A 115000-nucleotide genomic window follows, 5' to 3' on the forward strand; every position below is an offset into this window, starting at 1 on the left:
CCTTTGCTTGCTTTGCTATTCTTACTATACTTCAAGGTTGTAGGCACAAGAGGCATTTCCATCAGTCCTCCTGTTCCTAATCGCCTCTCTGTAGTTACCAACCCCCACGTTCACGAAGATTGCAAGTCAATCGCGTACCACCTGTTACGGCTTTGCCTTGCGGTAGAGTTAACAGACAGGGGCTCTGGGGGCAATAGTCTGTGATCTGAAAGGCTGTTGGAGCAGTCTGGAGGGTTGCAGATTTTGCTTACTGTATGACATCATCTTCAAGATCATCGAGCCTTATCTCCAGGTTTGTCTACAGTTAGGAGGAGAAATAAATCTAACAAAGTCACCAGTTAGTGACCTGTAGGGAGAAACTGGTCCTTCGTCCTACCTTGGTTTAGACCACTGAAACTTAACCACTATGATGAGTTCAACAAACAGCACCCGGGTTAAAGCCCCGGATTTACATTCGCACCGACTAACTCAAGGCCTGGATCACCATCCAGTGCATGATGCACCACCCCTAAAGCCAATCGGAAAGAGTGATGGTCCTCCTACAGCAGGGCGAACACCACTCCGAAACCCAATTAGACGGATGCTGCTAATAACCCTGATGATAGAAGGGCACTTTTACATGCCAAGAAAAAGATTGGTATCGGGACATGGAATGTCAGGACCCTTCACCAGCCTGGCAACTTAGAATTACTTATTCACCAATTGGAGAACTACAAGTGGGAGATAATGGGTATATCAGAAACCCATTGGATAGAATCAGGAGATTTCACACAAGATGGTTACCAAATATTGAGCGCCGGTAGTGGATCTACTCACAGAGCAGGGGTTGCCTTAATTCTCAACAAGAATGCCCAGAGATCACTCCTCGGCTACAATCCTATTTCAGAAAGGCTAATTACAGCAAGACTTCGCACTCAAATAGGAACAGCTACCATTATGCAGGTGTATGCTCCTACAACGTCATACCCAGACGAAGATATTGAAGACTTTTATGACCAACTGCAATTGGAAATAAATAAAACACCTTCCCAAGACATCCTTATCATCATGGGTGATTTCAACGCGAAAGTTGGTATCGACTGGGAACCATGGAATGGCGTTATTGGGAAGTTTGGTATTGGAGAAGCAAACGACAGAGGTGAAAAGCTGCTCAGCTTTTGTTCATCGAATAGCCTGTGTATCACAAACACTCTTCAAAGAATCCAAACCAAGTCGCCAGTGGACCTGGGAATCCCCAGATGGTTCCACAAGGAACAAGATCGATTTTATCCTAATACGACAAAAATGGAAAACGAGCGTGACTTCCTCGCGCAGCTTTCCCAGCGCAGACATCGGATCTGACCACCAACTTGTTTTAGCCAACATTAAACTGAAACTTAGATCCAGAGGGAAACAAAGCAAGATCAAGAAATTTGATGTAAGCAAACGGTACCTACAGCAGACTTACAGTGACTACCAAGTAACAATTGGTGGAAAATTTAACCCACTAATTGAACTACCCGACACAGACATAGAGACGGAAGAGCTATGGCAGAATATTAAGTCAGGCTTTAATGAAACAGCTGACAAGGTCCTAGGAGCAAAGAAACCGCAGAGACAAAAACCTTGGTTAACTGCCGAAGTTCTTAAGCTGACGGAAGAAAGAAGTAAGGTGAAGCAGGAAAGACTCAAAGACAACTCAAAAAAGCCAAGGTACAACGTTCTCAACAGAGAAATAAAACGGAAGTGTAAAGAGTGCAAAGAAGTATGGCTTCAAAATCTGTGCAAAGATGTGGAGCATGCAAATGATGCAAAGAAAACCAAAGAGGTTTACACTACCATCAAGACCATCATTGGATCAAAATCTACTCGTATGAGAGGTGTAAAGGACAAAGGTGGCGAGGTGCTCACCGATGACAAGAAAATAAAGGACAGATGGAAAGAAAACTATGAAGAGCTATATAATCAACCCATCCCATCCGATACAAGTATCTTACAGTCTCTACCAAGTACTTCAACAGAAGACATAGAGCCCCACATTCTCAAATCTGAAGTGGAACTGGCCATCAAACGCCTCAAGGGAAATAAAGCAGCAGGAGAAGATGGTATATCAGCGGAAGAAATCAAGGCAGCAGGAGAAGCTGGATGTAATGCTCTTCTAAAACTCTGTAACAAGATATGGGAGTCTGAAGTAATTCCTGAGGACTGGGGAAGGCAATCATTGTCCCCATATTTAAGAAAAAGGATAAAATGGGCTGTGGAAATTACAGAGGTATCAGCCTCCTGAGCTTGGCAGGGAAAGTATTTTGCTCGATCATCCAATCTAGAATCCAGAAGAAAACTGAAGAGATCCTCTCAGAATCTCAAGCAGGATTTAGAGCAGGCAGGAGTACAGTAGACCAATTGTTTTCGCTACGACAACTGGCTGAAAAATGCACGGAGATAGGGAAACCACTATACTGTTGCTACATCGACTATCAAAAAGCTTTTGATACTGTTTGGCAAGAAGGTCTTTGGAAGGCTATGGACCACCTAGGCTACTCTAGAAAAATGGTTAGACTTCTCCAAGCCTTATATAACACCTCTAAAAGTGCAGTAAGAGTGAATGAAGAGCTGACAAACTGGTTCACCACTCAAACAGGAGTCAGACAGGGATGCATTCTCTCCCCCAGCTGTTTAACATCTTGCTGGAACTGGTCCTACGCCTAGCTATTGAAGATGTCGGCATTGGAATTACAATTCAAGGACAGCTCATCAACAACCTGAGATTTGCCGATGATATTGTTTTACTGGCCGACTCTGAAATTAACCTCCAAACTCTAGTCGACAAAGTACACAATGAAAGCATGAGGTTTGGTCTGACCATAAACATCGCTAAAACCGAAGTCCAGGTGATTGGTAGAGAAACAGCAAAAGCCACCATATCCATTGGAAATTCCACCCTTGAGCAGGTGGAATCATTCATCTATCTAGGTGGAGTGATCACTGAAAAGGCAAGCAGCGAGAAGGACATCAAAAGGAGAATTGGCTTGGCCATGGGCATCATGCAAAAACTCAACCCCATCTGGAAATCCAAAGAAATATCCACCATAACAAAATTGGAATTGTACAAAGTACTGGTGCTTTCTATAGCAACCTATGCCTCTGAAGCCTGGACAATCAAAAAACGTGATGAGCAGCGACTTCTGGTATTTGAAATGGCTTGTCTCAGAAAAATCCTGGGTGTTACTAGAAGGACAGGATTAGGAACACCTCAATCAGAGACACCCTTGATTACCAGTGCACTGTAATGAACAAGATCCGTGCAAAACAGCTGTCCTACTATGGCCATGTGAAAAGAATGCCTCCATCCAGATATCCAAAAATCATATTAGAAGGACGAATCCCAGGAAACGACCTAAAGGAAGACCCCAATGCGCTGGATGGACAACATCAAAGCAAACTGCAGTGCAGTGGGAATCCAATCCGTAGTAGAAGCCGGTCGGATGGCAAACAACAGAGCTGAGTGGCGAAGCATAGTGGCTAGGCAGCTATCTCCAGGACCTACCTGTGTCATGGGAGGAAAGCTTTAAGTGAAGTAAGTGAAAGTGATCATCTTTTCCCTTTTTCAGCCTTGTTGATCATCTTTTCCCTTTTTCAGCCTTGTTAATCATCTTTTCCCTTTTTCAGCCTTGTTGATCATATTTTCCCTTTTTCATCCTTGTTGATCATCTTTTCCCTTTTTCAGCCTTGTTGATCATCTTTTCTCTTTTCAGCTTTGTTGATCATCTTTTCCCTTTTTCAGCCTTGTTGATCATCTTTTCTCTTTTAAGATAAGATTGCACAACCTTGTTTCGTTACCTACGTAGGCCTATTAATGCATCAAAATAGGTCAAGGTCAGAAGGACTCAATGGCAGGCCTGCTTGACCTTTTGTCAAATTCGGTGTATTTATATATTTTTGACTCTACGAAAAACGAACAGTTCATCCTAGATAGGTCAAACTATACAGTTTCTAAATACATTGGTGTTTATTTTTTGGTGTGTTTCTCCTTAGTGTGTACTTTTTTGTTTGCATTTCGATATTGTATGAATAGCATACCGTAAAGGTTCGCCAAAAGGTGCGGCACTTGGCTCCTTTGCCTTGGGCGCCTAGAATAAAAATCGGCATTAGGCCGAATGCAGAGCTATAAAGAATGTTAAAATGAAGAAGTTGACCAAAATTTAAAACGACACTTACATAGCAGAGATTATTGGGAACATGAAGGAAAGAAAATAATAAACAAAACAATAAAGCAAAACAAAAAGAAAACAAAAACAAAAGAAAACAAAAAAACAAAACAATGACTTTTTTGTCTCATATAAACCCGGCATTATTGCTATCTTCGGTCAACAAGGCTGAAAAAGAGAAAAGATGATCAACAAGGTTGAAAAAGAGAAAAGATGATCAACAAGGCTGAAAAAGAGAAAAGATGATCAACAAAGCTGAAAAAGAGAAAAGATGATCAACAAAGCTGAAAAAGAGAAAAGATGATCAACAAGGTTGAAAAAGAGAAAAGATGATCAACAAAGCTGAAAAAGAGAAAAGATGATCAACAAAGCTGAAAAAGAAAAAGATGATCAACAAGGCTGAAAAAGAGAAAAGATGACCAACAAAGCTGAAAAAGAGAAAAGATGATCAACAAGGCTGAAAAAGAGAAAAGATGATCAACAAGGCTGAAAAAGGGAAAAGATGATCAACAAGGCTGAAAAAGAGAAAAGATGATCAACAAGGCTGAAAAAGGGAAAAGATGATCAACAAAGCTGAAAAAGGGAAAAGATGATCAACAAGGCTGAAAAAAGAGAAAAGATGATCAACAAAGCTGAAAAAGGGAAAAGATGATCAACAAGGCTGAAAAAGGGAAAAGATGATCAACAAAGCTGAAAAAGGGAAAAGATGATCAACAACGCTGAAAAAGAGAAAAGATGATCAACAAAGCTGAAAAAGGGAAAAGATGATCAACAAGGCTGAAAAAGGGAAAAGATGATCAACAAAGCTGAAAAAGGGAAAAGATGATCAACAAGGCTGAAAAAGGGAAAAGATGATCAACAAGGCAAAGAGGAAAGATGATCAACAAGGCTGAAAAAAAGAGAAAAGATGATCAACAAGGCTGAAAAAGGGAAAAGATGATCAACACGGCTGAACAAGAGAAAAGATGATCAACAAGGCTGATAAAGGGAAAAGATGATCAACAAGGCTGAAAAAGAGAAAAGATGATCAACAAGGCTGAAAAAGAAAAAGATGATCAACAAGGCTGAAAAAGGGAAAAGATGATCAACAAGGCTGAAAAAGGGAAAAGATGATCAACAAGGCTGAAAAAGGGAAAAGATGATCAACAAAGCTGAAAAAGGGAAAAGATAATCAACAAGGCTGAAAAAGAGAAAAGATGATCAACAAGGCTGAAAAGAAAAGATGATCAACAAAGCTGAAAAAGGAAAAGATGATCAACAAGGCTGAAAAAGGGAAAAGATGATCAACAAGGCTGAAAAAGAGAAAAGATGATCAACAAGACTGAAAAAGAGAAAAGATGATCAACAAGGCTGAAAAAGAGAAAAGATGATCAACAAAGCTGAAAAAGGGAAAAGATGATCAACAAGGCTGAAAAAGGAAAAGATGATCAACAAAGCTGAAAAAGGGAAAAGATGATCAACAAGGCTGAAAAAGGGAAAAGATGATCAACAAGGCTGAAAAAGGGAAAAGATGATCAACAAGGCTGAAAAAGAGAAAAGATGATCAACAAAGCAGAAAAAGGGAAAAGATGATCAACAAGGCTGAAAAAGAGAAAAGATGATCAACAAGGCTGAAAAAGGGAAAAGATGATCAACAAGGCTGAAAAAGAGAAAAGATGATCAACAAAGCTGAAAAAGGGAAAAGATGATCAACAAGGCTGAAATAGGGAAAAGATGATCAACAAGGCTGAAAAAGGGAAAAGATGATCAACAAGGCTGAAAAAGAGAAAAGATGATCAACAAAGCTGAAAAAGGGAAAAGATGATCAACAAGGCTGAAAAATAGAAAAGATGATCAACAAGGCTGAAAAAGAGAAAAGATGATCAACAAGGCTGATAAAGGGAAAAGATGATCAACAAGGCTGAACAAGAGAAAAGATGATCAACAAGGCTGATAAAGGGAAAAGATGATCAACAAGGCTGAACAAGAGAAAAGATGATCAACAAGGTTGAAATGGAGAAAAGATGATCAACAAAGCTGAAAAAGACAAAAGATGATCAACAAGGCTGAAAAAGAGAAAAGATGATCAACAAAGCTGAAAAAGGGAAAAGATGATCAACAAGGCTGAAAAAGAGAAAAGATGATCAACAAGGCTGAAAAAGAGAAAAGATGATCAACAAGGCTGATAAAGGGAAAAGATGATCAACACGGCTGAACAAGAGAAAAGATGATCAACAAGGCTGATAAAGGGAAAAGATGATCAACAAGGCTGAACAAGAGAAAAGATGATCAACAAGGTTGAAATGGAGAAAAGATGATCAACAAGGCTGAAAAAGTCAAAAGATGATCAACAAGGCTGAAAAAGGAAAAAGATGATCAACAAGGCTAAAAAGAGAAAAGATGATCAACAAAGCTGAAAAAAGAGAAAAGATGATCAACAAGGCTGAAAAAAGACAAAAGATGATCAACAAGGCTGAAAAAGGGAAAAGATGATCAACAAGGCTGAAAAAGAGAAAAGATGATCAACAAAGCAGAAAAAGGGAAAAGATGATCAACAAGGCTGAAAAAGGCAGAAAAAGGGAAAAGATGATCAACAAGGCTGAAAAAGAGAAAAGATGATCAACAAAGCTGAAAAAGGGAAAAGATGATCAACAAGGCTGAAAAAGGGAAAAGATGATCAACAAAGCTGAAAAAGGGAAAAGATGATCAACAAGGCTGAAATAGGGAAAAGATGATCAACAAGGCTGAAAAAGGGAAAAGATGATCAACAAGGCTGAAAAAGAGAAAAGATGATCAACAAAGCTGAAAAGGGGAAAAGATGATCAACAAGGCTAAAAAAGAGAAAAGATGATCAACAAGGCTGAAAAAGGGAAAAGATGATCAACAAGACTGAAAAAGAGAAAAGATGATCAACAAGGCTGAACAAGAGAAAAGATGATCACCAAGGCTGAAAAAGAGAAAAGATGATCAACAAGGCTGAAAAAGGGAAAAGATGATCAACAAGGCTGAAAAAGAGAAAAGATGATCAACAAAGCTGAAAAAGGGAAAAGATGATCAACAAGGCTGAAATAGGGAAAAGATGATCAACAAGGCTGAAAAAGGGAAAAGATGATCAACAAGGCTGAAAAAGAGAAAAGATGATCAACAAAGCTGAAAAAGGGAAAAGATGATCAACAAGGCTGAAAAATAGAAAAGATGATCAACAAGGCTGAAAAAGAGAAAAGATGATCAACAAGGCTGATAAAGGGAAAAGATGATCAACAAGGCTGAACAAGAGAAAAGATGATCAACAAGGCTGATAAAAGGGAAAAGATGATCAACAAGGCTGAACAAGAGAAAAGATGATCAAGAAGGTTGAAATGGAGAAAAGATGATCAACAAAGCTGAAAAAGACAAAAGATGATCAACAAGGCTGAAAAAGAGAAAAGATGATCAACAAAGCTGAAAAAGGAAAAGATGATCAACAAGGCTGAAAAAGAGAAAAGATGATCAACAAGGCTGAAAAAGAGAAAAGATGATCAACAAGGCTGATAAAGGAAAAGATGATCAACACGGCTGAAAAAGAGAAAAGATGATCAACAAGGCTGATAAAGGAAAAGATGATCAACAAGGCTGAACAAGAGAAAAGATGATCAACAAGGTTGAAATGGAGAAAAGATGATCAACAAGGCTGAAAAAGTCAAAAGATGATCAACAAGGCTGAAAAAGGGAAAAGATGATCAACAAGGCTAAAAAAGAGAAAAGATGATCAACAAAGCTGAAAAAGAGAAAAGATGATCAACAAGGCTGAAAAAGACAAAAGATGATCAACAAGGCTGAAAAAGGGAAAAGATGATCAACAAGGCTGAAAAAGAGAAAAGATGATCAACAAAGCAGAAAAAAAGGGAAAAGATGATCAACAAGGCTGAAAAAGAGAAAAGATGATCAACAAGGCTGAAAAAGGGAAAAGATGATCAACAAGGCTGAAAAAGAGAAAAGATGATCAACAAAGCTGAAAAAGGGAAAAGATGATCAACAAGGCTGAAATAGGGAAAAGATGATCAACAAGGCTGAAAAAGGGAAAAGATGATCAACAAAGCTGAAAAAGGGAAAAGATGATCAACAAGGCTGAAATAGGGAAAAGATGATCAACAAGGCTGAAAAAGGGAAAAGATGATCAACAAGGCTGAAAAAAAAGGAAAAGATGATCAACAAGGCTGAAAAAGAGAAAAGATGATCAACAAAGCTGAAAAGGGAAAAGATGATCAACAAGGCTAAAAAAGAGAAAAGATGATCAACAAGGCTGAAAAAGGGAAAAGATGATCAACAAGACTGAAAAAGAGAAAAGATGATCAACAAGGCTGAACAAGAGAAAAGATGATCACCAAGGCTGAAAAAGAGAAAAGATGATCAACAAGGCTGAAAAAGGGAAAAGATGATCAACAAAGCTGAAAAAGGGAAAAGATGATCAACAAAGCTGAATAAGGGAAAAGATGATCAACAAGGCTGAAAAAGGGAAAAGATGATCAACAAAGCTGAAAAAGGGAAAAGATGATCAACAAGGCTAAAAAAGAGAAAAGATGATCAACAAGGCTGAAAAAGAGAAAAGATGATCAACAAGGCTGAAAAAGGGAAAAGATGATCAACAAGGCTGAAAAAGAGAAAAGATGATCAACAAAGGTAAAAAACGGAAAAGATGATCAACAAAGCTGAAAAAGGGAAAAGATGATCAACAAGGCTGAAAAAGAGAAAAGATGATCAACAAGGCTGAAAAAGGGAAAAGATGATCAACAAAGCTGAAAAAGGAAAAGATGATCAACAAGGCTGAAAAAGAGAAAAGATGATCAACAAAGCTGAAAAAGGGAAAAGATGATCAACAAGGCTGAAAAAGGGAAAAGATGATTAACAAGGCTGAAAAAGAGAAAAGATGATCAACAAAGCTGAAAAAGAGAAAAGATGATCAACAAAGCTGAAAAAGGGAAAAGATGATCAACAAGGCTGAAAAAGAGAAAAGATGATCAACAAAGATGAAAAAGAGAAAAGATGATCAACAAAGCTGAAAAAGGAAAAAGATGATCAAAAAGGTAGAAAAGAGAAAAGATGATCAACAAGGCTGAAAAAGAGAAAAGATGATCAACAAGGCTGAAAAAGGAAAAGATGATCAACAAGGCTGAAAAAAGAGAAAAGATGATCAACAAAGCTGAAAAAGGGAAAAGATGATCAACAAGGCTGAAAAAAGGGAAAAGATGATCAACAAGGCTGAAAAGAGAAAAGATGATCAACAAAGCTGAAAAAGGGAAAAGATGATCAACAAGGCTGAAAAAGGGAAAAGATGATCAACAAAGCTGAAAAAGGGAAAAGATGATCAACAAGGCTGAAAAAGGGAAAAGATGATCAACAAGGCTGAAAAGGTGAAAAACAAGGCAGAAAAAGAGAAAAGATGATCAACAAAGCTGAAAAAGGAAAAGATGATCAACAAGGCTGAAAAGAGAAAAGATGATCAACAAAGCTGAAAAAGGAAAAGATGATCAACAAGGCTGAAAAAGAGAAAAGATGATCAACAAGGCTGAAAAAGAGAAAAGATGATCAACAAGGCTGAAAAAGGGAAACGATGATCAACAAGGCTGAAAAAGAGAAAAGATGATCAACAAAGGTAAAAAACGGAAAAGATGATCAACAAAGCTGAAAAAGGGAAAAGATGATCAACAAGGCTGAAAAAGAGAAAAGATGATCAACAAAGGTAAAAAACGGAAAAGATGATCAACAAAGCTGAAAAAGGGAAAAGATGATCAACAAGGCTGAAAAAGAGAAAAGATGATCAACAAAGCTGAAAAAGGGAAAAGATGATCAACAAGGCTGAAAAAGAGAAAAGATGATCAACAAAGCTGAAAAAGGAAAAAGATGATCAACAAGGCTGAAAAAGGGAAAAGATGATCAACAAGGCTGAAAAAGGGAAAAGATGATCAACAAAGCTGAAAAAGGGAAAAGATGATCAACAAGGCTGAAAAAGAGAAAAGATGATCAACAAAGCTGAAAAAGAGAAAAGATGATCAACAAAGCTGAAAAAGAGAAAAGATGATCAACAAAGCTGAAAAAGGGAAAATATGATCAACAAGGCTGAAAAAGAGAAAAGATGATCAACAAGGCTGAAAAAGAGAAAAGATGATCAACAAAGCTGAAAAAGGGAAAAGATGATCAACAAGGCTGAAAAAGAGAAAAGATGATCAACAAAGCTGAAAAAGAGAAAAGATGATCAACAAAGCTGAAAAAGGGAAAAGATGATCAACAAGGCTGAAAAAGAGAAAAGATGATCAACAAGGCTGAAAAAGGGAAAAGATGATCAACAAAGCTGAAAAAGGAAAAGATGATCAACAAGGCTGAAAAAGGAAAAGATGATCAACAAGGCTGAAAAAGAGAAAAGATGATCAACAAGGCTGAAAAAGAGAAAAGATGATCAACAAGGCTGAAAAAGGGAAAAGATGATCAACAAAGCTGAAAAAGGGAAAAGATGATCAACAAGGCTGAAAAAGGGAAAAGATGATCAACAAGGCTGAAAAAGGGAAAAGATGATCAACAAGGCTGAAAAAGGGAAAAGATGATCAACAAGGCTGAAAAAGAGAAAAGATGATCAACAAAGCAGAAAAAGGAAAAGATGATCAACAAGGCTGAAAAAGAGAAAAGATGATCAACAAGGCTGAAAAAGAGAAAAGATGATCAACAAAGCTGAAAAGGGAAAAGATGATCAACAAGGCTGAAATAGGGAAAAGATGATCAACAAGGCTGAAAAAGGGAAAAAAGATGATCAACAAGGCTGAAAAAGAGAAAAGATGATCAACAAAGCTGAAAAAGGGAAAAGATGATCAACAAGGCTGAAAAAGAGAAAAGATGATCAACAAGGCTGAAAAAGAGAAAAGATGATCAACAAGGCTGATAAAGGGAAAAGATGATCAACACGGCAGAACAAGAGAAAAGATGATCAACAAGGCTGATAAAGGGAAAAGATGATCAACAAGGCTGAACAAGAGAAAAGATGATCAACAAGGTTGAAATGGAGAAAAGATGATCAACAAGGCTGAAAAAGACAAAAGATGATCAACAAGGCTGAAAAAGAGAAAAGATGATCAACAAAGCTGAAAAAGAGAAAAGATGATCAACAAGGCTGAAAAAGAGAAAAGATGATCAACAAGGCTGAAAAAGAGAAAAGATGATCAACAAGGCTGATAAAGGGAAAAGATGATCAACACGGCTGAACAAGAGAAAAGATGATCAACAAGGCTGATAAAAGAGAAAAGATGATCAACAAGGCTGAAAAAGGGAAAAGATGATCAACAAGGTTGAAAAAGAGAAAAGATGATCAACAAGGCTGAAAAAGTCAAAAGATGATCAACAAGGCTGAAAAAGGAAAAGATGATCAACAAAGCTGAAAAAGGGAAAAGATGATCAACAAGGCTGAAAAAGAGAAAAGATGATCAACAAAGCTGAAAAAGAGAAAAGATGATCAACAAAGCTGAAAAAGACAAAAGATGATCAACAAGGCTGAAAAAGAGAAAAGATGATCAACAAGGCTGAAAAAGAGAAAAGATGATCAACAAAGCTGAAAAAGAGAAAAGATGATCAACAAGGCTGAAAAAGGGAAAAGATGATCAACAAGGCTGAAAAGTAGAAAAGATTATCAACAAGGCTAAAAAACGGAAAAGATGATCAACAAAGGTCAAAGCTGAAAAAGAGAAAAGATGATCAACAAGGCTGAAAACGGGAAAAGATGATCAACAAAGCTGAAAAAGAGAAAAGATGATCAACAAGGCTGAAAAAGAGAAAAGATGATCAACAAGGCTGAAAAAGGGAAAAGATTATCAACAAGGCTGAAAAAGGGAAAAGATGATCAACAAGGCTGAAAAAGGGAAAAGATGATCAACAAAGCTGAAAAAGAGAAAAGATGATCAACAAAGCTGAAAAAGAGAAAAGATAAAAAACAAGGCAGAAAAACGAAAAAAGATGATCAACAAAGCTGAAAAAGAGAAAAGATGATCAACAAAGCTGAAAAAGAGAAAAGATGATCAACAAGGCTGAAAAAGAGAAAAGATGATCAACAAAGCTGAAAAAGGGAAAAGATGATCAACAAGGCTGAAAAAGAGAAAAGATGATCAACAAGGCTGAAAAGTAGAAAAGATGATCAACAAGGCTGAAAAAGAGAAAAGATGATCACCAAGGCTGAAAAAGGGAAAAGATGATCAACAAAGCTGAAAAAGGGAAAGATGATCAACAAGGCTGAAAAAGGGAAAAGATGATCAACAAAGCTGAAAAAGGGAAAAGATGATCAACAAGGCTGAAAAAGAGAAAAGATGATCAACAAAGCTGAAAAAGGGAAAAGATGATCAACAAGGCTGAAAAAGAAAAAGATGATCAACAAGGCTGAAAAAGGGAAAAGATGATCAACAAGGCTGAAAAAGAGAAAAGATGATCAACAAAGCTGAAAAAGGGAAAAGATGATCAACAAGGCTGAAAAGGAAAAGATGATCAACAAGGCTGAAAAAGGGAAAAGATGATCAACAAGGCTGAAAAAGGAAAAGATGATCAACAAAGCTGAAAAAGGGAAAAGATGATCAACAAGGCTGAAAAAGAGAAAAGATGATCAACAAAAAAGCTGAAAAAGGCTGAAAAGATGATCAACAAGGCTGAAAAAGGGAAACAGATGATCAACAAGGCTGAAAAAGGGAAAAGATGATCAACAAAGCTGAAAAAGAGAAAAGATGATCAACAAGGCTGAAATAGAGAAAAGATGATCAACAAGGCTGAAAAAGACAAAAGATGATCAACAAGGCTGAAAAAGGGAAAAGATGATCAACAAAGCTGAAAAAGGAAAAGATGATCAACAAGGCTGAAAAAGAGAAAAGATGATCAACAAGGCTGAAAAAGAGAAAAGATGATCAAAAGGCTGATAAAGGGAAAAGATGATCAACACGGCTGAACAAGAGAAAAGATGATCAACAAGGCTGATAAAGGAAAAGATGATCAACAAGGCTGAACAAGAGAAAAGATGATCAACAAGGTTGAAATGGAGAAAAGATGATCAACAAGGCTGAAAAAGAGAAAAGATGATCAACAAGGCTGAAAAAGAGAAAAGATGATCAACAAAGCTGAAAAAGGGAAAAGATGATCAACAAGGCTGAAAAAGAGAAAAGATGATCAACAAGGCTGAAAAAGAGAAAAGATGATCAACAAGGCTGATAAAGGAAAAGATGATCAACACGGCTGAACAAGAGAAAAGATGATCAACAAGGCTGATAAAGGAAAAGATGATCAACAAGGCTGAAAAGAGAAAAGAAGAACAACAAAAAGAAAAGATGAAAAAAGCTGAAAAAGAAAAAGATGATCAACAAGGCTGAAAAAGGAAAAGATGATCAACAAAGCTGAAAAAGGGAAAGATGATCAACAAGGCTGAAAAAAGAGAAAAGATGATCAACAAAGCTGAAAAAGAGAAAAGATGATCAACAAAGCTGAAAAAGACAAAAAGATGATCAACAAGGCTGAAAAAGAGAAAAGATGATCAACAAGGCTGAAAAAGAGAAAAGATGATAAAAAAGGAAAAAAAAGGGAAAAGATGATCAACAAGGCTGAAAAAAGAGGAAAACAAGGCTGAAATAGAGAAAAGATGATCAACAAAGCTGAAAAAGGGAAAAGATGATCAACAAAGCTGAAAAAGAGAAAAGATGATCAACAAAGCTGAAATAGAGAAAAGATGATCAACAAGGTTGAAAAAGAGAAAAGATGATCAACAAGGCAACAAAGCTGAAAAAGGGAAAAGATGATCAACAAGGCTAAAAAACGGAAAAGATGATCAACAAAGGTCAAAGCTGAAAAAGAGAAAAGATGATCAACAAGGCTGAAAACGGGAAAAGATGATCAACAAAGCTGAAAAAGAGAAAAGATGATCACCAAGGCTGAAAAAGAGAAAAGATGATCAACAAGGCTGAAAAAGAGAAAAGATGATCAACAAAGCTGAAAAAAGGAAAAGATGATCAACAAGGCTGAAAAAGGGAAAAGATGATCAACAAGGCTGAAAAAGAGAAAAGATGATCAACAAGGCTGAAAAAGAGAAAAGATGATCAACAAAGCTGAAAAAAGAGAAAAGATGATCAACAAGGCTGAAAAAGGGAAAAGATGATCAACAAAGCTGAAAAAGAGAAAAGATGATCACCAAGGCTGAAAAAGAGAAAAGATGATCAACAAGGCTGAAAAAGGGAAAAGATTATCAACAAGGCTGAAAAAGGGAAAAGATGATCAACAAGGCTGAAAAAGGGAAAAGATGATCAACAAAGCTGAAAAAGAGAAAAGATGATCAACAAAGCTGAAAAAGAGAAAAGATGATCAACAAGGCTGAAAAAGGGAAAAGATGATCAACAAAGCTGAAAAAGAGAAAAGATGATCAACAAGGCTGAAAAAGACAAAAGATGATCAACAAGGTTGAAAAAGGGAAAAGATGATCAACAAAGCTGAAAAAGAGAAAAGATGATCAACAAGGCTGAAAAAGGGAAAAGATGATCAACAAAGCTGAAAAAGAGAAAAGATGATCAACAAAGCTGAAAAAGAGAAAAGATGATCAACAAGGCTGAAAAAGGGAAAAGATGATCAACAAGGCTGAAAAAGAAAAGATGATCAACAAGGCTGAAAAAGAGAAAAGATGATCAACAAGGCTGAAAAAGGGAAAAGATGATCAACAAAGCTGAAAAAGGGAAAAGATGATCAACAAGGCTGAAAAAGAGAAAAGATGATCAACAAAGCTGAAAAAGAGAAAAGATGATCAACAAAGCTGAAAAAGAGAAAAGATGATCAACAAGGCTGAAAAAGGGAAAAGATGATCAACAAAGCTGAAAAAGAGAAAAGATGATCAACAAGGCTGAAAAAGACAAAAGATGATCAACAAGGCTGAAAAAGAGAAAAGATGATCAACAAAGCTGAAATAGAGAAAAGATGATCAACAAGGTTGAAAAAGAGAAAAGATGATCAACAAGGCTGAAATAGAGAAAAGATGATCAACAAGGTTGAAAAAGAGAAAATATGATCAACAAGGCTGAAAAGTAGAAAAGATTATCAACAAGGCTAAAAAACGGAAAAGATGATCAACAAAGGTCAAAGCTGAAAAAGAGAAAAGATGATCAACAAGGCTGCAAACGGGAAAAGATGATCAACAAAGCTGAAAAAGAGAAAAGATGATCACCAAGGCTGAAAAAGAGAAAAGATGATCAACAAGGCTGAAAAAGGGAAAAGATTATCAACAAGGCTGAAAAAGGGAAAAGATGATCAACAAGGCTGAAAAAGGGAAAAGATGATCAACAAAGCTGAAAAAGAGAAAAGATGATCAACAAGGCTGAAAAAGAAAAAGAAAACAAGATGATCAACAAAACTGAAAAAGAGAAAAGATGATCAACAAAGCTGAAAAAGAGAAAAGATGATCAACAAGGCTGAAAAAGAGAAAAGATGATCAACAAAGCTGAAAAAGGGAAAAGATGATCAACAAGGTTGAAAAAGAGAAAAGATGATCAACAATTCTGAAAAGTAGAAAAGATTATCAACAAGGCTAAAAAACGGAAAAGATGATCAACAAAGGTCAAATCTGAAAAAGAGAAAAGATGATCAACAAAGCTGAAAAAGAGAAAAGATGATCACCAAGGCTGAAAAGAGAAAAGATGATCAACAAGGCTGAAAAAGGGAAAAGATTATCAACAAGGCTGAAAAAGGGAAAAGATGATCAACAAGGCTGAAAAAGGAAAAGATGATCAACAAAGCTGAAAAAGAGAAAAGATGATCAACAAAGCTGAAAAAGAGAAAAGATGATCAACAAGGCTGAAAAAGAGAAAAGATGATCAACAAAGCTGAAAAAGAGAAAAGATGATCAACAAGGCTGAAAAAAGAAAAGATGATCAACAAGGCTGAAAAAGGGAAAAGATGATCAACAAGGCTGAAAAAGAGAAAAGATGATCAACAAGGCTGAACAAGAGAAAAGATGATCAACAAAGCTGAAAAAGGGAAAAGATGATCAACAAGGCTGAAAAAGAGAAAAGATGATCAACAAAGCTGAAAAGGGAAAAGATGATCAACAAGGCTGAAATAGGGAAAAATGTCAACAAGGCTGAAAAAGGGAAAAGATGATCAACAAGGCTGAAAAAGAGAAAAGATGATCAACAAAGCTGAAAAAGGAAAAGATGATCAACAAGGCTGAAAAAGAGAAAAGATGATCAACAAAGCTGAAAAAGGGAAAAGATGATCAACAAGGCTGAAAAAGAGAAAAGATGATCAACAAGGCTGAAAAAGAGAAAAGATGATCAACAAGGCTGAAAAAGAGAAAAGATGATCAACAAAGCTGAAAAAGGGAAAAGATGATCAACAAGGCTGAAAAAAGGGAAAAGATGATCAACAAAGCTGAAAAAGGGAAAAGATGATCAACAAGGCTGAAAAAGGGAAAAGATGATCAACAAGGCTGAAAAAGGGAAAAGATGATCAACAAGGCAGAAAAAGATGATCAACAAAGCAGAAAAAGGAAAAAGATGATCAACAAGGCTGAAAAAGAGAAAAGATGAAAAAGAGAAAAGATGATCAACAAGGCTGAAAAAGGGAAAAGATGATCAACAAAGCTGAAAAAGGGAAAAGATGATCAACAAGGCTGAAATAGGAAAAGATGATCAACAAGGCTGAAAAAGGGAAAAGATGATCAACAAGGCTGAAAAAGAGAAAAGATGATCAACAAAGCTGAAAAAGGGAAAAGATGATCAACAAGGCTGAAAAAGAGAAAAGATGATCAACAAGGCTGAAAAAGAGAAAAGATGATCAAAAAGGCTGATAAAGGGAAAAGATGATCAACACGGCTGAACAAGAGAAAAGATGATCAACAAGGCTGATAAAGGGAAAAGATGATCAACAAGGCTGAACAAGAGAAAAGATGATCAACAAGGTTGAAATGGAGAAAAGATGATCAACAAGGCTGAAAAAGACAAAAGATGATCAACAAGGCTGAAAAAGAGAAAAGATGATCAACAAAGCTGAAAAAGGGAAAAGATGATCAACAAGGCTGAAAAAGAGAAAAGATGATCAACAAGGCTGAAAAAGAGAAAAGATGATCAACAAGGCTGATAAAGGAAAAGATGATCAACACGGCTGAACAAGAGAAAAGATGATCAACAAGGCTGAAAAAGAGAAAAGATGATCAACAAGGCTGAACAAGAGAAAAGATGATCAACAAGGTTGAAATGGAGAAAAGATGATCAACAAGGCTGAAAAAGTCAAAAGATGATCAACAAGGCTGAAAAAGGGAAAAGATGATCAACAAAGCTGAAAAAGGGAAAAGATGATTAACAAGGCTGAAAAAGAGAAAAGATGATCAACAAAGCTGAAAAAGAGAAAAGATGATCAACAAAGCTGAAAAAGACAAAAGATGATCAACAAGGCTGAAAAAGAGAAAAGATGATCAACAAGGCTGAAAAAGAGAAAAGATGATCAGCAAAGCTGAAAAAGGGAAAAGATGATCAACAAGGCTGAAAAAGAGAAAAGATGATCAAAAAGGCTGAAAAAGAGAAAAGATGATCAACAAAGCTGAAAAAGGGAAAAGATGATCAACAAAGCTGAAAAAGAGAAAAGATGATCAACAAGGTTGAAAAAGAGAAAAGATGATCAACAAGGCTGAAAAGTAGAAAAGATTATCAACAAGGCTAAAAAACGGAAAAGATGATCAACAAAGGTCAAAGCTGAAAAAGAGAAAAGATGATCAACAAGGCTGAAAACGGGAAAAGATGATCAACAAAGCTGAAAAAGAGAAAAGATGATCAACAAGGCTGAAAAAGAGAAAAGATGATCAACAAGGCTGAAAAAGAGAAAAGATGATCAACAAAGCTGAAAAGGGAAAAGGTGATCAACAAGGCTGAAAAAGGGAAAAGATGATCAACAAGGCTGAAAAAGAGAAAAGATGATCAACAAAGCTGAAAAAGAGAAAAGATGATCAACAAGGCTGAAAACGGGAAAAGATGATCAACAAAGCTGAAAAAGAGAAAAGATGATCACCAAGGCTGAAAAAGAGAAAAGATGATCAACAAGGCTGAAAAAGGGAAAAGATTATCAACAAGGCTGAAAAAGGGAAAACATGATGATCAACAAAGCTGAAAAAGAGAAAAGATGATCAACAAAGCTGAAAAAGAGAAAAGATGATCAACAAGGCTGAAAAAGAGAAAAGATGATCAACAAAGCTGAAAAAGAGAAAAGATGATCAACAAGGCTGAAAAAGACAAAAGATGATCAACAAGGCTGAAAAAGGGAAAAGATGATCAACAAAGCTGAAAAAGAGAAAAGATGATCAACAAGGCTGAAAAAGGGAAAAGATGATCAACAAAGCTGAAAAAAGAGAAAAGATGATCAACAAAGCTGAAAAAGAGAAAAGATGATCAACAAGGCTGAAAAGGGAAAAGATGATCAACAAGGCTGAAAAAGAGAAAAGATGATCAACAAAGCTGAACAAGAGAAAAGATGATCAACAAGGCTGAAAAAGGGAAAAGATGATCAACAAAGCTGAAAAAGGGAAAAGATGATCAACAAGGCTGAAAAAGGGAAAAGATGATCAACAAAGCTGAAAAAGAGAAAAGATGATCAACAAAGCTGAAAAAGAGAAAAGATGATCAACAAAGCTGAAAAAGAGAAAAGATGATCAACAAGGCTGAAAAAAGGAAAAGATGATCAACAAAGCTGAAAAAGAGAAAAGATGATCAACAAGGCTGAAAAAGACAAAAGATGATCAACAAGGCTGAAAAAGAGAAAAGATGATCAACAAAGCTGAAATAGAGAAAAGATGATCAACAAGGTTGAAAAAGAGAAAAGATGATCAACAAGGCTGAAAAGTAGAAAAGATTATCAACAAGGCTAAAAAACGGAAAAGATGATCAACAAAGGTCAAAGCTGAAAAAGAGAAGAGATGATCAACAAGGCTGAAAACGGGAAAAGATGATCAACAAAGCTGAAAAAAGAGAGAAAAGATGATCACCAAGGCTGAAAAAGAAAAAGATGATCAACAAGGCTGAAAAAGGGAAAAGATTATCAACAAGGCTGAAAAAGGAAAAGATGATCAACAAGGCTGAAAAAGGGAAAAGATGATCAACAAAGCTGAAAAAGAGAAAAGATGATCAACAAAGCTGAAAAAGAGAAAAGATGATCAACAAGGCTGAAAAAGGGAAAAGATGATCAACAAAGCTGAAAAAGAGAAAAGATGATCAACAAAGCTGAAAAAGAGAAAAGATGATCAACAAGGCTGAAAAAGAGAAAAGATGATCAACAAAGCTGAAAAAGGGAAAAGATGATCAACAAGGTTGAAAAAGAGAAAAGATGATCAACAAGGCTGAAAAGTAGAAAAGATTATCAACAAGGCTAAAAAACGGAAAAGATGATCAACAAAGGTCAAATCTGAAAAAGAGAAAAGATGATCAACAAGACTGAAAACGGGAAAAGATGATCAACAAAGCTGAAAAAGAGAAAAGATGATCACTAAGGCTGAAAAAGAGAAAAGATGATCAACAAGGCTGAAAAAGGGAAAAGATTATCAACAAGGCTGAAAAAGGGAAAAGATGATCAACAAGGCTGAAAAAGGAAAAGATGATCAACAAAGCTGAAAAGAGAAAAGATGATCAACAAAGCTGAAAAAGAGAAAAGATGATCAACAAGGCTGAAAAAGGGAAAAGATGATCAACAAGGCTGAAAAAGAGAAAAGATGATCAACAAGGCTGAACAAGAGAAAAGATGATCAACAAAGCTGAAAAAGGGAAAAGATGATCAACAAGGCTGAAAAAGAGAAAAGATGATCAACAAAGCTGAAAAAGGGAAAAGATGATCAACAAGGCTGAAATAGGGAAAAAATGTCAACAAGGCTGAAAAAGGGAAAAGATGATCAACAAGGCTGAAAAAGAGAAAAGATGATCAACAAAGCTGAAAAAGGGAAAAGATGATCAACAAGGCTGAAAAAGAGAAAAGATGATCAACAAAGCTGAAAAAGGGAAAAGATGATCAACAAGGCTGAACAAGAGAAAAGATGATCACCAAGGCTGAAAAAGAGAAAAGATGATCAACAAGGCTGAAAAAGGGAAAAGATTATCAACAAGGCTGAAAAAGGGAAAAGATGATCAACAAGGCTGAAAAAGGGAAAAGATGATCAACAAAGCTGAAAAAGAGAAAAGATGATCAACAAAGCTGAAAAAGAGAAAAGATGATCAACAAGGCTGAAAAAGAGAAAAGATGATCAACAAAGCTGAAAAAGAGAAAAGATGATCAACAAAGCTGAAAAAGAGAAAGGATGATCAACAAGGCTGAAAAAGGGAAAAGATGATCAACAAGGCTGAAAAAGAGAAAAGATGATCAACAAAGCTGAACAAGAGAAAAGATGATCAACAAGGCTGAAAAAGGGAAAAGATGATCAACAAAGCTGAAAAAGGGAAAAGATGATCAACAAAGCTGAAAAAGAGAAAAGATGATCAACAAAGCTGAAAAAGAGAAAAGAAAAGAAAAAGAGAAAAGAAAAAAGAGAAAAGATGATCAACAAGGCTGAACAAGAGAAAAGATGATCAACAAGGCTGGAAAAGAGAAAAGATGATCAACAAAGCTGAAAAAGGGAAAAGATGATCAACAAGGTTGAAAAAGAGAAAAGATGATCAACAAGGCTGAAAAGTAGAAAAGATTATCAACAAGGCTAAAAAACGGAAAAGATGATCAACAAAGGTCAAATCTGAAAAAAGAGAAACAAGGCTGAAAACGGGAAAAGATGATCAACAAAGCTGAAAAAGAGAAAAGATGATCACCAAGGCTGAAAAAGAGAAAAGATGATCAACAAGGCTGAAAAAGGGAAAAGATTATCAACAAGGCTGAAAAAGGGAAAAGATGATCAAGAAGGCTGAAAAAGGGAAAAGATGATCAACAAAGCTGAAAAGAGAAAAGATGATCAACAAAGCTGAAAAAGAGAAAAGATGATCAACAAGGCTGAAAAAGGGAAAAGATGATCAACAAAGCTGAAAAAGAGAAAAGATGATCAACAAAGCTGAAAAAGAGAAAAGATGATCAACAAGGCTGAAAAAGGGAAAAGATGATCAACAAAGCTGAAAAAGAGAAAAGATGATCAACAAAGCTGAAAAAGGGAAAAGATGATCAACAAGGCTGAAAAAGAGAAAAGATGATCAACAAAGCTGAAAAAGGAAAAGATGATCTGAAAAAGGGAAAAGATGATCAACAAGGCTGAAAAAGAGAAAAGATGATCAACAAAGCTGAAAAAGGGAAAAGATGATCAACAAGGCTGAAAAAGAGAAAAGATGATCAACAAAGCTGAAAAAGGGAAAAGATGATCAACAAGGCTGAAAAAGAGAAAAGATGATCAACAAAGCTGAAAAAGGGAAAAGATGATCAACAAGGCTGAAAAAGGAAAAGATTATCAACAAGGCTGAAAAAGGGAAAAGATGATCAACAAGGCTGAAAAAGGGAAAAGATGACCAACAAGGCTGAAAAAGAGAAAAGATGATCACCAAGGCTGAAAAAGAGAAAAGATGATCAACAAAGCTGAAAAAGAGAAAAGATGATCAACAAGGCTTAAAAAAGGGAAAAGATGATCAACAAGGCTGAAAAAGAGAAAAGATGATCAACAAAGCTGAAAAAGAGAAAAGATGATCAACAAAGCTGAAAAAGAGAAAAGATGATCAACAAAGCTGAAAAAGAGAAAAGATGATCAACAAGGCTGAAAAAAGAGAAAAGATGATCAACAAGGCTGAAAAAGAGAAAAGATGATCAACAAAGCTGAAAAAGAGAAAAGATGATCAACAAAGCTGAAAAAGGGAAAAGATGATTAACAAGGTTGAAAAAGAGAAAAGATGATCAACAAGGCTGAAAAAGGGAAAAGATGATCAACAAAGCTGAAAAAGAAAAAGATGATCAACAAGGCTGAAAAAGAGAAAAGATGATCAACAAGGCTGAAAAAGAGAAAAGATGATCAACAAAGCTGAAAAAGAGAAAAGATGATCAACAAAGCTGAAAAAGAGAAAAGATGATCAACAAGGTTGAAAAAGGGAAAAGATGATCAACAAGGCTGAAAAAGGATAAAGATGATCAACAAGGCTGAAAAAGGGAAAAGATGATCAACAAAGCTGAAAAAGAGAAAAGATGATCAACAAGGCTGAAAAAGGAAAAGATGATCAACAAGGCTGAAAAAGGGAAAAAGATGATCAACAAGGCTGAAAAAGGGAAAAGATGATCAACAAGGCTGAAAAAGAGAAAAGATGATCAACAAGGCTGAAAAAGGGAAAGATGATTAACAAGGCTGAAAAAGAGAAAAGATGATCAACAAGGCTGAAAAAGAGAAAAGATGATCAACAAAGCTGAAAAAGGGAAAAGATGATCAACAAGGCTGAAAAAGGGAAAAGATGATTAACAAGGCTGAAAAAGGGAAAAGATGATCAACAAGACTGAAAAAGGGAAAATGATCAACAAGGCTGAAAAAGAGAAAAGATCAACAAGGCTGAAAAAAGGGAAAATATGATCAACAAGGCTGAAAAAGGGAAAAGATGATTAACAAGGCTGAAAAAGGGAAAAGATGATCAACAAGACTGAAAAAGGGAAAATGATCAACAAGGCTGAAAAAGAGAAAAGATGATCAACAAGGCTGAAAAAGAGAAAAGATGATCAACAAGGCTGAAAAAGGGAAAAGATGATCAACAAGGTTGAAAAAGAGAAAAGATGATCAACTAGGCGCGCGCAAAATTAATGCTGTTTTACCGGCCCCGGGATTTTACGCACTGAATCCTCCCATTTTGCCTTCTGAATCATCATCATCTAGAACGTGTGTTAGGCAATGTTATTTTGGAACATTATTATTTTGAATGTTTTTGCTTTCCTTGCTATCTTCTGTAGATAGCATTTAGGGCCTTGATTCATACCTCTAATTTTTTTTCTTTATGTTTAATGATTTTATAATGATATGACTCTCTACCGAAGATAGCAATCATGCCGGGTTTATATGAGACAAAAAAGTCATTGTTTTGTTTTTTTGTTTTGTTTTGTTTTTTTTTGCTTTATTGTTTTGTTTATTATTTTCTTTTCTTCATGTTCCCAATAATCTCTGCTATGTAAGTGTCGTTTTAAATTTTGGTCAACTTCTTCATTTTAACATTTCTTTATAGCTTTGCATTCGGCCTAATGCCGATTTTTATTCTAGGCGCGCGCAAAATTAATGCTGTTTTAACGGTCCGGGATTTTACGCACTGAATCCTCCAATTTTGCCTTCTGAATCATCATCATCTAGAACGTGTGTTAGGCAATGTTATTTTGGAACATTATTATTTTGAATGTTTTTTGCTTTCCTTGCTATCTTCTGTAGATAGCATTTAGGGCCTTGATTCATACCTCTAATTTTTTTCTTTATGTTTAATGATTTTTTAATGATATGACTCTCTACCGAAGATAGCAATCATGCTGGGTTTATATGAGAGAAAAAAGTCATTGTTTTGTTTTTTCGGTTTGTTTTGTTTTTGTTTTGTTTTTGTTTTGCTTTATTGTTTTGTTTATTATTTTCTTTCCTTCATGTTCCCAATGTAAGTGTCGTTTTAAATTTTGGTCAACTTCTTCCATTTTAACATTTCTTTATAGCTTTGCATTCGGCCTAATGCCGATTTTTATTCTAGGCGCGCGCAAAATTAATGCTGTTTTACCGGCCCCGGGATTTTACGCACTGAATCCGACCATTTTGCCTTCTGAATCATCATCATCTAGAACGTGTGTTAGGCAATGTTATTTTGGAACATTATTATTTTGAATGTTTTTTGCTTTCTTTGCTCTCTTCTGTAGATAGCATTTAGGGCCTTGATTCATACCTCTAATTTTTTTCTTTATGTTTAATGATTTTTTTAATGATATGACTCTCTACCGAAGATAGCAATCATGCCGGTTTATATGAGACAAAAAAGTCATTGTTTTGTTTTTTTGTTTTGTTTTGTTTTTGTTTTCTTTTTGTTTTGCTTTATTGTTTTGTTTATTAATTTCTTTCCTTCATGTTCCCAATAATCTCTGCTATGTAAGTGTCGTTTTAAATTTTGGTCAACTTCTTCATTTTAACATTTCTTTATAGCTTTGCATTCGGCCTAATGCCGATTTTTATTCTAGGCGCGCGCAAAATTAATGCTGTTTTAACGGTCCGGGATTTTACGCACTGAATCCTCCCATTTTGCCTTCTGAATCATCATCATCTAGAACGTGTGTTAGGCAATGTTATTTTGGAACATTATTATTTTGAATGTTTTTTGCTTTCCTTGCTATCTTCTGTAGATAGCATTTAGGGCCTTGATTCATACCTCTAATTGTTTTCTTTATGTTTAATGATTTTTTTAATGATATGACTCTCTACCGAAGATAGCAATCATGCTGGGTTTATATGAGAGAAAAAAGTCATTGTTTTGTTTTTTCGGTTTGTTTTGTTTTTGTTTTGTTTTTGTTTTGCTTTATTGTTTTGTTTATTATTTTCTTTCCTTCATGTTCCCAATGTAAGTGTCGTTTTAAATTTTGGTCAACTTCTTCCATTTTAACATTTCTTTATAGCTTTGCATTCGGCCTAATGCCGATTTTTATTCTAGGCGCGCGCAAAATTAATGCTGTTTTACCGGCCCCGGGATTTTACGCACTGAATCCGACCATTTTGCCTTCTGAATCATCATCATCTAGAACGTGTGTTAGGCAATGTTATTTTGGAACATTATTATTTTGAATGTTTTTGCCTTTGCTCTCTTCTGTAGATAGCATTTAGGGCCTTGATTCATACCTCTAATTTTTTTCTTTATGTTTAATGATTTTTTTAATGATATGACTCTCTACCGAAGATAGCAATCATGCCGGGTTTATATGAGACAAAAAAGTCATTGTTTTGTTTTTTGTTTTGTTTTGTTTTTGTTTTCTTTTTGTTTTGCTTTATTGTTTTGTTTATTAATTTCTTTCCTTCATGTTCCCAATAATCTCTGCTATGTAAGTGTCGTTTTAAATTTTGGTCAACTTCTTCATTTTAACATTTCTTTATAGCTTTGCATTCGGCCTAATGCCGATTTTTATTCTAGGCGCGCGCAAAATTAATGCTGTTTTACCGGCCCCGGGATTTTACGCACTGAATCCTCCCATTTTGCCTTCTGAATCATCATCATCTAGAACGTGTGTTAGACAATGTTATTTTGGAACATTATTATTTTGAATGTTTTTTGCTTTCCTTGCTATCTTCTGTAGATAGCATTTAGGGCCTTGATTCATACCTCTAATTTTTTTCTTTATGTTTAATGATTTTTTTAATGATATGACTCTCTACCGAAGATAGCAATCATACCGGGTTTATATGAGACAAAAAAGTCATTGTTTTGTTTTTTTTTTTTTTTTTGTTTTTGTTTTGTTTTTGTTTTGCTTTATTGTTTTGTTTATTATTTTCTTTCCTTCATGTTCCCAATAATCTCTGCTATGTAAGTGTCGTTTTAAATTTTGGTCAACTTCTTCATTTTAACATTTCTTTATAGCTTTGCATTCGGCCTAATGCCGATTTTTATTCTATGCGCGCGCAAAATTAATGCTGTTTTACCGGCCCCGGGATTTTACGCACTGAATCCTCCCATTTTGTCTTCTGAATCATCATCATCTAGAACGTGTGTAAGGCAATGTTATTTTGGAACATTATTATTTTGAATGTTTTTTGCTTTCCTTGCTATCTTCTGTAGATAGCATTTAGGGCCTTGATTCATACCTCTAATTTTTTTCTTTATGTTTAATGATTTTTTTAATGATATGACTCTCTACCGAAGATAGCAATCATGCCGGGTTTATATGAGACAAAAAAGTAATTGTTTTGTTTTTTTGTTTTGTTTTGTTTTTCTTTTCTTTTTGTTTTGCTTTATTGTTTTGTTTATTATTTTCTTTCCTTCATGTTCCCAATAATCTCTGCTATGTAAGTGTCGTTTTAAATTTTGGTAAACTTCTTCATTTTAACATTTCTTTATAGCTTTGCATTCGGCCTAATGCCGATTTTTATTCTAGGCGCCCAAGGCAAAGGAGCCAAGTGCCGCACCTTTAGGCGAACCTTTACGGTATGCTATTCAAACAATATCGAAATGCAAACAAAAAAGTACACACTAAGGAGAAACACACCAAAAAATAAACACCAATGTATTTAGAAACTGTATAGTTTGACCTATCTAGGATGAACTGTTCGTTTTTCGTAGAGTCAAAAATATATAAATACACCGAATTTGACAAAAGGTCAAGCAGGCCTGCCATTGAGTCCTTCTGACCTTGACCTATTTTGATGCATTAATAGGCCTATGTAGGTAACAAAACAAGGTTGTGCAATCTTATCTTTATACGAATTCTTATAACAAAACAAATATTTTGACACCTCTTTTGTCAAAATCGGAGCACTTTGATGTTTTTGACCAAAAATGTCATATTTGCCATATTCTGTAATAACTCAAGAAAGGTACATCGTAGATTTTATTTATTTATTTTTTTTATTTTACAAATTTGGCTAAAATACATCAAAAAGCAAAGTAAAATTACGCAATACATACAAAAGGAAACAAAAGTAAAATAAACACCTCAAAAGAAATAAGTCCCCCTCTGAACATGTCGTCATAACATCGTAAGGTTTCGTTTTGTACCAACAAAACTAACTTTGAAATAATTATATGACTGTTTACTAAGTGCTGTGTGAAAATGAGAGATTTCCATGACTTCAGGGCTGAATGAGCCTAAATTGAAGACAAAAAGTGCCCTTTCCAAAAGTCACAAAGTAGTATCCTTCCTGAGTAAGTCGTACTTAATTGGTCAGTTTTACCTCCGAGTAATGAAAAACTCTAACATGATCATGATTGGTCAATTTGGCTCCACGGAGCAAAAAGTCAGCTACGCGTAGCAGCTCCACGTTGTGGCGGTTGCGGCCTACCATATCAGTATCCCATATGATATTTCTATTGCAACACTAACTGGAAATTAAATACACTAATTAGTGAGGACCGGTATTTTGCTGTGGATATGTTTAACTGCAATTTGTGGGTAAAAAATTTGAAATCCTGGGTAAAAATTGTGATCATATTCAACTCTTTGAGAAAATAATAATATAAAGGAATTCATGTAAAATCCAGCTGCAATACAATGTACATTATTGACACACTATCACTCTCTTTATCTACGGCAATAATAGAATATCGATTTCAATCGAATTGAATACGTTGCTCAGTTTTGAGTTTGTAGTTGACTACTAAGCGACCTAAGCGATCGATTGCTAGCCAATCAGATAGAATTCCTTTTATTGCGTTCGGTGAAATACCACTCGCCCGCCGCTCACCAACGGAGTATTAAATTTATATTTATCGTATAGGACGTCGACACTGTGCCACGTTTGCAGGTCAGACTGTGTAGGCCTATAACATCACGTGATTTAACAAGTTATGCCAATGAACTTACGATTACTATTCTATTCGAGCTTATTCGCTCCCCGGGATTCGCTCATGCAGAAAACTATAAAGAGTCTAGCGAAATATCAGTTTGCTCACAAACATACATGCTACACGAATAGAGATGGCAAAGGTAATACTAGTTCTCGCGCTATTGATTGTTGCTGTGGCATCATTTGCGCACTGCGCAAACTTAGATCATGCTGCGCCTCTGCAAGATACTAGTAACCAAAACGGCAGAGTCAGGCAACGTCGACATCCTCATCCCCATCATGGGATCAAGGGTAGGGCCCTTATGGTACCACAACATGGCATTATGGGACCACATGACATCAATGAATAGGTAAGAAATCTAAAAGCTATATGTGATGCGATCATAGGTATTTGAGGAAAAGCAAAATCAGTCGGAACTCGGAAATATTAAATTTTGATTTTCTTATATGTATATGATAGTATACAAATATTGACTGCTATGAGGGGCATGGTTAAAATTATAGGCCCGCGGTGATCTCAGATATGCCCCGAGCGTAGTCATGGTTTTGAGATCACCTCGGGCCTATAATTTTAACCATACCCGAATAAAAAGCAGTCAATATTTGTTTTATATACCAAATCTTAAGATTTTGTGAATGACCCAGCGTTTTCATTTTATTATTACAAAATTAATCGTCGTTTATCACGAGTCCTAAGAGTCGTACCAGTTCAATTCATCAAAATTAATTTGTATTAAATGAAAAACAAACAGACAAGTAAAGTCATATGTCTTTCTATGACTGTACTCCTACCAAAATCTGATTTTCAATACACTTATAGAAACGAGTTGATATGTATATCTTTGAAAATCGCCGAATGTTAACCACAGTCACCATGGCACGGTAGGCATCTTTAGCATTCATAGTGCCTTGGTGGCAGTGGTTCGAACCCTGGTGAAAATTTTAGTATTTTTTATTCTTTTTACTAATGCGCTGTGCCGTTTTTCAACCCTGAATGAAATTGATGGGCTTTCTAAGTGCCACTAATCACTTCTTAAGATGTCAAGATTATTAATATTGACATGGTGACATACAGTAGTTATTATCTTGTCACTCGGGTGTCAATGTTTTGGATTTCCAGTGGTTCTGCGACGGTAAAACACCAAATGTTTTTGCATGTAACAAAATAATTTGTTACCTGAATTCTATTTCATGTTAGATAAAAATGTTCTGCAGAAAATTAAACGAGCTGGGGATAGGGCCTATAGCGGTCATTATTTGAATGTCTCTGCAATCTATTTGAAGCTTATTGACAAAGTTAATAACATGTCAATTCCTGGATGAACAGAAGTTATAAACAATGGAGGCTGTGGATCACGAAATGCCCTTTTAAAGTTTTATGATTTATGTTGTAGGCTTCATATCTTTTTGGGTTTTTTTTTTCATGTTGGGCACACAACGATGCATCAATTGCTGCATGGTATATGACAGAATATACATGTAAATAGATGTAAATGAAAACAACCAAAAAAAAACACCCACAAAAACAACAACAACAATAGCACACGTATTACATGGTACTTCTGGTATCACTATAATTCCACGAGCAAATAGGATTTGTGGTTAAAATAGGCATATAGAAGCAAGCAAACCATGAATTTATTTCCTTCATACACATTCCGCATATTTTTCTAGAATTCGCAATTATATTGAGGCATAAATTTGGCAATGTATCACACGATATCTATTCAACATACCCGGTCAACGTGATCAACTAAATGGTTGGTCTATACGTCAACATAATTGTCTACCGAATGCATGCATGACGAGCTTAAACTTGGCGCATTGTTCAATCTTTTATTGAAAATATAAAAATAAATTCTGTATTTAATTTGACCTTTTCCTTCAGACATTACGACGCTATTAACATAGAAATTTGCAAAGATATAATTATTATTATACTTCATATTAACAATGAACCTGACATTTTGCAGTAATTATTTACATTTATTACCCGTGATTCTTAGGTTTAAAGTACCGGTACTTAGATGTCATCTGATAATAATTTTTAAAAAATCTGCAAGCCTTCATATTTATTTTTTTTGCTATTTATAGAATCGCTTTCATCTTTTTATTCATTTTTACTCAAATACAGTGATGTTTGTTCCAAAAATGCAAACAAGTTTGTACATATCCACTCGTCTGTACATATCCACTGAATATTAAGCATAAACCTGAACGAGCCCCCCTCTACCCTTCTTTTGGTTCTTTGGAAAAGGCAGACTGTCTGTCTGAAAGGGCCCCCAGCTAGGCTACTTCAAATTTCATTTAAGAATTGTTTTCAGCCGCTGTTTCGAGTGCATCTTTCGTCTCATATAACACGGCGACATCATTATTTTAAGTAAAACAGCGAGGCGAAGCCTAAATGTAAAGTCGGGCCCATGGACAAGGAGCAGTGTGAGTCCCTTTTAACATCTCGTTTATTGGCCCTATCCCTTACCCACTTCATTTGCGCTTTTGCTTGGGACCCCTGAACCCGGGGGCCCTGGACGTCGTCCACCCTCTCCATCCCCGCTTGCTACGCCCCTGATCATACGGTACTGGAAAGGTTCAAACTGTATAGCGTGCCAATGTTCTCAATTGTGGTTTTAGAATTGCCAATTTACTTAGATATTTCACAATTTTAATACAATTTTGATCAATTTAAAATTACGAAACTTTTCTTCTACTTGTCTAAAATTCACACTGACTATAAAAGGACACTTTGTCCCACCACAATGCCGGCTTAATCCCACCATGGGACCTTAGTCAGTGTGGGGAACAATGGCAAGTTCATTTTCCCATGGTCCCATTCTCCATTTTGAACAATCAACAGCAGCATTACTTCTTGTGAAAAAAAAACATCTAAAAGCCTTTAATTTAATTAACTGTGGATGCTTATTATTCCGTTATATTTCCAAAAAATAACCACGAAATGTTTCTTCAAATATTTTTGTTTTTGCAGATGTGAGAGCGACCAAGACAGAGGAACTGCAGTAAACTTGTGCATAATAATAAACGGGATCTTCAATCATCAACATTTGTCGAGTATAGCTACGCTTGCATGCATTAACTTTCGCGATAGAATTGCTTGTCATGTATTATAAGCTATTATGGTGTAACAGCATATTGCCGAATAGAATCAAACTATAAACCGTTCACCGCTAAAAAAAAGCCGTAACGTCGCCTTCTATTGACAGAATAAGACACGGATATTCAACTGGATGTTGTCCAGAATAACTTTAACACGATATGAACAAAAAAAGTACATCCTAAAGCTGAATTTAAACTCGATCGTTTTTGCAGATAAGCGATTCTCAGTTTCAGGCATGTTCTGTGTTTACGTCCGTTTTCATAACGTCGAGACGATTGGTCGCTTTTCAAAAGCGGACTTGATCATCCCCGGATTCATCGCAATCGTACGGCGATCGAGTATAAATTCAGCTTAGGCCAAAAAAAAAAAAAAAAAAAAGGTTCGTCTCAAAGCTGACGCGCGCGTTTGTAAAATCCCACGATTTGACAAAAAACAAATGCAGAAATTTTTTTTATTTCAATAAAAAATTTTTTATAGTTTTTTCCAGAAAAAATCGGCAAAAATCAGACTTTTTTTCTCAAAATACCCGTACTGACGCGAGTATAGTCCCACCCTTTTTTTTGGGTGAAAAATTACCAAAAATTACCATAACAGTGAATTCACGTCAAGGTCTCCAATATTCGGCACCGACCTTCCCAAAAAGCTTAAAAAAGTAGTCTCACTTGAGTTGTAAAAAACTTCTATTTTCTCCTATTTTTGGGTGGAATTTTAGCCTTACCTTCACTAAATAGAATTTTGGGAATATTGTTGATACAAAAGTCCATTTCTCTGAAAGAAATGACATGCAAACTATTTTATTTTTAATTCATTTTACGCCTACTTGTCTGAATCTCGCCAGCCAGGCCATGTGTTATTTATGTAGGCGGCCATCTTGGATTTGTCCACGGTCGTAAAGTTTATTTTTTACTGAATTGGACTTTATTTTCTCACATCATAATCCTTCAAAAATTCCAAAATAAAATGTTTTCATGCATTCATGATTTATGTAGAGCATTTTTAATATTTAGGGTTGATTTTTACAACAAGTATGAGACAGAAAGTAAATAAAATTAGTGAAAGTGGTTGTTTACACGGTGCATAGGAAATAATGACAACTCAATTAATTTTCCATTTTTCAAGCGAGAGTATTATGAAAGCTTGATGTTTTGTTGAATTTATAACATCTTTAAGATAATATGTGAACTATATTGACGATGTTTCAAGGTAAATAAATAATCTAGCAATGAAAATTAAGCTCCGTAGTCACAAAAATAATTTTGAGGTGATTTTGCAAATGAAGTTGCATGATTTGGGTTGCCAAATTCGGAACCAGGTGCACAAAGTCGGGAATAAAAAAAAAAAATCGCATTTCGCATTTGTTTTAAATTTCTCGTCAGCTTTGAGACGAACCTTTTTTTTTTGGCCTTACTACATGTGATCAATTAGGTGAATCATTGCACATCAACTAATGCATGAATGGGTTTGAGTTACTAGTGATGCCGAAGTTGGGTCGGTTGAAAAGACATTATGATGTTCCTGAGTAAATTCGTTCATTGGATATTCTGCAAAGCTGGCTTAATGAATCTCCAAAACCTATAGAGGGCGAGATGGCCGAGTGGTTAAGGCGTTGCGCTGCCGGCCGGGAGTTACGATCGACGAGGGTTCGAGCCTTGGGCTTGCCTTAGGTGAAAATTCTCTTCCCTCCCAAAAAGTTCCTATATGGTCAGGAATCCTTCAATTCAGTTCAGAAATTTAATCTCAGAATTTAATTGAAGAATTTCTTCTCGCCCCATACACTGCTTATCACGTGCAGATATAGGTAGTGTATGTGCTTCGTCCGTGGTTCGGAAGTCACGTAAAGCCGTTGGTCCCGTGTACAGGAGGGCTCTCGATCATCCCTGTGCACGTAAAAGTGTCAGAGCTATTCGGAAAGAGTAGGGGATCACCCCCGGTTCTGGTATCTGTACCCCCTTCCCCTAGGTTCCAGGGCAGTAGTAGTTGCAGTAGTAGTTGTCTGTACAGTGATAGTAATAGATTTGTTGTGTTTGTGAAATGGTGATATAGATTATACATGTAAAAATCGAAAATTCGGAAAATTACACTGCCGTTGCAGTGATGCGTGAATTGTCGAAATACACTGCCGTTGCAGTGGTGCGCCTGAAAAATAGGCGGGATTTCCTTGAATTATTTTATTATTTTATTATAGTTACGGTTCTCATTTAATACTAACAAACATAATCCGTTCATATCTGGAAATGTTCCTAACACCCTTAAACCATAGACCGTCTATGCTTAAACAGTGATCACTGTTCGGACCAACCTGGATCACATCTCAAAGATTACAGGCATGTGATTAAAGTCATCGTAGGCCTATACACATGCGTATACTGCACGTGACGGTTCCATTGTACCACGAGTACGGAAACCGCTCTTTTGAAATAAAAGTGAAGCGATCCCCGCTGATCTCTTATTCCTGGTTCTATACTTGACTTGTCGGCAGCCTTCGACACCGTTGACGATATTTAGTGGTCTTCATGCTTAAGGGTAGAGACAATAGAAATTTTTACCAAAGGATCATATTCTTGTTTATACCATGATATTGTTGTATCTCAATACTATCACAACTTCAGCTGTGTAACTTACCTAAAAAGTGGTTCTTTTAATTAAAAATGCAATAAATAAAATCACTCTGCGCTTTTAGTACTGACCAGACTATAGTAATATTTTTAAATCACTCTGCGCTTTTAGTACTGATCAGACTATTTTTATTCGATAGAAAACGCTTTATAATATTATGCAATACTAGCAGCTATTAATCATGCTTCAGTGGGCAAGTACCTCTCAATTTAAATGGTACTGAAATTTGTCTTGTCCGGGGGGAGCTCAGTGGCGTTATTTTCTAGGATCTATATGATGAAGGTGACTGATGCGTAGTAGGCCTATATGTAGGGCTGTAAAAACCTGTTCAGTGATTTCATCCGGAGAATGTAGAAATCCATGAATCAGCAAAATTTAGATTTTAGCACCTTGCCCAGCACCTTTGTTAGTTTCGATGTGCAAACATTAGGCCCTTCAAAATTGATTTTGAGTTTACTGTTTCCCTCCCGCATCCAAAATTGAGAAATTCAAAATATTTAATTATTTTCTTTTTATTTGACATTTTCTCTGTTAAATGACATTTTAATAACATTTATTTGCTAGTTTCTTTAAACTTTGATCATCCTAACTATACATTATCATCAATGCATAATATCAACCATAATTGCAAAATAGTTAAATCCGCAGTGCCAAAATGTGCTGTTCATATTGGGCTGTAACCACTCATTTCAAAATAAAGAAAATAATAAGTAATTAATAATTAATAATTGAAAGTTACCTCGTGCCTTTTTGAAAATCTTGAACAGTAAACTAAGATTTTAATTTGAAGGACCTTAAGCCCTGTATTAAAGATAAAATAAGTTATTTTTTACATGAATCTGTAATTTCTCTATTTAGTAGAGAAATTAGCTACATGCATTTGAACGGGGCGGGGCTTCAACTGTATCAATACGGTACTGCTGCTTTTCATCGGTTCTCGCCAAAACGTTTTAAAATATCTAATGACAATTTTAATGATTTATCCTTCACTTTTAGGTATTTTATATATACAATTTAAATCTGTTTTACCATTTTATACTTTCGCTGGGATCACTGAATAACCCTTAAATTAAGACCCCCCCTTTCGCTATCACCCAGAACACATGGTTTGTCATCCACCACCCTCCCCCTCCCACACACACACTTTTTTCCCATTGGATTTATCGTCATCCTGATTCAGACGCTTTTATTGTTTCATTTACAACCTTTATTATATTTATCCCTGATGATGTTGCCGAATAGTCTTTTGAAATTAGTAGGCCTCATTAGTAGATCTCATATAATTGAAGTGCTCCCCCCGAATAGCAAGATATGGCATGCTTATGCTTAGTTTTGACATGTAAGAATACAAAATGATTTCCTGAGTTCTTAATGGGGAGTTCATTGCAAAGTGAAAGCAGAGTGAGGTGTGTGGATGTGAGGGGCATGCGTTGTGTTTATGGCCCGGGGTTTATGGGGCGGGGTGGGTTAGGCAATTAACAGCTGCCTGGTATCATTCAACATTTCTGATACTGTTACGGCTTGAAATTTGAAGGCAACGGGACTTAAGATTCTCTCAGGAACAACTTTTACCACCTGATGAACAATCTCAAATGCTTTACTTTGCACCAACATGACAGTATAGATTAGGCCCATGAAAGTCAATTCATGGGCCTTTTATCGTCCCTTTTTTCCCGGTTGGTGAGGTGACTTTTTCATTTTTCACTATTTCATCAGATTTCATTATTGACCTAAAATGCGTGTTGATTTAAAGCCAAACTCATACATGTGATTTATAAACATGTTTTTATATGGGTAAGGACTAGGAAAGTTAGAAAAGAGCCTGGTTTTGTTTCCAAGTTATGAATATATGTTTAAAAAAAAAAAATATATGTTTCCAATATTATTGCTAAAATTTTTGAAAACACTGATACTTTGGAAATAATGAATTATTTTGGCATTTTTGAAAATTTGACGCTCCAAAAAGTTACGCGGGCGGGGAACGATAAACTCGGTATCGACTTTCACGCGCCTTATAGGAAATATATTCCATAAGTTAATGGTTTTATAGTTTATTATTTCGGTTTACCAAAAGTGAAGAAATTATATCAGTAATAACTGTAAAAATGGTTTATGTCCATTTGAAGCCAAAATAATGGGATGAATTAAAAAATAAAACCCACTGTATACTATATCTTGGAGCTGTGCATAGTGATAAACTAAACCAACAAACATATATAGAACTCACGATAATAAACTCTCTTTATTTCCCATTCATTTATCTAATGTAAATAACAAAGAGACGCTTATTATACGCCAGACTGAGCACAGCTGTTGTACAATTGATCAAAATCCAAAAACTTCTGAACACTTTACAGTAGGATCAAGGACGTTGGTTCGAATCAATTGTTTAAAATCAATCAATAATAGAAAGAATCTGAATACGCTTGTTACGGCATTCTGTCAAAATCGGAAAGGACAACCTAACCTATGACACGTTTTAACTAGATGTTAAAGTATGGCTGGTGGAGTTACCCAATTTTGCAATTTTTTCGCCATTTTACAAAATACAAATATGCTCATAAGTTTGCCAATAGCAAAGATCGATGATCTGGAATAAGTCATAGTCGAACCGGAATATATTTGCCAACTATGTTCTACGTTTGAGGTAAGTTCATAATGTTCTTCATAGCAAGAACAGAAAAAGCACTGGCAAAAATGCAACTTTTTACTAAAACGCCATATTCCGCGATAGTCCATATTTACCGGACTTTGGCGAACACTTTTGGTTCTCGTTAAAATTCTACCGACAGCACAGTCGATCTAATGTTATCTGCGGTTAAAGGACAGTTTAGAGAACTCTTTTTGCTGGTTGTTTGGTTAAAAAAAACCATAATTTTTAAAATATCGGGATTCAAGCAGGCGACCCGCATGGTGTGCAAAAGACGTTGCAAATTGTCAATGAAAGAGCTTATAAATTAAAATCACGGACATTAAGCTCCACAATAGGCATCTACATTCCAAGCGAAAACGCTTTTCAGAAATATACCCGTCTTTTTTCAGCAATCGCTGAAACCTAAATATGCAATTCTAGGCGATTTGTAAAAAATAGCGTCAGCATATTTTACTATGAATTTGGGACACCGAAACAAATGCTTGCATTGGTGCCAGACCTATTATAATGATACGATAATTAGGCCCCCAATAATGGCTTTCATTTTAACCGTTATTTATTAAACTGAGATTTTTACTTTTTGAGAAATTAATGAATTTATCGAAAAACTTTTCGGAGAACGCTACTTTAATGTTCCCATGCCTTAAATACCAGTTTGGCATGAACGAGTCTTATTATATCACGGTTTAATTTACTTTGACAAAAATACTGTGAGAGTATTAAGAATGCCATGTCTGATGAACACACTCCCACCATTCCATGCCACATGGTTCAATCATTGGCCCGCAAGGTTTTTTTAATGTACATTTGTCCATTTTTTTTTTTGTATGTGTTTCATGTTTTGTGTGCCTTGGTCTCGGAGTGCATTTTGTCAAGGGCCGTGTTTTTTTGTAAAGCACTCGTAATGCTCATAAATAATAACAGTAAATAATAAAAAGTAATAAATGCAGTAAAATCAACATTTGGAAAGTGATATATTTCAAATTTAAAAATAATGATGTTCGGCGAGTCTGAGAAATATTTAGGCCCATAGACGTGATTGATTGGCATAACGGGCCCACAATCCCGAGTCGATAGGTTGGTCTTGCCTAATGGCGCCATGGGCTTCCTTGACACAACTGGAATTAAGGCACAAACTATAAAAGTGCCCTTCTTTAAAAAACAAATTCCACCAGCAAATTAGGGTACGTACCCTTAATTCTTGTTGGGATTTTCAGAGGAGGAACTTAATTTCTATTTGTAAATTACCCAAGGCGAAGGAGCCAAGTGCCGCACCTTTAGGCGAACCTTTACGGTATGCTTTTCAAACAATATCGAAATGCAAACAAAAGAAGTACACACTAAGGAGAAGCACACCTCCCTGTTCTATACGGGCGGACGGACAGTGCCAAAACACCACACCAATGTATTCAGAAAGTGTATAGATTGACCTATCTAGGATGTACTGTTCTTAGGTTATTTCCATAAAATCGAAGGTCACTTTTTTGACTCTATGAGGGTCAAAAATATAAAAGTGCTCCAAATTTGACAAAGAGGTGTCAAAATGTTCGTTGTCGAATAACAATTCAAATAAAGCTAGGATTGCACAATCTAGGATGTTTCATTACGGTACCGGCACCTAAGTAACACATCAAAATAGGTCAAGTAGGCCTAGGCCCTACCATTCATACATACTGACCTTGACCTATTTTGATGCATTACGTAGGTAACGAAACATCCTAGATTATGCAATGCAATCTTTATTTGAATTCTTATAACAAAACAAACGTTTTGACGCCTCTTGTCAAAATCGGAGCACTTTGATGTTTTGACCAACAATGTGATATTTACCTTTCTGTAATAACTCAAGAAAGGTACATCGTAGATAGGTCAAACTATACATTTTCTGAATCCTCATGACTTGAGTATGAGTAGAGGAATACATTGTTATAGTTTCACACGATTTGAGCAAGTTTGAATTTTTACTCTACAAAGTTCGATGACGTTTTCCCGCCAAAACCTACCCCGGTTCAATTGATATGCATATATTAATTGTGGTCTATGAAGTCAACTAGGCCTACCTATGGTAGCAGTGCAGTTTTGACCTCCCAATTGGTAGCTCCCAACCCATCGGGTTTACATATTGACCTCCAATAACCTTTGACCTCCGTATTCGACCTTTGGTTGTTCATATGAGACCGAAACTTGAACCACAAATATCACATAGGCCCCTACATATACATATGAGCCACATCGCCACCCCCATACATACGGAAAAGTGATTAGGGGCCTACATAGTCTCCTGCCACACTACAAAATCATTTTTAAAATGTTGTCAAAATGTTATTTTAAAATGTGTGTTGGCAAAAATACTCAGTGCATGGGTCTAATCCTACAGTTGTTCTGATCACGGCCGGATTTGCCTTTTGGGGGGCCCTGGGCCAGGCCAAAATCTGGAGGCCCCAAACGCACCGTGAGGAAGGCATGTGCCAGTTTTTAGATCGTATTAGGATATTTGCGCGCGATCCGCGAAGCGTGCGAAAAAATTCAATTTTAGGTTATTTTGGCCCAACTTGAAGCTGTATATAGGCCATTTCGCGCGCGAATCGCGCAAAATTTTGCAATTTGTGTACCCTATTTTGACCCAAAACATGGTGTTTTTTGGCTAAAATGGAAGATGCACACTGCACCGGGCAATTTTGGGGGCCCCCAAAATCTGGGGGCCCTGGGCCCGGGCCCATCTGGCCCTATGGTAAATCCAGCCCTGGTTCTGATGCATGAGTAATCACACATAAACAGAGAGATTGCTGATTTCCAAAATCGCAAAAATTAGTATCATTTTACAGGAGGATGGTCAAGCAGACTTTTATATCATGCCCCGCCTGTCTGACCAGAATAGGGCAACCCGGTATCACGGTAGACTGTCCCACAGTCTCGGTTCGGTCCGGCCTGGATAATGGAACGATAGGCCTACATAATAACATAATAGCCTATCAAAATATGCCATAGTCCTTCACCCCCCGATTCTAAATACACAGCGCCCAAACCAATTCCCAGCGCCCAAAACCAATTCCTCTTTCTACACAAATTGATGCCACTACACTAATCACACCTCCTATATTGAACGCTATATTTCAGTGACCGCTGATTTTTAATGCTATGTAATCTACATTACCAGTCGTTTTCCATGGACCCGAGGGAGGGTCTAGTATCACGGAAACTTGCATTATAATCGGGCAACGATTATTAGCAAGGATATTTGTATTATTGCAACTGTCGAATTTAATATGTGCTCAAATCAAGCATGTAGTCATTTACAGGTGAGAAATCGGTGTCTTTGATGATATGAGTCTGCTGATGATGCATACCAAAAAATCTTTTCAATTGAAGAAATACTTTTTGAAATATAGAAACAAATCCAAACATGTAGTTATTTTTGTTTTACTTTAGGCAAAAATGCAATTAAAAAAGATCAAAATTGGACTTTTTTTTCAATTTTGACACAAATTTGAGATATTTTAGGGTATTTTCAAAACGAAGAAATTTTTTTATAAAATTTGAGAAATTGTTACAAGTTTTGTGTCTTTAGAACATATATAGACAATTTTCGGCGATTTACTAGGGTATTAAGTTGTTATCGTCTACCGAAAAAAAAATGGAAAATCAAATTTGACGCTTTTCTCAAATACTGCTCATTTACGTACTTATCATCATTACTTAAAAATACAGTACAAAACAATGTCTAGAATTTCCCACTTTGAATGATACTGTGTGTCCCCGTAGGAAAGTTGTATTGGATAATGTAAATTTGACAAAAGTCAACAAAACGTTGAAGTTTTTAAAAAGTGTTATCGTGATTATACGTGATTTTGTATTTTACACTATTTTCGCCCATGATCTGGATGAAAAGTGCTTCATTTTGACAATTCGTATTTTACAATACTTTGGCCCATGATCTTGCCCCTCCCCCTTGCTGGCTACGCTACTGGGTGAGTGCATTTTTACAGGTATTGTGTGATTTGTCAAATAGTTTGGAATATCACAGCAATATTTACTAACAAGAGATGGCGCAATTGAAACACTGAAGGAATCATTTAAGGGATCTAAAATGAGCGTTTATTGCGTTTCGACAGTATTTTTTGTAGGACATGAGAGCACCTCAGACCTATCGAAATGCATTCTGAATACGAAGCATGTCTTTCTGATATCAAATAATTTTCATTTTTGAAAATCACAATATAATAAAATTTTATGACAAATTATAAAAATTTGATATTTTTCAAATTTTGATATATAACAGTCCTCGAAGTAAATTATATAAATCTAATGATATATTCTTAAAGTGTATGTAGCAGGAGGAAAAGCCGACGGTCAATTGAAAATTTTGACCTTTCATATTGAAGATATGGATTTTTTCCCCAAAAGACCTATATTTTTTGGGTGTTTTGGGAAAAAAAATCCATATCTTCTATACGAAAGGTCAAAATTTTCAATTGATCGTCGGCTTTTCATCCCACCTACATACACCTTAAGTATAAATCATCAGATTTGTAAAGTTTACTTCAAGTACTCTTAAATATCAAAAATATCAATTTTTAATGATTTGCCATAAAATGTGTATTAAATTGCGAATTTCAAAAATCAAAATTATTTGATATCAGAATGACATTCTTCGTATTCAGAATGCAATTCGATATGTCTGATGTGCTCTGATGTCCCAAAATAAATACTGTCCAAACGTTCATACCCCAGCCCTTAAAGGGATAGGACAGCTTTTGTTCAGGCGGCGGATGACACGATCGAGCCGGCAACTCTTGAAACCGCCCGGCCGTATGGCATTTTCCATATACTCGGTTAGTTTTGTGGGGTTCATTATCGAACCCCAACGGTTATAGCTTGTATTTATATTATTTATCAACATAGGCCTATTTGTTTGTGATATTTCAAGCGTTTTAAAATTTCAAAATAATCCCATTCAATTACACGGTCGACGATGAAAATTTACTGCATTTAGGGAATGCATGTCATAGGCCTACACCACCTGCTTTTGTTCATAATATATAGATTAGGATTTTGAGGTGACGCTTAGGGAGCGATCGTTATTTATGGCAGGGGGAATGGGTAAATTTAGGGGGAACACAACATTTTTGTGGTCTTGAGGGGGAACCTGAAATTTTTAGTTGAATCAGGAGGGGGGATTGTTAAATTTTAAATGGAGAAAATTGGGAAAACAAGGGGGAATGCGAAAATTTTGAGCGGACGCGAGGGGAACGTGAAATTTTTGTCGATATTTTGCCAAAACACCCATTCCCCCTGCCGTAAATAACGATCGGTCCCTTAAGTGGCCGTAGCGGCCACTAAGCAAAACAAAGGTTCGTTGTCTGTGTGTCAGGTCACATGGGAACAAGTGAACACGGAACAAGGGCACACGCCACAAGGGAACAGCCTATGGATACGGGGCCTTAGTATAAATAGTATGATAGGTTATCTTTCCATGTAACCAATATTATGTTATTGATTTGCCAATTGCCATGTGTACATTTATAATAATTAAGTACATTTACCTTTGTATCAATATGCATTATACTTATAGGACTACATCATATTCATACCATGTAATTATGTAGGCCTATTAATTGAGCCGGAGGGTCAAAATTTTCAAATGGCGTGCGGCCAAAAATTGCTTGGCCCCCTCTCGACTTGCCAAAATATCTTTGCACCCCCATCAGTGCCGTGGATTTCTTTTTGAAATGGGGGGGGGGGGTGGATTTGAAAAAAGTTCTTGAAGTAGGCCTTTAGTGAATCAAGCACCTTTTGGCGACAGAATAAGTTTATGGTACAAATGCGCGTGAAGCGCGCGAAAAATTTGCCATATTGAAGCTAAACTGATGAAATATGGCGCAAAAGTGGAATAAATTCGCGTGAAGCTTTTTCACTTTTGAGCCTAAGTAAAATAGCTAAATATGAGGTTAATTTGGTCATAAACCCGCATACAGGGGTAAACATTTGGGGATGATTGTATGGACCATCCCCCTGGCAAAATATGGGAGGGGGTTATCCCCTCATCCCCCCGATCTACGCCGATGAGCATTATCATCACGATCTGATATGAGCCATCTATCTTTAGTAGGCTTTTAATCCGAAATGTATATTTATTTTTATTTAGATAACATAATTATAATTTGATATCAGCTACTATCTTCAGTAGATATTGTTATATTAGCTCCACCTGATGAGCTATTCAGTAGATAGCGTTACTAGCATGCTGATTAGCTATTATGTCTTCAGTAGACTGTAGATAACATTAGCATGATCTGATATGGGCTACATATCTTCAGTAGATAGCATTATTAGCAGGATACGATAAAGAGTATAAAACGTTTCCATAACATTGAAAAACATTTGTCGATAACCACTGCAAATATTGTAACATAATGTTATTTAAGTGGTGACAAAATGTTTGGCAAAAATGTTTGCAAAAATATTTTACAATAACATTTTGGAAACATTTAAAAATATTGTTGCAATGTGTTTTCATACAAAACGTTTTAAAACGTTTCAATAACCTTTATATAACCCGACATTTTATATTATTCAAACCCAAACCCACACTATAACGTGTTTAAAACGTTATAAAACATTTTTGTGTGTTTGCTGTGGCATTACTTGAATGACTTGATCAGAGATAATATTAGTTTAACTTTGCGCAATTTTATGCAACTTTCTGAAAAGTTTTGGGCAACTTTGCGTACCTTACAAAATACATAACATAACATAACATAACATAACATAACATAACATAACATAACATAACATAACATAACATAACATAACATAACATAAAACATAACATATTCATAACATAACATAATAGGGCTACTTCAATTTTTGACATTTTTTTAATATTGTTAAATTTCCAAACCGTGTTAAGGGATCTGGAATGAGCGTTTCGATAGTATTTTTTGTGGGGCATGAGAACACATCAGACATATCGAATTGCATTCTGAATACGAAGAATGTCTTTCTGATATCAAATAATTTTCATTTTTTGAAATTCACGATATAATACAAATTTTATGACAAATTATTAAAATTTGATATTTTTCACATTTTGATATATAACAGTCCTCGAAGTAAATTTCATAAATCTAATGACATATTCTTAAAGTTGCCAAATTGGGCCGGGAAATAAGCTACTAAATCGTAGGCTTGGTACTTCACACTGTAGGTAGAAACTTAATTACCCTCTGACGTCACTGTTTTAATTACGTAAAGAGAGAAAAGTACACCAGTTGATCTGTTTAAGACGTCATAGGTCACCCAATTTCAATATGAATAGTCGGGCATTGTTCCGGAACCGATTGAACTATAAACATATGCTTATGAAATAAGCATTGATTAAGGCCATTTCACAATAAGTAAGTCCTCGACCTGTTTGGTGATTCGAGGAAGAAAGTGAGCTAAAGTGTATGGGAGTAAAATATTGACCATTCAAGCAGTAATCCTCTTTGACCAAAACAAACTAATGAACTGTAAATATTTTTCGCTTGACCATTCAGGTTTTGGCCGGCAAGCAAACAGCGGAAACCAATGCATCGTGGTGATGTGATCAACTTTACAAACATGCACGATGTGTAGGCCTATAAGTATAATGTAGTGACACAGCTTTTTAAAGATAAACAATACACCGGACATCCCGAAGAGATTACTATAGCCAGCAATATCCTTGCTAATGCTGATTTCAAAGTACTTTTTCAAGCTTTTTTCTTGCCATGAGATTTTCTATCATATTGTGAGCTCAAAAATATTTTGAAATTTGACGAGTCGGGCTGTATTATGGCAACTATTTCAAGACCAGCAACTCGGACACTGATCAACTTCACCACGTTGTGAAAAAGAGATAACCTAGTAAAAGGAATATCCCGAAAAGGAAATATTTATTGGACTGAGACCGGGGACTGAGATTAACTACGTTCACCATGCTCATGATGAGATTTCAATCCGGAATGCATTTGTTGAAGAAGACACTGAGGATTATTCTGGTATTGCAAGCATTCATGAATTCAGAATGGTTCATTACTGCTGCTGTTGACGAAGGTTTGTAGAGAAGATATTGAATTGAGTACCTCACTGCAAAAATTGTGTCTTAGCTGAGGACACTATTTTAAGACGCGACTTTGAAGACATGGCTTGTGGAAAGACAGGACTTTGTGCTATGTCCTTATTCTTCGAGTCGTGTCTTATCGCAATTTCAAATGTTTCTAAACTAGACATGATTCATATGCATAAAGTCATGACTAATAAACTAGACATGACTCATATGCATAAAGTCATGACTAACCACAAGACATGTGGTTATGATAGTGGGACTTGCACAAAGACGCTAAATTAAGACATGTCTACTGAAGACATGTCTCCATGATATACACATTTTTTGCAGTATTGGAAGGAGGGCCCAACTCCATTTTTTTATACAAAAATGAGTTAGACCAAGCATTTTATTGCCAGCAGACTGTTCTACCTTGTGTGTGAAAGATGAGCCAAAATCCACTCTCAAAATAGTCTTCCATGTACACTTAATCATGGTTTTCATGGAAGAAAGGCCCAACTCCATGAAATCTGCTTTTCACTACTTTCTTGCTTACATATTACATGCTTCTACTTGTGCAATTAACATGATGCAGTCATGTCTACAGTAGAATTCATCTCGACCTTTGCAGGACTTAAACCCCATTAAAAGCTATTAAACCAAGATAACACTCATTGAAGCAGCTCAACTGATTAAATCAGATCTTCTCTGGTTGTGCACAAGTGTCTGTTTTACATGTGCGACATCGCAATAAAGGTGGTATTATAGCTTCAGTTGGGTAACCGATTAGGAAACGAAAGGAAACAATGGTATGTGTACCTTTGTTCACGAAATGAGACAATGACCTGCTTTTTGTTAACCAGCATTCTTCAAAATGAGCAACATAATGATTGTTGACTTAACACGGTTTGGAAATAATTTCTTCATATTTTTGGTGTTATCTGTCGTTTACATATCCTTCCTAAAACACAAAAGTGCGACCCTCTCCAAACATCTAAATTTGCTAAAAATTTAGGACATGTTACAAAACTATATTTTCTAGAACCTATTTAGAATAGTTTAAATGTAGCTTGTACCGTTTTTTGTGGCATCCTTCAGAACGGAGCGGTCCGTTACCAATATAGCTCAATATTTTCGGTCAAATCTCCATTCAATTAACACGGGGAGTTGGCTAGCTATGAGCTAGCTATGCTTTGCCCTCACTCATATTCTACGAAAGTGCGACCCCTTCTGAACATCTAACCTAGCTGTAATTTTAGGTCATGTTAGAGAAATATATTTGCTAGAAGTTTGGAGAATAGTTAAAATATTGGCCGGTTATTTTTCACACAGTGATGTTAACTAGGCAATGCCCATATACCTATAACATACACTGTTTGTAGAGGTCACGCGTCAATGGTGAGAGCACTGTGTATTGTGTATAGGAAAACGGACAGTAACTGCAGTATGATAGGTAATTAATTTCTGTAGCTATTTATAACACATCTGCTTACGGAACTGTCACTTGAATATGGGGCCTAACTCCAGCTTGTATAAAGACCTGTACCGTTGCCATGGAATCATCGTATAAATTTCGAATGTATGTAGGGCCTAATCAGTGCCCCCCCACCCCCACCCCGCTCATCAGTGCCGTCGGTTCATCTTCACCGGTTCACCTTCTTCTACTCAGGTATTCAATTGTATAATCGAATTTCCAGCAGCTAATAAACACAAAACGTAAAGCATTATAAACATGTTATATTTTTGGTTTTTGGTTTTGAAATGTAATAACATTAAATGTCGGGTTTAGGTTTGGATAAAGGTCAGGAAAACGTTTTAAAGCGTTTTGTATGAAAACACACTACAACAACATTTTTAAAATGTTATCAAAATGTTCATTGTAAAAATATTAAAATACATGTACATTATCTTAGAATATTTTGCATTAAGGGGGTACTACACCCCTCGATAAATTTGTGTCTATTTGTGCATTTTTCTCAAAAACTAATAACACACTGGTAACAAAAGTTATGTATATTATAGGGGCAAGGAATCCAATTACTACACTGGAATTTCAGTGACCCAAGACAAGAAATAAGGTACCGCTGGGATGTACCACCGGATGTACCTCATTTCCTATCATATATACTGAACTGCTTGTCTTGAGTCACTAAAATTTCAGTGTAGTAATTGGATTCCTTGCCCCAATAATATACATAACTTTTGTTACCAGTGTGTTATTATTTTTGAGAAAAATGCAAAAATAGTCACAAATTTACCACAGGGGTGTAGTACCCCCTTAAATGTTTTTGAATGTTTTTATGAAAACATTTTATATACCCATAATATAACCCGATATTTAAACGTTTTTGGCAACATTTTCAAACCTTTTGCGAATAATGTCGAAAACATTTTGTGTTTGCTGGGAACATGTATTAAAGAGGTATTACACGAGGGTCAAGTATACTTCAGTATAGATTTTTGTTACCTTGAACTTAAATATTTTGTTAACAATTATATTCTTCTATGGACTGAAAAGTGTTTAAATATTTAACCAAAATACACGATTGGTGAGAACTTTAAAGGCTTAATGTACGATTTCCTTCAAATTTTAAATTTGTCATTATATACTCAAAATGCTGAAATAATACTAGTAATAATTATCGGGAATGGTTTCTGTCCATTTTGAGCTGAAATAACGAGGTAATGTGAACGAAACACTGCTTGTTATTTTGGCCGTTTAACACGCAGTTCTATGGGAGGACATAAAGTCATAATTTCTTGAATTATGACTTTATGTCGAACTTTGCTCTGTTACCTACAAACACAACAAATTTGGCTGATTCCATTTAGGTGCAAGTTGTGACATGTGTAAACACTACAAATATGCCAAAAAATCAGGTTTGAAAAAAATTAACCAAATTCATATTAGCCTATAAGATCGTACATTATGACTTTAAGTGGTACTATATAGTAAGATATGTATATTATAGGGGCAAGGACTACAACTACTGCACTGGAAATTCAGCAACTCAAAGTATAAGTAGTTATTGGTTTATTGATCAAATATTGGTTTTCCCTCATTTTTGACTGTAACTCCACAAGTGCTGTCTGTGCTGAATAAAAAATTTCCAGTGCAGTAGTTGTAATCCTTGCCCCTATAATAAACATATCTTACTTGTCACCAATACGCTATAATTTTTGAGAAAAATGCAAAAATAGGCACAAAATTTGCCAGGGGTGTAGTACCACCTTAAAGAAGAAGATATAAAACATAACATAGCAAAATCAAAACAAACGAAACTAAAAGAAAATATATTTCAAGAACATTCCGATTCAACTCGTTAATGGCCACATGATTTATATAACTCTCATTTTTGGAAATACGGCAGCGCAGAAAATAGTACGCACCCCTTGAAAAGTTTATATCCTTTATAATTATTGTCAAGTGTTATTTCAATTCAAATATGAATTTTAATTGGACTTTATTGCGATGCATTATGAACTGGACCAAACTCAATTTCAATTAAATTCCTTGTTGTTTTGGATTATTTTGATTCAATTCATCATATTCAATGCATCAAAATGAATACATTAATTACTGACCAAATTCAACTCCAATAAGTATTGATTCAAATTCAATTCAAATTCAATTTAAAAAAAAAAAATCAATTTTTTGAAATAGACATTTTGGATTTTTGTTTGACAAAACCAAGTGAATATTTTACTCACTCCAATATTTCGTCCTACACATCGGAGGACTTTATGTCTTCATCAGGTATGACTGATATGGTCATCTGATCCACCAGGGAAGTGCCACTTTCTCGGCAGACAAGTTTGAGTGGCTTCCGGTGTTCCTAAGTCTCTTTTGCAGACTTCGGGAAGCAATAAGGAGACGGGGCACCAACACCCTAGGCAGAGAGGAGGGCACATATACCTCTTAAGTCACTTCTACGATCCACTTTTGAAGTCTGCAAGTGCAAAAGAGACTAAGGAACATCGGAAACCACTCAAATTTATTTGCCGGGAAAGTGGATCAGATGACCATACAAGCTGTATCAAAATGATTAGTACCCATCAGTTTTCATTGATAATTGATGAGTCTGATATATGAAATGCATAAGATCCAAATAATTTGTAAATTATATGTAAAGCAAGTCATAAACTATACATTCTGGACATATCAAGAAGATGCAACGTTGCATTTGCAAGTGGCTGGCTTTTTTAATAAACAACAAAATTGATGGGTATCAATCATTTTGATACACCTTGTATCCATACTATGGGCGGCCATGAGGGCCAAAAGGGTGTCAAAACCACACAAGGGTCTCAAAAGTACAATAAGGTCTCACAAACACATAAAGGTCTCAGAAATAAACACACAATAAGGTCTCAAAAGTATAATAAGGTCTCAAAAACACATAAAGGTCTCAGAAATAAACACACAATAAGGTCTCAAAGGTATAATAAAGTCTCAAAAACACAGAAAGGTCTCAAAAACAGAGAACGGTCTCAAAAGCAGAGAAATCTCTCAACAGAGATAGGTCTCAAAACAGAGAAAGGTCTCAAAAACAGAAAAAAGGTCTCACAAACAGAGAAAGGTCTCATATACAGAGAAAGGTCTCAAAAACAGAGAAAGGTCTCAAAAACAGAAAAAGGTCTCAAAAACAGTGAAAGGTCTCACAAACAGAGAAAGGTCTCAAAAACAGAGAAAGGTCTCAAAAACAGAGAAAGGTCTCAAATACAGAGAAAGGTCTCAAAACAGAGAAAGGTCTCAAAAACAGAGAAAGGTCTCAAAAACAGAGAAAGGTCTCAAAAATAGATAAAGGTCTCAAAAACACGTTATGGTCTCAAAAATACGTTATGGTCTCAAAAACACGTTATGGTCTCAAAAACACGTTATGGTCTCAAAAACACATTATGGTCTCAAAAACACGTTATGGTCTCAAAAACACGTTATGGTCTCAAAAACACGTTATGGTCTCAAAAATACGTCAAGGTCTCAAACCAGGTATTACAACCGACCGTTATATGTGAAGTACCGCATGCAGTACTGCACATCCGCTTGCAGTTCCGCATGCGAAACTGCACATTCCGTCACGCACATCCGCATGCGGAACTACACATCCCAACTTGCATTTCCACATGCGGTGATGCACATCGGGATGTGCAGTTCCGCATGGGGAACTGCAACATTTTTGGTGCATTTCCGCTTGGGGAATTGCAATATTTTTGGTTTATTTCCGCATGACAAACTGCAATACTTTGGTGCATTTCCGCATGGGAAACTGCAATATTTTGGTGTATTTCCGCATGGGGAACTGCAATATGTTTGGTGTATTTCCGAATGGGATGTATTAATCAAAATTATGTTGCATTTTTGTGAAAGTTTAAGTCAAATGACTATTCACTGCTTTGACATGCAGTGAATAGGCCTATGGAATCACACCACTAAATCAAGTTCCTATTCTTTTATGTGTTAAAAGGTACCCAAGAAATCGTCATTTTCTCATGGTTATAACGTCATCGTTCATTCAAAACACCATTTTTCCAAAAGTTTATGATATATTCTACCCTAGAACCAGCATTTTTTTGGTAGTTGAGCGGCTCGATTTTTCGCAGTGGTGCCTTGAACATGATGTAAACCATACCTCATTTCAAACTTTTTTTCCATTAAAATGCACCTGGTATGGTCAGCGAATAAAAACACTGGTTGTTATTTCTTCAGTCAGATAGGGTTGGACCTGATTTAGTGGTGTGATCTCCTATGCGTCATTTCATCATGCTAAATTAAATTACTATGTCGCACTGTCGACACGGGGAAGGGGGAGTCTAAGTTAGAGTCATGGGATCTGCTTGGAATGTGTCCCCGGAACAGTGGCGTAGATTTCTTTTTGACATGGGAGGGATGGGGTTGGAAAGATTGTCTTGAAGTATAGTGAATCCAGCACCTTTTGGCGACAAAAGAAGTTTATGGTAGCGAAGCGCGCAAAAAATATGGCATAAGTTGAAGATAAACTGGTGACATATGGTACAAAAGTTCAAAAGTTGAATAAATGCGCGCAAAGGTCGCAAAATTTGGGGTTTTTAGGTTAAAATGACCAAATAATAAGGTTAATTAATAACTCTCAGAAGTAGGCCTACTTTACCTTTTTATAGGGGGGCAAGGTTCACCCCCCTAGTTACGCCACTGGGAACTGCACATACAAAGACGAGATGTACAGTGGGTAAGAGTTTTTATTTTTATTGTAGTCTCGCTGAGGAGAATAATTAAATTAATGTCGCATGTAATAATTACTGTTGCATGTCCGAATGTAGATATGAATTTATTCAATTCAATATTAGGCCTACTATCGTTTTACTTTTCGTTTCATTTGTTGTAATTAAAAGAAAATATATCTTGGAAAGTCTTGTCCGAAAGGCCGGTTTAGTATAGAGGCCTATAATATTAGTATTGAATGAAATTAATTTTTATTCAAATAAATTTTACACGCCTCTTAATGATGACTATTATAATAATGATCAACTTGACATTGTGACCACATTCTATTATAGGTCCAACGGTTCTCGATTACCAATTCACGCAGATCTCAAATGATGCACATCAATAGCACCGGTGAGATCAGAAAAGGGTCGATGTTTACGGTAATCAGTGGTATATATCGTCAGCATGTCTCAATAGCCACCGGTCTTCATATTATAAATATGATAAACAAACCATCTAAACCAATAAGTATGGTATAAAAAAATATTAAGTATGCGCATAGCTAATTTTGCATGCGGAAATGCCACAAACAAATTGCAGTTCCCCACGCGGAAATACACCAAAAATATTGCAGTTCCCAATGCGAAAATACACCATAAATATTGCAGTTCCCCATGCGGAAATACACCAAAAATATTGCAGTTCACCATGCGGAAATACACCAAAAATGTTGCAATTCCCCATGCGGAAATGCACCAAAAATATTCCCGACCTGCAAAAACATCCCGACCTGCATCACCGCATGCGGAAATGCAAGTTGGGATATGTAGTTCCTCATGCGGAAGTGCGTGACAGAATGTGTAGTTTCGCAAGCGAAACTGCAAAGCTGATGTGTGCAGTACTGCATGCGGTACTGCACATATAACGGTCGGTTGTAATACCTGGTTTGAGACCTTGACGTATTTTTGAGACCATAACGTGTTTTTGAGACCATAACGTGTTTTTGAGACCATAACGTGATTTTGAAACCATAATGTGTTTTTGAGACCATAACGTGTTTTTGAGATCATAACGTGTTTTTGAGACCATAACGTGTTTTTGAGACCATAACGTGTTTTTGAGACCTTTTTCTGTTTTTGAGACCTTTCTCTGTTTTTGAGACCTTTCTCTGTGTTTGAGACCTTTCTCTGTTTTTGAGACCTTTCTCTGTTTTTGAGACCTTTCTCTGTTTTTGAGACCTTTCTCTGTATTTGAGACCTTTCTCTGTTTTTGAGACCTTTCTCTGTTTTTGAGACCTTTCTCTGTTTTTGAGACCTTTCTCTGTATTTGAGACCTTTCTCTGTATTTGAGACCTTTCTCTGTTTTTGAGACCTTTCCCTGCTTTTGAGACCTTTCTCTGTATTTGAGACCTTTCCCTGTTTTTGAGACCTTATTATAGGCCTACTATTGAGACATTACTGTGTGTTTTTTCTGAGAGCTTTCTGTGTTTTTGAGACCTTATTATACTTTTGAGACCTTGTTGTGTGTTTATTTTTGAGACCTTTGTGTATTTTTGAGACCTTATTGTACTTTTGAGACCCTTGTGTGGTTTTGAGACCCTTTTGGCCCTCACGGCCGCCCATATGTATCAGTCATACCTGATAAAGTCCTCCGATGTGTAGGACGAAATATTGGAGTGAGCAAAATATTCACTTGGTTTTGTCAAACAAAAATCCAAAATGTTTATTTACTGAACAAACCTGATGAATCTATTCAACATAGGTTAATAAGCGGCTGATGAGACCTGGTTGGGCTCAAATTAATTTTTAAATCAATATAATATTGTTGTCAGTGGATGGAGAGTGGAAGAAACTTTCTGGCAGGAGGAGGAAGTTCACGATTATGCTCCAAATCCTGAATCGAGTTGCCGAATTGGAATTTAAATTCAATTCAATTTGATGTATGGAAATGAAAAATAACCAGAATCAGTTTAAATACAATGTATCGAAATAACATTTATATATCAAAGAAAAGTTTAAAACTAGTCAACAACACTCATGTTTTTGTCCGAATAATTTCAGAGTAACCATACTCCGTCATACAGCGGTGTGATACTGGTGAATGACTGATGTATGCACTTTACTTCCTGTTGACAATGTCCTTCTTTGACCTTTTGTCAGGTGTTTCTAGAAGTAAAGTGTCATAGATCTTGGAAAGTTCTCGGCCCCGTCCCTATTAAGAGACAGGAAGTAAAGTGCATACATCAGTCATTCACCAGTATCACACCGCTGTATGACGAAGTATGGTTACTCTGAAATTATTCGGACAAAAACGTGCGTGTTGTTGACTAGTTTTAAACTTTTCTTTGATGTCTACTACCAACACGTATAAATCTCTACACTCTCGAACATTTATATACATGTATATACACCGTATACTAGTACTCAAGCTCATAAGCTCTCATTCGTTTGAGCAAAACTCTTCTAAAAAGTAAATTTATGATATGACGCAATTTTATGCTTTTTCCCTTTAAGGTGGTACTACACCCCCTTATAAATTTTGGGACTATTTTTGCATTTTTCTCAAAAATTAATTACACACTGGTAACAAAAGTTATGTAGGCCTATATTATATAGGGCCGGAGCAAGGAATCAAATTACTTCACTGACATTTCAGTGATTCAAGACAAGTGGTTCATTATATATTATATATGTTAAGAAATGAGGTACATTCTAGCGGTACATCTTTTCTTATCATAAATAACGTACCACTATAAAGCCTTGTCTTGAGTCACTGAAATTCCAGTCTAGTAACTGGATTCCTTGCCCATAATACACATAACTGTTGTTAGCAGTGTGTTATTATTTATTTGAGAAAAATGTAGTCACAAATTTATTAAGGAGTGTAGTACCACCTTAATGATCATAAAAATGACCTATACATGTACGTATTATATATTTTCTTATTAATTTATTATTGTCTTTATTTCTCTACAGATTGGCACGTCGTGTATAAGACAGCAACAGGCGTACCTATTCCGGATCCGCATGAGTTATGGAAATCAGATAGTAATTACCTTAGCCTGAATGATAATATCCCACAAGCAAAGTCACTAACGGGGACATTTCCTGGTCATTACAAAAGCTCCTGGATATCACAATGGGAATCACTAAACGTTAAGAAGGTAGTCTACATTCGTGTCTGATTTAAAAAAAAATGGTAATGTTTGTTCACTTCGTAATCTAATATTTTTAAGAAATGCATACACAACCAATGTCTTTTAAATATTAATAGATTATGAAGTTAAGGAATTGGATAGCAACGTTTGGACAGTATTTTGTGGTACCTGAGAGCACGCCAGATATATCGAATTGCATTCTGAAAACGAGGAACGTGATGTCCTTATGATATCAAATAATTTTGATTTTTTTTTTAATTCGTGATATAATACAAAAAATAGGCTACGCGAAAACGTTGCTATCCGAGCCCTTTCAAACATATATCGAAACACAAATTACCATTTTGCCCTTCCTTGATACAAATTAAAAAAGTTTGGTGATTTGTGTCTTTCAATTGGTTTTCAAATATTTCTGTAACAGCCACAGAAACAGCGGACTTAGAAGCTATACATTTTGTGACGCAGTGCATATAATTATATATTAAAATGATTTCATTTGCTGTCATTATGTGGAGACTTGCGTTAAAAGCATATCTCACTGTAAACAATATTACTATGTATATTTTTTGCAGGTGAAGTTGGCAGTGTATTCAAAGAGCGGAGAAGAACTAATATCATTTATTTTCAACGGAATAGATAGTGACAAGGAAAGTTGGTTCTCGGCAGATAATTTACTGGGAATGAGTCCATACAATAATGTTACACAGCAAGTTAGAAATCATTACTTTGAATCAGGGTAAGATATTGGCAATGACACACTGCAAAAACAAGTGTTTATATTTAAACACCATATTGTGTTTATCAGAGCAACACTTAATAAACACATAATTCATGTTAATGGTCTAACACTAATGTTAATGGTTCTAACACTAATGTTCATAAATTAACACTTGGTGTTATATTACAAACATTAGTGTTTGTAATATAGCACCAAGTGTTAATTTATGAACATTAGTGTTAGACGATTAACATGAATTATGTGTTTATTAAGTGTTGCTCTGATAAACACAATATGGTGTTTAAATATAAACACTTGTTTTGGCAATGACACTTGTGATGTTGTTGTATATGATAGAATCATTTAGGTGTTCTATTGGTTTCACAATTCAAGGTCTAACTCTCAATTTTAACCAGTGTGCAATATAATTTATATCTGCTATGTTCAGTACATCTGCTATCTACTAGCATGACTAAAGATATCAATAGATTACATCTGCTATCTATACTGAATATAGCACACATCAATTAGTTTATACATATGCTATCTACTGAAGATAGCACACAGCTATAGTTTGCATGTGCTATCTACCAAAGATATAGCATACATCAATTAGTTTACATTTATTTATTTATTTATTTATTTATTTATTTATAACATTCGGCCGAAGCCAGGCTAATCCCAATAGTGCTCAGAGGCTACTAAATTTAAGGGACGCCATCTGCTATCTACTGAAGATAGCTCACATCGATAGTTTGTAACATCTGCTATCTACTGAAGATAACACAAATCTCAAGTTTACATCTGCTAGCTGAAGATATCAATAGTTTACATCTGTTATCTACTGAAGATAGTACACAGCTATAGTTTACGTTTGCTATCTACCAAAGATAGCATACATCAATTAGTTTACATCATCTATCTATGCTGACGATAGCACACATCTTTAGTTTACATCTGCTACAAATGTATCTACTGATGGCACAAATCTCAAGTTTACATCATGCTATCTACTGAAGATAGAATAATCCAAAGTTTACATCTGCTATCTACAGAAGATAGCATACATCTATAATTTACATCTGCTATCTACTGAAGATAGCGCTATAGTTAACATCTGCTATCTATACTGAAGATAGCACACAGCTATAGTTTACATCTGCTATCTACTGAAGATAGTACACATCAATAATTTACATCTGCTATAATAGCACACATATATAGTTAACATATACTACAAAATGTATCTACTGAAGATGGCATACATCAAAAGTTTACATCTGCTATCTACTGAAGATAGCATACATCCATATTTTACATCTGCTATCTACTGAAGATAGCATATACCAATAGTTAACATCTGCTATCTACTGAAGATAGCATACCTCCAATGTTTACATCTGCTATCTACTGAAGATAGCACACATTAATAGTTTACATCTGCTATCTACTGAAGATAGCATACATCCAAAGTTTACATCTGCTATCTACTGAAGATAGTATACATCCAAAGTTTACATCTGCTATCTACTGAAGATAGCACATACCAATAGTTAACATCTGCTATCTACTGAAGATAGCATACCTCCAATGTTTACATCTCTGCTATCTACTGAAGATAGCACACATCAATAGTTTACATCTGCTATCTACTGAAGATAGCATACATCCAAAGTTTACATCTGCTATCTACTGAAGATAGTATACATCCAAAGTTTACATCTGCTATCTACTGAAGATAGCACATACCAATAGTTTACATCTGCTATCTACTGAAGATAGCACATACCAATAGTTAACATCTGCTATCTACTGAAGATAGCATACCTCCAATGTTTACATCTGCTATCTACTGAAGATAGCACACATCAATAGTTTACATCTGCTATCTACTGAAGATATAGCACACATTAATAGTTTACATCTGCTATATACTGAAGATAGCATACATCCAAAGTTTACATCTGCTATCTACTGAAGATAGTATACATCCAAAGTTTACATCTGCTATCTACTGAAGATAGCACATACCAATAGTTTACATCTGCTATCTACTGAAGATAGCACACACCAATAGTTAACATCTGCTATCTACTGAAGATAGCATACTTCCAATGTTTACATCTGCTATCTACTGAAGATAGCACACGTCAATAGTTTACATCTGCTATCTACTGAAGATAGCATACCTCCAATGTTTACATCTGCTATCTACTGAAGATAGCACACATCCAAAGTTTACATCTGCCATCTATTGAAGATAGCACACATCCAAAGTTTACAACTGCCATCTACTGAAGATAGCACACATCCAAAGTTTACATCTGCCATCTACTGAAGATAGCACATGTTAATAGTTTACATCTGCTATCTACTGACGATAACATACATCCAAAGTTTCCACCTGTTATCTACTGAAAATAACATACATCCATAGTTTACATCAACTGTTTACATCTGCTATCTCCTGAAGAGTGCATACATCAATAGTTTATATCTGCTATAGCTTACATTTGCTACCGTATCTACTGAAGACAGCATACATATATATAGGTAAAATCTGCTATCTACTGAAGATAGCACACATCATTAGTTTACATCAACGTTATACCGCAGATAAACATAGATTACATCTGCTATCTACTGAAGATAGTATACATCTAAAGTTTACATCTGCTATCTACTGAAGATAACATGCATCAATAGTTAAAATCTGATATCTACTGAAGTATATCAATAGATGACATTTGTTATCTACTAAAGATAGCACACATCCAAAGTTTACATCTGCTATCTACTGAAGATAGCACACATCCACAGTTTACAACTTTTATCTACTGAAGATAGCACACATCCAAAGTTTACATCTACTATCTCCTGAAGATTACATACATCCAAAGTTTGCATGTGCTATCTACCAAAGATAGCATACATCAATTAGTTTACATCTGCCATCTACTAACGATAGTATACATATATTATATCACTCATACATTTCATTGGTTGATTACCATTTATCATTTTTACTATCACCCTCTCCGTGTGATAGTCTTTACCATCATGTGCTCTGCCGTAGTGCGCCTGCGCCAAGCCGTGCGCTGACTCATGGACTCGCCGATTTAGTTATGGGGTGGACCCCAAAATGTAAAGTATATCACGGCAAAACATGGTGATAAAAAAAAAAAAAAATGTATATCCTACCTTAAATAGTATTTTAGTAATAGAATTTATGCATGAGTGATATAAAACAACTGTCTTAAATTCGTGTAATGGTCGAAATATAATCACTCGGTGAAAGATGTATTGTTCCATTCCACTCGCCGTTCCGGCTCGTGGAAATATGGAACAATCCATCTTTCACCTCGTGATTATATTTCGACCATCACACTCATAGTAGGCATGTCACAGTGGCTGCACAATACTTCTGCCACACTGTGCATGCAAGCATAACAGTAAATTGAAAAGCGCGCGCATGAAAGTTGTTCAATTTTGGCAAACATCCATGCCGAAAAATTAATTTCCTCATATGTGCTATTTATCACAATTGTTTGAATTTTTGATATATGGTGTGTGAAACCTTTCTGTGACTACCATCGGTTTTTTTTAAAATAAATATTGCTTCGTTTAAGAGCTACTACCGGTTTTTATGGATTGTTGAAGATCCCTCATAAATCAATAAATATAGGCCTTTTGAAAAATCAAGATCTACCACCATTTAGCTGAAATACTAATCTTTCTAAGCATGTAAATTATTTCCGTCGACAACGAATGGCACACTTGAGGAAAACGATTTGAAACAAAACATTTTTTAAGTGAGTTTAGAGGGAGTAATCTTCCAAACCACAATAGCTCTATAAGCCATTGTGTGTGTCCAAGGCCACACCATTTTTGTATACGCGGTATAGTAGAGGGCTGTTCCTTTTACCGTTTCTATTCCCATGTTAATCCAGATAACAAAATGTTAATTTAAAGTCTCATTGCAAATGAATTTTTATTTTTACTTTTCGGATTTGGCTTTGAGCAATGGTGACACATACCATATTTACAGAAAAATTGAAAATTATATTCCAAACACCATCAAAATGTCAAAGTTTGTATTTTTAGTATCATATTAAAGTAATTAACTGCAGATTCTTTACTCAACATCATAACAGGTTCATACTTGACAAATTTATGATGAATGAAAAGACTTTCATTAAATATTGAAAAAAAAAAAAAAAATACTCATGCCTAATTTACATAATAATATCATGAATACATAATTAGCTGTAATAAGCTAATTTGCATAATTGATTACTTTTTGTGTATTTTTTGTTATCAATTGAAAGAACTCTGTATACATATGTTTGTGAAAAAAACCGCACCCTGATATCATGTACGGTTTTCCTTTGGCATCAATTTTGCATATTAATTAGCTGAACTTAGTAATTTTTTGAACTTTTATTTGTCTGCAGATTGGCCGGAATTGCTAAAATAGTATATTTGGTTAATTTATTATAATTATTCAATGATAGATTTTTTAATTGTGTTTTCTTTGACGAAGTTAAAAAAGATAGGTAATTAACCGGTGATACTTAAATTAACGTTGCTTTTTCAAGCAAGTGTCCAAATAAACCTTCAAAATCTCGAAATGTGCCAATTTTGTCATTATAGCAATTTGTGGCAGATTTGCATTCCATTTATGAGCAACTTCAAGTTGACACTACGTCACAATGCATTGACCGATTTCAATTCGGGTTTTTGATTTTTGATGCTTTAATGAAGGTCATTCATGCAGAAACATTAAATAACGTGTTTCTGCTGCCCTTATTTTTGAGGTGATATACCTACTCATAGACAGTTAATATTTGTATCTCAATAGTTTACATCTGCTATCTACTGAAGATAGCATACATCCACAATTTACATATGCTATCCACTCAAGATAGCATAGGCCTACATCGATAGTTTACCATTCACTTCAGTAATACCATTTCCCCCTTATTTTTAAAGGTTTGATCCTGGCAGTGAATCCAATCGCCTCATCATTAAATCGTCCCCATCGTCGGATAACTGTGCGGAGATCGGTTGGCTTACTACTCTCACGTCGGATATAGGGTGTGAATGGGAGGCTTTGAGGCCAGTGCCATACTTTATTTTCAGCCGTAAACCAATGCCGGCGTATTGGCCTGCATGGATAGTTGACGAAGGTAGGTTAACCCCCTGAGTACTACCTGCCGATCTAACATTCCCTCTGATTGGTCAATTACATGATATCTTCACTTTAATCACCAATCAGAATGGAGTTTTGCAAATATTTCACCCCAATTTTTTTGTGCGGTGAAATTATTCTAACAATGTTGCGGATTGGTCCAATTAATAATGAAAACTTCTTTTTGACCAATCGGCAGGTAGTTCTCATGGGGCAACGTCAAACAATCAGAACAAATAAGAGACAACCAACTACCAACCAAGACCCTATTTTATGGAGGTTTTTTTTATTCCGATTCATACAAGCTTAAAAATAACTAGACACCCAGAATCCATTTACCCAATGGTCATAAATTTTGGCTCCTGGTCCACACCAAAATCATATCATATGAACCAGGTTCTTCATTTTTTTAAAATAGAGCCTGGTAATTAAACCGGTTTTGTATTTAATAATGGCTCCTGGTTTACTAGATAATCACACAGGACCAGGAGCTGCTTTTTTCAAATTTGTGGCTCCTGGTCCAGATCTGCTTATTTTGAGGCTTGGATTCATACTATTCATAAAACACGGCAACATTTTAAAAGTGTTTGCCAATACCATTCGATTCTCAGGAGTTTTTAAAAATTCATATTTAATTCAAATTCAATGCATGTGTTAATTCAATTTCGATTCTAATGTATTATTAAATAACGTTTTAATTATAAACGTATTCAGCATGCCCATAAAGTGGTCCATGAAACGTGTATCATGTTTGCTTCTCGTCTCTTCTCCTCTCCTTCTCTTCTCTCCTCTCTTCTCCTCTTTGCTTCTCCCTTTCCTCCACGTTCTCTCCCTGTTCTACTTTTCAGCCGCTTTACGGGTAATTGGGCAAGTTACTGAAAAGAACCCAATGTTAAGCACGTTAAGTAAAATATTTTGCCCAACTACACCCGTGCAGATTCAGTACTCGGCTTCATAGAATGAGATAATCATGTCTATGCGATGACGAATCGCGAAAATGTCACTTTTTTTCTCACTTTACGACTTTTGACAAGCATTTTAAAACATTTATTACAATTTTGTAGATGTCGACATAGAGTGCTTCACTGGCCCCAAGGGCCAAGACTACCGAGGGAACGTTTCGATCACAGAAAGTGGTAAAACTTGCCAAAACTGGTTAGCACAATCTCCACATGACCACGAATTTCTTCCGGAAAACTATCCCGAAAAGGGACTGGGTGATCACAATTTCTGTCGTAATCCAGATGGGGAGCCACGACCATGGTGCTATACAACTGATCCAAATAAACGATGGGAATTATGTGATGTTGGTGGACCTAATTCGAGAGGATGTGGTGATCGTAAGTAAAAACTATTGGTTGAACTGAGTGGCGACTGACGAACCATGCCAAAGTAGCAGAAAGTCGCGCTCGGTTTCATTGATCAAAATTCAATCTCTTAGCACTAGGCCATTCAGGTCTACTTTCTTGAAGCTTGTCTAGTGGTCAAGCTTCCTAAGGGCGCACCATTAGATTTCAGGGGGGCATGGGAGTTTTTTGAAAAAAAAAAAACTTTGCCCACTAGTGAGAAAAAAAAAAAAAACTTTGCCCACTAGTGAGACAAAAAAAAAAATTTTGCCTCACTGATGAGTAAAAAAAAATTTCACCCACCCAACTTTGTATTAAAATGTACATTAAAATTGAAAAAATAACTTCAGCCGCCGAAGGCGGCTAAAAAAAAAAATTCGGTGCTCTTGGAGGCGAAAAAAAAAAAAATCCGCCGCCTTCGGCGGCGAAAAAAAAAATTCTGCCTGACCCAAACTCCCATGCCCCCCCCTGAGAATCTAATGGTGCGTCCCTAAGCCAGCAGGCTAGCCCTACCAATGTGGAATGTGGATCCATTTTATTGATTTATCTTTCTAGGTGCTGATGTATGGTGTGAAATTGTAAGCACTGATATACATGTAGGATTAATTGGCTTAGGAAGCCTGACCACTAGCCATGCTTTGAGAAACCGGCTCTAAGAGAGACCTGCTTCCAGTATTTCAACTGGAATAGCCCATTTCTTGACAATTAACTGCAATTCTTCTTTATATCTCAAAAGAATTCCTCAACTAAACTAAATTAAACTAATCATGCTAATAGGCTAAACTAAACTTAACATGCTAAACTAAATTAAACTTAAAATGAAAGGAAACAAAACAAACCAAAATAATGACTAGTTTCATACCAGTATGTCCTACAACTAGAGCACTACGTGTATGTGACTCCCATGTGGAGTCAGTTATACATTTAGAAGATGTTTTTCCGTCCAGCTTTCCAGAAAGTGACCTTCGCCTGAGGGAATTGTCAAATGTTGTCAAATAGTACTAGGTGTCATGCGGGATGCAACAATAGTATGGGTTATTACCCGTTTTTTCAACCAAAACTTTGGTAAAATATGAAAAATCGTTCAAGGGATCTGTAACGTGTAAAGCTGAATTTATACTCGAGCGCTATTGCACAAAGGCCAATCGCATGTATGCTTAATTATTTGCAAAAAAGACGTTAGTTTTGCACACTTGAGTATGCATGCGTGCTACTTCGTTTTCTTGCAAATGCAATCGAGTAGGGCAGCTTAGGGCCTATTTGAATTCAGCTTATAAAAGTGAAAACTCAATTTCGGTCAAAGTCAAATTGTTGTCGTAGTAGAGCAGAATAGCTCAGAATATAACTCTTCTTCAATTCATGACGGAGAAAAACCATATTACTGATAGGCCTATTATACATTTTTACAGGATATTTTGATTGCACGATACTTGGCTCGGGTTGGTTTTATTGGAACCAGTCTTGCTACCTCTACACTAATGCGCGTGAAACGTGGGATGACGCTTACACAAAGTGTAGAAGCAAAGGTCGCGGATCATACATAGCCGTTGTCAATAGTCCAGAAGAGAGTAACTACATCCGTAGCCTTTTGCCTTCAAATCGCCGCCGTGAGCTTTGGCTTGGGTGCCGTTATAGGACAGGAACAGGAATATGGACATGCGCTGATCACAATGAAGTGAACATGCATTCTTATAATGAAGAGAATCAGAAAAGTGAAGGTTATTGGGGTAAGTAGTAAATATTGTTCCCGTCGGGTCGTTTTAAGGTGGGGGTTCTCGGGGGATACTCAGTACAAATGGCTAGGCGGGGATCGCATTTCAAAAATGGTCGCATATTTGTCCATTTGGCGGTATAGCAATGACCTTTTTCTAGGCCAATTTTGGTACATGGATGGGACATTTATCAAATTTTCTTGATTCCCCCAAAAAAAAAAAAAACCCCAGCTTCATTTTTACCTCACGGTAGCCAACATTTTTGAAATTTGGGAAAAGTTGTAAACACTCAATTGCTGTTACATTTGGCCGAAACTTTGGACTTTTGATATATAGGGATGGGTTTAAATTTCTTCGAAAATTGGTATAACCATGGGTCCACTTGGTACTTAAAAATTCTCAGTTGCACATCTCTATTGAAACCAAACTTGAATACCCATTGGTTCTTTCTTGAGGAAATTTTCTTTGGTGGTGTCTTTGGGCGAGGCGTTGGCAAAATATTGGTAAAGTCAGCGGTTAGCATATATGGCTACAATAGCCAATGTCTACATAGGGTCATCTGTAGAAAGTAATTCATTGGTAGAGCACCAGCGTAGTCACCTTCTGAGCATTATTCCACCCTTATACAGATGAGCACTCCATTACAATGCCTCTTTGAAGGGGTCTCTTGAGCTATATATCTCCTTGTCTTAGGTAGGCATCAAACAATTCTCTGAGGTCTCTGGACTTAGGACCAGACTCTGGTGGGTTAAACCGGGTGACCGATAGTAATAATTCAATGTATTTGTTCAACAGATTGGGACGGGGATGGTCAACCAAATGCTGGAAATAATGAGCCATGCCTAGTGAGTCACCGCAATGAAGGACAATTCCACGACTATGCATGTAATGGTAGTGATAGATTCCCAGCAGTGTGCGAGGTACCCGTTTCATTTTTAGGTGAGTTTTTTTAAATCTCTTTTGTCACGTAAGTCCGATATTGTATAATGTTTAACATATTTAGGCTTTGCAAATATAAAATTCATTATGATAATCATCAAAATATATCGACCTTATACATTCCAAGGCTATTGTGTAGAAAGTAGTCTTAGCAGGAACCAGCATTCCAGATACATAACTTTCATTATTTTTATTTGTTCAAAAGAATGTTGGAATAATTACATTACGTGGACAGTGATTAAAAATTGGAAGCAGAAAGACTTGTGAAAAAAATCAAAATCACTGGTCATATATATCGTCATCCTAATCCTTGGTATTGCCCCACTGTGCTATATTGACTGGTTAAAGCAGGTGAAACATTAGGATGACATACTTTCGGGCGTTTGAAGACTTAAGTTTTAGGATTGGTTTTTGTCACGCGGTTTCCTATTATCCTACCTAAGCTCTTGACTGACGTTATTACCGATACCTTTGTCTGTACCCTCTTCTTTGTGCATGCGTGATTGATAACTGGTATCGATATGATTGTGTACGTTAACACAAACATCTATTCAGACTTGATTGAAGCATCAACTACCACCAACGGTGATAGGCATCCGATAATATGCTTAGCACAATAGGTATTACATTGTATATGCGCCGATGGTACTACGCACTATTGTACCATACTAAGACAAATGTGTTATGATTGCAAACAGGTTTGTGCTTCTCTTTTTAATCCCCTGATTTTTGGTTTCTGAACAAAAGAGAAACTGAAACTCATAACTTGAAACGAGGGAATGACCAGTGATTTTGGATTTTTTCACAGGTCGTTCTGCTTCGATTTTAAGGCACTGTCCACTTAATGTATCTTTTTAGTTATGTTCCTTTGGTGATAATGACCCAATAGGAATAGTAGGATGGTTTACTAATTAAATGTTATTCTCCGCTTGATTAGGCCTAGCATTCATTGCAATGATTAAAGCTAACGATACACGAGTGTATGAAAACCGCCATATAATCATAATGTATTATTCAATATTTAATAATGATAAAATATACAATGCCATAGTTTACCATTTTCGCATTATTTCCTTTGATCTATAAAGCAAGCCGATACCTTGGTTGTTTTGTTGATGCTAGAGAACGTCTCTTACCAAACGGTCGCTTAGCATCTGATGCCATGACACTCCAGACCTGTTTTGATTTCTGCGCGTCACTTGGCATGACATATGCTGGGCTAGAATATGCTTTCGAGTGTTATTGTGGATCGGCTGACATAGACTTATCTAATGCTGGACCAAGAATCGATTCCGAATGCAGTGACAGATGCCAGGGAGATGAAGACCAAATTTGCGGTGCAGGTTGGCGACTGAGTATTTACGACATTACAAACGGTGAACATCTAAACCAAATAATAAGGGGGAGGGGAGGGGGGGAGAGGGCGAATGCGATATTGTCATTTTGGACGTCGCTATTTGGATTAACACGTAATCATGAAATCTTCACAAACAATTCTAAATGTGTTATTGTGTTATTAAAGCAAAGCTTATGTTAATACGCACAATGTCTCGTATGTCACGTGTCCTGTATTACCGCCTGATAATTAATGTACGCATTTACATAACGCCTTTGATCTGTAATTAAATTATTACATTTTAGTCAGCTTCAACATAATGGTGCTGGCGTGATTACCCCAACAACAGCTTATTAATTACACCTGGGTGGAGTGGGCCAAGAGAGATAAAGTATCTTGCCCAAAGTCTACATGTTGACCCTGATAGGGTTCAAACCCACAATCTTGTGCACATGAATCGAACGCCCTACAGTTAGATCACCATGCTCTCACGAACTCTAAGTGTATTTGTGTCCGGTTCCCACGAAATGAGAGTAAAGTCACATTTTGGTGGTTTCGAGACCTTCCATAGTTGTATTGCTGCATGTTCTTTGTTTGAAGACACCTGTATTAATAGTCAGTGTTTTTTTGAATGGGGACATAATATGCCAATACACGTGTTTTCAAGCGAAGAACATCAATACAACAGTTGGAACATCTCGAAAATCCGAACTTGAAACGCTTATTTCATGGGAAACCTTTACATTACATCAAAAATTACCCATAATAAATCACACTTCTATATAGGCTTATAAATGAGTTTTTAAATCCCCCGTCAGTAGGATACACACGTCTCATTTCAAACAATGGCTATCATCATAGTGACAAAGTAATTATATTTTACTTATAACATCATTATTATCTTTTCTTCCAGATGACGAAATCGGTTTTGGTAATTCCTTGGCCGTTTCTCTAAATTGTAAGTATGATAACATATTGTTCATGAAAGTTTATAAGAATATTGAATGACTAAAGTTTAAAAGGTTTGATCAAAACACAAGAAATATTCTCCACCTATAGGCTCTAATCAACGAGAGTGATCTGTGATATTATGTATCATTAAGTAAGGAAGCTATGGGGAGACAAAACGCTCCTTAAAAATGTGGTTTCTAGAACATAATTAAAAACAGGGAAAATATGACACAATATCCAATGGGGGAATAACACAAAAGCGTATAAACAAAGTTAAAAACCTGACGTTTTGAAAAGATAAAACTTTTTTTCCCAAGGAATAAAATTAGAGACCTGCTCTCAATATAGACCAGCTCTAGATCCTTGAAAAAGAAATGTTTTGTCTTTTTGAAACGTCGGGTTTTTAACTTTGTTTATACGTTTTACGTTTTTCCTCTATTGGATGTTGTGTCATATTTTCCCAGTTTTTAATTTTATCCATTGCTAGTGTTAACACTGTATCCTTTTGGATCCATCCTTTGGTACCCTGCTGGTCAGTTGGAACAGATTTCCCTGTTTTTATATTCTAGAACATATAGAAGACCAGTCTCAAACCACATCCACAATTTAGTCACCTGGATATTTTGTGAAATCAAATTAGACCAGGTCAAGAGCTGGGACAAAGGTGTCAAGGAGACAGTGCCAATCAAAATTAACCAGCCCTTCTCAACAAAGACAGTGGCAGGTACAAACTTCCAGGAGTCTATGACACTGTGATCAAGTCTAAGGTCGAAAAAGTCACGGCAGACACACATCAGTCTCACTCCCGTTGAAAGATGGCGAGCCATCTGGGAATTCCGAGATAAAATAATTTCTTGTGTTCGGATTAAAGTTTTAAGTTATAATAACATAATGTTTACCTTTGAATCATACATATTTGTTTTTAGTTATTTTTCACAATATTACGTTGATGGAAAGGTTGTCAATAATGATCAACAAAGCAATAGAAGTTGTTATTATTTGCATCTGTATTAACATGATTAAGGGGCCATACCTACATGTAAATACAAGGTTGGCTGGGGAATCCCTCGTTCAATGGGAGCTTAAAAGCCCATTCAGTGATTTGCTCATCCGGACGATCGTAAAAATCATCAAAATTCAGATTTTGGTACCTTTGTCATTGTCAATGTCATTGATGTGCTAACATAGCCTGCTAGTGGTTCAGCCGAAAGCCGTGTATTTAAGACAAAATAAGACATTTGATATGAATCTATAATTTATATAATGACAGTATATAAATTAGCTACATGTATTGAATGGGGCTTCAACTTCGTCAATACTGCTGTTTTCTTCATTTTTTTGCCAAGTTTTTCATTTTAAAAATACCAAATGACAATTTGAATGACTTATCCTTCACTTTTACGCAATTTATAAACAATTTTATATTTTTACACTTGCGCTGGAATCACTGAATGGGTCTTTAAGCATTTTGGTTGCAGTAAGCTGCAGATGGCTGCGCACTGGTAAGTAGGTATGGGCCCTTAATCAATTTGTCCACCACTACAACAGTGATGTAATGGTCATACAATGATATTGCTATGTACACAATACATGTAAGGTATCAATTAACAAGTTATTTTTGCATCTTTCTCATAATAGTGGAAGCTTCTCCAATTGTGTATGGTTGTCCTGACCATATATTCGTCGAGAACGAAGGCTTTGGTGGTACTGCAGTGTCTTGGACAGAACCAACCACATCTGATTCGTCGACAGCAACAGTAATCATGAAAAGCCATAAGCCAGGAGATGTCTTCCAAGATGGCCTTACTCCCGTTATTTACACATTTACCCATGCAGTCACCGGGAATACTACAACCTGTAATTTCATCGTTAATGTTTCCCCAAGAAGAGGTAATGTAAATTTGTGTGACACTGGTTCGAATTATGGAATTATCAATTGTCTGTTATGGAATTGCCAATATGTCTGTTCCAAATATTTAAAAAATGTTTAAAATTAAAATTTAATATTATCGTAATAATCAAAATTTGTGTGTAAAACTTTCAGAGATCCGTTGAGGCCCCAACAAAATCTGTAACATTTCTGAAGACAATGGTTAGAAAAGTTCTCTCACGGGGTGATAATTAGGTCAAAATTGTGTGGACCCTTTGTACATGTATTACATGTTGCAGTGCAATGGAGGTCTTGAGGCTGTTCTACTTTCACACCGAAACATTTACTTGTGCAGTAGAATTGTCACTCCGATGCCATGGTTTTGACTCATCCGGGGACTCATCTTCCAACTTCCTTTGAAACGAAGTGGTGAAGTGAGCACAATTGTATTGGTGTCTTCACCTCTCATAGTCACTTCTCCAGTAAACTTAATGACATACTCACATCTCTGAACTATGCTTGTATTATCTTTACACCTGAACACAGCAATAGCTAAAGTGAAGCGCTTCCCGGCATGACTCTTGGCTGGTGTTACAGTGTACCGTTCACAGATGGGGTCCCCTGAATAGCATGTTTGCAAAGTACATTTCCATGCTTTATCAGGGTTTATGTCTCCTGGTAAGTTTAGCCTTTGTGAGAAACCTACTAGGTTTGAAAGGTCTATTGGTTCCACTGCAACATTTATGTTTGCTATTCCCCTCTGAATGATTGGGCATTTTTTAAGTTTTCCGAATGGTTTATGAAAGTAAAGTCTTGGGTTGATGTGGGGGCATACATGTGAGCTGCCTGTGCCACATGGGCATGTTACCTCAACTGAGCCTTGTGACAACCTGCGCCTCTTGTGCCCTTTTAGTTGCAATATTACCCTTTCAGCATGAACCTTGTAAGCTTCGTTATAATATTTCTCCACTTTATTTGAAGATTTGTAGGTTTGGAGATCATCGATATCTATGTTATAAAATCTAACAAATGGCAGCAACCTCTTTGCCCACTTTCCCTTGTCAATAAGGTAGAACATGTTTGCTTCTCTGTCCAAAACCAATTCCTCTTGAACTTCAGAAACAGACAGAACATTACAGACTTGATCATAAGTCAACTTCCAGAAGAGGGCAGAGTACTTATCTGGCTCAAACCTTATTGATAGAAAGTTGGTCTTAATTGCACTGTAGCATAATGTAACCATATCAGAGAGAAACTCTTCAACATACTGCAGCCATATCAACCCAGCTTTCAAAGCATCGCCATGGATACCTGTGAGAACATCTTTCATAAAGCCCACACAATCATCCTTCAAAGCTGGTACATCATACTTGTCTACCAATGTGTGAATACCACACACATTATCAATAGTCAGTGTTAGTGTCCCTGTGTACAAAAACTTCAAGAAATCAGAGAAAGCTGCCTCTCCTTCAGGTGATTCTTGAAGTGTGATCTTCTTTTCTTCAGATTCTTTCCAGTTTTCACCCATTAGCATAGTCTTGAAGACTTTGCTCTGTGTTGCTAGGACAAACCTGTGTGCAGGAAATACCTGTGCTCCTACTGTCAAAGTCACATCACTGATGTCTGCATTGTTGAAATGCTCACCAATGTTGGTGATGATGTTGGTCTTGTGCTCAATGAACTCCTGTCCTGATGCTTTATGTGCCATCTTGATACCAGGTTTCAGTGGATGCTGTTTCGAAGTATACCTAAAAAGAAAAGACCAAAGAAGGTACTTTGAAATTAATTGTTGCTTCAAGTTTCTTAGATCAAAACTCCTTATTGAGTCATTCCATGCCAACTCACCCACTGGTTGGCAGGTGACCCCTTCAGAATTTGATGCTACTCCATTAAAGTGTTCCATTTTGGTCACAATGAATGCACTGAAAACAGCAACTTGATAGTCCATGTCGTTTTTGTGTTACGGCTTTGAAAATTTTGCTGTGACCTCCCCCTTCCCTTTTTGCTATCGCGAGTAGGGTCGCGGAAAAGTTGTGTTTTCATTTCATCGTAATTTTGTAACAGAATGGGGTATGAAGCTACAAATCACTATTCTGGGTAACTTTTACCCATATGTTCAGATTCGGCCGTCAAAAACACTGTATCTCATCTGCCTTTACTTTTAACACACTGAGCCCCTCAAAATGCCGTTTCTTCATACGGAAGTGCTGAAAGTCCATGTTTACAGTTAAGAGACTGATGAGAGTACTCTTTTCCAGGAATCTTTTCCTGGAGACGCCCTGGCCCTTTCAAGATATGCATTACATCCCTGTATAAGTCCCCATAAGTCCCGGCAGTGCGGGGACCCAATGAGCTGTTACATCCCAGGCAATTGCAATTGACAGGCTTATTATTATGATATCCTAGACCGGGGGGGGGGGGCACTCCCACTTTGGAGGTGACGTGTATGTAGGGCTGTTGCTGCCATCCAAAGACCCCATAATTTTTTACGAACACATGCTCTGTCACCCGAAGACCCCATATTTTTCCATTTGATCTGTCACCCAAAGACCCTTATTTTTCAATTTGAACAGCAACTTTCATTTATCACTGATTTTGTTACTTATTTTGAAAAAACAAAGAAATTTGAAGCCATTTAAGAACTAGAAATTTGATGTTTGAGGTATCTGTGGCACTGTTTCGGCTCTCACCCAAAGGTTCCATTTAAAAAAAAGTCATGTTCTCACCCAATGACCCATATTATTTACACTTTCAGGGACTGCCTTTTGAGGAGAGCGAGAGCAATCGCTCTGTACTGCTCTCCTTAAATCTGATAAAGGAGAGTGATTTTTAGCTCTTCTTACTTGACCATTCTCTCATTACATTCTACTGTAAATGCTCTAAACAGTTCTCCTTGAAGGCTCCAGAAGAGCTACTTAATGCTCACCTGCAAATTCCAAAAGACAGTCCCTGCATTTTGCTCTCACCGAATGCCAAAAATCATGCTCTCACCCAATGACCCCATATTTTAGCAATGAAAACCCATGCCTTTAAAGACCCATTCAGTGATCCCAGCGAAAGTGTAAAAAAATTAAATTGTTTATAAATTGCTTAAAAGTGAAGGATAAGTCATTCAAATTGTCATAATTGGTATTTTTGAAATGAAAAAATTGGCAAAAAACAAAGAAAACAGCAGTATTAGCGAAGTTGAATCCCCATTTGAATACATGTAGCTAATTTAGATACATGTACTGTTAAATCTAAATTACAGATTCATGTAAATTCTTTATTTTTGTCTTAAATACATGGCTTTCGGCTGAACCACTAGCAGGCTATGTTGACATATTTATGACAATGACAAAGGTACCAAAATCTGAATTTTGATGATTTTTACAATTTATCAGATGCGGCAAATCACTGAATGGGCCTTTAATTTCATATGTTACTTATAAAATATGGTCTTATTACAGTCAGGAAATTATTTTTGTTATGTAAGTAATTAGTTTTGAGATGAAAAAGTGAAATATTTATTACTTTTTCAGTTTTTTTGTCATATATGCCGGCAAAAACGGGCAACAAATGTTTTTGCCAAGCGGGAAAAAAATGTGGTTAAAACCATGGTTTTTTCCACCTACGGCAAAAACCTGCAAACCCTCGATTATTGGGCAGAGGTTACCTTTTGAATCCACGACCACTGAAGCATAGTCAAGGGCACTCCTGAGAATTGAAAGATTTTGTGTTTTCTGCTCCCAATAATATTTGACTTGAACAACGGATGATGGTGGTGTAATAAGCCAAATCGGCATTGGAAGTTTGCAATGCATTGTGGGACAGTTTTTGCAATTTTGGGGCACTTTGCCCTCTGACCTATTGGGAAAATTCATACAAAATATAAATTTTACAAGAGTAAAATCAAACCCTCCAAAACATGGTTATTTTATAAATTAATTATTTTTAATGATTACAATAATAAATTAATAAATAAATTAATAATAATTTACAGCAATTTTCCTGTTATGTCAGAGGTCAAAGTGTCCCAAAACTGCTCTCAAAAACCGGAAGTTACAATGGCGATTGGGCTTATTAACAACGCATGTGACACGTCAAGCACACTCAGTGGCGTAACTAGGGTTGGTAGTGCCCGGGGCAAGAAACAAAATTGGTGCTCCTACCCCCTACCCGAGAATATCTTAGACGCAGGCAGTGGCGTAGCTAGCTAGGGGTTGTGGCCCCGGGGGGGGGGGCACTCTAATTTTTTTTTGGTAGGGGTGTGCCACCGCCAGTTTCGAACTTGAGGTCTAAGGAACTGATCGGACAGCCAAAAAGGAGGGTCTAGGGAACTGATTGGCCGGTCAAAAAGGGGGGTCTTGGGAACTGATTGACCGACCAAAAGGGGTGGGTCTTGGGAACTGATCGGCCGCCGAAATCCGAAAAATCTCGGAAACTAAACCCGCAGGCCAAACCAGGGTTCAATTTTGTTGCGTTTTTGCCACAGATTTTTGAAGGAACCAATTTCACTTTGAATTGTGCATTAAATTATTAATCAGGAAAACCATTAATGCAAAATAGGTCTGGTTTGGCCTGTTATACGATGCGATGGAAACCTCAACAAAGCAAAACAGCATTCAAATAAAAAATTACTAGACCCTGTAGACCTACAATCTATGCTATTAGCCTCATAATTATAGCAGCAGCCCACCATAAAAACAAACCCACAAGAATTATTTTTTTCAGTGCCGAAAAGAAAAACATTTTAAACATTGAACTGCAGACGATTGAGTGAAGTGTGCAGAATTTGACAGCCATTCCACTACCGATTTCACTAGACCAGTAGATCGTAAATTACCTTTTAATTCATTGTTTATGGAGAGCTGCAAGGATGTGTACATAATTTATTTAAGGTACTTTTCCTCATATGTGGCAATTTTATTCCCAAAAGAGATCGCAAAATCATTTATTTCTAGCTAAATATTCACCAGCTGGCCCGCGGTCGGCAGGCAGGTTGCAATGTTTATAATCAGTCAACCAGTGTTGCCACTCTAAAAGGAGCCCAAAATCCCGCCCAAAGTTCACTTTACAATGTGTTTCAATGGGGAAGAAATCAATAGAAAATTCCCTTTGAAGTTTTTGGGCTCGCAAAAGTAGCTTTTGGGTTTGCTTTTGGGCTTGCTGGAAATAGTAGGACAGAAAACATGCCTCTCAAGATGCCGATGAGAGCGGAAATCGATGATCTGAGGGTCTATGGAACGGCTAGAAAAATTTTGGGGCTTCAGAGCGGACAAACAATGAATTCAGAGGGTCTAAAGAACGGCCAGCGGCTCTGAAAAAGGGGGTCGTCGCCGCGGCACATACCCGTATAGCTGGGAAATGTGAGTGCCCCCCCGGGGTTGTGGCGCCCAGGGCTAAAGATACATAATGCCCCCCCGGTGGGTTCAGTCTTCAATGTACGCATGATGGTTCCAATTAGGGGTACTTTTCAAGAAATGTCCGCGGAATTTTCGAGGACAAAATTGTTCGCGATTGTCCAAATTAGGGGTGCTTTGGAGCAAAATTGTCCTTGAAATGAAAAATAGGGTACATTTCTAGGACTTTCCTCTACCGCTACAGTTTTCGTTTCTTCCTGTATTTTTTCTGTCCGTTTTTTTAGTAGTTCCACACAAAAATCGATAGGATATTTTTTCCGAAAAAAATTGTCCTCATTTCCCCGTGAAATAGGGGGCAAAATTCAAAAGCGTCCTTGAAATGGTAAAAATAGGGGTATTTATTTCGGAAAAATGTCCTCGATTCCTTGTGATAAGGGGGTGAAATAAAAATGCGTCCTCAAAATGATAAAAATAGGGGAGTTATTTGGGGGCAAATTTTCCTTGATTTCGCGCAAAATAGGGGGTAAAATTGCTGCAAATGTCCTTGATTCCCCGTGAAATAGGGGTCATTTTCAAATCCTGGAACTGTCATACGTCCTACCTTTAAATACAAACTGAACCCACCGGGAATGCCCCCCCCAAAAAAAAAATCTTCAAACAATTGCACTAATTAATTTTGGTTACTCGATGTTGAATATCGGTCTTAAAATGTTCTTTCAATTAATTTTGTGCTGAAATGCACTCAAAGCGCACGGAAATTGTGACTTTCATCGCTTGGAGCGGCGCAGAATCGATGCTGAATTGGTCAATTTGGCGCTAGGGATGGGTTATTCCGTGTATTTTCCTAAACGTTTAACGCATCAGTGATGCGTGCGTTTAACATATTTAAACACGCATTGATCCAGCCCCGTCTGGCGGCAAGATTTCATGAATATACGATTGGCGCGGTGCACCTCACAAAACCCGAATTTCGAACAGAATATGTTAGTACCAATGGCGCGGTAATAAGGTAAAATTCGCGAAGTCAACGGCCCAAACATGTCAGAAATGTCATGTCATGTAAACACATGCAAACATGTCATGTAAATGGTCGTCTTCAGATTTTGTTACGGTACTTTCAACTGTTGATAAGGCCAAAAAAAAAAGGTGTTTGTTTGTCCTCAACCGCCCGCTCCTCAGATGAAAGCCTGACCAATATTTTTTTTTTTTAAATTTTTTTTTTTTAAATAAAAATAAGTAAAATTCAATTTTTTTTCCAGATTTGGAGTATCTCTGGACCTCTTTCTTGGTTGAAAATAAAAAAAAGTCCACCAAATAATTAAAAGGCTATAACATGAACACAAATTATAACTTTAACTGCATATTAAAGAAACAAAATGGTTTTTTTTTAAGTCACCATGAATGATTGTAGCATTTAGCTCTAGCAAGGTCCAGAAATACGCTAAAATCCGAAAAAAAAAAAAAAAAAAAAAAAAAAAAATCCGCCTGCCCGCACGTCCTCTTTCAAAGCTGTGGAGGACAAACAAACAATTATTTTTTTTTTGCCTAAGCATTGAAAAATGGAAAATTGAAGGTTGAAAATGACTTGCGTGTTACAAGTTTACCACAATTGCTAAACGTTTAACGGATCGGTACATACGTTTAACGTTCCCATGCCTATTTGGCGCCCCCCTAAGGGTGGCGCCCGGGGCACATTGCCCCCATATTTACACCACTGCACTCCGCTTCGGAAAACCCATTGATCACAGTTTAGACAACGCATGATCAAACGGTTTATACGTTATACAGCAGAATACTATTTACATGTCATCAGGGGTCGCATTTAAGGAGTTTGCGCATCCAGGGACTCCTTATTCTTTGATTTTGCCCATTTTGGACTCCTTAAATCTCAAGTTGAAAGTGACCAAATGGTCCGATAAAAGTATGGACTCCTTAATTTCACGATGCACGGAGGCATAAATCATCAATTAAAAATAAAAAAATAAAAAGATCAGTAAATCTTTTGAATCACCATAGGCCAACAACACTAATAATTTCACTGCAATATTTGACAAGTTCTGAAGTTTAGAATTTCGGACAGATACCCCTTAAATGTTGGTTTTGCAGGTACCAAAGGGTCCAGAAGAATTAAATTGGACCCCTTGATTTTTAGTGCTCGCGCTACCTCTGCATGTCATGATTGTACTGATGTACTCAGACATACGATAGGTAGACATGTCCACATTGCTTATGGGCGACTTCAAAAAAAATGACTCCAAAGTGGGACATTTTGTCCGAAAATTCAAATTCGCTATTCAAGTGATTTTTGTGTGTTACTTTGAAGTTAGTATGTTAAAGTTTGTGAAACAGTTGATGGGACAGTCTGAAAGCATCTATTTATTTTTTTATGGTACATGTACTACAGAATATACCCACTTTGTAAGAAAAGTCACATAAAACTTTATTTGTTTTTTAGGTATCTAAAATAATGGTTATCAACACTACTGTAACATTCAGAGGTTATCTGTGACATGGTTAAAGACAAACAAGCCCTTTAAAGTATATCTTTACCATCAAAAACTGAAAAAATATCATTTTTCATATTAAAAACACTGATTTTTACTCACTTGAGGGGCAGAAGTTTTCATGCTCAAAAAAATTAACTGTAGTTAAACTGTTTAACATACCTACATTATAAACAATACCTGTCAGAAACTATTCCAAAAGTTTCAAGTTCATAGCATAATGTATGACAAGGCACTGCAGGATCCAAAATGTATTTATGCCATATTTGTACACTGGTGTTACACTCCTGACGTGCCAACTTTGATAGGAAATTGCTATTCTGTGGATCTCAAAATCCTTGTCTTGTTTAGAAATCAAGTATTTAGATTGTCCAACATATATGATACATAGAAAAGCTCATTCTACAACAATTATTATGGGTGTCTTTGAAATGTTTTGTCCCTTCTGCAAGAATTTATCTCAAGTTTTTAGTATTTTAATGACAATTCAAAACAAATATCAGTAACACCATGTAAACTTGCCTTTAAAATGTCAACATAGTCTTGTTTTAACCATTCTGAAAATGTGGAGCTAATGCTTCATTCATTTCTAAGATAATTCAACACCAAGACACATAATGTACTTTGTTCACTTTGTGTTACCCTCCTGACACACCAAGAGTGGTAAATACTAGCAACTCTTGATGATCACAAACATTTGACATTGTTTAAAAAAATAACTGTTAGGGATGTTAAAGTAATGCTGACAATCATAAATATATTAATTATACATAAATTAGTTATAAAAAGTACAAATATGTGGCTAAACATAGAGCCTGTTATGGTACTTAGGCAAGGTGAAGCCCTGTTTTTGAACAGAACACATTAACATTACCATGATTTTTATTTTTGTTGGTTATTTGTACTTTAGTTTATATGATTACATGATATATTATTGATAATATTGCCATAAATTTCACTTAACAATTGTGCATTGATGTTGTTTTGTTGTCAGGAGTGTAACTTTAAAATGGTGTTACACTCCTGACAACCAACTTAATGCACAATGAAGCAGACACATGTAACATAGCATGTCTGTTTCCATCATTATTAGTTTATAAATTTGCACTAGATACAACAACAGAAAAATATGATTGCTCAATTTCATCAGCAATAACATTGTCAAAATCCAGGATAAAATTCAATGTTACACTCCTGACATTCGTAGGGTACACAGTTTGAACTCAAATTTATAATAAGAAAATGAAATTTACAAACATCAATTTAGCATTGAATGAAAGGTAACAGAACACCTATTCAAAATATGGAAACTGGAATTTTCAGCTGCTGATAAATATTCTTTCTTGAGTGATTTTGTTGCTAAATTAGAATTTGACCCCCTTTTTTGAAAATGTTGACTTCATTGGTAGATGACACATTTTTTTTTACTTTCAAACGATAAATTACACAGATATTTGGTAAAATTATAATATAAGGGTACATGTTACTGGAACAAATATCAGGAATCAAATTGAATAGGTCTTACTTTTGCTATAGCTTACAGAAATTTCATGTTGAATTTCAATGTCCACAAAAACTGTTACCCTCCTGACCATTTTTGGCATCAAAAATTCTCATTTTTTTTTTCTGAAGCATCCATAGAAAAAATTTTCTGGTAATGAAAGGTGGGCATCATAACTCATATTTAAGAATAATTACCTGCTCTAAAAATCATTTCAATTTACAAATATGGGGTGGAAACTGAAAGGAGTCATTTTTTTTGAAGTCACCCTTATATAGAGGGCGATATTCAATCCAAAAAGTTGTGTCCACAGTAGCTCACAGTCAATGGCTTAACTGTGTAATCCCCATAGGGAAATACAAAATTTGAAATTTGGACACCAGAAACTTGACGACGTAGTCTAAAAAGTGCTGGTACTTTATCCTTGATACAGAAGTCAGCATGCAGTGAAAGTTAGATTTCATAAAATAAAATCGCCTTTGTGTAAAATGGATCATCGTGGTAAAAAATGGTGCATTACATGCTTTTTTTTTTTTTTTGTCAGTGTAAGGCATTGTCAATGATGGGCGCAGAAAAGTGCAGTTTTTTTAAAAACAGACATTTGCCCATAACTTCGCTAATTTTTGACCTACAGACATGGTTGACCCCTCATATTTTAAGTTAAATAATCACCTTTTTAAACAAAATAATTTCAATGTGAAATATCATACTTGAAAATTGCGTGAGGGAGAAATACAACTATAGGCCTACTTCTCAACTTCAAATCACCACAGCACGATCATTAAAAACAATCATCACCTATTGACACCGGGCTATTCTCAAGACTACACCAGGCTAATTCTCGTCCATTCAATGGGGGCGATTTAATGAATACATCATTGATAGTATGGTCTGAATACACACACATCCTGTGCGCATCGATCATATACATCCACAATGCCATTGCGTTGCATTGCCGCTATAGCTAATTAGGGGCGAGATGGCACGTAGGCGAAATGGTACACCACATTTCGCCATAATACATTCTAGAAACCCTTGCTGTTAGAATAAGAAAAATTTTAATGCTAATTTATTGCACATTCTAGGGAAGCGTGGTTACCTTTTTAAAATAACCGAGTGAGAGGGTTTTCAAGAAAATATTTTTCCTGTCAAAACTGAAGCATCCTCTGTATAAAAGAAAATATGAATATTAACTGCACATCATATATAACGATTCGTGATACCCAATTGTAGTACATTTGATGTCGTTTATGAGGCAGAGAATTTTATTTCAATTTTATATACGCCAAAATATTTTTTTAATTGAGCAAGAATAAGGATAGAAAAAAGTTGAAAATTCTATGTATAAATAACATTAGACCCGGCAAAAGATTAATGTTTCGTTTTTATGGTAATCTAATCTTTTATTTCCTGAAAAAAAATTTTGTGACTTGAAAATTTTGTGAACATGCCTACGATAGGTGTATCATGCTTGTAACTTACTAGTACTATAATATTTTGCAGGAAACCTTTGACGAGTGCGACTACTGTGATGTTGCAAATTCGGAGCTAACAATGCGTACGGCGCACATTAATAAATTTCCACTCGGCAACAGCAGATCGCCTCAGCAGCAGCCAATCAGACACAAGTGCGTCCAACGCAGTAAATACGCGATGTATGCTTAAAATACGCATTCGTTAAAGGTTTACTGCAAATGATTTATAACATGACTGCTATGAGTGCATTAAACTCATGACTGTAACTTGTGTAGGCCCTAAGCTTAACAAACTAAAAACTTGACACATATGATATACATGAGTCATTTGTTTGATTTCTAAATTCTAACTGAAAACTAGCAACCATGGTAAACATGACACGATAATTGTCCAATCGTACTTACCTGCCTTGTGATGGGATCCTTTTTGGTAAACTTACATGCATGTACAAAATAATTAATGTTGAAATAAAATGACTACTAAAAATCGTCGTGCGAGATCGTGGCGCAAGTTGCTGGTATGGAGAGACCGTCACCCAATGCTCACGGGCGCACACCACTATTAGATAGAGATAGATAGATTTTTATTTTGGCAATTCAAAAAACATTATTACAATACACCAGAACAGAATAAAAAAATTGCAATAAAATAAATCACACATCATATTTATAAAACAACATACAATGCCAAGGATAGCCCAAGAAAGCCCTAAAAAGGGCTTATTTCCATTGGGGTCCGATAGAATAAAACATTAATTACATAAGAAATTATTACACTTTTGGTGAAACAACTTCATTTTTAACATATCCAGCTTCTTAAATTGTTCAACACCGACAATGACCGATGTGGGACCTGAGCTCTAGCTTCAATATGAAGCGAATCAGTTTGTTTTGCATTACTTACAGCTTCTTTTTTTTCAGTTTTACAGAGAGTGAAGAAAACAATGAAGAGCAACAATAATCAAAGTGACATTGTATAAAGGCAGTGCAAACTAGGGTCTTCCGGGTTCATTCATTTAAGAAATGACCTTGCCTATCATGCCTATATGGAGAGTGTTCTGAAAATACTTTGGTGGGGGGGGGGTGGAAAAGTTGGAATCTCGGACGTCAACATTTTTTTGATCCCCCTAAAAAAGGGTGGTTTGTTTTATCACCCCTTTTTATGGTCTAAAATTTTTTTGATCCCCCCTTCATGTCCTAAAAAAGAAACCAAAAATATACATCATTAACAGTGACATAGATTTCTTTGTAACACTGGGGTTGGAGAAAATGTCTTGAAGTCCAGTACGTGAATCCAGCACCTTTTGGCGACAAAATAAGTTGATGGTACAAATGCGCGCGAAGCGCGCAAAAAAAAAAAGTCATATTGAAGCTTAACTGGTGAAATATAGTACAAAACTGGAATTAATTTGCGCGAAGCCCCCCAAAATTGGCACTTTTTATTTTAAAATGACCAAATATGAGGTTAATTTTGGTTAGAAACCCATTGGGGGATGATTGTATATGGACCATCAAAATATTGGGAAGGGATTTATCCCCCCATCTCCCGGGATCTACCCCTATATGGTCATTAACTCATTAGCTAAAAATTACCGTTTGGAGTTATTACTCATTGGAGTCATAGTGTTACACCCAAATGTAAAGTGCGCATATTTTGTTGATTTGTCGCTTGAGATTACAAAAATGAATACTTAACGTTCATGCGCGCGGAGCGCGCAAACATTTTGAAATGTACATGCCTTCTCGTACATTTTACCCTCAAATTTTTTGATCCCCCTATTAAGGACTGAATTTTTTTTGATCCCCCCCTTACCAAACATGAATGCCTATTTGGCATTCTGTAGGTATTCGCCAAGCCCTCGAGTGCCAAGGATAGCGGTACTAGGTGGTCACTAGCACTCAGCAGCTAATGAATGCCTATAGAGCTGGTTCACAGGCATTCCGAATGCCTCACAAGAATGCTACCGAATGCCTATTTACTCATTAAGCCCTCGTTAAAGCTCAATACTATTAACTTAGGCATTCTTAAGCATTCATAACTTAGGCATTCTAGGATTAGGCGGTTTGCTATAGGCACTCAGTGGCATTCGGATAAGTCATAGGCATTCGGTTAAAAAAATTCTTAATAGGCATTCCACTGAAAGATTTCTAAGTATTAGGCATTCGGTTAAAAAAATTCTTAAGTAATAGGCATTCCACTGAAAAATTTCTAAGTATTAGGCATTCGGTTAAAAAATTCTAAGTAATAGGCATTCCATTCAATTAGGCATTCTGCTAATAGCCTTGACTAGCATTCCTTAGTGGTTGACCCAAGGGTCAAACAGGTGCATGATGGGAATATATTCCTAACTGCCATTTTGAACTGGTGTAAATGCAGAGATGATTGAATCTTAATCCTTTCATGTTTCCAGCTTTATTATAGGCCTTATTTTTCACTCTTTACATTTGGGATGTTACATGACAATGCATATTATGTGGACAACATCATACATGTATGGGATCCATGTATAGTTATCTTTGTGTGCAATAATATGCCACAATATGGATGGTGTAAGTATAGGTAAGCTTATATGACTAGATGTAACTTTGAATATAGGTTTTTATGTACAGGCAGTTTCTTGAAATATGGAATGGTCTAGTGTTAGGAAGGAGGAGCTAGTTAGCATATTGGGGCATTATTATTAACATTAATAATAATAGTGTACATTTATACCACACACAAATCCACTAAAAAAGCACTCATATGGCGCAAAATTAGGGGAAATTGTCTTTTTTCAATTTTGACTTATTTATTATGAAGGGAATAGTTTGGAGTTTGGACCTCCACAGTTGTTGATAAGAATTATTTAATTTGTTTCCAGGAGTCAATTTGGAGAATTACATCAAAGAATAAAAAAGATAAACTATTATAACAACCATAGCAGTGGCCAGCTTTCTGGTGTTTGCATATGGTTTGTGTGTTAATTTAGACAATAATAATAATGGTATCCTTTGATTCTGATATATTCATTCAAGGGCTGATACAACCGTCTAATTAGAGGGCTAAAGCAAATACCTTTATGTGATGGGAATTCATTGAAGCATAGTTCGCATTTGAATTGGAAGGCCCAAGCCTCAAATTTACTCACTTTTTTTCCATAGACAAAAGACGCAGTGATTTATCCATCGGATGTGATTTTGCCACCAGATGTTGCATCTTTGCGTTCACTCAATTGATGTCAACACTGAATTCTAAGCTGATTTGACAATTATATCGTTCAACCAGAAGAACTTGGATTCACATCTCCGCTAGTGTCTACACTAAAAATATCATAGACTGGACAAAGACAGACACTGTACTGAACTAAAATGCCTCTGCGTCTGTCACAATGGATAAAAAATGGAGTATATTGTGGGCTTACCATGTGCGATTTTCTGCAGTGCATTATATTCCTATTTGTCACTCTCGTATAATTGCTTAGCCAGCATAGTTATATAATTAGAGTGGTTCAAGTGCTTCACCTGGTTGGAATACCTATAAGCGGTTGGAATGCCTATAGGCGGTTGGAATGCCTATAGGCGGTTGGAATGCTTCTGAGGCGATTGGAAATTTAATTGGCGGTTGGAGTGCTTCATAGGCGGTTGGAATGCCACTAAGTGGTTCGAGGGCCTAGCTCATTTACATATTTCGCCTCTGAGGAGGGCTTATGAACCACTTACGAACCACTAGTAGCGGTTGAGGGCTAAATAAGTGGTTCGAGTGCTAACCTGTAGGCGGTTGGAATGCTTCTGAGGCAGTTGGTATGCTTCCTAGCGGTTGGAATGCTTCCTAGCGGTTGGAATGCTTCCTAGGCGGTTGGAATGCTTCCCAAGCGGTTCGAATGCTTCCTAGGTGGTTTAAATGCTAGGTGGTTTGAATGCCTCCTTGGTGGTTCGAATGCCTCCTTAGTGGTTCGAGTGCTTAGCTCATTTACATATTTCGCCTCTGAGGAGGGCTTATGAACCACTTATGAACCGCTATAAGCGGTTGAGGGCTAGCAAACAGGCGGTTAAGTGCTAACAACCGCCTATTAACTCAATGTTATAGTATTGGAGGCATTCACCATTTAGGCATTCATTACCGGTTCTTTACCATTCAATGGAATGCCTAGTGAGTGCTAAGGGAATGCTAGTTTTTTAGGTAAGGGCCCCTTTTTAGGACCCAAAATTTTTTTGATCCCCGCAATATTTTCCAACCCCCCACCAAAGTATTTATGAACACTCCCTAAGAAACTTAATCTACCACACTTTTTGATTGCTGACTTTGCTATAGATCTTCATCAAGAGTGTAGCGTCAATTGTTGTCAATCAGCCACTGTCTGCAAGACTCAAGTTTTCTACTTAAAGTATCGGAAATTACTTTAGGGTCTTTATGGGGTGTGAATAGCGTGCTGTAGACATCATCATCATCATTACCCGGAAGTGGCAGCACCAGAACAAATGACGTCATTTCTGGATTTCAGCCGGAACGGTTACGTTCACTGCCGTGCATATTAGACTTTATTTCAACACGGAAAGCCCAATTCAACAAAAGTTGTTCTTCCTTGGGGCCGTGCATAAACAAACATACATGTACAAAATAACAAACAATTACAAAAGCTTATTATCTAGGCTTAAACATATTACAATCACAAAATTATTAATTGTCAAAAGCCATTATGATACTCTTATTAGGTATATCACCCCAAAAATAAGCGCAGCAGAAACATGTTATTTGACGCTTTTAATTGAATCATCGTTATGAATGCTTCAAAAAACAAAAAACAGAATTGAAATCGGATAATGCAAAGTGATGTAACGTCAACTTGAAGATACCCGGAAATCGGGTGAAAACCTGCCACAAATTGCTATAAATGGCAAAATGGTAATTTTTGGGATTTGTAATGCTTATTCGGACACTTACTTGAAAAGGTAGCATTGATTTAAGTATCACAGATTAATTGCATATCTTTCCGGACTTCGTTAAAGAAAACAAGATTAAAAAATCTCTCCTCGAATAAATGTAATAAATCCACCAAATATACAATTTTAGCCATTTTGACCAATCTGCAGACAAATAAAAGCTTAAAAAATGACTAAGTCCAGCTAATTAATATGCAAAAATAATGCCAACACAGAACCGTACATGATATGAGGATGCGGGTTTTTTTGCACACATAAGTACCCAATGTTCTTTCATTTGGTAACAAAAAATACACAAAAAGTCATTAATTATGCAAATTAGCTAATTACATCTAATTATGTATTTATGCCATTCTTATGGTAATTAGGCATATGTAATTTTTACTTTTTTCAATGTTTTATTTATGTTTTATTCATACAGCATGATTTTGTCAAATATGAACCTGCTGTGATGTTGAATAAAGAAACTGCAGTTAATTGCCTAAGTGCACCGAGTTTTCAATTGGTATAGGGAAGTGTTTCACTCATTGTCCAAGGAAAAAAATACATGATAACAAACACTGGTATTTCAGACCGGTGGTACTAGGTCCTCTATTTCGAGAGACCTATATTTATTGATTTATGGACGATCTAAAAAAATTCATAAACAGGTCTTAACTCTTAAACTAAGCAGTGTTTAATTTCGGCGGAGTTGATAGTGATTTAGGAAATGTTTCACCTACCATATATTAAAAAGACAAATTATTGTGATCAATGAAACATAACGAGGAAATCGTTTTTGACATGTATGTTTTCAAAAATTGGCCAACTTTGATCCGCGCGCTTTTTGATTCACTGTTATGTATGCGTGCACAGTATGACAGAATTATTGTGCAGCCACTGTGACATACCTACTCTTATGGTTACTTACCATGCTTACAGGCATGTCATTATTTTTTTTTAAGATTATTTTTAAAAGTATATAATGTTGGAGAATTTTGGATATTATTTTCTAGTTCATTCCAGCTTACAGCACCTCTATAAGACAGACTGCGCTTTTTGTACTCTGTTCTTGGCAGGGGTATAGTTACATTACTTTGGCTTTGACGGAAATTATAACTGTTGTTTACATGACTGAAAATATGACCCAAATAAGGAGGTGCAAGATGATTTAAGATTTTGTAGGTTAAAATTAAACAATTTGAGTTTTGTCTGTCAATTAAAGGTTTCCAGTTAAGTTCAGCACGAACATCTCTGCTAGGTGTGTCCCATTTTGCACCACAGATAGTTCTTGCAGCCCTGTTTTGAATAACTTGAAGTTTCTTTGAAACAGTAACACCACAATTTCCCCATACAACATTACAATAATCTAAGTGTGGCAGAACAATAGCATTATACACAGTACATAAAATATCCTTAGGGAGACAATTCGCCCTGCATTGTTTTAGCATGAACATACCTTTTAGACTTTTTTTACGTACATTATTGATTTGCTCATTCCAAGTTAATGTGTCATCAATAATTACACCCAGATGTTTACATTTATTAACTTTCCTAATAGTTACGTCATTTATGCTGATAGATAATTCTTTAACACTGTTCTTAATTGTATTGAGTCTTTGTCTAGATCCTATTAGCATAAATTCAGTTTTATCAGTATTAAGACTAAGTTTATTACTTTGTAACCAATTATTTATAATTTTTAAATCATTATTAATACATTCCATGATATCATTTGGCGAGTTAGAGGCATAGTACAGCACGGTATCATCAGCATACATATTAACTTTACAATGAGAAACAGAATTTGGTAAATCATTTATATAAATAAGAAAAGCGAGTGGTCCGTCAATTGAGCCCTGGGGCATTCCACAAACAGTTTCTTTAAAGTCTGAAAGTATCCCATTTACAGATGTACATTGAGTGCGACCAGAAAGATAACTAGTAAACCACTTAATACAATATTCACCTACTTTATACATTTTAAGCTTACTCAAGAAGATATTATGGTTTACGGTGTCAAATGCTTTCTTCAGATCCAGCAGACATAATCCAATTAAATTACCTTTATCAATTTCATTATACCAATCCTCCGTGATGTTTACGAGAGAAGAAGAAGTGGAGTGAGATGGCCGGAAACCAGATTGGTTTATATTAATTAAACAATTTACATTTAAGTACTTGTACAGTTGGTCGAACACAGCCCTTTCAATAATTTTAGAGATAACAACTAGAATTGAGATAGGTCTATAATTGCTAGGATCATTGGGATCACCAGCTTTAAATACAGGAATCACCTTTGCACGTTTCCAGCAAGTAGGAAAAGTACATGATGCAAAAGAATTATTTATTAAATAAGTTACAATTGGTGTGATTACTGGTGATGCTATTTTCAGCAGTCGAGATGGGATGTTATCTAAACCAGTAGCTTTATCATTTGCTAACTTATTGAGTTGATTGAATACATAGTCATTAGTTACATTTACAAATTCAAAGTCTGACTGATCAGTTGGCTGCTTTTCATTGACTTCATAATTACAAAAGTTATTTTTAGGAATCTTACTTGCAAGTTTAGGGCCTATATTAGCAAAAAAATTGTTCAATTCATTTGCTTTATCCTTAGGTTCAGTTAGTGCCAGGCCGTTTTCAGAATTAATAACAGAGATTTTTGTATTTTTACCTTTGGATGGAACAATATGCCGTAGATGTTCCCAGCTTTTTTTAATATTATTCTTGTGTGCATCAGTATAGGCATCAGCTTATCTAGGTTTTACTAAAGTAAAACATCTTTGGATTGTAGACAGCATACAACAAAAGATTACAGTTAACGCTTGATGACATATCGTTAACATAACACAAGAAGAGCAGTGGGCCTAATATACTACCCTGTGGTACGCCACATGATATATTCATGGGTTTGGGTTCAACTTGATTTATACTCAATCTGTTGTCTATCAGATAAGTAACCATTTAACAGAGTCAAATGGTCAGCAAGGGTAGGGTACCAGGGCATTCCAAATCATAGAATAGGGGGCTATCATTTTCTTCGGAAGCGGGGGTCCCAAATTGACAAAAGTCGGCCTCAATAAAATATCTTTCAAAGTAGTCAGAGAGTCATTTGGATCACATGATGAGTACATTTAGTGAATTGCCCATTTTTTGTTGTGTGCATTATGTTAACCGATATATTTCTATAAGTTACTGGTAAAATGAAATTGTTCCATTATATTATTCTAAGATTGAACATGTATTTGAATGGAATTTTAGAATTTTGTTCACCATCTTGGATTTAAGGAAACAACTGAGGTGGCCCCAGCCCTGGGGTTATTTTACTTATTTCACGTATACATGCCGAGTATCTAAGTATGGTTTTGGTACTAGTAGGAAAAGTTGCAGTTTTTTCATGGGATGGAGCTGCTAAAAGCCCAAAGAAGAGACATGTTTTGGGAATTGTGTAGTAAATGACAGTCCATAATCAGGGGCGTAGCCTGGGGGGGGGTTGGCAAACTCTCCCGACAGAGACTTTTCCGTGATAAAATGGGACGGCAAAGAGCATTAAGTGGCCTTAAAATGACTTAAAATGGGAAAAATTGACAAACGGGGACGTCGGAAGATTTGGCTTTGCCCCCTCACACTAAAATCTGATTGGTTTATCCCGGGGGTTTATCCCACAGAATTCTGTGGTTTATCCTCATCCTGACTCCACATCGCTGTGCGATGCGATGCTATAAAAACTGTAATCTGAGCCAGGTGTTTACGAGATTAGCGGTGAAAATTCGCATCGCGTGGTAGAAATTTCGTTCCGAGATGGAGTTGGAAAGTTTTCAGCTTTTTCGCATCGCGCTGCGATACGCAGCCATGTACGCTTGTGATTGGCTGCTGGAAAATCAAGGTTGATAGAATGACCTTAAAAGGAGATACAGACCCAACAAATCAGGCGATAGATACACGGCTGAGTCTAAAAACAATACTTGTATGCTCCAATTATAGGCCTACTATAAACTGATATTTTATTTTTTATTTTTGTAACTTTTATTAATTGAATGTAGGTGCACAATCAAGAACCGCAAGCAATGCAGCCATATCTCTCGGAATGTTGTTGTTCACCGTGCTGGCAATAATAGTTGGAATAGCGATATTTATTTTCAAGTGCCGGTAAGAATATTACAATTGCTTAATACAACTTAAATTTTACTTTCAGTGTAAAGTAGGGATACACACGGGTTTGTAGTATTACAAGGGTGTGTGTGGGTTACTAGTGGGTAGGTGGTTGGTTCTGCTCATGATCACAGAAAGCTGAAATCAACATTGCTTACGGCTTTAGGTAGGTAGGTAGGTTTAGGGTTACGATTAGGACTTGTCTCATTATGATATGACATCATGATCTTCATCTGGTGATTTATTTATTAATTATTATTGTTCTTTTTTCTGTAAATGCAGACGAAACAAGGATACACAACAACAGTCCAATAATTATGATGATAATACAATCAACTACTACACGAGCCCTGGGGCTGTCGGAGGCAGCGTCAGTGTAAATGTACATAAACCCAACGGCAACCTTCCCAAGACAGAAAATGAAGCTGCACGAGGTAAGGGGTTCGAACCCCCGGATAACAAATCCAATGGAGCCGCAAGTAATATTCCAGATGAAGATGTCTATGAAGAGTTGAGGGACAGGCCTCCAGCAGGGCCGTACACGAGACTTAATTTGAATGACCGTCAGCCACCACCACAATATACTGACCTCAATGTGAATGAACAGTCAATAGCAGATCCGAATCAAGAAGATTTATATGAACTTCCCAAAGATGGTCAAGAAGCGTATATCAATTTTTCTGTGCAAGATGCTGAGTAGTATGGTGAAAAGATTTAGTTTTGTGACAAGCAAGTCAGTGTGAACATTGCATATAGGTTTGCCTTCAGTACTATAAAATTATAAGGTTGGGGTATAAGAAGTATAATGTATTTCAAGCACTCTTATTCTGAATCATCTAGGCTTATATATCTTTGAATTATAGCATATATTTTGTCCGAATCACTTCTAAAAGATCCTGGGCGCTCACATCCTGGGGAACTAACACTCGTTTATAAGTGAGGCATTGTTTTCAGCACGTGTTGTGTGCATGGGGTGGGGGTGCGTGGGTGCTCTTGCAATCCCATGTGGATTTTTGTAACGCGTCCAATATGATTTTGGTGGCAATGGATAGGTATAGAGTTTCTCGACCTCTTTCAAAGAGAATGAAGTCATAATCGACCAAAATCTGGAAACTCGCCAAATTCAGTCATGTCAGTCAAAAATTGCCAAACAATTTCAGCCAAAAATCCGAACTTTTGGATTGCAGTGTTTATTTCTGGAAATGATAGAAATGAACCACTACGGTATTATAGCATGATCATATAGAAGATTTCATGCCCGTAAGTTGAAAATACCTTACAATACCTTTTACTATAGAGCTGGTCTCTTTATATACGGCCGTGTGTCCTGAACTCGCCACCCTTAGCGTTACATGACAAATATTATGAATTTTTACACCAACCGGGTTTCTAATTAGATTATCTCGACAATCATCAACCCTAAACTAGCAAAAGTATACATTTTTGGAAAGCTGAAGGCATAAGCAATTCAAATATATACATTTCAACTCATTATACAGGGTGACCTGCAAGTTCTACAGGGTGGAATAAAAAAGATTTTGATAAAAAATGGGTCACTCAATGCATTGCTTATTACCAACTTACAGTAATAAACTGGAAGTAAACAACATTCATTTGGTTAGAGGATATGGAGAGCCAACTGACTTTGGAAGAAACCAAAATCACAGCTGTTTGGTAATCTAGGAATATAGGGTGTCCCAAAGTATGTTAGATTTTTTACAATTCAACATATTTTGAACCTAAACATTTCCCCTAACCCATACAGAAAAATATGTCCATATTTAGATTCCTCGTCAAATTTCCCTTCAGAAAATCTATACTATGATAGGATAAGTAATTAAAATTTTAGAGTAACTTTTAGATTTTGAAGACATCTGCATTACTAATACTACAGTGTTTAATATGACAACGAGTAGTTTTGTATGGAAAAAATGGTATTTTCTAGACTAAACCAATCATAAATTATTAAAAACAATTAGTAGAATTGTTTAGCTGTAAGGCCATGAGTGTTTTAGATGCTAAATAGAGTCCAAATCCAATTTACAGCCTTTACAGAAGCAGATTACGCACTAAAATACCAATCCCATAGAGTTTGCGTGTACCACATCCCCACCACCACATCCCCCACCACCGCCACCCTGCCCATTCTGAATTCTATGAAGCACAGTGTCAGTATTAAAAAAGTTCAAGTATTTCTTTTACAGGGTTGAAAGTGCATTTTATATAGCAATAAAATGAGACCACAAGCATGACAATACCTTCTTGCTTGACAGAGATATCATCATTTGTTTTGAGTCGACTTTGGCAAAATGTAACGTCGCCACCTTTTTTGGTGGCGAGCTCAAGACACACGACCGTACCTATTATAGAGCTGGTCTCTCTTACGTGCATACAGCAAAGTTTGGTCTTTTTGAAACGCAAACGTTTAGTTTTTATATAACTTTGTGTGTTTGTTTTATCCCCATAGGATGCTGTGTCAAATTTTTGCTGTTTTAAATTTCAGTACATTTTATTACTGTGACACACTTGTATCTTTTTGGATCCATCATTTGGTCACCTGCTGGTCAGCGGGCTGGTCAGTTGGAAGAATAGAATTCGTGGGTTGAGAGCCAGAAAGCACATTATTTTGGCTAAATTTATCGCCATCTTGAGGAATTTAAGCTTTATAGCAATTTTTTTTCCCGCGATGTTCGACGATTTTAGCCGATTGATCAAAATTTAGCCCAATTTAGCATCATTTTCAGCAATTTACTGTGATTTCCAGCCATTTTGCATTTTATGGTGATTTTTGGCGATTTTAGCCCTCAACCGCGTTTTCCCATGTGACATAGCCCTACAGTTTACTTAGAAACAAAAAATAGTGATCTTTTGGAGATAATTACTTATGTCTTTAAGTGGCATGTTATACATTTCCGATGTATTTTTAAAAACGGTACGTTGAAATATAGACATCAGAAACACTGCCATTGATATCACATCCTGGAACTCATTTTTTATTATCACATGGTATTGTTTTAATACGTAAACGTCGTACCACATCAACGGCAGGAAAATGCCAATTATAGAAATGGTCTATTGTAGACTATGTACTAACGGGTTGAAAAAATTACAGCTGTTGAGACTTTCCCGAAATGCTGCATTGATTTTGATTAAAGCCATATTATAACATTTGCCGAGGAGAACGCCCTCAATTTTTTTTTTAATTCTGGTTTTTACACGATTGTAACGTACTTTAGTCAATAAAGATACTCTGCCAAAATCAAGACTTTAGGGTGCTATAGTTTTGTCGAAATCCGAGATTTTGAATAAAACGATGGAACCGGCGTTTTATTATTACGATGGAAATATTAGTCGAACCCGTATGCACAGTACGTACACGGCGTGCGGGATACACCCGGGGGGGGGGGTCACTCCCATTGTGGCCTGTACACCATCCGCGATAATCAACTTTTGAAAAGCACACTAAACAACACTCTAAATTACGGATTTAAATCCAAATCCAAAAGACTTACTTTCTAAACTTTCAGAGAATGTAGTTAGGGACCAATCAATATAGGATTAAAATAAGTCTTTACAAAGTTTTATAAATTTCAGTCCCACAGGGATTTAAAAATGCAAGTCCATTGGATTTAATACTGGCATTTATTTCAAAATAATATAAATCTTTATAATTATTTAAATATCGATATTAAATACAAGTCTGTGTGACTTCTTATCAAGCACTACGTCTATTCACGGCAATAATACCAAGTCAGGACTACTTCTTTCATAAAGTTCAAGCAATAGTCTGCAGTGTCAGTGATAATTTCAGTATCACTGCAGTGGCCGAGTGTGATCCTTCATGGAAATAAGCTTACCCATTTATACATTATATTATGTGTATAGGTAAGCTTATATAACAGAAGCAGAGACTACTACCTCGGCGATTGAAGATAATGTACACATTGGCCCTTCGTGCACAACAATGTAAGCTTTCTCATGGAAGTTATAGTCACTGACATAAATGACATTGGTAATTACAGCATCTGGGATGCCATTCTGGAAAACAAATTCGTCCATATCACTTCATTCATTCGCTCGCCACCACACGAAATCGCAAAAGAAAGATGGCGGCTGAGCAGTCCAGGAAAACGTTTCGATTTGATCACGTGCACGCACCATCACGTTGTGATTGGTTTACTCTTTAAGTCTTTTCAAAGATTTAAATATAGATTTTCTTTTTCCCGATCCCAAAGAAAATTTAAATCAAACCCGAGTAAAATAAATCTTAAAGACTTAAAAATTTTCAAGTCTTAACTAAGATTTTAGTCTTTCTAATTTAGAGTGAAGGATTTAACCCTTGGCTAAAACAATTACCTAAACAGGGATTTTATTCCTTGCATCAAATTTCATACCCTAAATTTCATTTCCGCGTATTAGCAATTGCAATTTTGCTACCTTTTTTTTCTTCAATATTCCATGTTTTTGACACCCTAAACTGTACGCTATACTGTTAGTCAAGGTAGTTGCGAGGTCCATCCAATTTTAGAAACTTCAAAAGACAATTTTTAACTTCAAAAGCAGATCCAGTTCAAATAACTATCCACAGTAGATGGAACAGTCTATGAATGAACACTTAATTGTACATAGCAGAATGCCAACAATACTCCACAAAAACCATATACAACAGCGCAAAATTACAGAAGTTGAGGAGGCGACCAGCTGGTGCACAACCTCTTTCATCGTTGATTGTATGTAGTGGCGCTATTACAGTATTCATGCACACAGGTGATTCTGATTGGTTTGTGTTGAGTTAATGAGCTATTTTAGTGATGCTGTTATATGCTACAAATATTAAAGATTGTTCCAGAAAGGCCTGAAAACAAACGATGTTAACATCTTTTGTTAATCTTACTAATTTTCTTACAATGGTAAAGTACAAAACAATTCAAGATCTGTAAGTGTAAGGTTTGCAGCCTGACAAAGTTCAAACCGAGTTAAAGTTAACGTTGTTTTCTCTCGAAAAGACTAAGCTTGTTTTCACGCGCATACACTCACATGAAACTAACTTGTATCAACATTTCTGGACCGTCATCCTAAATTTGGTGGCAAATTTGGTGTATAACAGTAAAGTGAGGCGGATAGGTGATATAGATGTTCAGTTCTGGCAGAAATCATTAGAATTTGTATATTGAGGTTTTTTTACCGTATGACCCGATGAAATACAATGCTACAGTTTTAAAACAAACTGAGCACTTTTTCAATTTTAGCCTTGTGTATGAGGCCATGACCGTTGCCCGCAAAATGATTTTTTCTGTTTTGTTTTTGTAGGTTTTTGTAATCGGCATACCTTAAAAACTCTCATGTACAAATTCTTACGATTTCTGGCAGTAGGAATCATAAATAACTTGATCTGTCTTAAATATCCGCTTCATTTAAAGTATAATCAATGCGAAACACACGTCGAAATGCCACGCGAAAACGGGTGCACATAAATCCATAAACAACTGGATTTATAAAATGGTTGAATCGTGGTGCTTCTCCAAGGACGATGACAAAGTACGTAGGTGTTGCTCTTGAAAAGTAGAGCAAACACAGATTGTGGGATATTGTAGACGCATAAATTGAGTATCCATAGGAGAGTCAAGATTGTGGTTGTCAGCAGCAAGGTTTTAGTCATACGACTGAGGGTTTGTCGCTGAAAATCACGACGCTGTTTTGGCTGAGGCTGCTGCTTGTCCATTCGCCGCGCCGCATGCTGTGACTGTTGAGAAGTCATGGATATGGATATGTCCAAAGGCGATGGGTCTTCACCACCCGGGAGTGAAATCGTCTGGCTTCCAGCTTCCATGTTGTCGGTTTGATTTTGGGCTTCTGCAATCTGATCAGCAGGCATGTTGACTTTTCTGCGTTGTTGGTTACGAACGTTAAGGACCATCTTACTGTTGAGGATGATGATCAAAACGATGGTCGCAATCAGGGTGCCGTAGCCTATGGTGAGTATCACGATCCGCCAATCTTCGTTGACATCGCATGGCTGCCGAGTCCACGTGGGGTGATGGATGCTTGCACCAAACCCTGCGAGAACCCCGAATATCAGACTTAGCGACACAGCTGCTACGACAAGAATGATGGTAGATCGGACGCTCATTCCGGAACGGCAAACTACGCAGAACCTGTTGACGGCAACTAACCCGTGTATTAACGTCGCGTAAAACTCAATTGCCAAATCCACGCTGAATCTACATTTGCACAGCACTTCTTGTACAGAAATAGCGACAGATTCGTTTTTTTTGCCGAGCAACATCCTCGTACAAAAGGTTACCTATTACTATTGGCGCAGTGGTTACGGAGAAGAGCATGTCACCGAAACCTAGTGCGATGATCAAGATGTCCGCCGGAGTCTTTCCAGCTACACCGACTATAAACGTCACTAGCACCACAGCATTAGCGAATAAACCTAGTATGCCGGAAATACCATCGATAGCGGCATAAACGACTGGATGGTGTTGCAAAGCCATTTCCACACAATTGAGTGTCCGATTGTGAAGCGAACAAATCAGTTTGTTTGTTTGGTTCTTTTTTGGTTTGTTTGTTTGTTTACCTAAGAGGCACACGTCAAGTCAATTCTGGAGAAATCACTTCGAGTATATTGCCAGACATGCATATTTCTGTCCAAAGATCACAAGAAATTTCAACTAAATTGAACAACGGTAAATGAGCAGGTCATTTTTTTTACGGTCATTTTACCCATAATTTGGGTCATGAAGGAACCAATCCGAGCAAGAGGAGAGAAAACTATTATGGTCGCGGCCTTGTAACTATGTTTAAAATACTTTTGATTGTTTATATTCGTAGAATTTCTCCCTGTATGCAATTAGTAACACTTTTAACATTGTAAGAGGGCATATTGACGTCAATTTCGGAGAATTATTTAAGGTAGTCAACTATGTTACTATTAATAGCGAAAGTTGTTTGTTTTATGTCCAAGGTTTCGTCAGTTTGGATCTAAATGTCTCCAAATTTATACGGAATATCGAGGAATATATACGGGAACGTCTTAAAATATATTCAAAAATTGGCCTCAAAATCAGTGAAAATATGGTAACAACAATTTTTTTTATGGTTTTGTTATAGTAGAGAGGCCACGGTGGTCTATCTGCTCTAGTTAAGGTTTTCTTGCAACATTTTTGGACAAAGTTGTCAGCCGAGTTAAAATTAACCATAAGAATCTCATCTTTCCGATTAACCCGGCTGGCATTTCTGAAAAGTGAAAAATAAAATGCAGTTTTTGTGATTTTTTCCTTTTTTTTAAAACCAAAAATGCCAATTATTTAAAGAGGTACAACTTTGAAAGTAATTATGGTATGAACTTCATATTTGCTGTGGAAAGTACAACTCACATATGTGTATCCAATATTTGTTAACGAAAAAAATTGTCTTTTATAATCTTGATGCAAAATTTTAGGTGAAATGCATTAATTTAGATGATTTTTTTTCATACATTAAAAAAACATTTTTTGATAATCTATTGCTCAGCAAACACAAAATGTTTTACAGATCCGGTTATATAACATGTATAAAGGGTATAAAAACGTTTTAATAACATTCCAAAAACTTGATACAAAACATTCTAAACAGAATGTTATTTTGGGGTTGAAAAAATGTTTTGCGAAAAAATGTTTGAGGAAAATATTATCAATAACGTTTTAAAAACGTTTTCATGACCTTTATATATGACCCGACATTTAAATGTTATCAAAACGCTTTGAAAAAAAAAAAACATTTTACGAACATTTCTGTGTTTGGTGGGTGCAAATATTTTCACATAATGTTATTTAAGTGTTGACAAAATATTTGGCAAAAAGTGTTGGCAAAAATAGTTTACGATAACATTTTGAACACATTTTACATATATTGTTGTAATGTGTTTTCATACAAAACGTTTTAAAACGTTTTCAGGACCTTTAGCCCGACATTTAAATGTTATTAAAACGTTTTGGAAAAAAACAAACAAAAAAACAAAACAAACATTTTAAGAACATTTCTGCGTTTGCTGGATGCATATATTTTAACATAATGTTATTTAAGTGTTGACAAAATATTTGGCAAAAAGTGTTTGCAAAAATATAACCCGACATTTAATATTATTAAAACGTTTTTACCTAAATCAAAATTTGCTGGGTACAGTGCACTCTATTTTATCACAGTGCCGATAGCACACTACTTTAAAATCTAATTACTGCCGATATAGCACATAACTGCATCAACCATCCACTGCTGATAACATATTTTTCTGCCTCCGCACGGTAGTTTGCTTTGAAATTGACACCTAAAATGCCGCACATTGCGCGGCATGTAGGCCGATTGTAGAAACTTATATTCTGACAAGTACTCTAATTTCCGTCCAATATTGAGAGCCCAATATATATCCCCCACCTCTCTGCGCCATACATAAATTCGCCTATCGCCATTTCCTAATGTTCAAAAAGGTAATCACGCTTCCTCAGCATGTGCAATAAATTAGCATTAAAATTAATCGTTATTCATAGGGATTCTAGAAACACCTAGCACGTGACGCCAATGGCGTGGGTCTATCAAGTTCATGAATTATGCTTTAGAATATTTTCAATATTTTCATATGTTGTATAATAATGGTGAAATAAACTTGAACTTGATAATTGAAGACCGAATTAAAAAGACTAGCTTGCGTATGCCGTCCTGTCAACCAGACCAAAAATGCCATACTGCGCAGGTCAGCAACCAATCACGGCGCGCCTTTGTCATGACATGTTTAGTGCAAGTGTGCCAATATTTTGTTCCTTGATTGTAGGTCATAGGATCTCACAGATCGTCGCAACCTGGGGTCATGGACATGGTCACATGGACGTCCGGCATCAGCTGGCATAATAACTCAGGAGCTCTCAGGGACCTCCTTGTATTGGGTATTTATACGGTAGTGAACTTTTAACAATACCATTGCATAATTTGCATATAATAACGTAGTAGTAACATTTTTAACCAATCAAAATACGTGGAAATTTCGTATTTTCTTACTCAATAACAACTAAGATGTCAAAAGTTATTGATTTCAATTCATAACCTCATTAATAAACGCGATGAGTGCGATCCAATTAAATTTAGTTATTTGTGAAAACGCGAACGCAAATCGAGGTCATTAATATCTCACAATTGACCGCAAAATGCGTAATTGTTCCAATGTCGCACACAATTGACCGGCGTTTGCGTGTTGTTGTGCGTCGAACAAACTGCGCGCTCGCTGGCTGCCGTATTTGGATTGCGCGCTACCATATTTGGACATATTGTGATACGCACTTTTGTTATTGGTCGTCCTGTTTTAGCCTGATCGATTTTTAGGAAGGGAAGATGTAAAAATCATCTATTTTTTTAACTTTTAAGCAAAATTTTGTGTTATTTTGTAAGGTGAAGAGATTAAAGTGACGAGTTATGAATGAGGTTAATAACTTTGCATCGGTAATATATCGGGCATTGTGAAAAATCTAAACATTTTGCTTTGGACCTCGGAATATCCCTCGGGGCTACGCCCTCGGGATATTCCTCGGTTCCAAAGGCAAAATGTTTAGATTTTTCACAATGCCCTCCAAATAACCGATGCGCAGTTATTAACCTCTAAATGAAGCTGGCGTTAGATATTTTATAATTATATGGATCATTTTGTCTTTGGCGTTTATAGCACGAGGGCTTTAACCTGTTTATTATCACACCAATAAACAACATCAAGAGATCAAAGAAAATTTCTGACTTTACACTTAGACAATAATAACTGCGCACCATTTATTTTGAGGTCATTGTGTGAAATCGGAGGGTTTGTTTTGGGCCGAGGAAATATACCAAGGCCCAAAACAAAACTCGACAATTTCTCGCAATGACCGTAACATAGATGGTGCAAAGTTATTATTGTCATTCATTACTGCCAATTTACTAATTTGTTTCATGAAAATAACACATTTGTTTCCTTAAAATATGATTGAAAATGTATCTTCCATTCACCGTTTTAATTCGCAGTTAATACGCGATCAACACGTATATGCGAGCTTACGCGTGTTTGTTTGTGCGTTAAGAAACGGTGATTACGCGTGTTTGTTTGTGCGTTAAGAAACAGTACGCAAACGCCGGTCAATTGTGCACGGTTGTTTGATGGGATCATTTATTAGTTTTTCAAACAAAACATCATGTACAACATCATTTTAGGCCTAAATAGCTAAAAGTGATATCATGCTAATGTATACAGATGATTTTGAGCCATTCTCAACTTTCATTTCCCCTCTTTTACAAAATTATTCACTTTTATAGTATTTTTAAAGCTTTTTCGGATATAAAATGTATCTATTAATGACAAAATTGGTGGCGCTATTTAGTTACTGGAAATTACACTATCAAGCTTTTAATACAAATAGTTCCTTTTATTGTTTGATAAAATATGTTTATAAAATTTCCTTGTTGCTTGTTTCACCTATTCCAGCTGTTTTAATAGCAGTATTAATCACTTACTCCTTGCAAATAAAGAAATATGATTTAGGAGAAATAGCGCCATCTATAGTTTGCATTTAGTTAATAATGAAGCCAATTCTATATACATCAAACAACCGTGTGTGTGATATTGGAACAATTACGCATTTTGCGGTCAATTGTGAGATATTAATGACCTCGATTTGCGTTCGCGTTTTCACAAATAATAAAATATGATTGGATCGCACTTGCTGCGTATATCACTGAGGTTATGAATATGTACTAACATAAACAGGAAAAATAGACGATGAGAAATAACACCCTATAATTCGTCGGCCGTATCACATACACATATTAAAATATTATTGTCGATTAAAACCAGGTTAACAGTATGTGAAAAGGACTGTCAATTTCGCCGTTCAAATGACAAATACGTCGCGCAAATACGTCAGTATGTGAAACAGTTGCGCAAATACATCAGTATGTGAAAAGGACAAAACAGCAATTTTGCCGAGAAATGACAGAGTCGCACAAGAACGTAGCTCAAATACATCAGTATGTGAAACGGCTAATTCTTCAAATTGCAGATACGATATACTGGGTTTGCGCAGTATAGGTGATTTAGGGGTTCATTCATATATTTTCATGACTAAACGGTTGTTTATGCCCGAGGGGCCGCTACCAGAACATTTTGTGATTCTTATTTCATCAAAATAATAAAAAAATTACAAGTAACATTATTAAAAAACACGATTTTCCTTCATTTTCCCTACCGATGATCGCACACCCGGGATAGCAGGCATACAGCCTGTCTCAAAAAAAATTGTGCAAGTGAAAAGCGCCCTCTGTGGCAATTAGAAAATACCGTTGTGACATAATGCTTACATGAACGTCAAGGGTGTAGTCTTAGCTCTCAAATGCAGTTTGTTCTATTCAATTTGCTTGTTTTAATCTCGAGATATGTTTAGTTAAAGACGAAAGGGTAAAATGTTTTTTGGTGAATATATAGAGTAGAACATAACAAACTAATATACCAATTTTCTCAAAAATTTTAAAAATGTCGAAAACGTCAGTATATCATAGTATGTGATACGGCCGACGATTTGTAACACGTGAGCTGGGAAACATATCAAGCTATAAACGGAAATGGTATTTTTCTACATTTTATTTAAAATTTCTTCAGAACCAATGTGGGAAGAGTAGACATAACCAAAGCGTGAATGCAGAGACAACGCCCAACTGCAACGACTGCCTAGCTCTTGACCCAATCATCGTCAAAAATCATCACTAATGAGTCAAATGACTCAAATTATAGATTAGTCAAATGACTCACTAAAGCTTATTCTTAGTCATTGGGAGTGGTCTATTAGAAGACACAAAATCTGATTGGACAATCGCATGATTTTGGGTGTCGTCTATCAGGCGGTAGACGACCCCACGTCATCATGAGTGTTGATAACGCGTAACACGCTCATAGAGGTGCGCGTATGTATCGCGTTGTATGCGTATCTCGTAGTGTGCGCCGGCATCCACTACTCAAAATATTGGACCTACCTGTCGTCTATCACAAGGTAGAGGATAGGCAAAATAAAAATTCCTATCGTTTATTCTCTAAGTAGTGGTGTCTCACTACTCCCTATTCCAGAAAAATGCAGCACTAATATTTTGGGATAAAAACAAATTTATCCTGGTTTGCCAAATGAAAAATAACCCTGAGTAATTGATCCGCGTTTACATTTAAAACTTTATCATGAAAGAGAGAAATCCTCTCTTGTGTAATCAGTTATATCACAAGGACATTCCTCGTATGCATTCAATTTGGTTTGTCTAATGTGCTCTCAGGCCCCACAAAATACTTTTCAAAGGTGGGTGACCGACCCCTCAAAGCTATAATGTACGATCTTATAATATAAATTTTTTGGCATATTTGCAATGTTTACGCATGCCCCAACTTACACCCAATTGTAATGAACTTTTTGTGTTTGTACGTTTTTATATCCTTATATAAGGCTTTGGTGGTACTGCAGTGTCTTGGACAGAACCAACAACACCATACATGTATTCGTCGACAGCAACAGTTATCACTAAAAGCCACAAGCCAGGAGATATCTTTCAAGATGGACTTACTCCAGTTATATACACATTTACCCATGCAGTCACGGGGAATTCTACCACCTGTAGTTTCATCGTTAATGTTTTCCCAAGAAAAGGTAATTATTTGTGTGACACTGGTTCGAAGTATGGTATTTATAATATGTTTGTTCCAAAAATTGAAATAAGTTCATTATCAAAATTTGATATTATTGTAATAATCGAAATTTGTGTGCAAAACTTTCAGAGATCCGTCGAGGCCCCAACAAAATCTGTAAAAGTTCTAAAGACTTGCAAATGGTTACAAAAGTACTCATGGGGTGCTAATTTAGGTCGAAATTGTGTGAACCCTGTGAATGTCATGTTGCAGTTCAATGGGAATCTTGAAGCTCTCTATACATACCAAAAGATTCACTTGTTCAGTAGAAATGTCACTCCGAAGCCATGGTCTTTACTCATCTTCCAACTTCCTATGAAACGAAGTGGTGAAGTGAGCACAATTGTATTGGTGTCTTCACCTCTCACAGTCACTACTCCAGTATACTTCATGCTCACATATCTCAACTGTGTTTGAATTATCTTTGAACCCAGCAATAGCTAAAGTGAAGCGTTTCCCGATGTGACTCTTGGCTGGTGTTACGGTGTACTTTGCACAGATAGGATCCCCAGAGTAGTCTGTTTGCAAAGTACATTCCCATACTTTGTCAAGATTTATGTCTCCTGGTAAGTGCAGTCTTTGTGAGAAACCTAGTAGGTCTGAAAGGTCTAATAAGGTGAAACAAGGTCTCTTCGTTGTTCAAAACCAATTCCTCTCTGTTCAGAAACAGACAGAACAATAAGGACTTGATCATAAGTTAACTTCCAGAAGAGGTCCGAGTACTTATCAGGCTTTTATTTTTTCGTCACCTATTAAATCAAACCTCTTTTGGCCTACCCAAAAAATGTTTTGCCCCCCTCCTAATTCACCACCTTGGGGTACACATAATTATTGCACGGAAGGTCATTAGTTCAAATCATCTTCCTGACACGCTCCAGAAGACATGCAAATGCGTGGAGTACATTGTACAAAAAAATGAGTGAAACAGGTGATTGGTATTGTACTTTACTCGAGAACTCTAGCTTCAAACTTCAACATACTGCAGTTACTGTCCGTTTTCCTATACACAATACACAGTGCTCTCACCATTGACGCGCGACCATTACAAATAGTGTATGTTAGAAGTACGTCGTATATTGCATTTGCCTAGTTAACATCACTGTGTGAAAAATAACCGACCAATATTTAAACTATTCTTCAAACTTCTAGCAAAAATATTTCTCTAACATGACCTAAAATTACAGCTAGGTTAGATGTTCAGAAATAGTCGCACTTTCGTAGAATATGAGTGAGGGCAAAGCATAGCTAGCTCATAGCTAGCCAACTCCCCGTGTTAATTGAATGGAGATTTGACCGAAAATATTGAGCTATATTGGTAACGGACCGCTACGTTCTGAAGGATGCCACAAAAAAACGGTACAAGCTACATTTAAACTATTCTATGAAATTCTAGAAAATATAGTTTTGTAACGTGTCCTAAATTTTTAGCTAATGTAGGTGTTTGGAAATAGTCGCACTTTTTTTGTGTTTTAGGAAGGATATGTAAACGACAGATAACACCAAAAATATGAAGAAATTATTTCCAAACCGTGTTAAGTCAACAATCATTATGTTGCTCATTTTCAAGAATGCTGGTTAACAAAAAGCAGGCCATTGTCTCATTTCGTGAACAAAGGTCCACATACCATTGTTTTTTTGCGTTTCCTTTATAATCAGTTACCCAACTGAAGCTGTATTATAGCACCTCATAGCGATACCGCACATATAAAACAGACACATGTGCACAACCAGAGAGGATCCGATTTAATCAGTTGAGCTGTTTCAATGAGTGTTATCTTGGTTTAATAGCTTTTAATGGGTTTAAGTCCTGCAAAGGTCGAGATGAATTCTACTGTAGACATGACTGCATCATGTCGTCGGCTGTATTCCATAGTGGCGTAGAGTGATTTTTGGTCATTTTTTGAAAATTGGCACATATGTTTTTAATGATGTTCTCTTTCATTTTTCTAAGTCTCATCAGTCATAATTAGCTAATTAATTAGTAATTAATTAATTAAATGTGGCGTATAGTTACAAAGTTAAATTTTGTGTTTTCGAGAGTGGCGTCTCTACCATACGCCACTATTGTATGTCATAGTCATAGTGGCGTACACGTATCGGACCTATACGCCACTATGGAATACGAACGACGAAAAGTAACGCCATAGGGATTACACGGCGACCCAGGTGGCGAACAGTTAACGTTAGGTTAGGGTATTGCGTTTTGTTTGTTTTCCATAGTGACGTATAGTTTTATTTTCAGTTTGCCAGCAAAAGTATGTATTAATTTCTTTTGAAAAATATATAACAATAAAATCTATTTAGTTTACTACAGAAATTTCACATCATTTACAAAATATAATGAATGTCTGATTTACACAACTCGATTTTAAATTGGCATTTCTTCAAACCCGATTTTCTCGAAAAGTTGTTTATTCGCGGCGTCCCACTATACGCCACTATGGAATACGGACGACGATGTGCCCAAAATAGTTACGAATTTAATGCTGGAGTGCTTTGCTATGCTTTTTTCGGTCGAATGAACGTTATTTCGATAAGTCAACTTTAATCTTTTGAGCAAGGTTTGTCGATTTTGGACAGTCTAAAATTGTGCTGAAGTGTAATTTTAGCAACATTTTTGATGCAATCACCTGTTGTGATCGGCCGTGTTTACTTCTGAACTTCCATTGCTTTTATACACGGTGTCATGCTTTAGCGAATCCGACTAGATATTGAATGCAATGGTCTCCAGCCTACAGGGTGTACCCCCAAAAAAAGAGGCCCCTCATTGCGCCCTCTTTTTCTCCTATTTCTGAAAAGTTGATTAAATGTATTTTGGTATGTAAAGAAACCTTTAATTGTTAGCTTTAATAAACCTAAACAATTATTTCAATCGGCTCACAACTTTTGAAGATATGCGCTTTTGAATAAATGTACCCGTTTTTCACTCTGTCCACGGATAGCAAACATAGTGGTTGGGATGGCTCATGCTGTGGAGTGGCATACACGATCACCAGACCTCACACCACTTGATTTTTTTTCCTTTGTGTGAAAATCCAAGATCTTCGCAAACGTATTACTGAATGCATTCGCAAGTATCCGGCGCATAAGGATGGTAGCAACGGAATGGATGCAATGAGGACCAGGGCTGATATCTGTATTCGCCAGGGAGTCAACCCGGTAGAGGGGAGAGCAGCACAGTAAACTCACTTCAGAAGAACCAAAGACAAACCAAACAGCCTTTTAGGCTACCTTTTATCCTAAAAAGAGAAATGACTTATGTTGTAAATAAAAAAAGAAAGCAAGAAACAACAAAGTAAAAAACACAATAAAACAAAAAGGCATAAATAAGCAAGAAAAAATAAGTAATTGCAAGTAAAGCAAAAGAAGTCGATTCGGCATTCATTTTACCCACAAATAAATGACACTATTAACAAAATCCATTGCCCATAAACCCACCGGTAAAGTCCATTCCATAAATAAAGTTATTTTATAAATTTATCATTGAGGAATGTTTGATATTAATGCATGGTATGTGTACTCCTTTTCAATCTTTGAAATAGCCAAACCTTCTCCGTGGACAGAGTGAAAAACGGGTACATTTCTTTAAAAGAGCATATCTTCAAAAGTTGTGATCCGATTGATATAATTGTTTTGGTTTATTAAAGCTTACGACTCAAGGTTTCTTTTCATACCAAAATCAATATTTGATCAACTTTTCAGAAATAGGAGAAAAAGAGAGCGCAATGAGGGGCCTCTTTTTTGGGACACCCTGTAGAACGTGAAGCTATCGGTGAGCAAATTCCTGGCTAGACTTCTCGAGCAAATTGTACGTCGACTGACGACCATGCATTTGGATGTCTTCTGCGGCGCTGGTCTGGAGGTCAGTGAAGGATGATTTGAACTAAATGACGTTCCGTGCAAGCACCCTTACACCCCTTGAATGTGTGTCATCGGCCCTCAGACTGTAGGAACCCATGGATTAGATTCATGTAAAGCACCCTGTAGTATAATTATAATAATAATACTCACTTTTAAGCTTTTTTAAATACAGCACAAAACTGCCCTGTCGTGATCGTGCCTGTCTGCTGCGCCGGTCACGGTAAAGCCCTGCCATACAGATTGTATCCATAAAGTTCCACTCGGATCGCCACACAGCATTTTAATTTTACTTTCTTTTATTCGTGTTTGTTTGTTTACGTTTAAAATCCCCGTAAACATTTCCCGGGACTCCCTGTAATACACAGCAGCCAGCTGACGAACGGCTTCCGGGGTCAAATTACGTCATGGTATCATTGACCAATTGTGAACGATGTTATATAGATTGTTTGACTTGACACTCCGAATCGACTGTCCAATCACAATAAAGTAGATGCTTCAGTTTACCAGACTGTACAGTCTGGCCGCGAGACTAGCTCTGGGGAATCTCATATCGTGTGTAAATGGTATATGTTTAGCCTGAGTCGCTCGGCCTATCTCTAACAAAATCGCCATGCGTAGCTGTTGAAAACGAGAGTTTCATCGTACTATCACGGCAATTGTTGACACGAAGATACAGGGATGATGACGCTGTGCTTCTTCTTCTTCTTCTTCTTCTTCTTATCTAAGAAAAAACATAGGAGAGAGACAGTATGTGCACACATGAATTATGTTTACCTAATCTATTTGTGGTATTTTTTTATTTGGGGTCAAAGGGCATTAAGGGGTCACTTCCGGTATAAAACGAAATACCTTCAAAATGCAACTTCTCCCACAAGTTACGTAGGACGGTGACGCAACTTGCACACATGCATTGCTATTACCCAGTGTATATGACTCATACACATATTTGAGGTCAAAGGTCATTAAGGGGTCACTTCCGGTATAAAACCAAATTCCTTCTAAATGCTACTTCTCCCAAAAATTACGTACGATGATGATGTAACTTAAGCACATACATTGCACAGTGTCTATGAATCATACACAGATTTTTGGTCAAAGGTAATTTAGGGGTTACGTCCGGTATAAAACCATATACCTTCAAAGAATTTTATCAGCTAAGAAAAACATTGCACAGTGACGGTATATTCACACATGAATTGATGTTACCTAATTTACACGTTGTATTTTTTCATTTTGGGTAAAAGGTCATTAAGGGTCACTTCCGGTCCAAGATAAAAAACATTCGAAATGTCTTCTGTCACAAATAACATGGCAGAGTGATGGGCACACGTGCATTAACATAAGCCAATGCCTATGGGGTTTTCGTAGATTTTGGGGTCAAGGTCATTAAGGGGTCATAACACGGCTGTGTTCGTAGTCTTAGACCACAGCTATGTCTAGATTTGTTTTATGTCTGCACAAGACTTTCAGTCAACCCGTATTTTGGCCCTAGCTCCTGCTTACTTTCATCGATTTTGCCCAAATTTGCTCACAGACATCACACCCCATGACCACACGTGTCACATGACCAACTTGAGGTTAAAAAGACAAAACTGATGTTTAAGATATCAATTATTACACTAAGATATCAATTAATAACACTTTGAGTCATTGTTATCCCAAAACGATACAGTGTATAATATTTACTTTGATTTCCACACGGTTTATTGAAGGTTTTAATTCTACACCATTCAGAGGTGTGATTGTTCAGAATTTACCTGATTTCAAGATTTTTTGTGGCCAAAAGTTACGCAATTTTAATGATATTTAGCCTGTTATGGGCTATTTTAGCCCTATTTCACTCTGTTCAAGATTTTCGTCTTATTTTAGGTCTGCAAATGTATGTCTTAGGAACACCTGATAACAAGGATGGGTGTACGAGTGACTAATATTATTTTCTCTCGTTGATATGCTGTGGAAACTACATGTATTGCAGGCCTGGTATATAACTTTTAAAGTCATAATTCCTTCAAATATAACTGTTGTTCTGCCTCAATGATTTTGTAATTGTCAAAACCTTTTACTTACCCGTGGGCTAGAGGGATTACCATCTTCTGCAAGAAGACTCATTTATAGGTATTCATACACCAGGAAAATGTTTTAAACTTCCCTGGTCACGCGAGGAGGAACCAACAAACCCCGGGCAACAAGCAAACCAAACCAAAACTAAAATGAATACACGGGATCGATACACGTGAATTGCTATGCACGATTTTGATATCAGACGAAAATCTTCGGATACCGGGTTAGAAAATGATGAATATCTCCCGTAAATGATTTCGTCTCAAGAAACCAGATCTGGTCTCATACACTTGAAAAGATATGATAGTCGTTAGTTTGCGCTTTGAGAAACGGCCGTGAGTCTTGAACTTTCCATGGTCAATTCAGAGAGATTAATTTAGGGAATGATAAATTAAACTGGTCTACTACAGTAGTTTTCTCATGGATATCTGAGCTGTTGAATCAGAACAGGAATGATGAGTTTTCCATGGTCAATTCAGAGAGATTAATTTAGGGAATGATAAATTAAACTGGTCTACTACAGTAGACTACATCTCAGCTGGTTCTGAGTTTTATCTGGGTATTAGCAGAGAAGATGAGATATATTTTTGATATAGTTGAAATGTATTTGTGCAATTAATCTTTGTAGTTTTGGTGTTTTTAATATATTGTAAAGCGCATTGAGATTTTGTATGTAATGGGCTATATAAGAAATAAATATTATTATTATTATTATTAACTCAAAATCTGACCAAAATCGCTTATATTGCGTTGGCCCTGGACTACAGCGCTCAGGCTATAATCTGCACTCACTACTGCAGTGCAGACAGTATGACCATTGACCGCAATGTCGTATACAAGCTTACTCACACAGCGAGAAATCAATTCGCTGTCGTAGTGCACGTTAGTAACCATTGGTTACTGCTCCAAACCTGGGCTCATACACCTGTTCCGAATTTTGATATGCCATAGGCTTTGTGTTGTGATCATTTCGATCAATGGTTCGTAACAAAGAAAGCGTGATCCAGTTGGCCTAGCAACGGTCATATTGTAACGTGCACTACGACAGCGAATTACCCCGGCTATTGTCAGTAGCCTTAATCAAGTCACTTGGCTAATTATATGCGTCTCATAAGGTCGGAATAAAATGACCTTTCGTGGCTGTGGATTCAACCTACCATGGAGATATCGGGGCGATGACACTGTGTGCTGGTTTCATACTTTCTGCCGCTTGCTGCTGAGTGACATGACGGTTCATCATGCCGCTTGTACTTTTCTGCAAGTGGAGCGGCACACTGCTGAGCGGCAGCGGTATGACCCTGAGCGCCACTCTTGCCGCTCAGCACCGCTCCAAATAGTATATCAGAGCGGTACCGCTCCGACTTGACTTGAATTCAACTCCCAGCGGTGATCGATATTTCGCCTTGCTGCTGGTCACCGCTAGCGTTTTTGGTGTGCATAGTGCACTTATGTCCACGGCAAATTCACCGTAACCTTTCCAGCCATAAGCCCGCTTAGTGAAGATTAAACCGAGATTATGCAGTACTGAACCATTATAGCCCGCATTATAGTAATCGATTGCCCAACGCAAATTTATTACCACGTGATAATATTAATCCAATGAGCGATCGAATTGTCCGCTACGGTCGACTAATCCAATCGATAATAACGCTTTTGACATTTATGGGCGGAGCTCCACTGATCGAGTTTTGGCAGTATCTGTGGTTTTGGGTATTTTTCACTGGTTTGCTTTCATTTACTCATCAAGGCGGACCACATACGGGGGTCTGTGATATCATACGTCGTGCTTTGTTGACAACTGGGCACTAGATGCAGCACATCGGAACGAAGGTGAGTGTATCAGAATGCTTTTCTATGTTTAGCAAATATCTGTGCAAACATCATATCTATCTGTGCAAATTCTGACAAAGTCCCAGAAAACACTTGCAAAATCGAGCCATTTATGGCCCAAATCCAACGTTTTGAAGTAAAAAAACCCCAAGTCATGGGGGGGGGGATGCATATTTTGGCAAGGCAAAAAAAGGAGAGGACAAGGACTTTTTGGCCAGTCAACAAGGGGTGAGGGAAGCGATTTTTGTGCAGGCATTGTGGCAGCACCTTTTCAAAAATATGTTCAAAAATGACTTGGAAAAATGGTAGGCCCACATCCCCCTCAGCCTACCCTTCTCCGTCAAAAAAGAAAAGGTTAACTTGCAAGTATCCATACAGGCCTAATTGAGCACATAAAATGTGCGGCCCAGAAAGGCAGGTCCGCAGGAAATTTGTTATTATGTATAGGCCTATTTTAGTACATCCCCTCAAGCACTCCTTGCGTCAAAACGGAAAAGGCTAAACTTAGGCAGAATTGGAGGAATTTTCGAGCACGAGTGTTCATATAAAACTAAAATTCGTGGCTCAGTTGGAAATTAGTAAAAAATATATGCTCTGAAAATGACCAATGCACATGTTGCACCAAATGGCTCCATTGGGGCTTTCACATTGTCTAATTCGGTGGGGGAGGGGCACATCGCCCCTCAGATACCCTAGCGGCGCTGCCTCGCCGATGTTCAACCTTGTAAGTAATAACAATGATGAATGGAAAATATTTCTAGCTTCTTTTTGGTATTGGTTGAAATTGTTTCCATGTGTCGGGGCCTGAACAATTAATTTACTACTCCCCATATAATGTTGCAGTTCAAGTATAATACTCTATGAAATCCGTAAACAAGTTCATCAGGATTGTCAATAGATATCATTTATAAAATTTCATGTAAACAAATCCAATTGATTATTTGGTAAAATGATGTTAAACATACCTAACAATGACGTTTCGTGCTACATCGTAGCACTTTCTCAAATCGACTGACCAATTCTCCCAGTCCTCCTCGTCTGCTTCCTGTTGGAGCGTGACATTGGTGGCGCTGTTTTAGGTGGTTTTAGGAGCTGGTCATAGATGTGCGGCAGGAAGTGTTTTCCTTCATCCCGGTTGAGTGTGTTGGGCCCCCTTTTCCGTATCCAAATCGCTTCTTTTATGTGTCTTCTATTTCTGTTTTGCTCTCTGTCCTTTATGCTCGCGTCATCCCAATTGATCACATGATTATCCTCCGCTACATGGTCAGTAATAGCGGATTTGTTGACCTCACCGGTGACCGAGGCCTTCCTCTGAGCTCTGGTATAAGTCTTAGTTGAGGCTTTTTCTGCTTCGGTTTTGTGTTCTTTAAGCCGCGTACCAAGAACTCTAGAGGTTTCACCTATGTAGGTTTTTTCACAGTTGCGGCAGGGGATCTCGTAAACGCATTCAGCGGTTTGTAAGGAATCGCGTTTGTCCTTTGGGTGGACCAGGATGTTTCTTAGTGTCTGGTGTGGCTTAAATGATGTTTGAATGCCATGCTTATTAAATATCCTCCTAGCGCGCTGCGAAAGCCCCTCTTTGTAGGGGAGGACGACCATCCCTCTAGTGACCGACTGTGACGGTTCCTTTTTGGGGGGTTTCTTTTTGTCCACGTCTTTGAAAGCCCATTCTGGGTACCCACAAAGTTTGAGGGCTTCCTTGATTTTGCTTTCTTCCATTCTTTTGTCTTCCTCCTCTGTGATGACTTTGTCCTTTCGATCCATAAGGGTTCGAATGACGCTGAGTTTATGCTGAAGTGGGTGGTGAGACTGAAAGTGGAGGTACTGATCCGTGTGGGTCTTTTTACGGTACACCAACAGTTTAATGGAGCCATCAGGTTTCTTGACAATGAGGGTGTCAAGGAAGGCGATTTGTTGGTTTTCCTCTTTTTCATACGTGAATTTGATGTTACCGGTTTTGTCTATTTGATTGATATGTGAAGTGAGCTGTTCCGCTGATCCTTTCTTAACAATTTCTAACACATCGTCCACATATCTTTTCCAAAGTCTAGGTTGACAGTTGACCGGGGCTGTGGCAATGGCTTCTTTTTCAAGCCACTCCATGTAGAGATTAGCAACTACTAGTATTGGACTAACCGGGGAGCCCATCGCGGTACCAAATTTTTGCTGATACACTTGGCCGCGAAAGGAGAAGTATGTGGTAGTGAGAGCAAAAGCTAAAATCTCCATGACGTCGTCTACAGTTAATTTGGTTCTCTCATTCAGCGAGGCATCTTCAGTTTACCGGTGCCTAATAATCTCAAGGGATTCGCTAATGGGGGTGTTAGTGAACAAAGACACTACATCGTGAGATATGAATTCCTCGCCCTCGTCAATCATAATTTCAGCTAAGTCCTCGGCGAGATCTTTGGAGTTAATGACATGATGCTGCGACTGGCCTACTAAAGGACCTAGAATTCTGGCTAGCTCTTTGGATGTCTCGTACATAATCGAGCCGCAGTAGTCCACTATAGGTCTCAAATGGGTGCCGGCTTTATGTATTTTAGGCGTGCAGTACATTCTAGGGGTGTTTTCAACAGTGGGGTAGAGTTTCCAATACTCTTTGACAGTGATCTTTTCTTCTTTCTTGAACCTAGTGAGTAAGCTTACAAGCTTTTTCTTGTAACGCGCGGTTGGATCGTTCTTTAGTTTCTCATAGGTTTTGTCATCATTTAGCATGATGTTTACTTTTTCCTCATAGTCCTCTTTATCCAACACTACTGTTGATTTACCTTTGTCGGCCGGCAGGATCAGAATTGTATCCTCCTTTCTAAGGTCTTTTAAAGCGATTTTCTCATCTTTACTTAGATTAGACTTGGTGTTATTAGTGGATTTCAACACCCCTACCATTTCTGCGCGTAACTGGGCCGCGTCGCTAGCGCCAAGGCCAACACACGCTTCCTCAGTGGCCACGATATAGTCATTAAGGGGGCGCAACACTAAATCACTACGCATTTTATGTAAGAACGAAATTCGGCTAATATAGTGCATAGTGAATATGAGATTGTAGCGACCATATCTACCGACATGTTCACTTTAAATCACTCAAAATCAGCTCATATGAATTTGACAAGTGTCTTCAATGATAAGATGCAGAAAAAACCGGACATTTAATCTCAAAAGCAATTCTCTGTGGCGGATGAAGACAACTTCCGATTTTGAAATGTGAGTGGTGAATTTAGTAAATTTTTAGGCCATATTTTTTGCACCGCGAAATAGCGAAAAAAGTCAACGGTCATCGATATATGCCGACAAAAGTTTTGGAATCTACAGAAACAGAGCTTTAATTTGATACCAAATTTATCTTGCCAAGTATTGCAGGGACGCCAGGAATGGCGCTCAAAGTAGGCCGAAATCACACGTTATCCTATGGGACGCTTATTTAGTGTTGCGCCCCCTTAAGCACTGCATTGTTATTATCTGGCGCGACTGCAAAATTCAGCCCCTTGGCTAGCAGCGAGGTTTGCGGGGTCGTCAAGTTGTATTTTGACTTGTTAATCACCCATTTTTTCAGTTGGGTACCACTTAGAACGCTGAATGCGTTTACGAGATCCCCTGCCGCAACTGTGAAAAAACCTACATAGGTGAAACCTCTAGAGTTCTTGGTACGCGGCTTAAAGAACACAAAACCGAAGCAGAAAAAGCCTCAACTAAGGCTTATACCAGAGCTCAGAGGAAGGCCTCGGTCACCGGTGAGGTCAACAAATCCGCTATTACTGACCATGTAGCGGAGGATAATCCCGGGGGGGGCACTCACATTTCCCAGCTATACGGGTATGTGCCGCGGCGACGACCCCCTTTTTCAGAGCCGCTGGCCGTTCCTTAGACCCTCTGAATTCATTGTTTGCCCGCTCTGAAGCCCCAAAATTTTTCTAGCCGTTCCATAGACCCTCAGATCATCGATTTCCGCTCTCATCGGCATCTTGAGAGGCGTGTTTTCTGTCCTAACATTTCAAGCCCAAAAGCAGACCCAAAAGCTACTTTTGCGAGCCCAAAAACTTCAAAGGGAATTTTCCATTAATTTCTTCCCCATCGAAATACATTGTAAAGTGAACTTTGGGCGGGATTTGGGGCTCCTTTTAGAGTGGCAACACTGGTTGACTGTTATAAACATTGCAGCACTGCACGACCGCGATGGCTCCAGCTGGTGAACATTTAGCTAGAAATAAATGATTTTGAGATCTCTTTTGGGAATAAATGGCCAAATATGAGGAAAAGTACCTTAAATAATTATGTACACATCCTTGCAGCTCTCCATAAACAATGAATTAAAAGGTAATTTTCGATCTACTGGTCTAGTGAAATCAGGAGTGGAATGGCTGTCAAATTCTGCACACTTCACTCAATCATCTCATGTATAAGCATGGCAGTTCAATGTTGTCTAAATGTTTTTCTTTTCGGCACTTAAAAATAATTCTTGTGGATTTGTTTTTATGGTGGGCTGCTGCTATAATTATCAGTAGGCTAATAGTATAGATTGAAGGTCTACAGGGTCTAGTAATTTTTGATTTGAATGCTGTTTGCTTTGTTTGTTGAGGTTTCCATCGTAATAGGCCAAACCAGACCTATTTTGCATTAATGGTTTTCCTGATTAATAATTTAATGCACAATTCAAAGTGAAATCGATTCCTTCAAAAATCTGTGGCAAAAACGCAACAAAATTGAACCCGTTTCCGAGATTTTTCGGATTTTGGCGGCCGATCAGTTCCCAAGACCCCCCTTTTGGTCGGTCAATCAGTTCCCAAGACCCCCCTTTTTGACCGGCCAATCAGTTCCCTAGACCCTCCTTTTTGGCTGTCCGATCAGTTCCTCAGACCTCAAGTTCGAAACTGGCGGTGGCACACCCCTACCCAAAAAAAATTTGAGTGCCCCCCCCGGGAGGATAATCATGTGATCAATTGGGATGACGCGAGCATAAAGGACAGAGAGCAAAACAGAAATAGAAGACACATAAAAGAAGCGATTTGGATACGGAAAAGGGGGCCCAACACACTCAACCGGGATGAAGGAAATCACTTCCTGCCGCACATCTATGACCAGCTCCTAAAACCACCTAAAACAGCGCCACCAATGTCACGCTCCAACAGGAAGCAGACGAGGAGGACTGGGAGAATTGGTCAGTCGATTTGAGAAAGTGCTACGATGTAGCACGAAACGTCATTGTTAGGTATGTTTAACATCATTTTACCAAATAATCAATTGGATTTGTTTACATGAAATTTTATAAATGATACTCTATGAAATATTAATGTAAAAGTTTGGTGCATTCATCACCACGTGTACGGGCGTCAGATGTGTACGGAGAATTGAAAGTCTGCAAAATGTCGTCGGGGAAGCAAAGTTATTCTACAGCATTTGAAAAAGAGCAACAAATTATTTTTAGCATTCCCCGATTTCTCACGTTCAATGGAAATGCACTCAACTTGGGCTACCTTCAACCTTGATCATGCTGATTAGGCCTACTCGCAAAAGTATTCCCGCTGCGCCGGTTCACGTTCACCAACATTTACTAATATCGTTTGCGGCTGGGTTTTGAGACTAGGGAGTATGTGATTTATGAGACGTCTCTGAATTATGATACTGTCAGGTGACTCAGCACTGAAGAGTCGTTGGTATCAGAGATGTCTTTGAATTACCAGCAGTGCCCCCGAACTGAAGCTATATAGCCTCAATTCTATACAAACCACGATTAGGGCCACACTTAGAAACTTGCCTGACAAAACTTCGAAATGCTTTTGATATGGTAATCTACAGAAGATCTTATCTGATAACACATAGGCCTGCATGATTCTACTATACTACAGCCTGTCTCAAAAAAAATGTGCAAGTGAAAACCGTCCTCTTTGGCAATTAGAAAATACCGGTGTGACATAATGCTTATACATCAACGTCAAGGGCGTAGTCTTAGCTCTCAAATGCCGTTTGTTCTGTTCAATTTGCTTGTGTTAATCTCGAGATATGCTTACTTAACAAAGAGAGGGTAAAATCACAATTGTGCCACTTTTACTAGGGAAGAGGGCTGTACATGTAAATCAATGATAACATTAAGTTTATCAAGAGTTCCTTCGTGAAATCAAAAGAATGCACCAATTACACAACAATACAAAATTATTTTTACTGTTTTATCATGATACTAAGTATAATGATTCACTTTTTCCACTTACGACAAATTAGATGATAAATAAATATTTTACATTCTGCTGTAAAATTAAATACATGTGCAAGTCAATGATTTTATCATGGTAACACTGTTCTCTTTATCACTCAAGACATGTTAAAAAACAAACAAATATTGCACACTTATAGGTTAATGAACTTAGACAAGTTCATGAAATTTGACAAATTAATGAAATTAGACAAAATAATACACATGCGCTGATGTTGATGCGTCTATAAAATGCACGAGACCCGAAGGGGGAGTGCATTAGACGCATCAACATCAGCTATCATTGATTTACATGTACAGCCCTATTCCCTAGTAAAAGTGGCACAATTGTGATTTTACCCTTTCGTTGTTAACTTAATATATCTCGAGATTAAAACAAGCAAATTAAATAGAACAAACGGTATTTAAGAGCTACGACTATACCATTGACGTTGATGTAAGCATCATGCCACAACGGTATTTAAAAGAGGGCACTTTTCACTTGCACAATTTTTTTGAGACAGGCTGTATGTTACCGGGAAACTTTTCTTTTTGCTATGGGTGTTATCGTGGCAATTGTATTCTGGTCGGTCTGATACGGCTCGTACAATTTTTACAGGATTCCGCAAATTATCTGGGATATATTCTAGGCCAAGGGTTAAGTTATTCCCACACTAATTTTGTTATTTAGCCTATATTTGTTATGACCACTTCATCATTCGGTTTGTTCATAAACTCTATAATAGAAAGTTATTCCGCCAATTATCTGTGATAGGCCCCATATATGCCCCATCTATGCCAAGGGTTATTCACACACCAATTTTGGTATTTATATTTTGTTATGTTATGAACACTTCATCATTCCTGTTTGTTCATAAACTCTATAATAGAAAGTTAAAAGACAACAGCAACCCAATTCCAAATAGCCGTCATAAAAATAATTCAACTAAAACAATTTTCAACCAGTCATTTATCTAAATTCTAGTTCCTGTCAAAAAG

At 36.7% G+C, this 115000-nt stretch overlaps 5 protein-coding genes across 5 annotated transcripts; 2 read left to right on the forward strand and 3 right to left on the reverse strand.

Annotated features, from left to right (window-relative positions):
• The first annotated feature begins 726 nt into the window (after positions 1 to 726).
• LOC140143517 (uncharacterized) lies at positions 727 to 2266 on the forward strand. Its single transcript, XM_072165346.1, has 2 exons — positions 727 to 1138; positions 1200 to 2266. Exons 1-2 carry the CDS (start codon positions 727 to 729, stop codon positions 2264 to 2266), a joined length of 1479 nt encoding a protein of 492 aa, XP_072021447.1.
• Positions 2267 to 43420: 41154 nt separating this feature from the next.
• Positions 43421 to 89088, forward strand: LOC140143480 (uncharacterized). Its single transcript, XM_072165314.1, has 12 exons — positions 43421 to 44072; positions 53224 to 53411; positions 53978 to 54141; positions 59116 to 59312; positions 60379 to 60654; positions 62070 to 62387; positions 63168 to 63311; positions 64400 to 64687; positions 65561 to 65605; positions 67237 to 67488; positions 87239 to 87344; positions 87630 to 89088. Exons 1-12 carry the CDS (start codon positions 43955 to 43957, stop codon positions 88045 to 88047), a joined length of 2514 nt encoding a protein of 837 aa, XP_072021415.1. The 5' UTR covers positions 43421 to 43954; the 3' UTR covers positions 88048 to 89088.
• LOC140143477 (uncharacterized) lies at positions 67812 to 78759 on the reverse strand. The gene is made up of 2 exons (XM_072165310.1): positions 78696 to 78759; positions 67812 to 69216 (listed from the first exon to the last, which is right to left on the reverse strand). The coding sequence occupies exons 1-2, from the start codon at positions 78734 to 78736 to the stop codon at positions 67812 to 67814; spliced, it is 1446 nt and encodes a 481-aa protein (XP_072021411.1). The 5' UTR covers positions 78737 to 78759.
• Positions 89089 to 108469: 19381 nt separating the features above from the next.
• On the reverse strand, positions 108470 to 109965 carry LOC140143518 (uncharacterized). Its single transcript, XM_072165348.1, has 2 exons — positions 109060 to 109965; positions 108470 to 108538 (listed from the first exon to the last, which is right to left on the reverse strand). Exons 1-2 carry the CDS (start codon positions 109963 to 109965, stop codon positions 108470 to 108472), a joined length of 975 nt encoding a protein of 324 aa, XP_072021449.1.
• Positions 109966 to 110097: 132 nt separating this feature from the next.
• Positions 110098 to 110706, reverse strand: LOC140143519 (uncharacterized). Its single transcript, XM_072165349.1, has one exon. It carries the CDS (start codon positions 110704 to 110706, stop codon positions 110098 to 110100), a length of 609 nt encoding a protein of 202 aa, XP_072021450.1.
• Positions 110707 to 115000: the final 4294 nt, after the last annotated feature.

Source organism: Amphiura filiformis, unplaced genomic scaffold, assembly GCF_039555335.1.
Source record: "Amphiura filiformis unplaced genomic scaffold, Afil_fr2py scaffold_22, whole genome shotgun sequence".
Lineage (NCBI taxonomy): Eukaryota > Metazoa > Echinodermata > Ophiuroidea > Amphilepidida > Amphiuridae > Amphiura > Amphiura filiformis.

Excerpts from the sequence above, each read along its gene's own strand:
- LOC140143477 (XM_072165310.1), bottom strand. The coding sequence starts at position 78,736 with ATGCATGTAAGTTTACCAAAAAGGATCCCATCACAAGGCAG. Across the intron at positions 69,217-78,695 it reads AGGATCCCATCACAAGGCAG|GTATACTTCGAAACAGCATC; the intron begins GTAAGTACGATT and ends TTTTCTTTTTAG.
- LOC140143519 (XM_072165349.1), bottom strand. The coding sequence starts at position 110,706 with ATGGTAGGGGTGTTGAAATCCACTAATAACACCAAGTCTAATCTAAGT.
- LOC140143480 (XM_072165314.1), top strand. The coding sequence starts at position 43,955 with ATGCTCATGATGAGATTTCAATCCGGAATGCATTTGTTGAAGAAGACA. Across the intron at positions 54,142-59,115 it reads AATCATTACTTTGAATCAGG|GTTTGATCCTGGCAGTGAAT; the intron begins GTAAGATATTGG and ends TTATTTTTAAAG. Across the intron at positions 62,388-63,167 it reads GAAAAGTGAAGGTTATTGGG|ATTGGGACGGGGATGGTCAA; the intron begins GTAAGTAGTAAA and ends TTTGTTCAACAG.
- LOC140143518 (XM_072165348.1), bottom strand. The coding sequence starts at position 109,965 with ATGGGCTCCCCGGTTAGTCCAATACTAGTAGTTGCTAATCTCTACATG. Across the intron at positions 108,539-109,059 it reads ATGTAGCGGAGGATAATCAT|GTTGAACATCGGCGAGGCAG; the intron begins GTGATCAATTGG and ends ATTACTTACAAG.
- LOC140143517 (XM_072165346.1), top strand. The coding sequence starts at position 727 with ATGGGTATATCAGAAACCCATTGGATAGAATCAGGAGATTTCACACAA. Across the intron at positions 1,139-1,199 it reads TGGAGAAGCAAACGACAGAG|AATCCAAACCAAGTCGCCAG; the intron begins GTGAAAAGCTGC and ends CACTCTTCAAAG.